The 131,956-nt window shown below is 47.9% G+C and overlaps 10 protein-coding genes and 1 non-coding gene across 12 annotated transcripts; 6 read left to right on the plus strand and 5 right to left on the minus strand.

Annotated features, from left to right (window-relative positions):
* Positions 1–31,347: 31,347 nt before the first annotated feature.
* On the minus strand, positions 31,348–32,493 carry LOC117866162 (NDR1/HIN1-like protein 1). The gene has a single exon (XM_034750307.2). The coding sequence runs from the start codon at positions 32,270–32,272 to the stop codon at positions 31,643–31,645; it is 630 nt and encodes a 209-aa protein (XP_034606198.1). The 5' UTR covers positions 32,273–32,493; the 3' UTR covers positions 31,348–31,642.
* Positions 32,494–36,020: 3,527 nt separating this feature from the next.
* Positions 36,021–40,307, minus strand: LOC117833562 (NDR1/HIN1-like protein 10). Its single transcript, XM_034713115.2, has 2 exons — positions 39,245–40,307; positions 36,021–36,569 (listed from the first exon to the last, which is right to left on the minus strand). Exon 1 carries the CDS (start codon positions 40,146–40,148, stop codon positions 39,249–39,251), a length of 900 nt encoding a protein of 299 aa, XP_034569006.1. The 5' UTR covers positions 40,149–40,307; the 3' UTR covers positions 36,021–36,569; positions 39,245–39,248.
* Positions 40,308–42,472: 2,165 nt separating this feature from the next.
* Positions 42,473–47,719, minus strand: LOC117833849 (exocyst complex component EXO70A1). Of its 2 annotated transcripts, none has more exons than XM_034713446.2 (13): positions 47,274–47,719; positions 47,082–47,177; positions 46,354–46,559; positions 45,926–46,159; positions 45,653–45,791; positions 45,359–45,571; positions 44,998–45,203; positions 44,257–44,457; positions 44,078–44,177; positions 43,416–43,501; positions 43,177–43,323; positions 42,905–43,059; positions 42,473–42,792 (listed from the first exon to the last, which is right to left on the minus strand). In XM_034713446.2, the coding sequence occupies exons 1-12, from the start codon at positions 47,439–47,441 to the stop codon at positions 42,942–42,944; spliced, it is 1,914 nt and encodes a 637-aa protein (XP_034569337.1). In that variant the 5' UTR covers positions 47,442–47,719; the 3' UTR covers positions 42,473–42,792; positions 42,905–42,941. The 2 variants fall into 2 exon arrangements, with proteins under 2 accessions (XP_034569337.1, XP_034569336.1); XM_034713445.2 differs by having other exon boundaries at positions 42,473–42,818; positions 47,274–47,717.
* A 2,688-nt stretch (positions 47,720–50,407) lies between these two features.
* LOC117833043 (two-component response regulator-like APRR9) lies at positions 50,408–55,540 on the plus strand. Its single transcript, XM_034712403.2, has 8 exons — positions 50,408–50,867; positions 51,046–51,207; positions 52,316–52,446; positions 52,840–52,953; positions 53,268–53,424; positions 53,538–53,922; positions 54,160–54,955; positions 55,044–55,540. The coding sequence occupies exons 1-8, from the start codon at positions 50,630–50,632 to the stop codon at positions 55,161–55,163; spliced, it is 2,103 nt and encodes a 700-aa protein (XP_034568294.1). The 5' UTR covers positions 50,408–50,629; the 3' UTR covers positions 55,164–55,540.
* Positions 55,541–55,683: 143 nt separating this feature from the next.
* LOC117833044 (uncharacterized) lies at positions 55,684–57,148 on the plus strand. Its single transcript, XM_034712404.2, has one exon. The coding sequence runs from the start codon at positions 56,223–56,225 to the stop codon at positions 56,868–56,870; it is 648 nt and encodes a 215-aa protein (XP_034568295.1). The 5' UTR covers positions 55,684–56,222; the 3' UTR covers positions 56,871–57,148.
* A 125-nt stretch (positions 57,149–57,273) lies between these two features.
* LOC117866641 (uncharacterized) lies at positions 57,274–59,118 on the plus strand. Its single transcript, XM_034750921.2, has 2 exons — positions 57,274–57,878; positions 58,004–59,118. Exons 1-2 carry the CDS (start codon positions 57,772–57,774, stop codon positions 59,004–59,006), a joined length of 1,110 nt encoding a protein of 369 aa, XP_034606812.1. The 5' UTR covers positions 57,274–57,771; the 3' UTR covers positions 59,007–59,118.
* A 14,584-nt stretch (positions 59,119–73,702) lies between these two features.
* LOC117833808 (uncharacterized) lies at positions 73,703–74,704 on the minus strand. The gene is made up of 2 exons (XR_011898958.1): positions 74,432–74,704; positions 73,703–74,319 (listed from the first exon to the last, which is right to left on the minus strand). It is a non-coding gene; the product is annotated as an uncharacterized protein (transcript).
* Positions 74,705–83,633: 8,929 nt separating this feature from the next.
* Positions 83,634–85,291, plus strand: LOC117866769 (pentatricopeptide repeat-containing protein At4g31070, mitochondrial). Its single transcript, XM_034751047.2, has one exon. It carries the CDS (start codon positions 83,677–83,679, stop codon positions 84,268–84,270), a length of 594 nt encoding a protein of 197 aa, XP_034606938.1. The 5' UTR covers positions 83,634–83,676; the 3' UTR covers positions 84,271–85,291.
* A 3,481-nt stretch (positions 85,292–88,772) lies between these two features.
* Positions 88,773–89,132, plus strand: LOC140223625 (uncharacterized). The gene has a single exon (XM_072295665.1). The coding sequence runs from the start codon at positions 88,773–88,775 to the stop codon at positions 89,130–89,132; it is 360 nt and encodes a 119-aa protein (XP_072151766.1).
* A 9,705-nt stretch (positions 89,133–98,837) lies between these two features.
* LOC117866833 (chlorophyllase-1) lies at positions 98,838–100,244 on the minus strand. The gene is made up of 2 exons (XM_034751121.2): positions 99,901–100,244; positions 98,838–99,682 (listed from the first exon to the last, which is right to left on the minus strand). The coding sequence occupies exons 1-2, from the start codon at positions 100,168–100,170 to the stop codon at positions 99,011–99,013; spliced, it is 942 nt and encodes a 313-aa protein (XP_034607012.1). The 5' UTR covers positions 100,171–100,244; the 3' UTR covers positions 98,838–99,010.
* Positions 100,245–124,806: 24,562 nt separating this feature from the next.
* Positions 124,807–128,996, plus strand: LOC117833394 (digalactosyldiacylglycerol synthase 1, chloroplastic). The gene is made up of 7 exons (XM_034712862.2): positions 124,807–125,351; positions 126,174–126,206; positions 126,650–126,737; positions 126,823–127,295; positions 127,373–127,639; positions 127,757–128,106; positions 128,215–128,996. The coding sequence occupies exons 1-7, from the start codon at positions 124,902–124,904 to the stop codon at positions 128,762–128,764; spliced, it is 2,211 nt and encodes a 736-aa protein (XP_034568753.1). The 5' UTR covers positions 124,807–124,901; the 3' UTR covers positions 128,765–128,996.
* Positions 128,997–131,956: the final 2,960 nt, after the last annotated feature.

Genomic DNA, 131,956 nt, shown 5'->3' on the forward strand with positions numbered 1-131,956 from the left:
AGTGAGCAGAAGGTACCTCCTCAGACCTAGACATTGCCAAAGGTACACGCGACTCTGGCCTCGTCCCGCCTCCACCCTTCCCTCGACCCCTGCCTCCACCCTCAGGTCTACCCCGAGGTCTCTTCCCGGACCCTTCAGCTGTATCGGCCCCTTTACGGGTCGCTTTTGAGTAAAGCGTCGCTAACCTCCTCATACCGCCCACCATTGTTCAATCACCTGCTATTAAAAAGAGTAAACCAATTAGCACAGGTAATACATCAAAATAGATGCAAAATAAACAAAACATACTTAGAAAATAAAGTGGTATGACAAATAATAAATCAATTAGTACAGATCATACGTGTATTAGAAATAATCATCATCATCAAGATTAACTGGATCATAAGTCTCATCATTACTATCACGCATGTCGATATAATCATCCCCGTGCTCCGAAGGAGGAATGTCATCATCACCGTCATTGCTTAAATGTAATCGCTGAAGTAATTCTGAGTTCTTCACATTCTGAACCTCGTCATTGGCATCCTCGTCAGCACCACTTTCATTGTCTACTTCCATACCCTGAGCTTCGGTTAAGTCTATCTCAAAATTCCCTACAAGCCCATCTTCTTGAAAGAACTCTCCGTCATATGTGTTGGGGTCTATGTTGTAATCTTCATTGTTTGGGACAGGTAGTTTATCGTGTGGCAATACCATGTACACAACATCCCAACCCTTAAGAAGGTCGATGGTTTGGCATGGGTATGAGAGATAATAAACTTGTGTGGCCTGTTGAACCACAATATAGACATCGTCTCCCGGTAAGATAGATGATTGTCGAATTTTGACTAGCCCAAGATTAGGGGTCCGTCTCACTACTTCGGGATCAAACCAATGGCATTTGAATATAACAAGATTAAGAGGTTTGCAACCATGAAACATGAGTTCGTATATTTCTTCAATTCTTTCGTAGTACTCAACCCCATCTAAACCTGGCATAAAAACTCCAGTATTTGTGGTTCTTTGATTGGGCTGACTCTGCTCGTGGCTTGTTGTGTGAAAGTGATATCCATTCACGTCATAAGCCGTAAATGACCTGACCCTATAGGCACAACCATTGGCAACCTGTCTCAACTCGGCACTCATAGACGCATCGGTTTGTCCCTACAAGTTCAAGCAGGGTAGTTTGTTATATTAGTTGCACGTACGAGCAACTTGTAATGTCAAACTAAGTACGAGCCAAATCGGACAGTACCTTCTGTTTGAACCAAGAAATGAAATCGGGCATTCCATTTCCCGCACCATCTCTAAGAAGCGTCGAAGCTTCCTGCAGGGTAGGTTCCCTTGATTCACGCCAGAATTGTTCATCAAATTCTTAGTACCAACGAGAAACAAGGGAGTTAAACACAAAATTGTAACTACTTGAGAAATAGTTTGTTGAGAACTTACAGCATGTACGGCTCCACTTCGGATAGGTTGGTCAACACAAATAGCATAATAGTGCACCACTCTTCATGTTTCAAGGTCTTGTTAGTCGCACCACTTGCACTTCCTAGTTTCCCTCTAAAAAAGCTAAGGTTCGATTCATCTTCTGCATTGCCAGCATTGTAACAAGGGGGTGGATTATGCATGCCAGGAAGGCTGTCAGCATAGTATTTTGTTGTGAAGTTTGACACCTCTTCCAGAATGTATGCCTCTGCTATGGATGCTTCAATTTTGCATTTATTTTTACATTTACTTCAAAGAACCTTTTGAAATCTCTCAATTGAATAGCACCAACGGCCCTGCATAGGCCCCCCATTCATGCCTCATACGGGAGGTGCAAAATCAAATGCTGCATCGGATTGAAGAAGTCGGGTGGAAAGATACCATTCTAGTACTTCCCTCCTTTGGACCCTCGTTAGAACAAAATGGGCCTTAGGCTTTCTCCATGACTTCCCGCCTCCAGAAGGCTCTATGTCTAGCTTTGGTCTATTGCATAACCTCGCTTGATCCACTCTAGCTTTAACATTATCCTTTGTCTTATCAGGAATGTCCATGATTGTGCCAAAAATTGCCTCGGCGATATTCTTTTCAGTGTGCATTACATCAATGTTATGTGGAAGAAGAAGGTCATCAAAATAGGGGAGGTTCCACAAGACTTGTGAGTCCAGGTACGTTGCTCACCATATCCCAGAAAACCATCTCCTTGAGCATTGACCTCGAGAGCGTCTAACTGAGCACGAACCGTGCAACCAATCATCATCTAGGGTGCAGGGCCTGCAACTACTACATCTTTCGTAAAGTTCTTCATGTCTCGTCTGAATGGATGGTCAAGAGGGAGGAATTTACCAAGTGCCTCCCTTTGCCGAGTGTTTTTGTCCTCTTTTGCCAAGTGTTTGTGCGTGTTTTTGCTGAGTGTTTTTTAATCTGTTTACTGTGTGTCGCATTTTTTGCTGAGTGTTTTTGTGCTAGCACTCGTCAAATAGCTTCTTTGCCGAGTGCTCGATAAAATACACTCAGCAAAGAACTTGGCACACGGCAAACCCACAGTTTTCAGTAGTGACGTTGCACGCAATGGATCAACTCTGGCTCGTCAGTGATGTGTCGTTTTGATTTTTTAGTTTACAGACGTTTGTATGCAACTAAATAGATATCTATACATTTAGAAAAGTCAAAATAACCTAAAATTTGGTACGAAGGGAGTAGAAAACTTTAGATCCATGGCCATATAAACCGTTGTTAGAGATCAAAACGAGTCTCAAGGGGACGATAGGCCGATTTACAGGCCTTGCGTCCAAGAGTTGTTTTGACATGAGTTTTATCTTAGTTCTAAGCCGTAAGGCACCCTTGTGGCGGATCCACCTCGGATTAGCCTAATTAAGGCATAGTTAAGTCGCCTAACATGCGACACTCGGCCTTAATCGTGCTAACTCGAGATGCCGTCGGATTTCATCCGATTTAACCACTTTGACAGGACTGAGTTAGCAAAATCACACGAAGGTGAGCGGTTCCAGAGAATACAACAAGTCCACTAAGTTAAACAATTTGGCCATTTAGTTCAACAACAAAACGAAATCAGAGTTTTACAAGGTGCCAAAGAAAACAACAGAAGGTAAAACAACAAGCGGAAGCCACTTCGTCGGGGTCGGACGTCCTTGGTGAGGCCTGCCAAGACGTCAGTGATCCCTCTCCTCGCCGTCCGAGGAGGGATCCCACTCGACCGTCCAACCCGGAGGGAGTTGGGGCGGCCAAGTGCTAACAAAAGAAGACTCGGGAGCAGCGGCTTCACCTGAAAAAGAAAAGCCACAGCAAGGCTGAGCTACTAAGCTCAACAAGACTTAACCGACAGGGAGTACGCTACTCCACCACTTCTAGACATGCAAGGCTTTTTGGCTGAGGGGTTGTTTTGCCAAAAGCACTATGTAGATCCTTATTTTCAAAGCTTTAGTTCAGGTTCTAAGTTCATTATCCGGTCTAAGTTAGCAACTTACTCTAAGCAAACATGGAACCAAACAGAGGTTGTATAACATCAACAAGACCATATCATCATCAGATTTCATCATTACTCAGTGTAGCATAGCGATCAAGTAGTCTCAAACTGTGAGAGGCAGACGAATCGATTTGAGTTCTTTAACCATGCATGGTGAACCTAACCTCACGACATCGGCGCACCACCGAGGGTTGCTTCCTGTGTCGGCCTTCCCCATCAATTCCCTAACCCGTGTCGGGCCCATTTCCTTTGGTGCAATGTTCCACAGACCCGGCCTCCGCCGTTCTGTGACCACACTTGCCACCACGTGCGGCCGCAGGGGAAACTCCGTTCCAAGGACAATGGGGCGACCGCTCACGTCTAGGTTCAATCCGGTACTAGGCTTCCTCATCCCATACTGAGTATGAGGTTAGTACTTTCAAACACTTGATCACGAACACCACCACTGTCGGGCCTTAACATTATTCCATAGACAGACGGGGCGATCAGCCGACCACCAAAGAGTTAACCAGAACCCTGCCCCGTCCATCGTCCTTATAGTTGTAACGGAAGAGAAACAACCAACTCCTACAACTCGCGAGTGACAGGAAATCACTCGACTTTTACCGCTCTCTATTTAAGCATAGCAACTACTCGGTCCAACAACTAGTGTTCAGATCAAGGGGACTACGTCATGCATCTAAGGTTGCAAACAACTCCTATACGTAAATGCACATTCATTAGAAGGAAGGCATGTGCAAGTTTGGGAAGATGGGTCCATGCTCCGGGGCTTGCCTTCAAGCGAGGAGGAAGGGAACGGGTCTTCTGCTGAGGCGGCTTCGGCTTCTGGAAGCGGTAGCTCGGCTACAGCTTCGTCTTCTGGCGCCGGGTACAACTCGTAGACGCCGTCGGCGAGATGCAGCTCTACACGAATGCAATGCAAGAGTTAGCACTTTAGACGGTTATTTCAACAGCAACACTTGCAAGTTTTAGCCCAGAATTTTGTAGCAAAGCTACGAAAAAAGATGGGGAAATGTACTTGGGTAGGTGGAGATCAAGATATCAGGGTCGGATGGGAAGGAACTGAACTTATGATATGACCCTTAAACGAGAGGAATAGATGTGCTGGGGGTCCTCAGACTTGATGCAGAGAAGTCCCCGCTTTTACACATATACCCTCGGGTCAAGGAACAGGATACAGCTGAGCCCTCAGGCGAGGCGGAAAAAGGGTCGGCGAAACAGACAGGGTCGGGCGCGACGGAGAAAGGGGTCGGTCGATCGGATAGGGTCGGACGAGGCGGACAAGGGGTCGGTCGAACGGGTAGGGTCGGCAGCTTACCTTCGTCTTACAGGTGAAGCTTGGGGTCGGGAAGGAGCAGACTTGGGTGGAAGCGCTAAGACTTGGACAGCGGCGGGGTCCGGCGGTGCTCCGGCGGCGGCGGCGGCGGCGGCGCTTCTTGTGGAAACAAGCAAGCTCTTGCGCAACGCGGTGGAGCAAGCTGCTGGGTGGATTGGAAGGGCGGCGTGGAGCGGAGAGGAGAGTTCCTCAAGGACTTAGGCAGTAGCGCTTTGAGCACGAACAGGGAGCAAGGCGGGAGGGCGGCAATGGCGAAGGGGGCTCCGGCGGGGACTCCGGTGTTCCCTTTTATAGCTGCGCGGAAGAGAGAGACCTGGAGCAGTGAAGACCGGGGAAGAAACAATGGAGTGCGCTGCCGGAGCGGCGATTGAGCAACGAAGGCGGTGGATCAGGACTTCAGAGACGATGCCTTCGACCATTGGGCACCAGCGACAGGGCGGCGCAGGCGCGGTCTTGCCGGTGGTTGAGATTTGGCGGAGGCGAGCGTCGTCGTGCGACGGATCTGATGGATGTAACCGGGGGAACGGTGCTAGGAACGAGGGCGCACAGGTGAGAAGACAGGCGGGATGCGGTCGCGCGGGCGAGTGCGAAGCAACATTCTGTCGGGGCGCAGATCTGGCAAGGCGAAAAGGAGATGTCGCTGCCGGGGCCGGGGTTGGCCAAGGAGGAATTGTCGCGTAGCGCGGACCGGGGCGGCGCGACTGTGGAGGGGCGGCGGGAAAGACGGGAGGCATTGGGCCTTGCAGCCGGGGTCCGGCGAGGTGATGATGGGCGCGGGCTGCAAGGTGCTGCAGAAAGGGTAGCAGAGGAGCTTCCGCTGCGATTGGGGAAGAGGGTGCGGGAATCCATCCGGTTCCGGCCGGCGACGGGGCGGAGCGGCGGGGGTTGGAGAAGTTGAGCCACGCGGCGGAGAAGCTCTGAAGTGGGCATGCTACTCGAGTGCATCTGCACCCGGAGATCTGGGGAAAAGATCTGCGGGTCCACCGGTCAGTCTCGGTTGGTCCTCTGCTCAGATCGAAAAGAGACACTGTGGGAAGACTTAGAAGAATCCGGCGGAAAGGGTTGGGGTCGGCAGGGTCGGAACTGGGGAAACGGAAAAGAGGGGTCGGTTCTCAGGGTCGGAACCGGACTAGAGGTTGAGCACTCACTTGGGAAAGCTAAGATAGGGGGATTAGGGACTCGGATTAAGGTTAACTCGAGAGATTTGGGGTCGGTCGTCACAACCCTACGACCAGTCGGTGAGTGAAAGGATCTAGGATGTTGACTAGAGGGAGGGTGAGTAGCCAAACCTGAAAATTTTCACAACTTCGAACAATTTTATCAACGATTTTTGGAGTTTCTAGAGATTGTTCCAGAAATTCCGCAACTTACGGAATTTCCGGAGAAATCTACGGATTCTTCAGAGAAATAGAATTTGAACTACGACCTTATAAAAGACTTGTTCAAAAGTAAATCGCTGAATATAAGTTAAGCAATAGGATATTCTAGACCTTTGGCACAAGATAGAACAGCTGGAAACTTGCTAGAAAAGTAGATTGAGCATAAACCCTAGAAATAAGTTCTATGCTTCAATATGAACAAATTTAAGAACAACAAGCACAATACACACAAAGATTTATTTACCGAAGTTCAGCTTCACACCTTGAAGCCTAGGTCTTCGTTGAGGTCCCACGAAGGGTGGGTTTTTCACACCTAAGCCACTTTCCTCACTCTAGCAACCACAAAAATCAAGCTAGAGTCACTTACTCAATTGTCGGGGTAATACAAACTTCCCGTAGGCAGCCACAATCCTTGGATGCTCCACGGGCAACGCCTAGCCAGCTAGGAGCCTGAAGCTCCAAGAGTAACAAATGCGAAATCACGGGCTTGACGAAGAACAAAGTGCTCAAGAGATGGGAAATCAACTCACTAGCACTCTCTCTTGCTCTCCCTTTGAATCCCTCCTTGAATCCCCCACCAAATCTTCACCTAAAGGCCAAGAGGGGAGTGAAGAGAGGTTTTGAATGTTTCTGAACAGCTCAGGTGAATGTTAGGTTGAGAGAAACTGTGGGAGGGGGTATTTATACCCGTTTCACCCCGGAACTAGCCGTTGAGGTTTAAGTTCTGAAATTTTTCATAACTTTTTACGGAAACTCTGAAACTCTCGGATTCTTCCAGAACAATTTTCGGAAATCTCTGAACTTCCGGAATTTTTCGAAATACTTTCCGAAAACTCTGCAAACTCCAGAATATTCTGGAAGAATCTCCGAAAAATTCCAGAGCTCTCAAGTTAGCACCATTTTAAGTATCCTCATGTGATGTGCAGGTGCAAAGGTGGGACCATATAGATTGATTAGGTCATTTTAAGCATTTTTTTCAACGTAAAGACCAGGGATTACGCATCCCTCTTAATAGTACGGCATTCCATAGTCAAATTCAAACCAAAAATAAATTTAACCTTCAAGGTATACTCTTTATCTATTCATTTCCTTTTTGAGAAGTCAATGATAAGTGCTCCAAGTCCATCATTCCTTTTAAACCTACTTATGCACTTGAAATTTCATTAGACACTTAAGCTCGCGTCATTAATTCACCAAAACCCACTTAGGGGGCCAAGATACTCTTCAGTGAGCTCCCGAACCTTTAAGTGAGAGGTCTTAGAAAGTCACCCTTTGTGAATGTGAGTATTCAATTGTCAAGTCATCCCTCATTGAGGGTTACAAGGTGGTATTTATAAGCTAAGGGGGGAGCCTAGTACGAAAGATGATCCTACCTCTTGAATACAAGATGTTGATCAGGAGTTGACCAGGAGTAAAATTGTCCTATACAATATTTACAATACAATAATCATCAGTACATTTAACGTTAGGAGATCTTCTTATGTGAGGTCACACATGCCAAGGGCACGAGTTGGAAAGACTCCCCGTATGATGACTTCGTAGTTCTTCTTGAGGTTCCTCCTCTTGGCCAGCTCTTCCGGAACGCTCTGAACAGGCCTCCCGATACAACTCTCGGATCAGGCTACAAGGAGCATTTCTGGTCAGAGATCTTGGGAACGTCGCCTTCGGAGGTAGGAGAGACATCTCCAACATTAGCTCCCCGGTCCCTTAGACGCATGAACAGAGCATCTTAGGGACAGGAACTTTCTAAAATATTAAAAAACAAATTTCGACATGTCCGACATTCCTCGCACTCGGACGTCATAACTTGGGTTCAGCAGGAGGCTGGTCTTACCGAAACCCGAAAGTCGAGACTTCGGGGGAAGTTCGTCCATGCAAAATAACTTAAATTCTTTAACACGTTTATCTACTACCTTATATTAAAGTTGCTGGTCTCGGCGTGCTCCGAGGGGCTTAGCTACAGACACTTACATGTGGGACCCGTAACTCCAATATTTAAAAAAAAAAGAAACTCAGAAGAACTGGAGACTTCCCTTCCATCTTCCGATTAGACAAAGGCACCACATGTGTCTCGCCTATCTGATTCCCGCCGCGTCCGTCCTCGCCGGATTCCGGAGGACCAAGCCACCCGCTCGGTCGCGCATCGCCGAAAGCTTGGCCACGGAACGTCGCCCCGCCCATGACACACCGACCGCTCCGCCCAGGCCGCTTCACACCGCCAGCTTAGACTCCGACCACCCTGTGCCGCTCCGTTTCGTCAGCCCCGCCTCGCCGCGCCGCCGCCGGCTACGATTCCACCCATGGACGCCACGCAGCGCTGCCTCGCCCGGCCCCATAGTGCTGCTCTGCACCCAGTCGTGCCATTCCGCCGGCCCCGCAACGCCGAGCCGCCACCGGTCGTCGTGCAGCATTGCGCCGTCCGGCCCGCCACGCACCGACCGTGTTGGGATCGCCAAAAAAGCCAGTTACCCTCGAGCGTGTCTTCTTCAACAAGAGCTAGCTAGCCTTGCAAGATCAAGGTCAATTGTACAAACTACGCTAACCTCGCATCTTCTCTATCATTTTGATCTCAAAGTTAAAGATCACTTGCTCATGATTAAGATATGAAATGACTTACCCTCAAGCGCTCGAAGTTAATCTTGAGCACCGAGTCCTTCACTATGCTTTCTACTCTGGGTCTTTGTTGAGTTGTATGCATCAAGATGGAAGGCGCAAGGCTAAAGAGTTTCCTGGTTCGAGGCTAAGGAGTTTCCTAGCTCGAGGCTAAGGAGCTTACCGGCGCGAAGCTAAAGATATGAACGTGTGAGAAGCGTAACCACTAGAAGGTGTGAGAAACGTGACTACAGTGAGGTGTGAGATGTATGACTGTAGTCCAATTTGTACACGTTACCCACCTTATGTACGGTATATTTTAGAAATGTAGTGGGTGAGAAAGGATATTTATAATATGTAAAATGATATCCGAGTCATTATAAAAGGGGAGTTCTACCCTGTTGTAAAGGAACGGATAATTTTGAACGAGATCGCAAATGCTTTTCCTATTTCATATGTTGCAGTCTGTTTGAGATTTGAGATTTGCTTCCCAATAGACTGTCCCGTCCGTCCCTGGTCGTCCCGCACACCTAGCCCGTGCAGCCCCGTTCCGGAGATCTGGGGTCCACAAGGCGCCGCCCGCTCGGCGGCGACGCGCCACGCCACCGGCCGCATCCTTCTCGCTGGCTACAGGCTCGAGCGGCTAAGGGGAGGAGACAACCAATGGCAACGAGAAGGCCCAGCCTCAGGGCGGAGGCAACCAGCGGGGAGACCACTTGGCTGGCCGCACCGGTTGCGCTGGACCACGGCAACCACTGGGCGGCCGGCTCGCTCCACCCGCCTGCTCGACCGCTAACCCGCGCCGCCGGCTGCTCGAGCGGCCGCATGCGCCGCCCGGTGGGGGATGGGAGAGCACATCAGCAACCGCCGCCGGCCGTCAACACCGCTTGGATATTGGCAGCTCTGCGGCGCGAGAATCACCGAATCGGGCCACCGGCGCTGCTTCAATGCTTCCACCGACGACCTTCAAGAGCAGTCTGCCACCATGCCCTCTCACAGCCCATGCTGCCCTCTGGAGCAATCAGCAGCTAGCCGTGGCTTCGGGCTCCCCAAGCCCAACGATGACCTTGTAGCTACAGGCAAGACTGCAATCTGCAGGAATCAGATCACTCTCCTAGTCTCCATGCTTTGTTGGAGAGAGAGAACAATACGAGAGGCAGGAGATGGTCATGGCCTCATGGAACATGGGGTGACCGCATAGAAGTAGCAACAATGAAAAGATAAGGGCACGGTGCACTTAAAAAAGAAGAAGAAAATATATAGCATTACTAGCGGCGGCCGTTTAGGCTCCTTCCTCACTAGCTTTTTACAAAACAGGTAGGTTTTCTTTATTGATTACAACATAAGTATATATTAAGCAAAACAAAGACAAAATTTCTACAAAAGAAAAGATAGAGAGAGAATAAAATAAAATTATAGCAGAATATATAGCCGTTGTTCTATGATGGGAAAATAGAGTTTCTTTACTAAAAAATAATCAGGATAAATAAAGGGAAAAGCTATACGTTGCTCCGGTGATTCACGAGCTCCCATCACCTGAATTTGACCCCGTCCGATCTGTTTTTTTTTCCTCTGTCTGATCTGCTGTCTGATCTGCTGACCGTCCTCAACGAGCCGTGGCAGGACATTGGGCCTGTTCGCTTTAGCTTATTCAGCCGGCTTATCAGCCATCAAACAGTGTTTTCCTCTCACAACAAATCAGCCGTTTCAATTTTTCAGCCGACTTATAAGCTGAAGCGAACAGACCCATTGAGTAGCGCCAGCTTGAATCCAGCCGAACACGGCCAGCACGCTGCTCCCCTCCGTGGGTCGCGCCTCAGTGTCGAGTGTGCCGTGCGACGAGGTAGTCCTTCAGGTACGCCTCGCACGTACGCTCGGAGCATGCGCTGCCCGTGGCATCGGAAGTGGCCCGTGACGAGCTCCTCGAGGCCCGCCGGTGGCCGGCGCAACATTTGGCCGCCGACGTCCGCTCTATATTCATAATTCCATATACATTAATATTCTTAATGATTTTACACTATATTAGTAAGTAACATACAGTGACATTGTTATTGTAATTTCAATTTGTATATTATGTAATTTTAAATCTGTGTAAATTTGCATGTTGTGTTTGCATCTTTAGGGTTTCCACTACCCCAAAATTCTTTATTCTTTGGCTAACTATAGAAAAAATATGTTCAGCTATTTATTTTGCTTTTCCTTGTTTATATAATCTTTTTTTGTTAATTGTCTGATTAGAATCTTAGGGTTAGAACTTTCAGGTGACATATCTCTTTGCATCACCTGAATTTTTTTCCAGTTTAAAATTGGGTGTTATTCCCCTGCAAATCACCCGGGTGATTGTGGGCAAAATAACACCCGGGTGACCAGTAGACAGTCCCTAAATAAATGCTTGAAAGTCTATTATTTAATCTAGAGGACCCGCATGAATTCGATTTTGGGTTTCATTTTGATTTGTTTTTTTTAATTTTATTCGATACTCAATGCTATATTACATATTTTGAGGGCAGCAGTCTAATTCTTTTGATTATTGTTTCACGTTGCGCCAATCCGTCTAGTGCATGTACTGATGCTCCTAGGTTTGGAGCCTCTCATGCATCTTGGCTCCACATAGGACCCACATATTATTCAGGTGGGATCCATGGGTGATCCGCACACCATTTAGGTGGGATCCACCATTCAAGTGGGACCCACGTACTCTTAAATAGGACCTGCATATTGTTTGGTGGGACACACAATACCATTGAGTGGGTCACCCACGGTACTATTGAGTGGCTCCCATGGTCTTTTTTAAAAAATTATCGATGGTGGATTTTTTTATTATTTATAATTATATTGTAGGGAAAGTATAAATATATTTAATTATTTTCTATGTATTAAAAAATAATTAAATTTTGCATACTACATTCATATGCGGTAGCCGTACTATGTTTTGGACTTTGCTTTCACTTCATAAACTCGCAAATATGATAGAATTATTCATCCATCGCTAATTTTATCTTTTACCTCTATCAAAACCAAAACCAAGAATCAGCGTAACATACCACGTCAATCCGTCAACCATGCTACTAACGCCCAAAAGTCAGTAAATTCCTAAGCAAAAAGGTTATGCATGACCATTATGATAAAAAAATTGTTTGAATTAAATATTGAATGCGATCAATTTGATGTTGTATTATGTTTTATTTATTTATTTGGTTCAATGCATCGTTGTGATGCTACTTTGAGCATAGTAAGATAATAAATTCGTATTTTATTAGTTTTTGAGGTTAACATATTTTGTGTAGGCGCGCATCACGCGCCAACGTGACTAGTTGTCTTTAAACAGCAAGCAGATAAAAGCCCAGGGTGGCTCGAGCTCCTCCGGCAGGCACTTTTTTTTTTTTGAGAAACCGGGTGGCATTTCCTTTGTTGATATAAACGTTTACATTCACTGAAAAAAAAAAAGAAAATTACACCCAAGTCCGGCTTTCCCGGTCATCTTCGATGCTGGTAACCGGAGCCACCGCTCGACGCACCATCCCTGGAAGAGAGGAACGCCGAACTTGCATTGCAACTTGAAGCCGAATCCCAGCTCGACGAAGATGCTCTGGAGGGACGCAACCGCGCATAGGGTAGATAAAACGTACCAAATCGCTTGAGGAACTGCGCTGGGGGTCGCCACCAGAGGTGACCAAGCTGAAACCGACGCAGGAGCCTCGAATGACTCGTACGGAGCAAGAATCCCCGTCGAAGGAAACCCAATCGATGAGGATAGAACTAATCCTAACCTACACAAACCTAATCTAACAGGAGAGGATATGTAGATCCGGCGTCTCCCCTTCACCTCCGGCACCGAAGCGGCCACCGGAGGCGAGGAGGCACCGGAAGCGAAATCGCCTCTGTCGGGCCCACGAGAGCACAAGCCCACGAGACACCTGCACTCGTCGTGGGAATCGTTGGGCAGGCCCATTCCGCTCGGCTGACTCCCTGCACCCGCCGCCGCCAGGAGACTTGTCTCCTTCCTTCGACTACCGCTGGTCCGGTAAGGTGAGCTCCGTCCGACTCCTTGCTTTTCTCTCCTCCTGTGCTGCAGGTCACGAGGATGGTGCAGCCACCCTGTGCGCTCGGTCCGGCGGCGGTAGGCTATGGAATGATAGAATCCGATTGTGCTCGCCTACCGCCTCGTACGCCCTTTGTTTAACCTTTCCTTCTGCAGAAGCTCGCAACTTTCGAGCGATTCGTAGCTGCGTAACCAACACGACCTGCGCCATGGATTCTTCCTCCACTTTACTTCTAAATGCTGTACAGCAGCAACAAACCAGAGCTAGGAAAACTCGTGGCAAAGCAGAGGGGTCCGATGCGCGGAGCGGCGGGGCAGAGCCGGCGGCGACCCGCCCCCGGCGAGAGCTCCTCCCTAGTCCCTACGGCCGCACTGCCAGATACGAAAAGTCCGAGAGTCCGATCATCAAGCGCCACATTTTTATGATTCGAAAGTTTTTCATGGGCTACCCTGAAACTCAACCGGAGCAAGAAAAAAGAAAGACAAATAACTAACGAAAGCAACGCGCATGGATGATGTATGGACGGACTCAGGGCCACGCACACTCAGCGCTTGCTTGGCTCCTAATGCTATTTCAATCGCTTTCAACCTGTTCCTGGTTAAGCAATGTATAGAAGAACAGGTTCACTGAGTTTACAGTGGTAATTACATTGCTCAGGAAATGCTGCTGGGCAGCCTTTGCTGTGACTGCCAAGACTGCACATGCCTGACATGTCATTTCCGGCTACTGCTGACAGATGGAGCAGTGTAGATGGAGCTTATGGATCATGGATTAAATGCAGCGACACTAGCAAGCGTTACTTAGCTCCTAATGCTGTTTCAATCACTTTTGGCGTGTTATTAAGCTGAGTCGAGCTGCAGACTTGCCAAAGCGTTGGTTACTCGATTAGTTAATCTTTAGTCCGGATTAAAATTCATGTCACATCAAATATTTGAGGCTAATTAGGAAGATTAAATATGAGCTAATTATAAAATTAATTACACAGATGGAGGCTAATTCACGAGATGAATTTATTAAGTCTAATTAATCCATCATTAGCACATGTTTACAGTAGCATCACATTGCCAAATCATGAACTAATTAGGCTTAATAGATTCATCTCGCAAATTAGTACCGTGCAATTGATTTTATAATTAATCTATATTTAATACTTCTAATTAGTATCTAAACATTTGATGTGATTAAAGAAACAAACACCCTTAGTCGTTCACAGTAGCAATTACACTATACACTGTAACTTGCTGCTGTAACTACCAACGCTGTGCATGTATGCATGGTTTCCTTTACTGCCTGACAATATCAGTGGTCCATGGATGCATGGCTCAAAGTACCTTTCACCTTTTTTTCTTAACACTGATGAACCCTTACCATTTCAGATGAAATCTGAGCCACATGATGCTGCTGTCATGTGTGGACATGCCCAAAGGTTTACGCCGTAACAGACCCCACTGAAAAATTGAACACTAGAGCCACTCTGGTTTGAACTCAGTATCTGCTCTGCTTAACAAATGCAACCTACCTCATCCTGTAACTGTCCTTTCTAGTTTCTCACTAACTGCATTATTAAGCATACAGAACACCATGAATCAGGCTAGTACAGATAAAAACGACACAGCTGGAGGCCCCCAAAGACATAAATGATTACTCGATGTACACATGTTTTTAGTTTTGCACATGGAGATGACAACGAAAATGCTCTTGGATTACTCTTTAGCTAGTTTCTAGGGATCGCCATGATTAGAGTGGGACTAATCACTAGCCTGTGCAATAGGATTCCCCTATCTCAAATCTGTACTTCCCCACTCACCAAAGCATGGCCCAGACTTGGAATTAGGTTGTTGGCACCAAACTTGGTCTCCAGTGTAATTCGAAAGACTCATGTATGTGATTTGCGAGATCTGTAACCTACCTATTTGGATCCGATTATGGATTATGAAAATCTAGATTCTGGATGGATTCTCAAAATCTAGATTTTGGGCAAAATCTGGGTAGACTTGTTTGGATTCCTATATTCCAAAATCTGATTTTTATGGTTGTTTGTTGCATACATGCCTTCTTTTGCCCTTCGTACCATTTCATGTCCAACATGCTGCTGCTCAATATCAGTCAAGGAGACAAACAAATGATCCGAAGTGCATGAATGCAACGGCCTAACGGTTCACACATACATAATATTTGTCAATACAAACACCCTCTCACATTACACTCTTCATAAGGAAACAAAACATTTGCTATAGAATCTCGTTTAGTTTGTCTCCTCAGTTTTAACTCGTTTAGTTTGTCTTGTCGGTTCACATTGTTTGTATCCTTTTTGCTGCCTGACGTCTCATTTCCTGAAATCCCAGCATGCCTCAAAGTCTCTTTCCTCTTCTTTTTCTTGGTAAAGAAAAATAAGGCAGCTAATGGATTGATGTTTATCGTTTTAGGAGAAATCTGGGCCACAGACTGCTGCTAGTTGCTACTATGATACTACAGCGTAAATGACACCTTCCCTATCTTATCTTACTGTCACATAAATGTCACCATCCCTATCTTACAGTTACATCAGTAAAACCTAGTCGTGTGCTGAAAAATTCATGCAACACCTGAACAAACTAGTTGTTCACCGTAAACTAAAACAGATAAACCCTGCTCCTCAACTTAAAAACTCTGTAGACTTTCGAACTACTCAATACTGATTTTTCTTTTCGAGGAATCACTGCCTGCATTGCTAATCAGGTAATGCAGCTAGCTTTATCACTTATCACTGCTACTGCTGGAAGATGGATCAGAGTAGATTAACAAGACAACTGGAAACCCCAATGATATGAAGAATAATTCCATATTTCCATGTACAGATGTTTTCCACATGAGCACATGGCCACATGGAGAAGACAGCACACACAATCTTATGGATTACCCCAGGTTTTGCGAAGTTTCTTGGGAACTACCTGTACAAGTACAAACCGTGATCCCAAGTCTCACTCCGTACTCGCTTCCACATGCACCAAACCCCGGACTTGGATGGTCGCCGGAGTTCTGGTTGTTGGCACTAACATAATTCCAAAATCTCCGTTGGAAGCTTGAGCTGAACTCATGTAGGAGCATGTGATTTGCAATGGACTTGCAACCTACCTAAATGTTCTCTAATCATATATAAAATCCAAAGTTTTGAGCTAGAACCAGAACAGCATACCTAAACGCAAAAGGCAATGCCCAAATTGACAAAACAAGAGGAAGATATTTACCGATGAACTTTCAGGTTTATGAACAATTAAACGAGGAACAGAACAAAGATTCAACCCAAAAAAAACATAGTGCTCCCTCCATTCTTAAATATATGACACCGTTGACTTTTTACTCTAACTTTGACCACCAATATCTATGGAACGAGTTAGTTAATTAAAGTAAAATGTGTATTATTATGTCTATTGTCAAATGTACTTTAGATTTAACTTGTAGGTTTATTTATTTGCAAAAATATTTGTAGAAAAGACGAATAGTCAAACGAATAAAAAAAAGTCAACGGTGTCATATATTTAAGAACGGAGGAAGTATATATATGAACCGAGACTAGTTAACCCACTCTCTAAATTGCCGCACCCTTTTTACCTCTGTACTTCTCCATACCACCCTTTATTGCAATCCTTCTCCCTTGTTTCCGGTATGCACACACACACGTAACAAGCCGACCTACCTCGATCGAATTATGGCAGGCTAACCTGACGTGTCATTACTGACTCGAAGCTTCCTGATTCACAGACGACAGCGCTCAGCTTGGCGCCGTCAAAGTCCCGCAATATGGACCAAAAATTGTGGAGCAATGGATGAGTTCAAAGTTCTGAGGTTTGGCGCTGATTCCATGACTACCATCAGCACCTCAAATGTGGCTGGGTCCTGCGGCGACTGTCTCTGTGGCTCCTCCGATAATGTCGCAGCCAAAACCGTTGTGGAATGTGGCTCCAGGATAATTATTTTTTTTAAGAATACGCAGGAGAGCTGCGTATTTTTGTATTAAGAAGGAAAATAAAGTTTAACGTTACAAGACGGGCCAATAGGGTACACGCACACGGTTTGTCACTTTTCAACAATTATACAAGAACAGAAAGAACCGAATGAACATGATAAGAAGCAAATTAGGAGCTATCTCTGTCCTGGCACTCCTACTACCGCCGGCCAACCTAAGATAGAAAGATGTTTGGCACCGGCACTGCACCATAGCTGAGCTTCTTCTGAAATTTCGCGAACCAGTCATCCAGGAGCTTTCGCAGGCGATCTGTCGAACACCCTGTCATTGCGTTCCTTCCAAATTTTCCACGAGATTAGCATGAAGGTAGAGTCCAATCCTCTCTTTTTCAGGCTGTTCATTTCCCTTCGCTTCTGAAGCCACCAGTCAATCAGGAGAGCCTCCTGGGTTGGAACTTAGGTTCTGAATGTTCAGAAGGCTGCTAATGTCGTGCCAAACCTGTTGTTCGCACAGCGCACAGGATGTCTGATCTTGCAACCCCCGCCGGTGTCTCCTTTCCGTTGTCCATAATCGATCCTTGATCGCCAGCCACATGAAGAACTTGACCTTCAGAGGTGCCCACGCTCTCCAGATGGGCTTTGCTGCTGCAAATTTTGTTGCGCCTTGGAAGAATACTCTATAAGCCGATCTAGCGGAGCAGTTGCATGAGAAGTCCCATCTCCAAGAGACAATATCCTCTACTCCTGCAGTCAGTTGAATCCCTTCCACCGCATGCCAGAGATCAACATACTGTGAAACGGCAGTTTGTTACCCATCTGACAATATCGCGGATCCACTGTTTTTCCTGGAGCGCTTCTGCCACCGTTCTCCTCTTTCTGATTCTCGGCATGATTAGCTTGCAAAGTTCTGGGGCAATGATACATGGAGATGACTGCTCAAACCATCTGTCTATCCAAAATAGTGCCAGGTTCCCATCTCCTAACTGTACGTCAATGGACACCTGAAACATCTGTTGGAGAACTGAATCATGTCCAAAATCCATTTGCAGGTGTTTCCAAGGCCTATTAGAATCAATCCGTTGCAGCCATAGCCATCTCATTCTTAGAGCGAAAGAGGCAATGCGGAGATCAGTAATACCCAGCCCTCCAAATTCGGTTGGTCTGCAAGCTGTATTCCAAGCAACCAGATACTGTCCACCATGTGCTTTCTCTTTTCCAGCCCAGAGGAAGCCTCGGCGCCGTTTGTCTATCTCTTGGAATACCCAATCCGGAATTTTCAGAGAAATCAACATATGAATGCAGATCGAGCTCATGATCACTTTAACTGTTGTCAGTCTGCCGGCTTTGTTCATCAGAGGTACTTTCCAGGTTGGAATGCTGGCAGATACTTTGTCAACCAATGGCTGCGGATGAGCTTTCTTAAGACGTCCAACCGTCAATGGCAGCCCCAAGTACTGGATTAGAAATTCAGTTACCCATGCTGGCAGGATGTGCCTGATCCGGTTGACCTGTTCTTCTATGCAAGCTATCGGCGCGATCAGACTTTTTCAGCAGATTTGTATGGAGCCCCGAGGCATACCCAAAGAATAGCAACACCTCTCTGATTGTTATCATATCCTGAACTTGTCGAGCTGCAAACAGCATAATATCGTCGGCGTAGATGGAGCACTGGTGATGAATGGCTGGGTCCGCAGGCGCTGATAGCACTCCATCTTGAACCGCTTTTCTAATCAGGCGATGCAAGACTTCCATAAGGAGTATGAACAACATCGGGGATAATGGGTCACCCTGCCTTAAACCCCTTGCATTGTGAATGAGACATCCTGGAGCTCCGTTCAAAAGCACTCTTGTTGATGCCATGGAGATCAAAGCTGCTATCCAATCACGCCATTTGACTCCAAAGCCCATGGCCTGCAGCACCTGAAGCAAGAAGGGCTAGCAGACTGTATCGAAGGATTTGGATATGTCAAGCTTGAGCAGAAGCGAAGCCTTCTTCTTGCGGTGCAGAGTTTTGGCCGCCTATTCCACAAATTTGAAATTGTCATGTATTGAGCGTTTTTTTATGAAGGCACTTTGATTAACATCGATGAGATGATCAAGTTCAGGAGCCAGACGGTTGGCTAGGAGCTTTGCGACAATCTTGGCGAAGCTATGAATCAGACTGATTGGTCTGTAATCGCCCGGCGTTCTGGGCTCCTATCCTTTGGGCAACAACGTGATGAGAGCTCCATTCAACCGGTGCAGCTGTCCACAATTGCCTCTGTAGACGGCGTTGAAGGCTGCCAGGATATCCATCTTGATCACCGGCCATGCTGACTTGTAGAATTCAGCGGTGAACCCGTCAGGCCCCGGCGATTTCTCACTGGGGAGTGATTTGATAGTGTTCCATACTTCTTCCTCGGAGAAAGGCGCCTCCAAATGCTCAAGGTTAGCCGGCTGAATGTCCAAGGCAAGGAGATCAATAACCTCGCTTCTGTGAGTGGCTGTGCCCAGAATGTCTTTGAAATAACTGTAGAGCACTTCCTCTTTCTCCTCCTGTGTGAATGCCATGCCTCCTTCATGCTCCAGTTTTGCAATGAACTGCTTTGTGCGGTGACTGGACTGAATGTGAAATAGCCTAGTGTTGGCATCGCCGTCTCGCAGATAAATTATTCTTAAGTGCAACCGTGCCATAGTTCTTTCTAGCGATGATAAGCCCAGAACTTTGCACTTGAGTTCTCTTCTCAGTTGGATTTCGTCCTGAGTGAGCTGTCTTTCTTCTTGCACCCTGTCAAGCCATAAGATTAAAGTTTTGGCAACAAGCAATTGGGTCTTTATCTGCCATACGTTGCGCTGACTCCAGCTTTGGAGCTCCCTAGCTGTGTTCTTAAGCTTGACATCAATCCTGGTGAATGGATCAGAGATCTTTCGAGGACATGTCCATCCCTTTTGGACAGCGTCGATGTAACCAAGTAGCTTTAGCCACATAACCTCAAAGTGAAAGCATCTCTTGACATGGAATGCTGCATTGGTTGGTAGGTGTAATGGGCAGTGATCAGATATATCTGACGAGAGAGCCTGTAAGAAGCAATATGGAAAACTCATCTCCCATTCGATAGTAACTAGAATCCTGTCTAATTTTTCCATTGTTGGGTTAGCTCTCTCGTTGCTCCAAGTGTAGCGACGGCCATGGAGATAGACATCCTTTAGATGCAGCTCGTCCACGAACCTCCGAAATCTCCCCAAGTTTCTATGATTGATGTTGTCGTTGTTCTTGTCTGCGGCGTCGAGGATGAGATTGAAATCCCCGGCAATCATCCATGGGCACGCGACGCGACTTTGAACTGAACGAAGCTCATCAAGGAACTCGATTTTATCAGTGTATGGCAGCGGTCCATAGACGGCAGTGAGACACCAAGGCTCGGAGGAGGCGCCCATTGTGAAAGTGACAGTGACGGAGAACTGTCCAATGTGCAACGTCGAACAAACAATTTCAGGTCCCCTGCAAGCGATCAGGATCCCTCCACTAGCACCGGCAGACGGCAAGTAGGCAAACCTCGAGAACCTGTTCCCGAGCATTTCACAGACAAGAAACGGAGAGATTACATCAAGTTTTGTTTCCTAGATACACATAATGGATGCGTTCGTGTCGCTCACGACCGCACGCAACGAATCTCTATGACACCTCGCGTTCAACCCACGGATGTTCCACACAAGAATGTTGTGGTTGCCAAGGTCCATGGTGCTTGACGACAGTTAGCAATGGTGTTGCACCTCAGCAAGTGGTGTCTGAGCCGCCCACCTGGCTAGCGATCTGCAGTAGCTCATCGTCAGAGAGATTGTTAGCTGCTGGGAAGATATCTCAAAGGGCTGCAAAATGGCGTGGCTGCATAGTCGTCGCTAAGAACTTGTGAAACTCCTTGGTAGTCACTCGCTCATCTTCCTCATCACGAGTGATGATCCCCAATTTTCTCATTGCCAGCACCTCTCCCTTCTTTGATGGTCTGATAGTCGTGTTAAGGGGTTGGCTCACCAATCTGCCGCTGCGCCTTGGTGTCGGTGCCGTCCCGGTAGTAGCACCTTTCGTTGGTGGCCTGGCTGCAAGCGGTGCCTGAAGTGTGAGTCGCACACTGCTAAGAAATGCAGTTGTTTTCGCATTTGCCGCAGTTGAACCAGAGGTAGTTGATGGGGAGGTTGATGGTGGCACCATCGCCGCTGGCGCTCTTGCTTTCTTGCGTGCGGCCTGCTGTGCCTTGGCGGCCCTTCCTCCAGAGCTGGGTTGCCCCATCTTGGGTCTTGATGCGCTAGGCCCAAATGCCGTGGTGGAGCACCGCCTGGCCACTGGCGTCCAAAGCTCGCCGTGGTCCTCCTGGCCAAACTAGAGCCTAGTCGGAGCTAGCAGGCTGTCCCCGGCGTCCCTAGTGAGTCCCGTCTGGTTCCTTGAGCGGCGACAGTAAGTGCGGACTGCTGACGATGGCTGTGCTGGCATCGGCGTGCCGCTGGGCAGGTGGAGACCCAAATTTGAATTGGGTGGGAGAGTGGACTCGATCAGCATTGGATCGGCGGCTTGTTCCGCGTGGCAGCATCGCATTGGCAGCAACTCTTGTTGGGGTGATATCTGTGCGGGTGCTGGTGGTTGCGCTAACCGACGGCGCCGTCATCCCTGGCGGCGGCTGAGGTGCAGCGCATAGCAAACGAACTCCTGAGAGTGCACCTCCAGCTGGCGTGTCGCCGCTCCCATCCTCGACCCCATCCTGGGTGAAGAATCCATGAAGGCGTGGACCAACCCCCCTGGACTCCCCGTAGCCTCAGTCCGGATTGCCGTGATGTCCCGAGTCACCATCACTGGAAGGCGGTGACGGGGCCGGCGATGGCGAAGGTGAATGTGAATGGAAATCTGCCACGTGCCGCAGATGGATGAGGGCCTTGTAGGATAGGACCTTCTTATGGCGCAGGTATCGAGGGAAGTTGCCAAAGATTAGCTGCATGTCCGGGTCGTCGTCGACGATCTGCTGCCCGTGTTCCGCGATGAGGATGTTCTTCCTTCTTGGGATCCTGCTCGGGTCATCCGTCCATGCCGTGATCTTCATCTTGGACATGTCTGACCGTTCCTCGGTTGCCGGCTCAATGCGCTCGATCTAGCACGATGACGAGAGGAGCTTCCTCGCGGTGCGCCAGCTCCAAGCGTGTGCCGGGACACCTTCAATCTCCAGAGATGCCCTGAACTGAAGTGTCCCCGTTTCAGTCGGACTAGACGAGTCCAAGGTCTGAAGAAGAGCCTCACGTCGCCAATGGGGACGCTCCCAGCACGCATGGTGGCGTCCCTAGCGCGTTGCGAGGTGAAGATGATAAGGAAGCTCTCCGGCCAGAAACGCCTGATGGTGAAATTGTTCGTGCCCGCCTCCGGGAGCTCGGAAATGGCACAACGCAGGCCATCCAATGGCACGTCCTACGGTCCACCTGGCGCCGCCACGAGTAGTGCTAGCCGTAGTCTTCCCTCCTCCGCGTCCATCTCAGCATCTCGCGAGAGGAAGCACATCTCCTCGGCAGGGTGAGTCGATGGATGCCCGGGCGGAGTGTCCTCGTCGAGGAAGAAGTGTGAGTGTGTCCCGGACTCCCTACCGGCGTTGTCCCGCGAACCTGACGGCCCCTCCCTGAAAGGCGGCCGCGGCAGGTTGCGGTCCGGGCGCATCTGCGACAGTCTGCATCCGCGCGAACGGCTAGAGCGACGGCCTGTCGCCTGACGGGTGCGTTCGGCCCCATGCGCTGGCGAACAGCTATGACTAGAGTGGTTGTCACTGGAGCCGTCGGAGAAGGCGTCCGTCCATGTGCCGCGTGTGCCCACGGAGTTGGTGGAGAGGCATGGTGAGGGCGAACTAGCCGGCATCCCCCGCCGTCGTCGGACGAGACCGAGCTCACCGGGCTCTGCGGCCGCTTGCAATCCCTGGCAAGGTGCCAGAAGCGGCGCCAGTGAAAGCACCTCGTCGGCAGGTGACATTGGGCCACCAAATGCTTGAAGGAGAGGCAGTTGAGGTAGCACCCAGAGAACTCCGGCCGAATGTGCCTGACCACCGACGATGGTTGCACCACCGCTGCTTGCCTCAACTGAGCCAGCCGCTGTCGACGCCGGCGCCTTGACCTAGTCCGCCGACTCTCAGCGGTGGTCCAGCCCTCCTCCGCCGGTGCCTGGCTTGCCGCAGATTGGACAACCACCGAGCACACATGGCCTCGCGCGGCGGCTTCCTCTGTCTGCCAGATGGGCAGTCCATGGACCAGAGTCCTCTGGCTGCGGCGTCACTCTGGACGGCGGCCATGGCGGTCTCTGGTCTGCGGTCCGAGGTGGTCATGCACCGGCGCATACATGAAATACGCAACGGCGGGAGGTCAAAGGGGGGTGCTGAGGACGAGGCATTAGCGTTGGCCGCGGAAGGCTCCGGCGAGGAAGGAGCACGCAGGAGAACGTCACAGTAGGAGGGGCGTGGAGGGGAGGCGCAGACCGACGCGGCGTCGGAGTCGGAGTCGTCCAACCATCTCACCTATTTTCCTCTCCCGCTCGACGCGCCGCCGGGGTGGAAAGGCTCGGTGTCGGGGGAGAGGGCGAAGGGGGGGAGCGGAGGCTGCTGGGTCCGTGAGTGGTGGTCGCCGGCGCCGGAGTGGAGGCCGGCGAGGGTTGGTCGTGGGGATCGGGGTGTTAGATTGATCTCCTTCCCAATGGGCCCAAAGGCCCATCGGGACCCTGATCCGCGCCCTGATCGGGGGCGCTCACCCTAGCAATGGGTGGTGGGCCCCTGTCGCGCTGCGCTATATAAACAGGGTGGGGGACCCGGCTCGGCTCACGAGGTTCGCCGCAGCCAGCCACCCCACCGACACACCTACCGATCTAGGTTTGCGCAGTAGCGGCGGGAAGCACCACCGCCACCTCACCGGCGACCGGACTCGGCACTGCGCGTCGCTGCCTTGCGCAGACTCCACCAAGCGAACCCGCGATGGCCAGCAGCTCTGCTGCTCCCACCTCTAGGGGTGAAGGTACCCCTATCCCTCTCTCTCACTCTCGGCACACACACCAGGAACACCATGACACTCATGTTATTCACGATCCCGACTAGATGTGCATCTAGAGATCCTAGGCACAGCCCTAACAATGGTATCAGACACCTCACTAGAAGCTCTTCTAGATCGGGAAAAAGAAGTAGATCGAAAAGAAACAGAAAAGTGAAACCCTAACCCTAACCCTAGATCTAAAGAATGAACGCGGTGGCTTACCTGTCGCCGACTTCACCGCCGCACGTCCACCGACGGCGAGCGGCAAAGGCCGGACGAGCCTCGGGCTCGCCGGGGAAAAAGTTCACCCGAACCGCCGGCGCATCCGCTCGGGGCTCGGGGGGCGCAATAACACCACCAAAGGACCACTCGACGGCGGCGCGCCCAACCTCGCGGTGGACGCGCGCGCCGGCGAGGGGTCCCGCGGTGGCGCCGGCCCTCCTCCATGGTCGCCATGGCCCTCTGGATCTCGTTTTTTTTTCGGAGGTTCGGAGGGAGAAAGGAGGAGGCAAGAAAGAGAAAGGGGAGGGGGCTGCCGCGGCCGTGCGCCGGCGGGGCCATCCCTCCACCGCCGCCGCCAGCCATCGCCGGGCGCGGGAGAGACAGCCCCGCCGCCGCCGCCACGGCGGGCGCTCGCGGGGGAAAGAAAGGAAAGTACCTAGGGTTTCCGAGGGAGCCGGCCGTGGGGCGGTTTTTGTTCCGCCGATATCAACCCGTGGCCGTTCGATTAAGATCGACGGCTCACAGCGGCCGGCGGGGATCCGCGAACGATCGGGCCGGAAACGGCCCACGCGGGAGGCGACAGCAGGCCGCTTCGGTGGCCCAGGCCCAGGTTGCGGCCTGCGAACCGCAGCCGCGCGGGAGGCCAGCGTCGAGCCGTTTTTGGCGGGCCGCCTTAGCGGGCCGACAGCGACGCGGATGCGGGCCGAGCGCGGGAACGGGCTGTGGGCCATTTTCGCTGCTGGGCCGAAAATAGAGTTTTGCACAGTAACTCCTAATAATTAGTTTTCTCTATTTTCAGAAGCATTTACTTGATGTTTTTTGCATAGTTTTAGTCTCTAATCTAATTTGAACCAACGAGATAATTTGTATTAGAGATTAATAAAGTTTATACAGTGGTTTTGCTTCTGAAAATAGATTTATTTCACAGTTTCAGCTGCAAAAGTCATATTAATTGCTCTATTTAAATTTAATTTGAACCAACGAGACAATTAAATTTGTGAGAGCATAATAAAGTTAATTAGATTATGGTACTGTTATTTTCTGACCAACGTTGTTAATAACTGTATCATGATTTAAAAAGTTCTTTTGATGCTTTTATTTCTATTTCTACCCAACGGTGATATAGTTTTAAATTGCATCAACAGTTGTATGTTTTATTTTTTGACCAATGTTGGAAATAAATCATGCAATTGTTGTTATGATCTCACTTTGGATTGTAAATTTCAGGATCATTCAACTTAATGGCTTGTCTCAAAGAGATACCCATTCTGAAAGGCAACAACTATACAGAATGGAGGAAGAAGATTGAGTTCTCCTTCGTTTGTGGAGAAGTTGACTGGGTGCTGACCACACCGCGGCCACAAGCTCCACAGAAGCCAGTGAGGGCTGAAGGTGATGATGATGCTGCATGGCAGCAAAAGGAAAGGGACTATGCTCCACTGGAGTTGGCATACACCCTTGAAAACAAACAGTGGACCACTGCCAACAAGAAATGTATGGCTTTGGTAAAGAATACGATTGAGCCTGCTATTTTGGGCTCGATCACAGAGTGTGACTCCGTCTCAGAGTACCTCGACAAGATAAGGAATCAGTTCACTGGTTCCTCAAAGATATACGCTACCCAGCTGTTCAAACAGCTGGCCACAGAGAGGTACAATGGAGGAGGGACTGGCATAAGAGATCACATCATGAGGATGTACAACTTGGCAGCACAGTTGAAGCCAATGGATCTTGAGCTCAAGCCTGGGCACATTATTCATTTGGTTTTCGCTTCTCTGCCAAAAGAGTTTGACACTTTTGTTGTCAATTATAACATGCAGCCAGAACAGTGGGACATGGAAAAAATGATAGCCATGTGCGTGCAGGAAGAGGACAGACTTAGATCCTCATATGGTGGTTCATTGCACTATGTGAAGGATAACAGAAAAAAGATTGATAACTCCTCTTTCAAGGCACGAGGAAAAGCTCCTATGCAGCAGAATCACCAAAAGCCTCTCACAGTAGACAAAGATCAATGTCTACACTGCAAGAAAAAGGGGCACTTCAAGAAAGACTGTCCCGACTGGTTAAAGTCAATAATGGCAAAAGGAGGTGAGAATACTATTTCTTTTGTAAATGAATCCTTGTATACACAGTATTCGAAATCTACTTGGTGGATTGACTCAGGTGCAACTGTTCATGTTGCAAATTCTTTACAGGGATTCCGTTCGACGAGGACTACGCAAAGAAGCGAAAGATGCGTTGAAGTCGCAAATGGAGTCCAAGCAGAAGTTGAAGTTGTTGGCGATGTCTCTCTAGAGCTAGTTGATGGTTTCATGCTTGTACTTAGAGATGTGCTTTATGTTCCTTCGTTACACAGAAATTTGATTAGCATTTCATGTATGGATCATGATGGTTATGAATGTCATTTTGGAAATGGAAAGTGTGCCATTTGGTTTGATAATGCATGTGTTGGTGTTGCCATCCTTCACAATGAGTTGTATTTATTATCACTGCGAGAAAAAGTAAATTTTGTGTGTGATGTGAATATGAATGTATCCTCGTCAGAGAAAGAAACAAAGAAAAGAAAGAGAACTCATGAAATATTGTCGAAATTATGGCATTGTCGTTTAGGCCATATTTCGAGTGGAAGAATAGAAAGACTAGTTAAGAATGAAATTCTTCCTCAATTAGAGTTCTCAGACTTAGAACAATGCGTTGATTGCATTAAAGGAAAATTTGTAAAGCAAATTAAAAAAGGCGCTAAACGTAGCACAGGAGTTTTAGAGATAATCCACACTGATATTTGTGGACCTTTTCCTGTGAAAAGCGTGGATAGCTATGACTTGTTCATAACATTCACAGATGATTACTCCCGTTATGGTTACATTTATCCAATTAAAGAAAGATCAGAAGCGCTGGATAAATTTAAGATATTTAAAGCTAAAGTTGAAAATCAGCATAACAAAAGAATCAAAATAGTAAGATCCGACCGTGGGGGGGGGAGTACTATGGTCGACATACCCCATTTGGCCAAGTTCCTGGACCTTTTGCAAGGTTTTTGCAGGAAAATGGCATAGTAGCCCAGTATTCGATGCCGGGCGAGCCTCAGCAAAATGGAGTAGCTGAAAGGCGTAACCGTACGCTGATGGATATGGTGCGCAGCATGATGAGTTATTCCACCTTACCATTGGGACTGTGGATGGAGGCGTTGAAGACCACCATTCACATTCTAAATAGAGTGCCAAGTAAGTCGGTGCCCAAAACACCGTATGAACTATGGACAGGAAGAGTACCCTCACTAAACCACCTCCGTGTGTGGGGGAGCCCAGTTGAGGCCAAAGTATTTAACCCAAACATCGGGAAGCTAGATCCCAAAATAGTAAGTTGCCACTTCATTGGCTATCCGGAAAAATCAAAAGGTTTTCGTTTCTACTGTCCAGACAGATATACAAAGTTTGTAGAAACGAGACAAGCGATTTTCTTAGAGGATGAGATGGTGAGGGGGAGCATGGTAGCTCGAGAGATTGATCTTGAGGAGAAGCGGGTGTGTGCACCTAATCCGATGATTCAGGAACCATACTTCTCACTACCTATTATTCCCGCACCAATAGTTCCTGAGGTCGTGGTGCAAGCACCCGCTACAGTCCCTGATATTGTGGTGTAGGCACCTGCTGTGATTCCACCCGTGGAAACGATGAGTGAAGTTTTGGAACCTGTCCTTCAGGAGCCAACTGAACCCATCATTACACACGAGGAAGAGTTGCAGCAGCCACCTCTTAATAATGTGCCACAAGCAGAGGCACAGAATATGCCCGAAAGTGAGGGGCCTAGAAGGTCTCAAAGGGTCAGAAAATCAGCTATCCCTGATTGTTATAAAGTTTATAATACAGAAGAAGTTCATATAGAAGGTGATCCCACTTCATATGAAGAAGCCATGAAAAGTGTTCACTCATCGAAGTGGCTAGAGGCCATGGAAGATGAGATGAAATCGATGAGTTCCAACAATGTTTGGGAACTTGAGGAGATTCCTAAAGGAGCCAAAACAGTAGGCTGTAAATGGGTCTACAAGACTAAACGTGACTCCAAAGGGAATATAGAAAGGTATAAGGCGAGACTTGTGGCAAAAGGCTTTACACAAAGAGAAGGAATAGATTACAATGAGACTTTTTCTCCTGTCTCATGTAAAGACTCCTTCAGAATCATAATGGCACTGGTTGCACATTTTGATTTAGAGTTACATCAGATGGATGTAAAGACGGCATTTCTAAATGGGCATTTAGAAGAAAATGTCTACATGAAACAACCAAAGGGTTTTATCATGGAAGACAAAGAGAATATGGGATGTCGTCTAAAGAAATCCATTTATGGATTAAAGCAAGCCTCTAGACAGTGGTATCTAAAGTTTAATGATATAATAAAGAAATTTGGGCTTCAAGAGAATATAGAGGACAATTGTGTCTATGCAAAGTTCAAAAATGGGAAATACATTTTCCTAATCCTGTATGTGGATGATATTTTACTTGCAAGCAGTGATATCAGTCTACTGCAAGAGACAAAGAAGTTCTTGTCCTCAAACTTCGATATGAAGGATCTTAGTGAAGCATCATATGTTTTGGGCATAGAAATTCACCGAAATAGATTGAATGGGGTCCTTGGATTATCGCAAAGGGCATATTTAGAAAAGGTTCTAAAGAAGTACAATATGCATGCGAGTAAGGCCACACCTGCTCCCATAGTCAAGGGCGACAGTTTTGGGAATTTTCAATGTCCCAGGAACCAGTACGAGATCGATCAAATGAAAGCGGTTCCATATGCTTCAGCTGTCGGAAGCTTACAGTATGCCCAAGTGTGCACTCGCCCTGACTTAGCTTTTGTCACCGGGGTTCTTGGTAGATATCAAAGTAATCCAAGTATAGAACACTGGAAGATGGTAAAGAAAGCATTGCGCTACGCGCAAGGCACAAAAGAACTCATGCTTACATATAAGAGATCTGATTCCCTAGAGATAAAAGGGTATTCGGATGCAGACTTTGCGGGAGACAAAGATGATAGAAAATCCACGTCTGGATACGTATTCACTCTCGCAGGAGGAGCTATCTCATGGAGAAGCTCAAAACAGAAAGTAATTGCGTCATCAACGATGCATGCAGAATTCATAGCATGTCATGAGGCCACGGGGCAGGCAATGTGGCTAAAGAAATTTATACCCGGATTGAGAGTGGTTGACTGTATTCACAGACCACTAAAGATGTACTGCGACAATGAACCAGCAGTATTCTATGCTCACAACAACAAATCAAGCAATGCTTCCAAAGCCATTGAGATAAAGTTTTATGTTGTGAAAGACAGAATCCAGGATCGCACTATAAGTCTCGAGCATATAAGAACAAAAGATATGCTTGCGGATCCGCTCACGAAAGGCTTACCTCCCAATGTGTTCAGAGAACACTTAGCCGGCATGGGTTTAAGGGAAAGCCTATGATTCCTGGATTGGAAAAGGCCCAAAAGAAACAGAATTGTTTCAAAATAGAGAGGTGTGTTGTAGCTGTTGATTCTATCGGCGATTAAGCTGTGACGATGAGGCATGCTCTACATATTAATCTACGATGAAACGAATAAAAGTGAAAAATGTAAAGTTAAAAGTAAATGATGAGATCAAGGGGGGGAATGTTAGATTGATCTCCTTCCCAATGGGCCCAAAGGCCCATCGGAACCTTGATCCGCGCCCTGATCGGGGGCGCTCACCCTAGCAATGGGTGGTGGGCCCCTGTCGCGCTGCGCTATATAAACAGGGTGGGGGACCCGGCTCGGCTCACGAGGTTCGCCGTAGCCAGCCGCCCCACCGACACACCTACCGATCTAGGTTTGCGCAGTAGCGGCGGGAAGCACCACCGCCACCTCACCGGTGACCGGACTCGGCACTGCGCGTCGCTGCCTTGCGCAGACTCCACCAAGCGAACCCGCGATGGCCAGCAGCTGTGCTGCTCCCACCTATAGGGGTGAAGGTACCCCTATCCCTCTCTCTCACTCTCGGCACACACACCAGGAACACCATGACACTCATGTTATTCACGATCCCGACTAGATGTGCATCTAGAGATCCTAGGCACGGCCCTAACACGGGGAAGGTGGAGCAGGAGCGAGAGAGAGCCATCCTTGCTGGATAATTATAGGGTAAGACAAGACGTCCTTCTGTAAGATCGCAAATCATAGGATTGTAATTAGTAGAGCCGTGAAATTATATTGTAGATTATTGTACTAGCAAATTAAAATGGTACAATTATTGGTCTAGCAATTCAAATCCAAAAATTGTATGATAGAATAGATATTCTGACAACCAGGGTCTATAGTAGTGGTGGTCTGCCTCATCCAGACGCCAACTTGCTTATCTGTCCTGTTGGTCAGGCTCAGCGGGCATACGTTGTGCTCGTCCGGAACCGATGGTGGGAAGCGGAGCTCCAGCGGGTAGACGTCCAGCAGTCTCTTTCCTCTTCTTCCTTTTTCTCGGTAAAGAAAAATAAGGCAGCCGATGGATTGATGTTTATCGTTTTAGTAGAAATCTGGGCCACAGACTGCTGTTAGTTGCTACAATGGTACTAGAGCGTAAATGTCACCTTCCCTATCTTATCTTACTATTTCACATAAATGTCACCATCCCTATCTTACAGTTACATCAGTAAAACCTAGTCGTGTGCTGAAAAATTCATGCAACACCTGAACAAAACTGGTCAGCACCCAGTTTGTTCACTGTAAACTAAAACAGATAAACCCTGCTCCTCAACTTAAAACCTCTGTAAACTTTCGAACTACTCAATACTCCAAAAAATTTTTGGAGGAATCACTGCCTGCATTGCTAATCAGGTAGTGCAGCTAACTTTATCACTTATCACTGCAACTGTTGGAAGATGGAGCAGAGTAGATTAACAAGACAACTGGAAACCCCAATGATATGGAGAATAATTCCATGTACAGATGTTCTCCACATGAGCACATGGTCACATGGAGAAGACAGCACACGCAAATCTTTGGAGTTCTCTGCATTTTGTTAAGTTTCCTGGGATCTCCAAGCAAAGAGAAGGACCAGTGAACTACCTGTACACAACGTGCTCCCAAGTCTGAATCCGTACTTGCTTCCTCTCACCAAACCCCGGCCGGATTTGGATTGGATGGACGCCGGAGTTTGGGTTGTTGCCACCAACGTAATTCCAAAATCCCCATTGGTGGCTTGGAGGGAGCTGAACTCATGTAGTATGTGATTTGCAATAGACTTGCAACCTACCTAAAGCTTTCTAATCCCCACAAAGAAGATATGCTAAATTATTAATTCAACAATAACACAGCATATCTAAAAGCAAAGGAATAATGCAGCGTCCAAAGTGCAAAATAGCAGCAGCATTTTTTTAACCTTGACTCGCAGATTTATGAACAATTAAACGAGGAACTGAACAAAGATTCAACCCAAAAACACATAGTATATATGAACCAAGACTAGTTAACCCACTCTCTAAATTACCTCAACTTTTTTTTACCTCTATACCTCTCCACACCAACCTTTATTACAATTCACCACCCCTCTTTCTTCCTTGTTTCCGGTAGACTAACAAGCCAAGCCAACCTACCTCGCCGGAGCAGAGCAAGCAGAGTCCAGAACAGAGCAACTGAGCAAGTCAGGTTAGACCTCGACGCGGCAGTAGGTGGGCGTCTGGAACCTGAGCCCGTGCGCCCCGACGACGCTGTATGTGCCGCTGCTGATGAAGTAAGCCGGGCAGGTGACGAAGATGTGGTAGTGCCCGGACGTCCAGCTCCCGACCTTCCACCTGACGCGTCCGTCGATCCTGACCTCCATGATGAGGTACCCGTTGGCGACGTCCTTCCTCATGGCGTCGGCGAGGAACGGCGCGAACGGAACGTTGGGCCCGGCCAGCACGGGCGACCACACGTCGACGTCGCCGTGGCCCTGGTACACTGTCGGGAGCCTGGACGCCAGCGTGACCTGCTGGTACTTGTAGGAGGCGTAGACGTCGAGGCGGTCGTAGTGGACCCCGACGCGGGCGTTGGGGTTGCGGGAGGCGATGGTCACCTGCGCCGCCGTCGAGAGCAGCGGCGCCGAGCCGTTGGAGAGGTCCAGCTGCCGGAGCGTGGCGTCCTGGAGGATGAAGCGCGGGTGGGTCGGGTGGAGGACGAGGAAGACGATGAGCGCGATGACGCCGGCGAGGAGGGCGAAGCCCAGCAGGATGATGAGAAGGCGGCGGCACGTCTGCTTGAACTCGTCGTCGCCGTGGTTGCCGCAGTCCTTGCTCATGGCTGACACCTGCGGCTGCTGGTGGTGGTGGCGGCGCTCGCTGGCTGGCTGGCTGTTTGGGCTTCTTGCCTGGTGATGTGTGTGTTGGTGGAGGAGGCTTGAGGGAGGCTGTGAGGTGTGAGCTGGGTGTGTGTGGCTGTTTGGGAATGGTTTGTATTATATTTTGGTCACTCTTTGTTTATTATGTTCATGTTGAAATCATGGAGGGAGGGAGGGAGAGAAAGGTGTCCATGTCGAGGGGCTTTCCTTTTGCCCGGGATGTGTCTGGCTTGCCCGATATATCATCATTGATGGAGAGATCTTTGGTTTCTTCCATTTTGATTTATTAAGCCATTCTCAATGTAAAATTTTATGCTTATATTTTCAAGAGTGCCACATAAGCAAAAATATATTTAGTTCATAAATGAAATACCTCACACAATGCATTGCTTCATATTTTGTTGTTTCCAAATTACATGCAACTAATTTCTTCTCTTACCTTATAAATAGGGTGCCATGTCATTACAATTACCTACATGGCACCTCATTTATTGTTCATGAAACTGCCATTGAGAATGACCTTAGGGTGTGGTTCTAGGTGTAGGGATCTTTGGCATCATATTTATCAGGAATTCGTAAAGGAATTTCTATTGTTTATTTTAGTTCATGTCCAAATCATAATTTTGTGGCGTTCCAAACATCGAGACACAAATGTTGCAATCCATGATGATAAGGGGTGAAAACTATATATGGTTGGACAATCTTTTTTTCCCCAAAAGAGCACTAAAAATAACCTTGGATTTTGCCCGTGTAATTTCAGTAAGTACCGATTATAAGTTATGAGTATATTTTTTTTTGGAAAGGAACGGCAAAAGATTTGCCGTAATTTTTATTAGAAGTAGGAGAAGAAAACAAAAAAAAAGGAATTGCCAAAACATGCAAGTTAGTAGTAATATAGTGGTACACACGTCTTTGCACAAGGCTACATTCATGTTTCCCTAACGGAAAAAAGAAAAAGAAGGAAAGCAAAGAGGAAGATGAGACCATGCTTGGTGAGATGACATCGTGTGCAGGCACAGCACAGCACAGCAACAGGAAATGGGAATGCTATCATTGGCATCCTGTATCATGCTACCCCCACATGGGAGGAAGAACACACATACGACTGGACCGTAGCGCGGATGCATTGAACTGAATCGAGCTAGCGGCTCACGGCTAATATCGTAGGACGACGGACCTTGACCGGGGTAACAAGAAGAAACAAAAAAAAAAGACTCGATCGGTCGCTGTGAAGGGCATGCGTGTCGTGCCGTCCCTGCCCCCGGTATTTCGTACACCGGAGGGGCCCTTCTGTACACCACGCGGCGATTTCACACGAAGCCACCCGGTGCACCGACGTAGTACTGGGACCCTGGGCGCAGCGAGCGGCACGCGGATGCATCGCCACACGGCGCACTGCAGGCACGGCGCCGAACTTGGCGCACCCATGCAACGCAAGGCCTTTCTCGGCTGGCTGGCATCTCCCCGTCCCGTCTCCGATCGAGGAAAGCCGCTTTGATCTACTAATTTCTTTGGGCTGCCCCTAGAATCTGATTCTGCTCGCCTACCGCCACGACTGCAGCCAGGAGCTCGCAGCTTTGGCACGGATTCTTCCACCACTTGTAACTTGTTCTACGTAAACAACAACAAAGCGATCGAGGAAAAAACCCGTCGGAAAGCAGAGCACGAACGGGTCCACTTTCTCTGATTCCCAGAGCGGCGCCGGAGCAAAGCCGCCGGCGACAGGACGGGGCCCCCGCCACGCCGCGACCAGAGGTCCAAGTTCCTACAGGCAGAGGGGCGGAGATCGACGACCGAGCGGCAGGGACGCACATTTACGACTCGGAATGAATGCGAGCATATGGATGGGCGCAGAGAGAGAAACTAAAATAATCACCAGCGTGGCTGCTGCTTCTCCTTCGATGCCCTGCCCTGCCCTCTCAAGCCCACACGCAGGGCCGTCCAGTCTATTCATCTGGTGGTACCACTGCCTCCAAGCTTCCGCTGATGGCAAGGGACTCCCGTACCCAACACCGTCTCTCCACACCCTGTTTCACCAACTACGTTACTGTTAGGGGTGTTTGGATCCTTAACTAAAGTTTAGTCCATATTTTCGAGGTTAATTAGGAGTGTTTGGATCCTTAACTAAAGTTTAGTCATGTCACATCGAATCTTCGGAGCTAATTAGGAAGATTAAATATGAGTTAATTATAAAACTAATTACACAGATGGAGGTTAACTCGCGAGACGAATCTATTAAGCCTAATTAATTCATGATTAGCACATGTTTACTGTAGCATCACATTGTCAAATCATGGACTAATTAGACTTAATAGATTCGTCTAACGAATTAGCATCCATCTGTGCAATTGGTTTTGTAATTAGTATATGTTTAATACTCCTAATTAGTATCTGGGAACCAAACGAACCTTTATTTTCTCCATTCTAAACTGTAGGTATAGTCATAGAGTCATGAATCCGAAAATACTAAAACTAGTATAAATTGGTCTCCACTTGTTCTGACCTCTGCTTACTACTACCAGGAAAGGAAGAACATAAGGCTCCACCCCCTCCTTTCCTGCTGCCAAGGAAAAACAACCCTTGGTGTTTGCTACAGGGAGCTAACTATTATAGTATGCTACAGACAATGCATCATTCCTTATGGTCCAGTCAAGGAGGATAAGATCGTATCCCAGCGCAGGGGCAGGGCAACCCCAGGCCACTCCCGCACCAAGGGCACCGAACCCCTGCAAATCCTACACCATTCCAAGCGCGAGAGCCTCCCGCGATCGTCCTTCCTCCGCAACAAGACACGCAGATATCTTCCAATAAACTTCTTCCAAGCTACTCCCTCCATTTCAAATTGTATATTATTTTAGCTTTTCTAAGTTTATAATATTATTATGCAACTAAACATACACTATATCTAAATATTAAATCAAAACGACCTATAATTTGGAACGGGAGGAGTAGTTGCTATGGCCCCTCACTAACCCTCAGAGAGGCCAAAGCCATCTCTCCCAAAGCCGTCTTCTTCCACAATAGACCACCTACCAACTGGAGGCTCTCAGCTCAAGTACTCAACTCAAGAAAGAAATCAAGCTCCTCCAGCCCCGGGTGATCCAAGGCGTTTGGTCACCAAACCTCGGCCGCATCTCCCCTATCCTGTCACCCGTAACCATGACCGTCCAAACCACAGAGAAGCAACTAGCCAACCATGCCTGCGGCAGCAATGATGATGCTCTTAGCCAGCAGCTAATGAACTAACGTGGCTGCAGCACACCATTCACATCACAGAAATGACTTGAAATAAGCTACTGGCTACTGCACTGAGCGACGCAGACGACATGGTGTGGGCAGTGGCCCTCCCTATACTGAATGCAGCATTGCAGCAGCGTTTCATGGTACAGGCAGAGGCAGGCCCAGCGTTTAAGGAGAAACATGGCATGAGCAGGGGTGCAGTGATGTGAAGGGCCACTGTCTGAATCAGGATCATCAACATGCCTGCCAGGCCACCACCACCCCCCTAATTGGATGATAACGCATCATACCAGCCAGGTTGTATCAACTTGGTAGCATCAGCTGACATAATAGAAATCATTGAGTGTTGTGATGTGATGCCAAAATTACATCTCATACGACTAACAGTAGACAGGACGACGCAGGAAGGCAGGTGCCAACCAGCTTCAATCAATTTTTTTCCCCCGAAAGATAGCTTCAATCAATTAGATGAACAAAGGAACCATCTCTCCAAATCAATTAGATCAATGGTGTTAACATGTGAAGTTGTAGCTCTATGCAAATGCAAGAAACCAACTCTTCAAACCACAGTTGCTGTATTCAGGGACAATGTAGTCTTCCTGGTGCAAGGAAGGTGACGCACATGAACAGGACAGCAAATGGGCACTATGAGTGACAATCCGGCATCCATCTCCATGTAACCAGAGAGCTTGTTTTCAAGCACTAACTCAATGTACAAAGTTCCCTGAACCCCCCACACCGTGTAGAATAACCACCATGCACAAACATTCTTGCCATAAATTTGCACAACCACTCATACTGAAACCATCATAGATACAAAGGTCAAATTCCCACTAAGCATAATCATTCTGGACTTCTCTCGCTTGGTATTCTACTACAGCCAGCTATATTTGCCCAGCTATTACCCCATCAAATCAATGTTGATCAACTTCTTGTAGTGCCAGTTAGCTTCTCATACCTATGGAATGATCTCCCTCTGATCAGCATCCCAGGTAGTCAACAAACATGGATGGTGATCCTAATAACATAAGAGCAAACAGTTAACTAAGTCCAGATATCATACAGAAGGTGCTAAGAATATAGTTTGTCCAATCCAGGGTCTCCAGTTTACAACAGTATACTACTCGAATGAAAAAGAAACTAAAGTTTGGATCTGTAATGCAAGCATAGACTATGAACGAGGAAAAACTCTATAGGCACCAAGAGTACCATAATCGCTAATGCGCTATTGGCAGCACACAAAAAAAACAGAGTAAAAGATAAAACAGAATAAACAAGCAATTAAGAAAAGGCAAAGTTTTCTGTATAGCGCCCAGGCAGTGATTCATGAGATCCCGTAACAACAGCAAACATATGTAACAAAGAAAATCACTACTTTATCTGTTTCCTAAAAGATGAAATACAAAAAGTAGATCATTTTGCAGTCCTGCACGACCCAGCATTAAATAATAGCTAGAACTCTAAAACATGTGGAAACATCATTCGTGCGGACCACCCAAAATGGCCTCCAAGCCATAATGGTGTGCAGACTAATGCTTGGCAAAACCACAAAAGTATAATACACATGAATTTCAGAACTTGAATTGCATATTTAGCAAGCAGAAATAACGGTAACCACATCCAATGTTTAGCAAGCTGAAATAACAGTAACCAGATCGTGCTTAATTCCCCCCTATCACTATTAATTTCCATTAAAACGTTCATGCAACTACGATGTAAGGGTCATCTTTATTACCCTGATATTAGCATCAATATAAAACCCAGTATTTCACAATGTACACCAGAACTTAATACATTCATTAATATGAGCATGCCAACAAAGTAGAACTATCAACAAAAAAAAAATGAGCATGCCTTCCATGTATTCACGGAGGTCAGGTCTCTAAATAGTGATTGAACAGAGGACACATCCTTTGACCCTTGAAGACTCATTGGACGCATTATATACAGTTCGTTACTATGAAGCATTCTAAACATAAATCGGTGAAGATTAACACTAATATGACAGGTTTTGGGCACGAAGCAATAAGGCTCAAAGCGAATATCAACATCCTACTTTACATTGCAAGATATAGTGTTGATAGTCCACAACTTCCTGTCAAGGAACTTTCATGCTTTAAAATAAAGATCCACATCACCCAGCTCAGCAGTTCTACACTATGGCCAATCATATGTGGGAAATGACAATCAAAAGCATCCTAAGAATTTGTGCTGTTCGCAAACATTAGCTTCAAATTGCTACAGAATTCATCAACTAAAAATTAGTACATCTTGTATTGCGATCAACCATGTGAAAGACAAACCATAGGTACGGACCATGACTAAAATCTTACCGTACCAGGCAAAGCTCTATGTTCATCTGTCCTCAATAGCACTAGGCGCCTCAGTGATTCAGCCATAACTACTGCCAGTTCATATGAATTGCTACAAGAATTGCCCACTTCGGGATAGGCGCCTCCATCCACCCATTGCTTGATAGGTAATGGCCGCTTATCACACCTAATTGACCTAGGCACCAACCTGTCTACGATTTAGTGATTGGTGCTTTTTAAAACACTGTAGGCCATATAGACAAAATAGGGTAGGTTAGGGCCAACTATACCAAGGCAGAACACAAACATAAGCCAATCCAAACATCTGGCACTGGAATGGTCTTTGGCATTCACTACATCATGCATGTGTTACAGAATCTTAAAATTGAAAAAAGAAATTAATACAACTGTAGGTTTTCCAAATTCATAGTGACCTTCACAGCTATTGATGTGGCCAGGTTTTCTCCGTTGCTTAACTGGGAGAGTAGAGAACCCAGGCTAGTCAAACATATAGGGTTATATACGTTTTTTTTGTCCATTTGTGGTAACGTACTCACATTGCCTTTGACATTTGCCACAGACGTCACTACCATTGAAATTCCCACAAAACCAATTCCTCTCTGCTCAAATCTAAATGAACAAGTAACTCGCACAAACAAGGACAGGATTGAAGAAAAAATGCTAGCCCCTTGAAACCCAATCAACACGACATATTTCACAGGATTGAAAACCTCTACAGTGGCCAACATCCCAACACAATACTAATGGGTTTTCTGCACGTTCATAAGTAAAAAAAAGATGGTTTGCGAATGGGTTCGCAGACAAAATTGATACAAAAGTGAATTAGGCACCGCAATAACCAATTCATATGAACCCTGCCTAAGCACCCTGTTGCCAGCCTAAAATTGCATTGATCTTTTGCTTAATTGACTATGCATTGGCAACAAGATTCTACGGAGTCAAAAGAACCATTTGATACAAGTATAAGTTTGCCATGTTTCCTGTTGCTTAGCATAGGATATTATTCAGGGTTATAGTCAAACATCTGTTGGGCTTCTTAATACATTTTTTTTCTCTATTTATAGCACCATAGTCTCACTGCCGTTGACATTTGACCCCAACACGACTCTGCCATTGATAATTCTACACTACCATTCCCTATCTGCTTTCACGCAAATGAAGTAGTGCACATGAACAAAGGGACAAATCAAGGCTTTGTATTTTGCACGCCACATTGGAATCACACTATCCCCAACATAATGCTAGTCCTTGGATAGTTGGATCCACACAAAACCTTCACCGCCTCCGTTCCGAACGTCCAATTAAGGCATTGAAATTAGAGGTAAATGACAGAAGAGTAAAAATCACGACTACTACTGACCTTTTCACAACACGACATCACACTGCCTTGGCGGCCCATTGAAGGCTGCCTCGGTGGAATTCTTCCCGCGGAAAACCACCTGCACGCCGTCGCACATGACCCTCATGACCCTCCGTCGCGTGCGCCAGCCCCCTCTGTCGAAGACCGCGACGGCCATGAGCCTGACCTGGACCTCGACCGTGCCCCCTCCTCCACCCCCGCTCTTGAGCGGCGCTGCGTCGTCGGGCCCCACGTAGGCGTCGTCGACGACGAGGCGGAAGGCGAGCGTGGTGGTGTTGCCGGGCCCCTGGCTGAATGGCGCGAGCGAGGCGACCGCGATCGGGGAGGAGGGCGCGAAGGAGACTGACGCGAGGGGCGAGAAGTAGGTGACGGAGAGCTTGGCGTTGGGGTTGGCGGCGAGTAGCGCGGCGTCGAAGGAGGCGGAGAGGGAGGAGTTGGAGGGGGAGTAGGCGACGCGGGAGAGGGCGAGGGAGGTGAGGGAGAAGGCGGGGGCCCGCGGGCGGAGGAGCAGCCAGACGATGAAGGTGGCGGCGCCGAGGAGGAGGAAGGCGCCGACGACGGCCGCGAGGAGGCGGCGCAAGCAGGTCGGCGGCGGCGGGTGGGGCGAGTAGTGGTGGTGGTGGGGCGGAGGGGGGTAGGGGTAGTGGTTGTGGTGGGGCGGCGGCGGGTGGTGGTTGTGGTTGTGGTGAGGGGGGGCGGGGTAGGGGTACGCGACGCCGAAGGCCGCGGTGCCGTTGGCGGCAGCGGAGGGAGGCGGCGCGGCGGCGAAGTAGGGGGCGGCGCTGGGGTTCCCGTTGCCGTTGGGGGAAGGGTTGGCGGGGTAGCCCATGGCGGGGGCCGGGGGCGGGGGCTTGGAGCCGGGGTGGTCCGGCGGGTGCGCGGAGGAGGAGGAGGAGGGCTGCATGCCGGATTGCTGCTGGATCCGGCGGGGGAGTGGCGCTGCGCTGGTCGGTGAGAGCTGGTGGTGCCTGGTGGTGGGGTTTGCTTTTGGTTTGGCGAGAGGGGGAGGGGGAGGTGATGGTGATTTGGGATCTAACCCGAGTCCGTGAGACGTTGATTTGTTCCTTGGCCGCAGCAGATGCGCGCGCACGCGGCGGATGAATCCTGTTCCGTTCTATCTTCACCGTATTTTCCTCGTGGTTTATCCCCCTCCGATTCATTTAAATTATGAACAAAAATTCTATCTTCCTCGTGGATTGCACTGATGATGTAGAAAGTTGCATTGGCGGTTGTGGGGAGAGTAGATGGAGGACGGGGACGGCGAGGATGGTCTAACAGCAACTTCAAGAGGTTGCTAATCTTACCCCCAATATCCTTTTTAGGAAAAAAAGAGAGAAAACATGAACTCCAACAATTTATCTAAACCTTTCCTAATTTTTTAGCGACGCTAAAAAACAGCCTGCCACAGCGTATATTTTAGCATTGGCGTTCCTCCCCCAATCTTGATTCTCGTACGCCCGCGCGTCCCTTCCGATGGGCCCAATACGATGACATGGCCTGTGTTTGAAATATTGGGGGCTATTTATTAGCGATCTGCTATGAACTGATATGTTTTTGGGGGAAATTTGTTTTGGAAAAACCCCTAATACATAGTTTTGGGGAAGAATTTTTTAGATACTCTTGGAGTTGCTCTAAGGTTTATTAATCCCTCCAAATTAACTGTCAATTTCACATTTACAGTGTTTTCATATTGATCAGTGGTGGGTGACATTGGACGCCAACAATAAGACACAAAAATTCATATTAATTTGTGGATAGAGGGAGTAGGAGTAAGAATATGGCCACACGAGCTATCTGAGTTATTCATTTTTGAATCAACGGTGAGATGAATCATGGACAGGTGAGAAGTACATGGGGTAGGTGGTAAATCCACAGTTGGATGGAGAAAAATTAACACGGTTGAGATAGGTCATGTGGTCATATGTATATATGGTTCTACAATTTTTTGTAGGAGTAAGGATGAAACGGTGGATTACACGTAAAATAAGAACAAGACTTCCCTTCTTTTATGTGCATAGACAACAACATGGCGGACTCCGATAATATTGTTAAGTTTACGAGGATGTGGCTATTGTTTTCCGAAGAAGAAAGGCGACAGGGCGGAGAAAAGTGTCCGAGTTAGGTGATCGTCCAGAGACAGATGAACACCCATGTTACTCTTACAAAGGCAGAAACTGATGGGAGAAGTTTCAGATGTATCAGTAAGAACTTCACTGTCAGTGCATTTGGAACATGGTTTATGAAATCGGCGACCAACAAAATCTTGAGATCGACGATACATCGTGAAAAGCGATGTTCAACCCGTCTGTCAAGCTGCACTTCTGGACAAGAATTGGGAGACGAATCCTACGAGGGCTTTAGGGTGTATAATGAAAAGGGGAACACCGAAATGGACCATTATTTAAAACGCAGCGTCATAGTGGCTTTAACTGCGAAACCGTGTTAAGCTCAGCAAAGTCCCTGGTACCTGATGCACGACGTCACTTGCTATCTACAGAGAAAAGTAGCATCAAACAACAAAACGTGTGTTTCCTACTTTATTCTCCTTCGAGTAGGAACGCAATTCGCAAAAGAGGAAGAGGAAAGCACTGTCCCCCCCTTTTTCCTGGAAAATTTAGGTTTATGCCATTGCTTCAATTCCAACTATCATCTATATAAGGCGTGTTTGATTCTACCTTGCTAAACTTTAAAGTTTAGCAACTTTTAGCTGCTAAACTGCCAAACACCCTTGCTAAAACTTGCTAAAGTTTAGCACTTTAGCAAGTTTTTGGTTGCTAAAACTTAGAGCTCCTTTGGCAGGGCTCCTCGCGAGAGGCTCCTCGTGCGGAGCTAGAGCCGGAGCCGCGGAGCTACTTTTTTAGGCTCCGCCATGCAGGCCTAAAACGGCTCCGGCTCCTCCCAAATGTGCCAAAAAATGGCTCCGCGGTTGATGCCGTTTGGTGCGGCTCCGGCTCCTCCGTGCTTCGGTAAGCGCACGGAGCCGGAGCCCTGCCAAATGAGCCCTTACTAAAAGGTAGGCTGGACAACCTGTACCTCTCATTTATTGCTTGTCTCCCACCTCCTGCGCAGCTTTAATAAGGTTAGATAGGTCTTTTTACAGCTCATTAAATGCCTTTTAGCAAGAGTATCCAAACAGCTTGTGCTAAAGTTTAGCAACTAAAATGTCGCAAATTTTAGCTGCTAAACTTTAGCAAGAGTTGCCAAACAGGACCTAAGGCAACAGTATCATTGCAAAAGGGAGTTCTATACTACGTAAATTTAGGTTTGTGCCAGCTTCAATTCCAACTATCATCATCTTAGGCAACAGTTTCATTGCAACAGAGTTATATACTCATGGAACATACTCTGCAGAAACAACAAAAGATTAGTATTCGTCTATTCGAGCTGCTGATTGTGAACCCACAGCGTACGTTTCTTTTTCCTTTTTAGGTCAACGACACGATACGGTTGAGACCTCCATCAGGAAATGTCACCAACACTTTTTTTTTTCTTGTTCGCTTGCCGTGTCAGCCACCCAAATGGTGATAAAGAGAATTAGCCTTGCTTTTCTGAAAAAAGAAAATTAGGTAGTGCTCTGCAGAGCAAACGTTTATGTCACTATCTTATACTTGGTGGTTGCTTCGAAAGAGATCTCGGCAGGAGCTGTGCTGTAGAACTTACTGGTGTCTGGCTGTACTCGTGTTGTCTCTATCCGTGCTCAGCGCTTTTGCTCCGCCCATTGCTGTCCTTCGAAGAACTGGCCTAAAAGTTGGTCCACCGCTTCTGGGCTGTACCGAACGTACTTCTGCGGGTTCTTGTTGTTCTCCACCAGATTACTGCAAGCCACAGGGTTGATACAGTCATATCTTACTAGCACTTACAAGATGTCGCAAATTACTTGTATAGGAAACATTGTGTTAGTAGGGGATCAACGAAATGATTTGATGATGTACCCAAAGCGTTTGATAAAAGATCTATAGGCGGGCAACAGGACTTCGGCTACAGCAAGCCTCAAGGATTCTCGCAGTTCTTGATCAGGTACAATCCACTGCGATTGCTTTGCGTGAAGCTCCTCAAACTGCATATTGAAAGATTTAAACCTGCCAAGGGGAAAAGGCACAGTGTTCGAGGATAATGATCTTTATTATTGTGCAGAACAACTAAAAGCAAGATGACGCCTCTAAGTGATCACCGTTCTTTGATCATAGCTCTTGAAACTCCACTGCTGCTAAGGTCACCAGTGCTGCCTGCACCTTGGACGGAGAGTGTCTGAAGAATCTAGATAACAGAAGGAGAGTAGCTACTATCAAATGTAGTTCTACATTTATATAAGCAAAGAAAACATAACAAACATGTTAACGATGAATCCACAATTCCACAGAACTACAAAAGTGCGTAAAAACATTAAGTCTCTGCCATTCAGCATTGCCACAAATTTTACTATACTAGATTGACTTAAAATAGTATGTGTGTGCATTAAGTTTCTTAACAGTGGGCGTACAAGAGTGATTTCCAGACATCACAATTTTCTGAATTGAAGAGTTAGACCATACTTGAGAGATCCATGTTATAACCTCAGCCTCAGCATTATAAAAATTCTAACTGGCGTAAACATATCATGTATGAGGAGCGCTGCTATACCCTCCTATATGATTTATGATAGATTCAACAGGTATGCCTCCACATTGTATTCACAGAAATGGAGTTCTAGCGCTTGATATTAATAAAACAGCAAGCTGATCATGGCAGATTCATTCCCCGAGGAGGGCCAAAAGGATTCGTACATCTAACATCATGCGGCCAAACAAACAGTATGTTATGCACAATCATATAAGATTTTGCTGATCCCCTAACCTTTGCCCAAGCAACACGTTTATACTGATTGGCATTTTGCTGAACAATCCTGCGATGTCTCTGAATCCAGTCATCACCAAGTATATCTTTTGCTTCTGATCTGAGGCAACACAATGGATCATTGAATAAACAAGTTATCACAATAATATGTGATACAGATCTTGTAAATACAAACATACCTGCGAACAGATCTAACCATATAGTGGATGTTGTTCATAAGAAATAAGTAAGTCAGTGCAGCATCCTTATACTGTTTAGATTTTCCATCCAGGTTATTCTGTAGGGCCTGCATTATCCTTGTGGTAACAGCGGCAAGCTGAGATTCTGCCTCAGTGCTATTATCAAATTCCTGAAATAGTAGCTTCAATGTCGACTGATAACTGTTCAAATCAAAGTAACATTTGTTATGCATGCTATTTCAGAAACAATAGCAGGTAAACAATAAACAAAAAAAAGACATTGCTTGATGAGCAAGTGAACAAAGCAATATATAACAACTAATTCATAACCAAAGACATTCTAGAATCTAGAAAATGCCAAAGTTCATTGAGAAGAGGCAGGATCATAAGATGCTATAAATAACTTCGCATAGGAATGACAGCCTACAGGCAAAATAACTTTCCTGATTCAAATGTCTGCAAATTTTTTATTTAGTGCTGTGGCACAATTTTTTTTCCCAAAGGAACCTGCCTGCTATAATTGTTTGGAAATCATTTCTACCTTATCTAAAACAATGGTCTTTATTTATTTGTTCTCCTCAATGGAGATGGAGGTCAGAATAATTCTCAGAAGGTTAAGCATAAAGCCCCACAAATCACAGTTGACATCATGTTTTTAACATTATGTTAGTGAAATTTATGTGATCAACAGTTCCACACATCCATGAATTTAATAGACCATATGAAAAGGGGAATACTTACTCGAATAGGAATTTAACATAATTAATCACATAGCTAGTCAAAGGGTGTACTGTTCCATCCTGAACAATAGTTTTTGAAGCATCTTTTTCAACTGCCTCCTCAAAATCTGCAAATGTTTCCTGAGCAGTCTGTGCCAAGCGCTTTGTTAAGCTTGATGCAGCTTCTCGCATCTCAGTGCAAGGTTTACCTTCAAATATTTCCTCAATCTGGTAAAAACAAGGGTACAAACAAAGTATTGACACTTTCTAATTATCATTGAAATCAAATAGTTTAAAATCACAACCACCAAAAAACTGCACAGCTAATTATTCAAACAGAAAAGTATGTCAAACATGGCCTCTATAAATGACTTCCAGCATACCTCTGGTTGAAGTTCACGCATTACTTCATACATGTCGAGCAATACAAACAGCTTTTCAGGGGACCTTTTGCTTTTAGCAACAGCATCTCCAAAGCTGAAAAGAGTTATAACACTATTTGCTGTCAGTTCAGCAAAACAATGGCCCTTGTTAAAGTTGACACCATCAAAAATCTGATCACAGATTTTTCTTTCCCCTGCTAGTAGTAATTTGACCTGTTTGAAAAGCATAACATCGTTAGCTTGATGCTGAAATGGACATACATAACATGAGTACATTTTAAGGAGGATCCTCACAGCTATTCGCATGAAGTGTATCCAGTTTCCAATTTTAGCCTCCAGAGCCTCCCATTGCATTTTTTGTACATCATCTTTACTAAGCTTTTCCACGCCAAGTTTCCGAAGGCTCACTTCTAGTGCTGAAGCACGGGAATCTCTGAAGGAAGAGGGGGGAATAGATTGAATTGTAAAAATCAAGTGTTATATCGATATATGTGGACAGAAAGTGAGATGGGGAAGGAGCAAGCTCAGGATAGATGTAAAACCATAATTATAGAACATCAAAACTACCTGTAGATTTTGTAGCAAGACTGCTGATTTCCAGCCTGAACCAACTGCTGAGCTATGTCATTCATGAGAGGCAATATTCTGGGAGGAACCAGAGTTGGGGTCCGGTATATGGCAGTCTCCAAGCCTTTGGATGGATGATCAGAGCGGCTCCCTCCATCAGTCTCGTGGTCACCTTTTGTTGGCCGCAGAGACTTGGGGAGACAATCAAACAGGCGATCCGGCTCAATAGGTTTGCTGGAAAAAATGATGTTCAACACAATTTTTTAGAGATAAGAATAACTTCAGGCATCAGTATAACTAGATGCAAACAGACAAAAGCTAACTGTTCTTTCACCAATATGCAGGGAAACAGTTGATAAATTGGCTGACGGTTCAGGAGTGGGCCTCTGCATCAGTAGATGCATGCAGCCATAAGTTGACAATCTTACCTATATGTACTCATCAGTTGTTTAAATTCCTCCTCAATCTTCAGAGTAGACTTAGCTAACAGATTGTTGACATGATTCAGGACTACTTCACTGCTCTTGAAGTTCTTATTTGAGGAAAAGAAGCGGACGATGCCTTTCAGCACATCCACTGCCTCCAGGTAGCTCTCCAAATCCTCATGGGGACCCCTCAATATCGTTGCCTCAGCCTAAAGCACGAAAGCAAAAAAATCACACTAAGTGAAGATGCCAAGATTGTGGAATTTGAATTTGAAGCTGGACCAACAAAAAGCCAACAGCAGTAACTTGCAGGATTAACATTTCAAGATGTTTTTCCTTTCAAAATAGCATCACATTCAGAAGAATACTATAATCATGGTAACCTACTCTAATCTCATAAATAGTAAACATGCCACTGACCAAATCCCCTAACCAGCAGAGTTTTAACGGAAGTAAATATCCTTCGAACTGAAAAGGCTAATTTTGTATCAATGATTCCTGCATTGAACCCAATTAACAGCGCATACAGCTTACTCATGTTAACCCAGACCAATTAACTCCACACCCAAATCCACCGCAAAATTTGATAATTTAACAAGAAATGGGGACCTGCCCTTTTGCACATTCAATCGCCCTCAGATCCAAACAATGCCACGAGAAAACATATCGAATTCACCACGATTTCAGGTACAGGGCTAGCATTCTGACAGAGGGAGGATCAGCCAACGCACCCGGCGCGCAAGGTCAAACTGCGAGAGGATGCCGTCGGCGGCCTTGATCGTCCTGTCGATGTTCTCGTGCGCCGTCCGGATCGCGTGCGTCCTCACCTGCAGCCCCACCAAACAGAAGGCTCAAATTTCATGGAACGAAGCTGCGGGGCGGATGGAATGGGCGAATGGGACGGGGGCGCAGGTCGGACGTACCTGGGTGGGGCGCATGGCGGCCTCGAGCGCGGAGAGGCGGTGGTCGAAGGAGCCGAGGATGGCGACCATGCCGTCCGTGTTCCCCTGGCTCCGCCGCAGCGAGTCCCGCAGCATGGCCGCCCGCCGCGACAGCGCGTCCATCGTCTGCGGCAGCGCCGCCACCGCCATCCTCCCAGACCTCGCGCCCGCAGACGTTGGAATAGCGCGAGCGAGCCCTCCTCTCGGGAAAGCCGGGGAGATCTCGGGGCGCGGGAGAGGATGAGAATGCGCGGAGGGAGTTGGGTGGGGGGTGGGGGGGGGTGGGGGGCGGACGCGTTCTCCTGTGGGGAGCGCGGGCTAGCGCTGCGTCGCGGTAGCGAGACGATGATTGGGCGGTGGCGGTGGCGGTGGCCGGCGGCGACGCGTGGTGTGCGTGTCGCCGTGGAGGGAGGGAGGAAGGGAGGGGAGAGGGAGCCGAATCGGAATTGTTCGAGCGCCTCCGGGAGATTCGTGCGCGCGTGCTGACCGTTGAACACGCTGACGGCTCGGATCGGAGGTGGCCCCGTCGGCGACCCGGCGCGGCCCCGACGTGCGTGGATCCAAATCCCAGGAAGAAGAGCGGCCGGTCGCCTCGTGATTCGTTCCGTGCGGGAGCGGTGAAGGGCTGAAGACCGGGGGCGGAGGGGGATGTACGGTCGGGATGGGCTCGGTGCATGGGGTGGGTGTAGGGGTGGAGCTAGTGTGGGTGTCGGGTTGCTCGAACGGGAGGGGGTGGGACCGGGGTGATCGAGCGGCGTTGGCGGTGTGGACCGGGTCCACCGGCCCGCCTTATCCGGTTCTGGATATTGGGAGGCTCTTTTTGAACAGAGCACCTTCGTGATTCGAACATTGTTTGTATACTGGTGTTGTCTAATGAGCAATCTCATGTATGATACGTAATTTTGAGACAGACTTATAAACAACCAGTACCATGGTTATCTTTTTAAGTTGTCTCATGGTAATTCTATTCCTTAATTTGTGCATAGAAAAAAAAAGAAATATCATAAATTGCATGCAACCACAACTCGTATAATGGTGGAGTAGTCATCTCATAGTTCTAAAATTTAGCCTATGAGGTGGTTGTTTCGCGAAACAACATCTTTCTCTCCTCCCTCTCTCTCCTCCGTATCAGCAAAAATCTTACGTGATATTGCATGAGACGACCTATAAGATTGCTGAGGTGTAGCAATGTATCTCAGTGATCCTGGAATGGAGGGCTAGGGTGGCAACAAGGAACATGGACTTCACCGTGTACCGGTGTATCACTACCGAGCAACGTGTTAGATTTGCTTTTATTATAGATTCGTGAAAGGTAAAAACCTTTTCCCTTATAAAAAGGGTTCGATTGATCTGAAAATCTCCTATATCAATCCTCTGATCCATGTATCCACCACCAAAAGTCATGGCAAGAGTCTATGGTATGACCCCTAACAATTAGGTCTAAAAGTGCAATGATCTCAGTTGCGTTGGAGCTAAAATGGTGATCATGTCATGACTAGGCATGAATAGTATCTTCATTTATAGAGCTTAAAAATGTAGCTTTGGTTAGCTGGCAAGTTTCGCTTGGTAGTATCCTAACTTTTGATCTCTTTTCCAACAGCGGGAGGCACTTTTTTTTGGGGTTCCGGACGCAGCAAGGCAGCTCGAAGCGTCACGATCGCAGCTGCACGAGCGAAAACGTGCCAACAAGGATCCAATAAGAACCGTGAAGAAAAAGAGCGAGAAAATTAAAGTACTTAGCGTCCCTGATATTTACGTATTCATCACGTTTGATTTTATCCAATTTTAACATAATTCACAGAAAAATACGATAATATCTACACTATTAAATACTAATACCTATGGTGCATTAAAAGAGACAAATTTGATACCAGAGGACTATAGGCTGTGATGCTTTTTCTGAAAGTTTGAGTAGGATTAGATAAGTTTGATTTACAAAAAAACTAAAAATAAACTATAATTTCAACTGAAGGTTATAAATTGAAATAAATATAATTTAGAATGGAGGGAGAAGTCGGCTCGATGCACCCCTAGTGAAGTGATAGAGACTGCACCTGAAACGCGACAGGGAACTGCGTGGGTTGGACGAACAGCAACCGCACAAATTTTAAAATACGTACGGTTATCCCCTCGCAGTGTGATTAGCTGACGACGATAATCTAGCTTAAGCGGGCCTAGCTATGTTATTTTTTTCTTCCCTAAAGAGCTTAACCCTACATATTCTATGCACGAGATGAGAGGTGGTGCCTCAGGAATCTCGCGTGCATGCTCACCGGAAGATTTTTTTTGTCTGACAAAGCACCTGCCCTACCTTCCTCAACTCGGTACTTCGCATTTTTTTTCTTGAAAAGTGGCACTTCGTGTATTGCAGATACATCAGTTGATCACAGTCTACTTTTGTAGACTGCTAATTCTACAAAGGCAGACGTAGAAATAGTTGTAAAACTAGTAGCTAATGATAGCCGCCAAAATTTTAAAACTTTTGTTTGCCAAACTTGAAAACTTGACAGTTTTTTGTGTATAAACAGAAGTACTAGTACTCACTAACAACGACCACGCAGCTTAGCAAAGAACAATTCCTCCATTTCAACATGCAACTATGCAATGTAGCTAGAAAAAGCACGACGACGATTCTACCGTTGACAAAAGTGGAAAAAAAATGAAAACTCACTCGTGCCTTGTTCCAGCGCACGACGTGGTGCGTGCCGGAGATAGATCGATCGGGCATTGGTGATGATTATCTTAACCTTCTCCACTTGGCCTCCGCCACTTTTTTTCCGCTGCCGGTGGGCCCACTTACATCCAGCCCGCTGCCCCCCAGCGAATTAAGCGTGGACAAGCTTGCATCGCAGCCACGAAACGAGGCCCCCACTATTTTCTTTCTTCTTCTGTTCCCCCCCGGACGGAACGAGAGGCCAGGAGCGGCCGCCAAATATCTACCCCCCAGCGGCCACCAGCGCCAGCAGAGCGAATCACCCCTCGCCTTAACAAGAAAAAAATCGCGCACCAAAATATCTCTCCGATTAAATTCACCGGAGCGCGGCGGAGAGGAGAAAAAAATATCCCCCGCCCGCCCGCCCGCTCTTCCTCGTGCTCTGCTGCTGGTGGTCGTATTTGTTGCTGGGCCATTTCCTCCCCACGCCTTCCTCTCTTCTCTTCTCTTCTCTTCCCTTCCCTCTTGGCGATGATCTCCCCGCCTCGCCGCTGACGTGGCGCCCACCGCGCGGGGGAAAAAAAAATTGGAGATATTTTCCCCACCGCTCCTTCTCCCCTCCCTCCTCGGCTCCCTTCCTCCTGCTGCTGCTGCTGCTGCCTCTTCTCCTCCTCTCACCAATCGGATGTCTCCCGACGCCGACGCCGACGCCGCCGGTGGGGCTGGTGCCGGCCGAGGGGGCGGAGGAGGAGGGAGAGCGGATGGCGGCGCGTCGTCGTCCCCCGCGGCGGCGGCGAACGGGCGGGCGGTGGTGCGGTGGGACCAGATCCTCCCGCGCCGCTCCCTTCAGGTCCTCCTCGTCGAGCACGACGACTGCACGCGCCAGGTCGTCACCGCGCTCCTCCGCAAGTGCGGATACCGCGGTGAGCCCTTTGTTTTCCTTCCTCCTCCTTCCCCCCCCCCCCCCCCCCCCCCCCCCCCCCTCCCCGCGCCGCCTGCTTAGCAACCAGCCTGCCGCTGCCGGCTTAATCTGAACTCTGAAGAGAAATCAAAGCTCGATTCTGATGTCTCTCACCCTCGCTCTCTCCGGGAGACCCGCAGTGGCCGCCGTCGCGGACGGGATGAAGGCGTGGGAGGTGATGCGGGGGCGCGCCTACGCCTTCGACCTCGTGCTCACCGAGGTCGCCATGCCCACGCTCTCCGGCATCCAGCTGCTCGCCAGGATCGTCGCCGCGGACGAGTGCAAGAACATCCCCGTCATCAGTAAGCTCCCAATCCACCCCCCCCCCCCCCCCCCCCCCAATCGACATGATGTTTCCTCCGACTCTCCCCGCGTGGCCTCATTCGTGCTGTTGTGGATCGAATCCTGCTTGGGAAATGGATTAGGCTTCGCTAGTGGCTAAAGCGGTTACTTCAAGCAAGGGGCTCGGTGTCAGACATAATTTTATGCTTACCGCTCAGTGCTGCTTGGATTTTATATTACGCCCTGCACATGCTTGTTACCAAAACGGGGTGATTGGATCAGGCTTGTTTTGGTATGAGCAACTTTAACGTTGCTGTACCGGCATGGTTAGATTCCCTTCATGATGTTCCCCTTGTGCTGTAAGCCAAGTACTGCATTTCTTATAGCCTCTGTGGATATCGTTCAAGGATCAACATGACAATAAAGTTTTAGGAATATAAGAGTGGTGGTATTTTGTTCACAGGGTTTCTGCGGCAATTGTAGTTCTGTTCTGCAGAATTTGATTTCGTGTATGCGATCGAAGGCAAAGTTTTCAATACAGGTGATTTTGAGTGGTACATAGACTGTTTTAGGGTCTAATCACATGGTTTCACTGGGAAATTATCCCATTTCATCAGGTGCTTGTCAATAAAACTCCACATAAAGAAGGCCTTGGCTTCTCCAAAACTGAGGTAGTGGTAGTCCTGAAAAATCAAAATAGTAAATTTTAAATTGCAGTGTTCTAGGTAGCCGTTGGAACCAAGAGACCAATACCGATACTGTTACGTACTCATTTGAAAGCTACTGGATCTATACTAAATATAGGGGATGTTTTCATTAAGTCTGCAAAACAACAAAAAGGCTTTACTAAAATAGAACACTACTTGCCCCAAAGAACAAAAAAGCTACACAACACGTGATTGGTGTATTTATGGAAATGCAACCGTGATTTTAACATTGTTTTCCTAATCACCTAATTTGACCCCATGATCAGCTGATTGGCCTAGTAGAGTGATGGGCATATATCCGGCACTTAAAGTTATAATGGCACATATGCCTGATAAGCTGCCTTGACTTGGAGCACTGATGAATCGGATATTTGGATTTGTTATGGGGTTTCATGGTTTTTTGACTGGTTGGCTGTGGCAGTGATGTCGTCACAAGATTCTATTGGCACGGTGCTCAAGTGCATGCACAAGGGGGCGGTGGACTTCCTTGTAAAACCAGTGAGAAAGAATGAGCTGCGTAACCTATGGCAACATGTATGGAGGCGGCATGCAGTAAGTTCTCTTTTTGAAGACCTTTAAGAATGTGCTTTCCTTTGCCACTGGCAAATTTTGTGTTGCAGCAAAATGCAGCCTTCACCAAATGCTTCTTTTGATTTGTATTTCTCAACCTATCTGGATGTAGTTTGGGCCCCTTTTTCTTGAAACACAATGAAAGTTATAGAAGTAGTATCAATTATCTATTATGCTATGCATAAGTTAACTGATACTACTTCTATAATGTTCACTGTATGCCTCTTTCTTGAATTCTTATAGCAGTATTGTATAATATGCATCAATTATGAGATCCTAGGTGATATTTCGCATGCGATCATTTTAGCCTGTATCAGTTATCTATTATGCATTACATTTTACTTTAGAATACTTAGACCTACGACTTCAATGCAGATGAATAGCCAAACAAATGGATCGGAGAATAATGCAGCCAGCAATCATATAAGTGCCAATGTTGCTAATGGTTCAAAGGCAGGAGAAAACAGCGACGAGGAAAGTGATGCCCAAGTGAGTATCTGACATTGCTTTGGCGTTATCTGACCAACTGGTATTAATGTATGTTTTCAATTGCTTATATGCATCCCTGCTTAGCTGGACAATGCTACTAGAACAAAAACAAAGAGTTTAACAGTAAAGTATTTAAAGACATGTCTTTTTCTATGATAGTTCTTTTCTTGACTTTATCCAGTGTGTGTACCCAGCACTGTTTACTGAAACCAATTAGGGTTCATCATGTGGTCCTCTATGCAGTTCTGATATATCATTTACATTCATATGTATTTCCTTGCCATGTTACATTATGGTTATTTTCCCTTGATCAGAGCTTTGGTAGCAAGAGGGAGACTGAAATTCAGAGTGTTGAGAAGTTACCAGATATCCGTGCGGATGAAGGGGCTGGCCCTTCCAGAAAAATTAAACTACAAAATGAGTCTTATGATGGAGTAAACACAAAGTTGCATGCGTCAAAAGATAGCGATGGTAAGGAGTTTGAACATGATTACGTAATGTTTCGTTAACACATGCTCTATTATCGGCAAGTTAATGTCTACCACTCTGTTGTGCACATGTAATAGTAATTTCATCTCATGCAGATGCCCCAAGTGGAAGTGAGAAGAATGTGCGTTCCAAAGGCCTTAATGGTATTACTTCAGCCAAGGTTGCTGAGCAAATAATGGATAATGCCTTGAGGATTGCTGATGCAAGTTCACGTCGACCAAGCAATCTTGGCAAAGACTTTGCTATGGCCCAACCAACAGCTGACGTACAATGCAAATCTTCAGTTATGGAAAGTAATGCTGTCACAGAGAATAACCTTGGTGAAAAATCGAAGGGTGCTGCAATAAGTCATGCTAAATCTTGCCCCTCCCAATTTCTGGAGACCAACTTAGGAAAGCAACACCATCTTAATGGTTACAAAATCCAAGAGTTCAGGGAAAAAGATATCTTTAATCACTCGAATTCTTCTGCCTTTTCAAGGTACTTCATGCTGATTAACTTCTGATATCTAAGTTATTTGAATGCAACTAAAAAGTTTTCTGTTAATCAATGGTTTTTTGTTAATCAATGGTTTTCTTTCCATGTTTGTTTGTTTCTTTGTGATGTTACATGTTTTGGTACTTCTAGATCTATAGGCTGATGTTAGTAGTTGCTCAAATATGTTGCATAACTCTGATTTGCTTTATTTTGCTTGCTTGTCGCTTCGACATGATACAGATATGGCAATAAAAGGATAGAGCCCTCAGCTGAGCACCAGTTTTCCCCTTCTCTCTGCATAACTCATCAAGAACCTGTTCATGACAAGGACCCAGTTTCCCAACCCAGTGGGGTGTTGCCTCCCCATGAACATAATACAGGTGAGAGTACAAGGCAAGCTCGGATTCCCTTGGACAGCAGCACAGAGGGAGCTGCTGTACTGTGTTCCAGTAGTGCTAGAGAAGATGCAGGCACAAGCAGTTCCTCCCATAGACAGGACAGTATGAGCCATCCTTCATATGGGTTTATACCTCTTCCAATTCCTGTTGGTGCTGCGATGCCCTACCATTACGGTGCAATTCTGCAGCCAGTATACTACTCACAGGCTCCTCATATGCATTGTGATTCAGCTGGGATCAACAAGGCAGCTATTCAGCACGCCTCTGGTCAGTCGAATTACCATGAAAATCCTAGTAAACCGTCTCAGGTTGATGAACACAAACAGTCAGAGGAGAATCAGCAGTTGCATCATTCAAGACAAATTCTCAGAGAATCAGAACCAATTGACTTGACGAGAGGTCATTTGGAGCACATCAACCAGAGCGCTAGCTGCAGCCAGGATATCCGTAAAGGAAGTGGATGCACCGGTAGTGGTGAAACTGACATCCATACAAATACTGGGGTTGCCCTAGAAAGTGGCAACGAAAGTGGTATCCAGAACTGCTGTAACAATGGGTTGGATAGTGACCGGTCTCGCCGTGAAGCTGCCTTGATGAAGTTTCGCTTGAAAAGAAAAGATAGATGCTTTGAGAAAAAGGTATTTATTTTATAACATTTTCAGTTAGTAAATGACGATGGAATGCTTTCTTTATCTGACTATGCCTTCCGTTTTTTCATTTCTATAGGTTAGATATCATAGCAGGAAAAAGCTTGCAGAGCAAAGACCGAGAGTTAAGGGGCAGTTTGTGAGCCAAAAGCTGAAATCAGCTACAACAGGGGATGCAGAAACTGACTTTGATTCGTAACTGTAATTTTGATTCTTCCCTTCCCATCCCAGGTGAGGGCAATTGAAACGGTACAGAGTTGAAGGCTGGCAAAAGTTTTCCTTCCCATGGTTAGCCTGTGTGTACACTCTCTAGTCGGTTGTTTATTGGCATTCAAGCCATATTTTGTAAAGGACAAATTGACAAATGTTCAGTGAAATAGGCGTGAATACCCCAGATTTTGTTTATGTACTCTAGATGTTTGTGGAGTGAGGAAGTAGTCTCTGTACAGCTTATTCACTCATTTTGTTACCGGTACAATACAAAAGTAGTAACTTGTAATTACTACTTCTACAACAACAGACACTGCTGTACAACTTAGAACAGCCTTACAGTTAGCATGACTTGCTTTCCGTTAATAGGTCATTTGGTTGATTCTGTGACTAATTATCTTGATAAGAGACTACTCTATGCAGGACAGTTGAGATTTGTTTGATCCAGCATTTCAGGACAGTTGAGATTACTTTGATTCAAGCATTTTGCTTGCATGTAAACTGAACCAGCAGCCCTTGTCTTTTGTCATCTGACGCGAGTCGAGCTGCTAGCTTCAAGCCTTGAACCATCCATTAGCATATATCCTTTGCCTGGCTTGCACTCTAGAAAGCATCAACGCATCATCATGCACCTGCAAACCTTTGGACATCTTTTCCTAGTACTTTCTATGCCGTCATTTAGCCTAACACCTCGTGTACATGAAAGATAATTAGCCTGCCGATTTGTTGAGGTTAATCCGTGTGCTGTAGTAAGAGGAATCCTCAATTCCTTGCTGCCAATTCAGGAGCATCTCCCTTTACAGCCATCATTTCTCATCTCAGCCCAAATTCATATATTCTGTTGGAGCTTGCAGCTCAAGTTTGGCACATTTCCTTTGCCGCGCTGGGCCTCCGGCCGGCTCCAGGCTCCACCCTATAAACCGCCCGGTCCACAAGAGCTCGCGGGAATCTCACCCACCTGTGAAAGCGAGCACACGCAAACGCAACTACGCAAGCAAGCGCATCAGTGTCCTGCGATTTCTGTCGATCGAGCTACGCGAAGCCGGCAATGGAGGGAAGGCCGGCCATGCTGGTGTGGGCGGTGGCGGCGTTCCTGCTGGTGGCGTGCGCGGCCGTCGTCGCCGGCGATGACCAGCAGGGCGATCCGGCGGCGGGGGCCCCGCCGGACACGAACCAGCTGTGCGTCAGCAAGTGTGGGACGTGCCCGACGGTGTGCACGTCGGCGCCGCCGACGATCATGCCGATGACCGCGCCCCCGCCGCCGTCGCTGGCGCTGCTGCCGCTGTCCGCGCCGCCCCCGCCGCCGTACCTGGAGCTGGTGCTGCCGCCGCCGCCGCCGGGGGACGTGTCCGACGTGCTGCCTCCGCTCACGCCATTGACGAGCCCGCCGGAGTCCCCGTGCTCGACACCGCCTTCGGAGCCTCCTCCGTCCTCGTCGTCGGAGCCTCCACCGTCACCACCGCCGCACAAGAGCAGCGGCGACGGTGGCAGCGGCGGGTCCTCCTCCTCCTCCTCCTCGTCGTCGTCTCCCCCGTCAGCCTCGCACTTCTCGTCGCCGCCGTCCCCGCCGTCGTCCTCCAACCCGTACTACTACCTGTACCTCTCCGGCGGCGCCAAGGCCCGCGGCGGCGTTCCGAGCGCTTGCACGGCGCTGGTCCTCGCCGCGCTCCTACCCCTCGCCGCCTTGATCAAGTGACTGGAGACACGCTGTTACTAGCAATCGTTCAGCTGCTCAGGCCGGCGTTAAGACTAGGCCATGGCATTACGCGCGCTTCTTTTTCTTCCTCCGTTTTGGGCTTTTGGCATCCGATTCGATGATGATCTGCGGGCCTTCGCGGTGTCAGATGCTTGCATGCAGATAGTAGTATAGCTGTGCTTACAGTTTGTTGATTGTATTAACGTTGCTGTACGTATACCTTAATTAATTTGTAAAGTGAACTCTAATGATGTCCAGTGAGTTTTCCCTTTGGCTTCGACGTGTTGCATGTTGATGGCTAATGGCTTTATGCCGGTGCATGTGGGAAACTACTGTCACTTCAATTTCTTCCTCTCAAAAAACTACTATAACTTTCTTTCTTTCTTTCTTTTTTTTTAACGCTCACCCGACACCAACCTGTGTCTTTCCCGAATTAAACTGGGTAGTGCGCAGCCCCATCCTTGATGTAAATTGCTGATTTTATTCTCGTGAATTGGCAACCTTGTTCAAAACCAAATGCGTACCATGTTACTACTATATTCACCAACCGAAGTGTAATTGATAAGCTTACTTAGCAATTTTCTGGCCAGCAGTATTTAGCACTCCTATTTTTGGGCAGCTCGTTTTAGTAATTTCCTTGCCAATTAGCACATTGACAGGTGGGTCCATCTCCTGACAATTGAAAGCACCAGAAAAAAGATCCCCGATACGAAGCGCAGTCTTGAGCTCCCGCCAAATCGATCTCCTCCGTCCATATATACCAACGCCGAAGCAGGAGAGGAGCATCGATCCATCTCGATCGATCACCGACGATCGAGTTCGTTCGTCGTCGCGTGCGCAAGCACCTGATCTCCTTTGTGCAAGTGCAACTAGGGACCGAATCCGGCCGTCAACGACCACCATGCTGCGGTCCACCGGCGACCGCGTCGTCATCGTTGGCGGCGGCATCGCCGGCGCCCTCCTCGCCAAGACGCTACAGAACCACGCCGACGTCGTCCTCATCGACCCGTGAGCACGCACGCGCCATTATTGGAGCATTCTTCTCTAATTAAGAAAGCATGGATAATGGATTCCTCGATCGTGTTCTTGAATAATCGATCCATGGCGGACGCATGCATTTGCATTGCATGCAGGAAGGAGTACTTCGAGATCCCGTGGGCGAACCTGCGCGCCAAGGTGGACCCGGCGGCCGTGGAGCGCACCGTGATCCCGCACGCTGACTACCTGACGCACGCCAAGGTCGTGACCGCCTTCGCCGTCGGCATCGACGACTCCGTCGTACTCACCTCCATCGGCCGTGCCGTGGCCTACGACTTCCTCGTCGTGGCCACGGGCCGCACCTGCAACCGGCCGCAGAAGCAGTCGGAGCGGCTGGAGATGTTCCATCGCGACCGGGAGCGGATCGACGCCGCCGAGTCGGTGCTGATCGTCGGCGGCGGGCCCATCGGCGTGGAGCTGGCGGCGGAGATCGTGATGAAGAGCCCCGAGAAGCGCGTGACCCTCGTCCACGGCGGGCCCCGGCTGCTCAAGGTGATGGGCGCCCGCGCGTCGGCCAAGGCGCTCGAGTGGCTACGGTCCAAGCACGTGACCGTGCTCCTGGACCAGACGGTCGACCTCGCCGGCACCACGCCGGACACGCGGGAGTTCACGACGTCCGCCAGCGAGACGGTGACCGCCGACTGCCACTTCGTGTGCACCGGCCGGCCCGTGGCGTCCGGGTGGCTGAGGGAGTCGTTCCTCAGGGACCACCTCGACGAGGAGGGCCACCTCAAGGTGGACGACCACCTCCGCGTCGGCGGGCTCAAGAACGTGTTCGCCGTCGGCGACATCACCGACGTGCCTGAGGCGAAGCAGGGCCACCTGGCGCAGCGGCAGGCGATGGTGGTGTCGCGGAACCTGCGGCTGCTGGTGAAGGGGGCGTGCAGGGACGAGAAGCTGCACCGGTACAAGCCGTGCCCCAGGGCCAACATCACCGTCACGCTGGGCCGCCGCGACGCGCTGGCGGAGCTGCCCTTCATGACGCTCATCGGACACATCCCCGGCGCCGTCAAGCCGAGGGACCTCTTCATCACCAGGACGCGGAGGATGATGGGGCTCAAGAGCAAACCCTACGGCACCATGCCGCGCGTCATGTGATGATCGTGCGAAGACGGCGGATGTATATGATCCGCCGGCCCGGAGGACCGGCCGAGCCTCCCGTCCGGCGAGTGAGGCACCGAGAGCAGATGGAGACTAGCTCATCTCTGAATTTTGCCACGACAAAGCTGACGATGTACGCTTGGCGTTGTCACGTGCATCCTTGTATGGATCACATATATGGAAACAGGTACAAATTGCTCGCTCAACTAGCATTCTCCATTGGAACTTGCTTTGGTGGTTCATGGGTAGATCTAATCCACGAGCGCCGTGAAGTTGCGGAAGCCATTGACCAGAATAGCAACAACATGAAGATCCTCTCCACCTCTAAGGGCAAGTTCCCAATAGTTTACTTGTCTATTACATTTGCCACATCATTTAACAGACACTCTGAAAGAAAACCTAGTTGACAAGTTTCTCTAATGAGAATATGAGATGCCTCCACGTGTAGAAGCTAGTATTCTATTGGGATTAGCCTTAGGGCCCGTTTAGAAGCTTATTCTAGCTTTGGCTTCACTTGTTTTGCGTAAAACAAGACACTGTGGTATGAATTCACTTTGCAAAATGAGATAAAAATTAACTAGAAGTTGAGCGAATCTAGTTTTTTTTTTGCCTTCCCCGGCTTTGGTTCCACCGGAGAGACCCTTAAAAGGAGCCCCACCCAAACGGCCCCTTAATATATTGATGTGGCACATAGAGTAGAAGGCGCTCTTGCGGTGGAGTGATGGACCGAAGAGTCTATTAGTTGTGAAATTCACAAACCAAGACTCATAACCAATTGACAACTATGGTGCAGCCTCATTTGGATATGCAGTGACATATACATATCTGTCAGCGCCAAGGGAACGGGAGTCCCCCGAGAAGGCGCTTACAAGTAGGGCCTGCCTGGAGAAAAGGGTTTTCCTCCTCATGAAGCCCAAATAAGGAGGTGGGCCAAGAAATCCGAGGTCCTAGAAAGACAAGAGAAATATCGCACCTATATGGTGGGACCCATGGAGGGCCCACACAGCGTGAGCAGGATACACCTAGAGACCCCCCGGAAGGCCCCCAAGAAGGCTCACTTCGAGGTGAAGCAAACTGTGGCGTATCCAAGCATGAGACGTCACGACAGTTGAGGCAGGCTATCATCAGGCGTCCGTCCCCTTAAAAACATCATCATTACGGTTAATGGGATGTGCCTGAGCGCCTCGGGGACTGACCGGCTCACTCGTCCTGTCCAACAGGCAGCGGGCGCCGCCCTTATGTTAAGAGCGTTTGCCTGGCTCTCGGGTGCCCTCTGCCAGTGGGGTAGGCCCACACCGTGGCCCCGGGAAGCGGCAAAGGCCTCCCAGGAAGAATCTCGAGAGCCAGATTCAATGTCCCCTACCCTAGGATGGTGGGTCCGGATTGAGAAGAGCAATGATTACCAGGGTAAAATAGTAAATGACCAGATTGATGTACAAAGGACTTGGTCAGGATGCCCTAGCGCTGCGCGTGCCAAGGCGAGGAGCATCAGGGAAGTGGACGGCATGTCGGGAGAAACTGTATCAAGGAGGGTAGCCATTGGGCTGCCGCATTCACACATAAAGTAGAGGAAGGATTGGAGCGCAAGGCTTGCCTTGGTGAGCTCTCCCATTGGCCTGGCCTATAAAAGGTCGGGGTTTGTACAAAAAGAACAAGGCAATTTGTGCATCTGGTGAGAGCTCAAATTTGTGCAGACGTCCAGGAACACAGACGCGAGATATCCATGAACCCTTTCTCTCCTCTCTTTTTCCATATGGTGATTTGTGCTGTGACACTGAGCTATTAAATCTCGCTGGCTCTTCTCCTTGACGTGCACTGAGAAGGGGGGTGAGCAGTATCTCCAAGCCGTTACCGTCAGGAAGCCTGCACGAGGGTGTAAATAAGGATTCTGGGCAGCGCAACTGCGCAACCGATCGATTGCGCAACCGCTCGAATCGATCGACTACGTTCTGCGTTGCCTCTTCTACGATCTGCACTGCATCGAGCAACCCTGCATCCGAGTCTACATGAGGACGGAGCGCTTGATCTGTAAGTCCATGGATTGGATCTATTACAGTTTAAATTGCACCATGTGCAGGAAGGTTATGTACTTAGAAGTTTTGGTTACATCTGTTTTGCTTATGCTGTTTTTACACACCGTTTACATAAGTATGTTGCAGGTTACGCATGTCTGTTTAAATATAGAATTTTGTTACATAACAGTAACAATGAGTTACGTAATATGGCTCATATTTATATCTGGTAGATTTAAACGTATATTTCCAACAGTTGGGACCTGACAGGTCACAAGATCTATCCTTCTACCAAAGAAGGAGCCCTGAACAACAATGGATGAATGGAGTGGGTTTTGGTCTGTCGCAACCGAGAAATCCGACGATTTTGAGGTTGCAACTACATGCTCATCAGAAGTTCAGAACAAGGTTGCATGCGACCATCTAGCAGTGCGCCAAAAGCTTCAGGTTTAGCCACTGGTGGCGGCTCAGCTGCAAGGTAGGCCCAAACGAAGGGTGCAAATAGTTCAGACATTAGGTAAGCTCAATTAATTAATATCTTTTGACTATCCTACAAATTAACTGCCATAAGATAATATTTTCTGAGTTGTGCTGTTCTTAATTACATCAGAGATGTAAATCCTGCGAAAAAGACATCACTTTTACAAAAAAAAAGTTGAATGGAGCGTCACACCAATGCTAATAATGAAGAGTGGAGTTGAAGCAAGGAGAACTCCCAATGGTAAAGTTGATTTTCTTTTGACGAACTTCACCTTGGCCAGGGATAGATAAGCACGTTGGTCGTATTGTGTGATGCATTGATATTGTTAGATGAATACGTCAGCCCTCTTGAATGCTTGCTGGATCTTTATCTCTATGTAGTACTTAACATTGTAAATCATTCTTCCTTCATTTTGTTGTACTCCCTCCTTTCAAATTGCAAGTTATTTCAGTTTTTTAGTTCATAGATATTTGTATGCATCTAGACATACACTAATTTGGGACCTAGAAAGCCGAAACGATCTACAATTTGGGACGGAGGGAGTAGCACAGATCGAGAGGCCAAAGCCTTGAGGATTGAAAGAGGTGACAACCAAAAGGAATTGTTATTTTCCAGTTAGCTGCCACCGTCCGGGCCCCCTCTTCCCCACCCTCGTGCCCTCACCGCCGCCCGAGCGCGCCAGCGGAAGCCCGTGCGGGCCCGATGAAGGCGGCGGCAGGGCTCTTCTCTTCGCCCAAGATGCCGCCCCCCATTCCTATGGCGGCGGTGGCCTACGATGGCGTTGTAGATCCAGATCTGCCTCGATTGTCTCCAGCATTGGCAGTCCTCGCGTTGCGTCCCTCGCATGCCCCGTGGTGCCCTCAGGGGGCGGCTCTGGTGGAACCCAAGCCGTCGCTGGCCGGGGCCCCTCTCCCCCACCCTTGTGCCCTCACCGCCGCCTGAGAGCACCAGCGAAACGGGCACGATGAAGGCGACGGTAGGGCTCTTCTCTCCGCCCGAGAGGCCATCCCATCCCATGGCGGCGGCAGCGGTGGCCGGCCATGGCACCGTAGATCTGGCTCTGCCTTGGCCGCCTCCAGTGTCCCCGCGAGCAGATCTATCCGACCGTGGTCATTGGTGTTCTGGAGGACGGCGGTGGTTTACTAGCATCGGGGGTGGTGGTGTCAGTCGGATTTGGGCGCCATGGCTGCTGGTCAGCTTCATCCTATGGCAGTGACACTTCCTCACCCTTCTCCGAGCAGTTCTCTTGCTTATGGTGGACCTCGTGCTTGGGCTCGTCGTCTCCGCCCTAGCGGCTGGATCCTCACAAGAGGCCAGCGCTCCTCTAGCCCTGGCCTCCTGTCGGCGAGTGAGGGGCAACAGTTGGCAGCCTTTGCATCTTCGATGCCTCTTGGTGGTGTAAGCTCCACTATGCGGGGCTGCCCAACAGATTTGGCCACAAGAACGTCATAGCTTTCTTGTTGGGGTGATGATGTGGTCGTGGAGGAGCTACGGGCGAAAGCTTTACCCGATTGGTATCGGTATAAGCAACGACGGCATCGCTTGGGCATTGTTTCCCTTTGTTTAGGCGTTTGTTGTGATGCTCTCTGTAAGGTCAATGATCTTCTAGGTGAAAACTTTACTCCGGCTTGCCGAATGGGTGGTGACGGTGTCTTCGACGCCATGTCCTTCTTGGAGGCGTCGCCTTGGAAGTACTTTGGCCTGACCTTTCATTACCTATGACGGAGTCTGTTGTGCGAGCGATAAAAGATAAGTATTCCAATTCCGGCATCATGTTTCTAAGCAGATGAAAGATGTGATGGCTTGGCGATGCATAAAGACACACAAGGACTATGCATGGATGAAGAAAAAGAATGAAACTTAGTCTTCTAATTATTTTCTTTGTCTTCGAGGTTTTTTTTATGTTTTGAGCTCCTCATTGTTGAGGACTAGAGTTTAAGAACTCTTTATAACCTTTGGTTGTATATGTCCACCATTTGAATATAGTAGGCTAGATTTTATCCTTAATCTAAAAATCAAAGTTGACTAAATTTTGTTGTGATGTACTCATGAGTTCTGAAAACCCTGTGATCATTAACAAGTGAATCTGCTTTATTTTTTTTAGTTTTGATTTGTGCAAACACAAACAACATTTTTAACTAGCCAAAAGAATCTAGATGCTAAACAAACAAGAGTCTATAAAAGAGGTATCACCGATTCAGCATCGAAGATGCATAATTTTCCTTGTTCTATCCACTGCGACATCACAGATCTTTCCTCGCGGACTCAATATCAACTCGGTCACCATCACAGAGAGACAGAATATTTTCATAGAGGGGGATATGATTGATTGGACAATTTCAAAAAGTTTAGGAAAATAATATAAGCTCAAATTTCGCCTAGAGGATCAAACTGAATTGCATGGAGTAACAAAATGGATCTTTTCATTCGACAAAAAAAAATATACTGATCTCTATTCCCAAATTATAACTCAGAGCACGAACTCGATGGTGTCGCCTTTGGTCAACATGGAAAACTTACTCTTGTGAATGACCACCCGGAGCTCCGTTGGCCCTACTACATCGGCACTGCCATTGTCGGCCTGCTCGTCACTGCCATTGCCGGCCTTCTCGTCGCTCCCATCGCTGCCACGGTGAATCACCTCCACGCCGGTGAACAAAGCGAACCTCTTGTCGGTTTCTTCATGGAGACACTTGCTGCAGGCTGACCTTCTGGTCTCGAAGAACTGGGTGACGCAGAACTTGCCGGAGCCGAGGCTGACGATCCGGGGCTCGGGCACCACGACCTTGTGCCACCCCCACGGCGGCTCTAGATTCCGGCAGTCGTCGCGACCATACCGCAGCAGCGAACGTCTGTCCACGTCAGCGAAGAGGTTGCCGGTGGCGTACAGGCTGTTGTTGTCCTCCTCACGGCATTGTTTCACGAAGCCAAGCCAGAGGCCGAGCTCCCGGTCGTGCTCGATCTTGCCGGCGAACGGCAGGGCCCAGCCGCCGGCCTTGCTCCACGCGCGGCTCGCCGTGTCGAAGCAGTGTGTCCCGCGGCCTTCCGTGGACACGCAGATCACGTCGGAGGCGTCGCCGGCCTGCGCGTAGGAGACGATCTCCATGGTGCCCTTGTAGCCGGCGTCTTCAGCGAAGGGCGGCCGCGGGAGCTCGTCGAGGTGCCAGCGCTTATCGTAGTCCGAGCCGCGGCCGCGCGGCGTGCGGTGGACCATGGCCTGGAACTTGAGCCAGTTCGTGGCGTCGTCTCCCTCGGGGTCTCGATCAATGACGTACACGCCTTCGTCGGGTTCTCCGTTGTCACCGCCGGCGCCGGCAGCAACGGGGAAGTAGGCGCGCCGCCAGGGCCACCGCTTGCGCTCGGGGAAGCCGGCCATGGTAACGACGCGGCGCTTGTCGGCGTCGTACAGTGTTAGGAATAAACCCGCCACGGCGTGTTCATGGTGGCGTGCGAGTGTGCCGTGCCATGGTGTGTTCGTGGTGGCGCGTCTGAGTCAGGTCGCGTGCGTGCGTTGCAGTTTGTTTGAGTCTGGTTAGATCCATAGGTTCAGGTTCAGCTGCATGTCGTGTACATGCGTGTGTGTGGGTAGTTACGTAGCAATCACTAGTTTGTTAGTGGACGGAGTGGGTCGTGTACGCGGGTGCCGATCTGCATGAAGATGGCCACGTTGTCCGGGAGAGCGAATGGCTCACGACGACGTTGTGCATGTCATGCGGATCATGGCAGGAAGGCCGGACGTGGAGGAGTGCTCCTGGCAAGTCCGTGGCCTATTTGTAGCCCCTGCGCCCCTCTGTTCATTTTGCCGAGTCCAGTGAAATACAAGTGCCGAGATACCGGAGCTATCGGCTCCACGGCGTTCGTCGCCGGCAGCAAGAAAAGCTAGTGTGCATCCCTTGCATTTTTGTTGCGAGCGTGAGATAGAGAGCTAGCCATCGTTTCGTTCCTGGTGGTGGCCAACATACAGGAAGGCGCCGCGCGAGTTGCAGTCCACGAACACCGTCCTGCCCTCCGACAGGGCTGCGCAGTCCAGCCTGCTCCAGAGGGAGCCGTACTCCGGGTGCGGCGTCGGCTCGAAGCTCAGCCTCGGCGACGGCACCAGCATCTCCATCAGCTTCTCCAGCGACTCCTGCCCGGTCGTCCTGCCATCTAGGACGGCCGGATCATCCTTCTCCGCGGCGAAGAGGATCTCCGAATCCTTGGCGGCCGCTGCGTCCTCCGCCGCCTTCGCCGTTGGATAGAACAGGCTGTTCTGGCGCGAGAGGAGGTCGAGTCGGTGCAGCGAGTGCACGCCGGTGAACTTGTTCTTCAAAACCAGATTCAGAACCCGCCGCCGGTGGCTCATCGTCGAACGGTGGGAATCGATGGACACGGAGAGGGCAGGCTAGGGCATGCAGCGGAGACGCCGATGGGGCGCGGCGCAGGCGCCGCTGTTCCTAAAAAACTGGGTTTTTTTTCCAGGCTGCAGCCCATGGGCCCTACTCAAAAGATGTCTAATATATATTCCTCGAGGAAATTCAAAAATCAAAAGTTTATTTACAGCTCAAGACACAAGATAAAAGGGATGATTTTAGTGGCCAGATGCATTTTGTAATACAGTTAACAGTTTTTTCATGCTCTCAACACAAACATCCTGCTCCGCCTATGAGTGCTTGTAGCCCTTCTACGAGAATTTTCAGTGTTGGTCACCGTGTGGTAACACTACAGTTTTTTCATGATCGAGGATTTGTCTTATACCACCTCTAACAAAAGAGATACAAATATTTTCCAGGTTCAAAATATATAAAAGATCAATAATACTTATGATATCAAATGAGCATTATTATATATATCATTATGAAATATATTTTTCTATTTTATTTTTTAATGGGTTAGATATTACACTACGGGATCCAGGCCCCTCGGCAAAGCCCAAAAACACTCGGCAAACGACACTCGGCGTAGGTTTTAATGGCAAAAAGCAGTTTGCCGAGTGTCAACCCACCCTCCCTCGCCGGATCCGGCACCCCCTCGCCGGATCCGCCCCCCTCCCTGGATTCGGCGCCGTCTCGCCGGATCTGGCACCCTCTCCCCGAATCCGGCGCCCTCTCCCCGGATCCGGCAGCGGCGGGCTTGGTGGTGGCGGTGGCGGCAGCATGGGCAGTGGTGGGATGGGCGGTGGTGCCGGAGGAGGATTCGGTGGTGGAGCAGGAGGTGGCGTTGGCGGAGGAGGTGGCCTTAGTGGTGGTGGCGGCGGCGGCATGGGAGGTGGAGCAGGCGGAGGAGGCAGGCTTGGTGCTGGTGGTGGTGTTGCTGCTGGAGCAGGAGGTGGCCTTGGTGGTCGCGGTGGCAGCAGAGGAGGAGGTGGTGGTGGCGGCGGAGTAGGAGCTGGTGCTTGTTTTTTTATTTTTTTTTCAAAAAATGTTTGCTGAGTGTTTTTTGGGAGGTGGAGGGAGGGAAGGGGAGGGAGAGGGGCGGTGCCGGGAAGAAGAAGGGGAGGGGGAGGGGCGGCGCCGGGAAAGAAGAAGAGGAGGGGGAGGGGGAGGGGCGCCGGTAGGGAAGAAGAAGGGGAGGGGAGGGGCGCCAGCGGGGGCCAGCCGCCGGTGGCGGCGGCAGGGAGGGGAGGGGCGCTGGGGCGGGTGGGGAGGGGCGCTGGGGAGTTCAGGTGGGGAGGGGCGCTCAGGGAGTTTATTAGTACGTGCGTGCGTGGGCTTTGCCGAGTGCCCTGGATCTGGCACCAGGCAAACCAGTGTTTACCGAGTGCTAGATCGGGGGCACTCGGCAAATCACTTGTTTGCCGAGTGTTTTTATAAAAACACTTAGTAAATCACTTGGTTGCCGAGTGTTTTTATTTTGCCGAGTGGTTTTCGGAAAACACTTGGCAAAGAGCTATTTGCCGAGTGCCCGAGAAATACACTCAGCAAATATAAAAACACCCGGCAAACTTAAAGATTCCGGTAGTGTTAATACTCTTCTAGTATTCTCCGTAAATTTGGTCAAAGCGTGAACTTAGGAGAAACTTAGAAGTCCTTATATATTTTTATGGAAGGAGTACGCTAACTTTGCTTGATATTTTCATATGGACCTTAATTAACTATCCTATACTGTTGTGGTACCTTAAACCTTATTAAACGATGGCAAGGAGCAAAAATTGCGCTACTAGCAATTTTGTTGTTTGTTGTCGAGAAGATAATCTCTTCTAGAGCAATGGAAGGATCGAGCAAACAAAAGACTTCCACGATTGAATGGATCTGTGAGGAACGGCAGCAGTAAGTGGTGTTTCCTTTTTGCCACATGCATGCAATCTAAGCTATGTTACCGTATGCAGAGTTGCTGATTTTGATTGCACTGACCGGTTCAAAGAGGCCATGCAGTGACATGTAGATGATGAAGTGTTTCTTTTTGTTTCTGTTTATATTACTGTTTGGATAAAAATGAGTATATTAACTTCAAAATTCCCATGTTATACTTCTTTGTCCACGCGGGAATCAGCTTCATGCTTCAATCTCATTGATGATTTTTATGACTATATATGTCGTCTACCTAAGCTAAGATATTTCTGCGAAGCTGATTGTTATTGCTATCATTCTTGAGAAGGTCTACCCTGCATTTTTTAACCCCTCAGGCATCCTCATGAAGCAAAAAGTTCGAAAGGGTGTTATGAAACCCATTTTTCCTTCATCTTCTTTTTTATTCTAATTTGGTGGTAACTCGAGAATAAGTCCAACAATGACAATATTCTTGAGAAGGTCTACCCTGCATTTTTTAACCCCTCAGGCATCCTCACGAAGCAAAAAGTTCGAAAGGGTGTTATGAAACCCGTTTTTCTTTCATCTTCTTTTTTATTCTAATTTGGTGGTAACTCGAGAATAAGTCCAACAATGACAACATTTCGCTGTTAGCGGCGTCGTCCACCACTTTGTCCACTCTTTCCAAAGGATAGTCATCTTTTGGGCAGGCCTTGTTTAGGTCAGTAAAGTCTATGCACATTCTCCACTTGCCATTCTTCTTTTTGAATGGTACGGTGTTAGCTAGCCATTCTGGGTAGATGATCAAGCGTATGATGTTGTCCTTAAGGAGTCTTTCAACCTCGGATTTCACGGCTTGGGCTTTTTCTTCAGACATTTTCTGAGTTTTTGCTTGTTTGGCTTTATGCCCGGCTTTATTTCGAGCCCGTGTTCGATTATATCTCTGTCGACCCCTTGGAGGTCACTAGCGGACCAGGCGAAGATATCTTTATTTTTTTAGGAACTCAATTAATTCTTTCTCCTACTCGGACTCAAGGTTAGCTCCTATTGTGACATATCTATCCATGATATAGCCATCCAAGAGAACTCTCTTTGTTTCACCATCCGCGCTTATCTTCACCTTTTCTTTGTCCCTTTTGGGCTCATCATATGACTTTTTTCTCTTCTTGTTTCTCAACCTTGTTGGGAGTCGTTAGGTGGTGGACATTCTTTTGCCCTAGGGTTACGCCTTTTTCTATATTCCTGGTGGTTTGTTGGTCGCCATAGATCATGATGGCTCCTTTCAAGGCTGGGATTTTCATACATAAGAACAGTTGCCTGATTGCTACATTGAATCTGTTGATGAACCCTCTCCCGAGGATAGCAAAGTAGGGGTAGTACATTTCGACAACATCAAATGTTATGCGTTCCGTTCTTGTGTTGTCCAGATTTCCAAAGGAGACGAGGAACGTGATTTTTCCCAAAGCTTTAACTGGCCTTCCCCAAAGCCAAGCAGTGAGACTTCTGCCGGCTCGAGCAAGAGAGGGTCAATTTTCATATCTCTAAAGGTTCTTGCAAAGATAATGTCCACGGAATTTCCGTTGTCCACTAGAACCTTTCCTATTTTCCAGCTAGCGATAATAGCCTCGATCACCATCGCATCATTATGCGAGGCTGTTTTAAATTTGAAGTCCTCTTATGTGAAAGAGATGGGCATGTGTGCCCACTCTAGCTTGGCTGAAGAACCATCAGGTATAATCATGTTCACCTGCTTGAAAGAATCTTTCTTTTGCCTTTTATTTTTGAACTCGAGGGAAGACCCTCCAGCGATTGGCATTATCATGCCATAGGTTGGTAAAGCATTTGAGCTATCCTCGTGATACTCTTACTGTGAGGATCCCCCTGAGATTGGCATTATCATGCCGTAAGTGGGTAAGACTTTGGGATTATTGTTTTGTGGGTTGTTTGGCTCAGCTTTTGGAATTTCGTTGGGTAGATTTGGTGGGGGTAATGGTATCTCGTGGAGATGCTGGGAAGGTGCGAAGCTTTTAGTCTATGAGGCTTGCTGAGTTTGGAGGCGGAACTGTGGTGAATGCTGCCACATCATGGTAGGTTGAAAGCTTGCGAGGTTTGGGTTCGGGTAGTATGGTGGTTGCGGCCAAAAGGTGGTGTGGTGGATGGTTTTGGGTGCTGTAGCCGCCTTTTTTCTCTTTAGCCATTCTCTCGAGGGTCTTTTTAGTTTCTGGACAAAAGTCCGTTGCATGATCAAGCTGTTTACCATGGAAGGTATAGTAAATAGTCTCTGTTGGTTACTTTGGTTACTTGGCCTCGGAGGACCTCTTCCTCAGCCTCTTCCCCTTTTGACGTAGCCGCCCCTCTGGCCGCTGCCAAAGTTTGGTTGGTGTTGGTGGTTTTGATTTTGGTTTTGGTTTGGGTTCTGTTGCGAGGGTTGATTACCCTCAATTGACAGTACTTGTTGAGATGGGTATGAGTTGTGTTGTTGCTGGTGGTTGTAACACGAGGTTTGCTAGTTTTGGTCTTTTTCAGCTTGCCTCTGGTGGTTTCTCTCCACCACTCTCCTCCTGTGGTCTTCATCCGATCTACAATATTTGTCTAGCTCCGCGAACAAAGCTTCCATTATTTTTGGCTTTTTTCTTGATAGCTTCGAGGCTGGGCCTAGGTTGAGCCCCTTGATGCAGGCTGCTATGGCCACGCTATCCTCCACATCTAGGGTTTGTGACTTGAGCTTGACAAATCTTTTCACATAGCTTGTTAGCGGCTCTTTATTTTTCTTCACACAGTTGAATAGATCTCCTTCATCAGTCACAGCTCTGTGAAAGCCTTGGAAGTTTTGGACTAGCTTGGTTTTGAGATCTATCCAGCTGTATATGGATTGTGGTTGAAGCAGAGAGTACATATTCAATGCTGCACCCTCGCATGCTATGATGAATGATTTAGCTAGCACCACATCATCTCCTCCGGCCGAGGCTATGGCTGTCTCGTAGCTCATGAGGAACTGGCGAGAAGCTATTTGCTCGTTGAACTATGGCAACGTGACTGCCTTGTAAGTTGCAGGCCATGGGGCTGTTTGCAAGCCCAAGGACAGTGGGGAGCTTTTGTCAACTATTGTGCAGGCGCTTGTTATCACTAGGGTGTTGTGCCCAACGAACATGGGATTTGGGTATATTATGGGTGTGTCATTGGTGATCAACCCCAGGAGTGGCGGTTGTGGTGGTGGTTGTGGTGTGTTGTGCAAGTATTGCAACTCATTTAGCTCTTGTTGCAGTTCTGCTAGTTACCTCTTAGCCTCGTTTAGCTTTGCTAGCTTGTTTGCTACTTGAGTGAATTTTTCTTTTTCCTTCTTCAATGCTTCGAGCTGTTTGAGCGCAGAGGCCAGTTCCTCTTCTGTTTCTTCGAGGGTATCATTATGTGAATTTGTTTGTGGTTGTACTTGGCTCGAGGTTTCCGCCTCACTTCTCCTTTTCTCACTTCTTGTTCTCAGGTTGGCTTCGATTCTTTTTAGTTTTTCTATTTTATCAGTGTTGCTTTGCTCGACTTGGACGAGTTGCCTTTCCTACCCTACCTCGACCTCGGTGGTCTTGCTTTTTTTCTAGGGTAGCATCGTGGGTTTCTTGTTGGCTCAGAACACAGTGGGCGCCAATGTTGGGAAACAGATCGGGAAGAAACTCGAACGCAACAATGTTAAGGAAGCAATCATGATTCAATTCTGAGAAATGAACATCCATTTACATCGAGGTAGGGCTCCCCTTTTATAGTGTCTCGAAAGACACTTTACATTTCATGAATACCCTTTCTCAACTATTACATTCTCGGAATATGCTATACATAAAGGTCTTTTGGAGATAACTTGTGCGACTTGGTTTCCTCTACCGAGTCACGCTTCTCACGCCTTTGGGCAATCCCGTAAATCACGCTCTCAGGCAATCCCGCAAACCACGCCTTCACATTTCCAACGCCAGCATGCAGTCATGCTTTACACGCCTTTACGCCTCCAGCCTCGTGGTGGTAGTCTTCTTAACCTCGTGCTTGAAATCATCTTGGCCTTGCACTCGAAGTCATCTTAGCCTCGTGCCGGAAAGATGTCCAACCTTGTGCTTTGAGCCTTGGCGTGCTCATACCAACGACCCTGAGTAAAACATAGAGAAAAACTCATCGCCTGAGGTTAGGTTCGGCCGCTCGAGGGTGAGCTTCGTTATAGTCTAGTCATCAGTAATTATTTCTTAGCTTTGAGACCAAATTTACAGAGGTGCTGTGAGGCTAGCACGATTTTCACACCAGATTGGCCCCACGAGATTAGGAACCTTCGCTCGAGGTTGGTGATCTTGACCTCGAAGGTGACTGTCTTTTTGGGCAATCCCCAACAGAAGGGATGCCCAACTTGCTTGAGCTTGATCCATGCAGAATGAACTTGTCTCATGGCTGGCGATGCAAACAGGTTGTCTCGTGCTCACGCTTGTTGGCGCCATGCATTGGATTGGATGATCTACATCGTTTGCAACTCTACATGCATGGTCTCGCCATCGCCATCGGAAAGAGCAAATTGATGGACAAGGCTGTAAGGGTGAGCCTAGTGAGATCAGTCCTCACATCAATACCCATATACTTTCTCACTGTGTTCTCCTTGAAAAATGGGCTCTAAAAAAGATAGATAGATTAAGAAGAAGCTTCTTATGGAAGGGATCTAAAAATGCTCATGGGGAACACTACCTGGTCAAGTGGAAGAAAGTCTTGCTGCCCAAGAACTTGGGTGGACTGGGAATCCTGGACCTTGAGCTCTTTAGCAGGGTTTTGAGATTGAGATGGTTATGGTATGAATGGAGTGATCCTGACAGGCCTTGGGTTGGAACTCCAACGCCATGTGACAGTATAGACCGGCAATTGTTCAGAGCTAGCACAATTGTAAATGTGGGTAATGGAACACAAGCCAAGTTGTGGCAATGCAGTTGGCTGTATGGCAAAGCTCCAATGGACATAGCTCCAAACCTTTACAAACTTGCTTGGAGAAAGCAAAGGATAGTGCAGGAAGAATTAACAAACCATAATTGGACAAGGAGGCTATGGCACATGGACTCTATTGAAGAAATGGCCGAGTTTGTGGCTTTGTGGGATATGGTGCAAAATTTCTAGTTAAATGGACAGGAGGATAGTATACAGTGGCGTTGGACATCAAATGGTTCATACAATTCAAAATCAGCGTATACCGCACAGCTACAAGGAACTTTCTCAACTTTATAAGGTAGTAATATCTGGAGAGCTCATGCCGAAGGAAAACAAAAATTCTTGCTTGGCTCCTTGTCCAAAGGAAGATCCTCACAGCTTATGTTCAAAAATTGATGGCAAGAAACTGGCCATGTTCAAAATTGTGTGCATTATGTGATCAAGTACCCGAAACTGCATCTCATATCTGCTTGTAGTGCTGTTATGCAAAGGAAATCTGGTTTCTTGTTTCCAATTGGGTGGGTTCTTGTGCAGATGTACTCACAGGCACTAACGGTAATATTCAGGAATGGTGGAGCATAACTTTGGCGCCACTGAATGCAAAGCAACGAAGATCAGTCGCAACAATTCTGATGTACGCAACGTGGAACATTTGGAAGGAAAGAAATCGAAGGATTTTCGACAACAAAACGCTTTGGCCTGATCAAGTTTTCAGGCTAATTCAAAATGACATTCTAATACGAAGAAGGGCGTGTGGCACTCCTTTGCTTCAAGAGGAACTTCTTGTATCTTAATGTCTTCATGTGTTCTTTCATTTCAGTGGTGCATGAGAGCAAACTTTTATTCTGTAATAGCATTGTAACTCTAATGTCGAACTTCTAACTCTCTTAAAAGAAAGAGCAACAGTGAAGCTGATGTCTTGCTTGTGTCTTCTTAGCTAGTATGAATGTGATATAAAGAAAGCTAGGGAAGAGAACTGGTCGGTCGTTACTTGCTCCTAACCACCGGGCACGATCGAGATAGATGCAGGCAAAGCCATTCACGGATCAAAGTGATTGATGCTGGATTGCGTTTTCGGTTACAAACGGTATCATGATAATATTCCTCCTTTCAGTAACAAACGGTAGTAGGTAGGAGTACTTCAGAAACGGCAGTGATAATTAATTGCTACGTAGTTTCATAAGAGTGTTTTTTTTAAAAAAATTTCTTTCTTTTCGGTGCAACACTATTTGTGCCATATATTGACCCTCTGATCCCGACCAAACTGAAGAGGCTCAATGGCAAAATGACCTCTACTACTTAACTTTGCCGTTTAGAAATGCTTCACGCATTGCTTGTAACCTGAGCCGCAACTTGTCCAGCGGTGGCAGGTGATCCTTCACCACCGGCGAGCTCAAGAAATTCCCCATCCACGCAGACAGGGAAGGGAGCTTCTCCTCTGTTATCATCTTGACGCCGGTGATCTCCTCATATATCGGAATCACATACGACAGCGGGCCAAGTGATAAGTCCACGAAGCCGATCTTCTCGCCAGCGAAGAATCGCTTCCCATCAAGCTCCTTCTCCAGAACCAGCAGGTGGTCTATGGCAGCTCCGTGTGCATCCTCCTGTTCTTGGCCTTGCGTGGTGAACCACTTCCAAATCGGTGGCGAGAGCTAAAAGAATATACAATTACATGCTTGTTTTATGTTCTTCTCAAACTATATGATGTATGGATGAATGACTGCAATTGAAGGTTGGAATCAAAAGTTGATCTAGGTTTCATACCATTGAATCATTGATTACGCCAAACGAGCAAAGCATAACGAAATGTCGTCTGGGCTGCATCTCTGGCGAGAACCTGCTCCGCAGCGTGGGTTTGGCGGCCAGGACAAACTCCACGTGCTCCGGGGAGACCCTCCTCATCACCTTCTTCTTCGTCGTCTTCTTCACCGTCGCAGTCGCAGCTGCCTTCTCCTCCTCCTCCTCCGCGATCACCGGCGTCTGAATGAGTTCACATAACGTCCCTGTCTGACATAACGTCACCAAAGCTGACTAAACCGCGATTACCGGTGACTAGCAGTATGTCGTTGCACATTGCAGCCGCCAAAGCTGACTAAACATTGAAACTATTCAGTCTGCATAACGTCCCTGCCTCATCAAACAGGATTTCTTCTCTCTTTATTAATTGGTGGTGGTGACTAGTAGTATGTCGTTGCACATTGCAGCACCAGGTGCTATGTACTGACACATCCCATGAGTGTTCAACGGCTTCTAATTAGAGAAAGAACGTTGCTTGATCCCACACGCGCTTCTGAGAAATTGGTGTTGATATTTGGCATTCTCAACGTTGGGCTGCAAAATTCGCCATTTTTTTGGGAAACTGCCACCGCCAAGATCGAATCAGATATAGAAATAGAATAATACAAGATGTCCTCTGTTCTTTCAGGAACAATGGTCAAATCGATCAGGGCTTGGATTGATTCACTGCTATTGCTAGCAACTACTGTACTATTCCTTTGGAGCCGAAGGAGTGCGGGAGCCCCCACGGACCAGCAGCAGCTCGGGAGTTGTCGTAGTTGCAGGACAAGGAGTGGATCGCCGTGGAATGGTACAAGGTGACGCTGCGGAGGCGAGGAGCGTTGGACCCACGCATGTAACATGGCTGCCCCACGCTGCCTGATCACGCCCCGAGGCTGCATCCATCCATCGTCCATAATTCATACTAGTAGCAGTTAGTAGTAAAAAGTTAAAACTAAACAAGTTTGTTTATCATAGGCACAGGAAGTATGCATGATTATATTAAAAGGATGTACCGACCGAAGTATGATTATTTGTGTGGTATCTCTGCTGGGCCTTGGGAGTAGCACACTGCTATTTTCTCGGCCTTCAACCCATGGCAATGGGATGTAGGAGGTATGCTTTGACTGAATCATCATATCCGAGCTTTCATCATCACCAACAAGGCTCGCCGGAACAACGGGCTGCCACCCTTCAACCTGCGCTACCCTTCCATCCCTCCCTCGCCCTCGTCCCAATCCCAAAACATTGTTCGCACCCCAAAGCTCCTGAAATTAATATTATTAATCACCTCCTCTTTCTTTTACATACTCAAACACATGATGAACTGGTACGATGTTCTATATATGAAGCAGGGAAGCAGAGAGCACAACTACTGATGGATCGACAGCGATCGATCAGCAACAAGCATCAGTTACACATCACTGGAGGGTATGTGCATATATGTATGGATCACGAACCTTTGCGAGGTAGGCGAGGGCTCCTCTGATGCTGAAGCTGACGCTGGCGCTGTCCGGGTTCCTCTCGAGCGCCCGCCCCAGCTGGATGCTGATGAGGAGAGCGCCGGCACGATGATGAGCAGCACGGCAGCCCCCGGGGAGCTTGAGCTTGTTTGCCATTTCTATTCCACTTTCTTCTGTTGGATCCTGTCGACAGATCGATCTCCAACTCCCTCCAATAACCAACTGATACTACAGAACCGCAGAATCAAAGTTGCTGGCAATTCTTGTCTAGTGTCACACCTTGATTTCAGGATGTGTGGTTAGAAAGAACAAGTAAACAATATTTTTCTCATAGTTTTAAAAAAATTCCAACATTTATTTTCTTGACAGGAAATTTAGTATAGAAAAATAATTGGTTGTTTTTTTTTAAATTAAACAAGGTTGTTCTGTGTGTATTGCATTCATGCCGATGCATCTTGGTATTTTTTGAGTGAAAAAAGTTTTAAAATGCGTTGAGTCGATGAGCAGGTTCTTTTGATGATTTTCCAACTTTTTCTGTAATTTATTCTCATTTTTTAGAGCTAAATCTATTTATCAGAGGGCTCTAGTTTCTTTTTCACAAGCTCCAAGTATTTTATTTGGACTTCTCGTGTCCCAAAACTATCTCTAAGATTTTTCATGAAATTTTTAGGATTTTCAGAGTATTTTTTCTGGTTTAAATGGCTTATCATTGGTTCTCTTGATTTTTCTTTGCATGGGAAATTATTTCTGGAAGTAAAAAACCTATCTTATCTTTTTGGGCTGAGCTCGTGGGCTCAACCCGCTCTAGGCCGTCAGCTGCTAGCCCAATCTCCAGCTCAACCGAGGCCCACCTAGGCCTGGCCAACAACAGCTTTGGCATGCACAATCGCGCCGCTAGCTTGGGGAGGAGAAGGGGAGGAGGGAAGGGAGGGGCAGGGGGAGGAGCAGCGCGGTCCTCGCTGCTCGCCGACGCTAGCGAGGCGAAGGCTGGTTGCTGTGGGGGACAGGTGAAGGAAGATAATGGGCGCAGAGGTGGAGGAAGATGAGGGGGTGTGCGGCTGTTTTTTTTTAATTCGCGTGATGGTTGATGGGATAAGTATGGGTGGGGATTGGGGAGGGCTCTCGACCGATCGCTAATGGGAGAGCCCTCTCCGCCCAGTCGCCTCCAAAAATTAAATTATCCGAAATTTTCAAAGTTTGCTATATATATATATTTTGTCACACATAATGAGTGCTACCGAGTAATATCTAGAAATCTCAGATTTGTTGGCTTTCGACCAGACGAGCCCTGCATCTCCTCCGTCCCACGTGAGCAGAGCGCTACCGCCGCCGTCGGGATCTCCTCGCTTCGGCCTCCTCCGCCCCTACTAGCCTCATATCTAAGCTCCTCGCCGCACACCCTCTCCATCCATCCCAACTACGGATTCCCAAGCATAGCGTGTAGGGGATCAGGGAGGAAATCTACAGGTTTCATGTGAGAGCGCAGGGAGCAGGCTCGCTATGGCCGCTGGCAATAGCCGCGGCCACGCGTCGCCCCTCCGCCCCAGACACCTTCTCCCTAATTTCCTCCCCACCAGCAGTTGTCGTCCATTCGCCGGAGGCACTGTGCTGCACTGCCACACCCGCTCAGGAGCTCCGTCGCCCGTCCTCACTCCGCACAAGCCATGAGGTCCCCTCCCCTACAGTCGACGCTGGGCTTCTCCTCCCATCAAGTTGCGACCGGCAGCCTCTCATCCACGCTCAGCGCAGCTTCCTCCACCTCACCATGTGAGCAGGTGAGGCCCGTCCGTGCTTGGGCCACCGCCTATTGCGGCAGCCAGCGACCACTAGGTTGCGTGGTCTGCCGATTGTTGTTGTGCCCGGCTACTACGACTTCGATAGGCATGGCTAGCCGGTAGCTAACCCGGGAGCTAGCCCCCCACGCTCCTCTGCGGCCATCTGGAGACCGACACCGACGATGACGACGTTGACGAAGTCTTGTTGGTGGATCCACCTCCACCAGTCGCCAGGCTAGACAATTGCAGGGGTGTGGGGTCCAGCTCCAGCGACCTCTCCTACTATACCATCCTCCACACTGCCGCTGTCGTCGTTGCCACCAACACCACCCCTCCCCGTTCCGCCAACCACTTCCTAAGTTAGCGTCGCCCACGCTTCTTCGCTAGCTCTTCCCAAACCTCTTTGTCTTGTCGGGGGGTTCTGCACCGTCCACAAATCAGGGCCCGAGCTACTTCAACATCAGCACGGCTCCACTGCTACCCAATGCCAAGAATGACCCCCCCTGCGCAGCATGAGAACCAGGTGCCACCATGGACAGGGGTGAATTGAGGACGTACGAGGTATTCAAGATGCTACGGCTCACCAAGCACATGACATCAACGAGACCGCCACTTGAGGTCGCGTGGAGAAGGACCATGCAATTCAAGACGCACTTTCTTGATGTCTGGCCTGCAATATAACTAGTTCATCTCGACGGGACTTCGTGCCTTCCGTGACAAAATAAATGGGCATTGTTTCATCTGTCTTGCCCACGACCACCGTGCCGCAACATGCTGCGAGCCTGTTCGTTGCTTCACCTGCCTTCACTCTGGCTACCGCGCTCATGACTGCAGCCGCGACGACAATATGCACCATTCCTCACGCTCACGAGATGCAACCCGAGGATGTCCCCGCACGCCGAGCTTTTAGCAGCCTCTGCACCCACCATCAGAGCTACTTAAGTCCAATGAGTTATTAAATCTACAAGTTTTTTTTATCACGCAAACTTCCATTCTCCGCAATGAAGTACAAACGGATTGTTGCTAGTGCCACCTTACCTCTTCATGCTCGGCTCAATGAACTACAAGGAAAAATCCATGATTGGCTAAGGAACACTGAGGAATATGTCCTCCAACCTGAGTTTACTGGCACTCATGGGAAACACATATAGCAGCAATGCGATGTGGTCGACAATGCCAAGGCTGCACCTACTCTCGTTGCACAGCAACCTCCGGTGCATCAAGTATTCAATAGGTTGCTGCAAGACATGCCATTGGTTGAGACATATTGCACTTCTAGCTCCGTCTCTCACCAGGACATGGAGGATGCGCTCCAGAGACTTGAGATGGTCGCCAATGGCTACGCAAAGGGTAACGTGGGTGGCATGTTGCCCCCCTTATAGCACAGGGCCGGTGGCCACCATGGATCTGCATGCTACGGACAATGAGAAGGGCAACATTGGCAAGCAGACACTCCCTTCCATCAAAGAGCTAGCAGGCAACAATACATCACCAATCCACATCAATACTCTAGTTTCGACTGTCCGCACCAATGCAACCTCGACCGCAATTGCTGCCATTGACAACAACTTGGTAGGATGCAGCCCGGCCACTCCATCTCTACTGGTGTTGCAGCCACCCTCTCCACCAAGGGCTTCAACACCAACACCGGCTAGCTCCGTTGATGTGTTGCTCCAAAATGATGGCAACACAAACACACAAATGGGCGGTGAGACAGCTCCAACTGGTGATCATTCACCACCCCACCATGCCCAGTGCTTCAACCCCCAGAGCTAGAGCTACAGAGACCTCCAACACCTACAACAGCTCCTCGCCAACGCCGGCGACGCACTTTTGATATGTCCTCAGTTCGACGTAGCGCACATCTCTCCGCCACTCGTCCGATGACTCAAATGCAACAAGCTCAGCGTAATCTTTGTTGCAAGCTTGGGCTTTTGAAGGATGAGCCTCAACCAATTGAGGCTGCACTACAAGAGTTCCTCGCCACGTTCAATGGGCCCCTACCAGTGGAGGTGACAGCTGCTCTGAATGAGATGTTCAACCTTGATGATGGCGAGGCCGATGCGATGATTAATGCCCTAATCGGTATGGTTGGGGAGGGCATTGATGATCTACAAGAGGCAGTGGAAAATGCAGCTATTTGAGGGCCATAATACAAGCTAATGCTGCGTGTTTGTAGTAGACAAATAGCAATTGACAGTGATGTTGAGTTGTGAAGTTTGTGATGGTTGATTGATGTGTAGCATTGAAGTAGTGGCTTGGAGTTGTAGCGTTTTGAGTGGTGCGGCGCGTGTGTTTGTTGTAGTTGCTTAGAGTTGGATTCTTATTTTTTTTCATTTGTTATATTGCCCAATTTGGACTCCAATTTTTTTTAATATAATCAGTAACTCTGTCCCCTCCACTGCCTTATCTTATCTCTCTCGTATAGGAGCTGCTCAGCACTGGATGAGCGAGGACGTGCAGTGCCTCACACGGGACCTCAAAGGGCCGGGGGCGAAGCGCTGGGGTTGTTGCGGCGGCAGTGGAAGATGTCGGAGAGGTATGTGGGGATGTTCGAGGGAGGACACGCCATTAGTCGAGAGAGGAGATCGATGGATGCCTGGGTGGCTGGATTCAATGGGGGGAGGGAGGGAGAAAAGGAGAGATGAGAGGCGAGGATAGAGCAGCGCCGCTCCGCCTGCTACTCTTTGATTTCTAACCAGCAGTCACTGCCAGCAGAGCCCGTCCGTTTGTGAGCTAGAGCCTGCTATGCGACGCGGACGAATGCCATACTCCACCTGCTTTCGTGCACTCATTCGATGCTGCCTACTATGCTAGGGCGATTGCAGCATGTCGTTCCGTGTCTAGAGCACCATGCAGCCTCGGAGGCTTCTCGTCCTCCGCTTGCTGCACTCTAGTGTTCCCAGCGTTTGCATGCGCTCGCCTGTGGCCTGTGGGGCGACGTGGAAACACGCAGAGGCAGGAGCAGAGCCGCGAAATCACTACGGGAAAGCTAAAAATTGCCGAGTGTATTTTTTTTGCCGAGTGTTTTTTTGCGAGCACTCGGCAAACAAGCTCTTTGCCGAGTGCCAAGCCAAAAACACTCGGCAAATCGGAGCTTTGCCGAGTGTCAAATAAAAAACACTCGGCAAAGCCCCCTCTTTGCCGAGTGTCAAAAAAAAAAACACTCAGCAAAGAGGGAGGTTTGCCTAGTGTTCTTTTTGACACTCGGCAAAAAAATAATTTTTTTCCTCTTTTCACCATGAAATTTTTTCTACTCCCCACATACAACATGTGGTACTCCATGTTAAAATTTGGTATATTTTTGGATTTATTTGCTATATTTATTTAATTAATTGCATTTCAAGGAAATTTTTGGTATAAGTCAAATTTGAACTGCAAGTGATTCAAATTATGGAACAAAATGAGTACAAAAATGATGTTCATGTTATTCGGCCCAATTTGAGACCTGACCTATGAAATGACAAGAAATTTCGAACATCTTGTTCAGGAAACACGACCACGAACGTGTGACAGTGGTATTTTTAAATTATAAAAAAAACAAGGAAAGTCTGAAAATCATGAGATTTGTCATGATGCGATGATATCATAGGTGGAGGCTGTGGAAAAAAATTGAGAATGTTTTGCACATTTCGTCACGTACGATGTTTACAAACTGAAGCATTTCAGAAGAAGAATAGTAATGTTGAGAAGGATTGCATAAGATTTGGACTCAAAATGACGGTCGAGTTTTGATTTGACTACAAAACTTTTTGTACAGTCAATAGAGAATATATATTATTTCATGTAAATTTTTGACAATTTTTTAAAACTGTTAGATATTTTTTTAAAAAAATTTTAAAATATCTTTGCCGAGTGTCCTAGGTTAGACACTCGGCAAACAACTGTTCACCGAGTGTCACCCTAGGACACTCGGCGACCGTTCTTTTTTCCCACCCAGCCGCAAGCCTTATCCCGGCCTTATCTCCTCCTCACATCTTTCTCTCTCCCCCCGCCCCCGGCCCCGGCGCCCCCCGCCGGCCGCCGCCCAGCGCCCCCCGCCCCGCCGCTCGCCGGCCGCCGCCCGGCGCCCCCAACCCCGCCGCCCGGCGCCCAGCGCCCAGTCCCCGTCCTCGCCGCCGCCCGACGCCCGGCCCCCGGCCCCGCCGCCGCCCCCTTCTTCCCCGGCTACCTCCCCTCCGGCCGGATCCGCGCCCCCTTCTTCCCCTCCGGCGCGGATCCGGCAGCCCCCACCTCTCTCCCCTCCGGATCTGGCGCGTGGCAGCGGGCGGCAGCGGGCGTGGCGGCCGGTGGCGGCGTGGTGGCCGCGGCCGTGGCCGGCGGCCGACCGCCGGTGGTCTGTTTTTTTTTCCAAAAATGTTTGCCGAGTGCTTTTTGATACTCGGCAAATCATTTGCCGAGTGCTCGATGTTCGACACTCGGCAACTCCACGTTTGCCGTAGGAAAGTTCGCCGAGTGCCGTTCGCCAAGTGTTACACTCGGCGAACTCTTTGCCGAGAGTTTTTCGGCCTTTGCCGAGTGCCTCAGGCACTCGGCAACCTTGTTGTTTCCGGTAGTGAATGCTGACGAGCGAGGAAAGGAAAGCTCTCTTTAAGAAACCCGATATAGATCGTAAAAACTTGTATGGTTTCAAGTCATCCATTTGATAAAGTCTACATTTCGAAATTGTAAAGTTCAGGATCAGAGCATGAACTCGACGGTAGCATTGCATTGTGTTTGGTCAGCACATAGCGCATGCTCTTGTGCCTGATCACCCGATCCCTCCTTCAAATTTGCGGTTCCTTGGCTCCGCGACGCCGTCTTCGCCGTCGCAGCCGCGGCGAACCACCTCAACGCCGGTGAACACAGCAAACATCTAGCCCCTCTTCATCGTGGTAAGAGGTGCAGGATCTTTCCTGCTTGACGGTCTTGAAGAACTGGGCGACGCAGAACTTGCCGGAGCCGAGGCCGATGAGCTGGGGCGCCTTGACCACGTGCCAGTCGCCGCCCGGCGGATCTAGGTCCAGCCAGGCGCGCAGCACCGGCCGGCCACTGTACACGGCCGAGGAGAGGTCGCCCGAGGCGCAGAGACGGTGGCCGCACTCGCTTGCCCAGAAGCCGACCAGGACGCCGAGCTCCGGGACGTGCTCGACCTTGCCGTGTCGAAGCAATAGGTTCCGATGCCTTCTGTGGACACGCAGACCGCGCCCCCGGCCAGCGCGCAGGAGTCGATCGCGGTGCTCCGGTAGCCGGCGTCGCGGACGTAGGGCGGCGGCGGAAGCTCGTCTCGGCGCCAGCGATTGGCGTCGTCGTTGGATACGAAGGGCTCCTGGGAAGAATTGCGGCGGACCAAGGCCTGGAACTGGGACGTGTATTTCTCCTCCGAATCAACGAACGACCTCGGCGACCTCTCCATGACGTAAATGCCGTCGTCTTCATCGGCGCCGGCGATGGGGAGGACGATGGGGACGCGCCCGTTCACGCGGAAGTTGGGCACGGTGCTGTCCACGCAGAGCGCGGCGGCGTCGTAGACGAAGGTGGCGCGCGAGTGGTGGTCGAAATACATCATCTTGCTCTCAGACAGCGGGAACCAGTCCAGCCTCCGGCCGAAAAGAAGCGTGGAGCGCGGCGGCACCTGTATCCGTTCCATCTTCTTCGGATCCGGCGCGCCCGCCGCCGCCGCCTCTGTCGGATAGAACAGGTTGTTGTGGTGCGAGTGGAGGTCGACGCGGCGCGCCGAGTAGGCGCCGGCGCACTCGGTCCGCGTCACCGGATTCAGAATCCGCCGCCGGTGGCTCATCGTCGTTAGAAGACGAAGAGGAACGCACGCAGGCTGGGCACGGACAGAGCGAGGGAGGCTGTTGCTACTATTGATGGGCCTGTATCAAGTTCACGGGCCTTTGACGGTCCATGGGCCAATCTCGACATATTTATGAATTATGACCTGCACAAAAGAAAGGGGAGAAGCTCAAGCGTCCGTCCGACCTCCCCTGCACGCCGCACAAAGCGTCCACCAATGCGGTTGCGGCGGCGCTACGCGGAGTTCCTCCGCCGCGCGGCCTCCCTGCCGTCGCTGCCCCTCGTGGCCTCCCTCCACGCCGCCGTGCTCCGCCGCGGGGTCCCGACCCTCCTCGCCGCGTCCCTCATCGGCGGCTACTCAGCCTGTGGGGACCTGGCCTCCGCGCGCGCCGTGTTCGACGAAACGCCCCCGGAGGAGCGCACGCTCTCGGCCCGCACCGCGCTGGCCGGCGCGTTCTCAGCGCACGGGCGGTGCCGCGAGGCGCTGGGACTCTTCTCCGGCCTGGAGGCGGAGATGGACGACAGGGCGGTGACGGTGCTCCTGGCGGCGTGCGCGCGGGCCGGGATGGTGGGCGAGGGAAGGAAGGTGTTCGCGAGGCTGCCCCGCCCCGCGCTGCAGCACTACACGTGCATGGTGGAGATGCTGGGGCGGGCCGGGGAGGTGGAGGAGGCCGAGCTGCTGGTGGCGGGGATGGAGGCGCGACCGGACAGGGTCATCTTCGCGGCGCTCCTCGCGGCGTGCCGCGTGCACGGCCGCGTCGACGTCGCCGAACGGGTGCCTGGCCTCATGCGCCGGTACAGCATCGCATGAGAACTCGAAGTCGGCAGTCTCAGTCCGATTGATGCATCAGCAGTCCAGCTTGCGCCCGGAGATGCATCTGCTTGTCTTTCATGCACTGGTGCGTTGATTCTTGGTCTGAGAAGCTGATATGGGATACATGGCAATGTGGTAGTGTTGCTGTTACATCATATTCTGTCATTCAAGCAGCAAGAGCCCCTGGCTGATGAAATCTGAAAAATTCTTGATGACATTGACGATGACTGTTATGGATGGATTGTCATGTACTTCAGTCTTCAGGCATTGATTGAACCACATGTCTGGATGCGAGGAAGGCCTCTAGCAGATGCCTGGAATGTTTGTGTGTAGTGTTGGGGATCGCCCAAAAGAACGGTCTACCTCGAGGTTGTTCGAATCTAAGCCCACTTCTGAACTCTGCAAAACTTCTAACCTAGCACAGGAATCCGTAACCACCGAAGCCCGGATCTGAGCCCGAAGCCAGGAAAAGGACTTACCCTGTTTGCTAATGAAGTGATCTAACCTCGGGCGCTCCTAGTTGGGAGCACCAAAGTGTTTGACTGTTTTGTGCAGGGCAAGGAGACAAGCGCTACCGAAGGTGAATGATCGTCGAGCAAAATGTTGAAGGGTGCCGAGGCTCCTCTAAGCCGAACAAGCCCCCTGGCGCAGGACCAAGGGTACCTGGGCGCCCCGAAGATGATCCAGTCCGCTGATGCGAAGACAAGGCGATCTGGGCGACCGAAGCTATGGGTGACCTCAGGCGCGAGGTCAAGAAGCCTGATGACGTGAACAACGTGGGAGCGTGATTTGCGGAACCATGTGAGAGCGCTAATCACGGGGTTGTCGGGTGGCAAGAAAAACGTGACTCCCAAATGACCTTTGTGTAAAGCATATTCTGAGAATGTAGTTGTTGAGCAAGGGTAAAGATATAATGTAAAAATCTCCTCTGGGCACTATAAAACGGGAGCCCTACCCCATTGTAAATTTTTACGTTCACTGTTTAATCGAGAGATAGCTATAGGAGTGAATTTGACCGAAGCTAAGGAGATCGCCCATTCCTAACCGGTTGTGTCTTGACCTCGCAAGAGTTTGAGGCACAACATTGGCGCCCACCGTGTTCTGAGCCATCAAGAAACCCACGATGCTGCCACAGAAGAAGAAGAGAGCCACAGACGACGAAGCTGCGGAAGAGGGACAGGGCGCCACGGTTGAGCAAATCAGGCCACCCGTGACGGACAAGGAAACCAAGCTCAAAATAGTGGAACACAACCTAAGAGTAAGAGCACTGAAGCAGAGAGTTGAACAAGGAGTCTCGAACGAAGTCCCACTGCCCACCAATACCCAGGACGAGCCTTCGAGTGAGTCCGAAGATGAGCTGGATTCAGCACTAAAGCAAGTAGAGCTATTGAGAAGAGAGAAGGAGCGCTTCACTCAAGAGTTACAAGCCCAAAGGTAGGCAACTGAGAAACTAGTAAGGTTGAATGAAGCCAAGAGGCAATTGGCAGAGCTGCAAAGAGAGCTGAAAGAACTCGAGTAACTTCGCCGTACAATCATAACCAGGGCCGCAATCAGCATCAAGCCCAAGTAATGGCAATCGAAGGCAATCAACCCTCACATCACATACCATAGTGGCAGCAATCCTTCGGTTTCAAATCAACACAATCAAAACCATTCCAGCTTTGGCAACGGCAACAGATGCGGACACGGAGGAAGGGGAAGAGGCCGAGGCAATGACCCTCCGAAGCCAAACAACCAGGTCAAGCCGCAAAAACCATTCCATTGTGTATTCCATGAAAAACAACTCAATCATGCAATGGATTGGTGCCCCATCACATTGGAAGTTAACGCAAATTGAGCCGCGGAAAAGAAAGCAGTCAAAGAAGTGGCCCAAGCACACAAAACTATCCACCACGCTACCTTTTACCCACACCCACCATATTACCCAAACCCAGCATGCTTCGCAGCTTTTCAACCACCACTAACGTGGCAACCTTCACCCTCTTTCCAACCTCAACTTCCCATGATCTCGCAAAACACGAGCTTCGTGCCTATGCAGCCTCGCCATGAGATACCACCACCACCACCACATCTCCTAACAAAATCCCGAAGGCTGAACCAAACCCCACTAAACAATGACCCCAAAGCCCTGCCAACTTTTGGCATGATAATGCCAATGTCTGGAGGATCTTCCCAGTCCGAGCCTTGCGAGGGTAGCTCCAAGGCACTCCCAACCTTCGCCATGATAATGCCAATAGCTGGCGGTTCTGCCCTCCAATTTGAAAACAAAAGGCAGAAGAGAGATTATTTCAGACAAGTCAATACCATCATACCAGACGGCCCTTCGGCGAAGCCAGAATGGGCACACATGCCAATCACTTTCATAGAGGAAGATTTCAAGCTAAAGACAGCTTTGCACAATGATGCGATGGTGATTAATGCTATCATTGCCGGCTGGAAGATAGGAAAAGTCTTGGTCGACAATGGCAGCTCCGCGGACATCATTTTCGCTAACACATTCAGGGAGATGAAAATTGACCCACACCTTCTCCAGCAAGCAGAAGTTCTGCTACTCAGCTTCGGGAAGAAGCCGATCAAGGCTCTGTGAAAGATATCACTCCCGATCTCATTCAGTAATCAAGACAACGCAAGAACCGAGCACATCACGTTCAACGTGGTCGAAATGTACTACCCCTATTTTTCCATCCTCGGGCAGGGCTTTATCAACAAGTTTGACGCAGCCATCAGGCAGCTCTCCCTCTGTATGAAGATTCTGGCCCTAAAGGCAGTCATCACTGTGTATGGTGATCAGCAGACGGCAAGAAATGTAGAGAGAGGTGCAACACCAAGCTAAAAGAATGTTCATCATTTGGCCACCCCAAGCGAAGTTGAACAACAAGAGAAAACGAATCCTTTATGTCGAGCCTAAGAAAGATAAAGAGAAAATAAAGATAACTGTTGATGGTGAAACCAAAAGGGTCCTCTTGGACAGTTACGTCGCGGATAGATACGTTACCATCGGGGCTAACCTCGACCCCGAAGAGGAGCACGAACTGATCGAGTTCTTGAACAAGAACAAGGATGTCTTTGCCTGGTCCGCAAGTGATCTCCAGGGGGTAGATAGAGAGATAATTGAACACAACCTTGACATCAGGCCCAACGCGAAGCCCAAGAAATAGAAGCTAAGGAAAATGTCTGATGAAAAAGCCCAAGCAATGAAGGCAGAAGTGGACAGGCTGCTCGAAGCCAATGTGATCAGACCTATTCTTTATCCATAATGGCTGGCCAATACTGTCCCAGTCAAGAAGAAGAACGGTAGATGGAGAATGTGCATCGACTTCACAGACTTAAACAAAGCATGTCCTAAGGATGACTACCCACTAGTGAGGGTAGACAAAGTGGTGGACGATGCTGCTAACAACAAAATGCTCTCATTGTTGGATCTATTCTTAGGCTATCACCAAATAAGAATAAAAAAGGAAGACGAGGGAAAGACGGGCTTCGTAACCCCATTCGGAACATTCTGCTACGTAAGAATGCTAGAGGGGCTGAAGAATGTGGGCCAAACTTTCTCAAGAATGATCGCCATCATCCTCGCCAAGCAACTTTGTAGGAACATTCTTGCCTATGTTGACGATATAGTCGTCAAGAGTGATAAAAGGGTTGATCACATCCGTGACCTCGCGGAAAACTTCACCAACCTAAGGGCAGCAAACTTAAATCTAAATCCAGAAAAATGCGTATTCGGGGTCCAACGAGGCATAGTTTTGGGATGTTTTGTCACAACCAAGGGCATTCAAGCTAACCCTGACAAAATTCAAGCGCTTCTCGACATGAAGGAGCCAGCTTCTGTCAAGGATGTCCAACAGCTAACCGGAAGAGTCGCCGCCCTCAACAGGTTCATTCCCCGTGCTGCAAAGCGAAGCCTACCTTTCTTTAAGGTTTTGCAAAGCTCCAAGAGCTTCGAATGGGGGGAGGACTAGAGCAAAGCCTTTCAAGAAGTCAAGGACTATTTGCAATCCATGACCAAATTATGCCCTCCTGAGCCGAAATCACTGCTATTACTCTAGCATTGGGTACAACAGTCAGCGCTACTCTGATCCAAGAGAAAGAAGTTGATGGCAAGATAAAGAAAATCCCAGTCTACTTCGCTTCCGAGGCACTTGGCGGCTCGAAGCTGCATTATTCAGAATTGGAAAAGATCGCTTACGCAGTGGTCATGGCAGCGCGCAAGTTGCGCCACTACTTTGAGGGTCACAAAATCATGGCCGTCACAAATCAGCCCCTTCAAGATCTCTTCTCAAATAGAGAAGCTTCGGGCAGAATCACCAATAAAATCACCAAGTGAGTCAAGGTCCACAAACAACACCACAGAATATGAAGCATTGCTTCTGGTGCTAAGAAAGATGAAAGCTCTCGGCCGGCAAACCTTCGTAATAAAAACAGACTCAAAGATAATCAAGGAGCACATTGAGAAAGAAAGCGAAGCTAGAGAGCTCGAGTTGGTGAAATATCCTGCCATGGTCAGATCAATGGAAAAGCACTTCAGGGGTTTCACGGTCAAGCATATCCCGAGGTCAGAAAATGATGAAGCAGATAGGCTTGCAAAAGCAGAAGCCCAAAATGAACCAATACCTCCAGATGTATTCTATGAGGTCATTGAAACTCCATCAACGAAAGAAGCAGCCTCGAAGTCCATGAACGCAATCCAAAGCTTTGATTGGAGGGTCGAAATCATGACCTACATAAGAGGGTACTTCGAGCCTCATGATGAAGTTGAGCTCATCAGGCTGAAGCAAAAAGCCAGAGGCTATGCAATCATAGATGGCGAGCTTTACAAAGCTAGGATTTCAACTCCTTGGCTTTGCTACATGATGTGAAATGTGGGAAAGAGTTACTAGCCGACATTCACTAAGGCTTTTGCGGAACGCACATTGGCTCAAGGGCCCTCGTAAGCAAGGCGTTGAGGTAGGGATTCTATTGGCCTACTGCCATTCGTGATGCCATGGATCTTGTACAAGGTTGTGAAGCCTTCCAAAAGATAGCAAATCAGGGGCATGTCCCGTCACTCCCAATACAACTCATACCACCATCATGGCCCTTGCAAAGATGGGGAATGGATCTGGTAGGCCCTCTTCCAACAGCTCAAGGCAACTGCAAGTTTGCAGCAGTGGCCGTGGATTACTTCACCAAGTGGATCGAAGCCAAACCCTTGGCAACAATAACCTCGAGCTCGGTGCAGAAATTCTTTTGGCAGAACATCATCTATAGGTTCGGGGTGCCCAGGGAGTTAATTGTTGATAACGACAAGCAATTCGATGGCCTCGGAACGAAAGTGAAATTCTCTTCAGTATATCATCCACAGTCAAACAGCGCAGTGGAAAGGGCACATGGCTTGATTTTCTCAGCAATCAAGAAATGCTTATTTGACCAGAAAAAGGGAAAGTGGGTCGATGAGCTCCCGAAGGTAGTCTGGTTGCACAACACCATAGAGTCGTGAGCGACAAGCTTCACCCCGTTCAGACTGCTCTTTGGCTCCAAAGCTATCATGCCAGAAGAAATCAAAAATGGTAGTCTGAGGGTACTACGCTCTGGAAGCAACCACGACGCCATCAATGTTGAAAAAGACTTGATTGAGCTTGACATAGTGCAAGCTTCGGACAACATCGATAAATACCAAGAAGAAACCAGGAAATAGAGAGATAAGAACATAGTGCAAAGGGAAATCAAAGCGGGTGATCTCGTTATCAAAAGGAAGAAGAACTAGGACAATCCCGGAAAGCTACAGGAGGCCTGGGAGGGGCTATTCATTGTCACGTAGAGTAATAGGCTAGGATCGTTCTGCCTCGCGACCAGCTTGGCACAGAGCTGCCGCATTCCTAGAACATAGATAGCCTACGCAAGTACTACCCGTAAAAGTGTTCACCGTTACCCTCGGCTTGTGAAGTTATAAACAACATCGAAGTTAACGCTTTTACTTTTTCTTTTTTAAGTCTTGCATTATCAAGTCTGGATTGTACTCTTTTCCTTTCTGGGGGGCTCCACTCTGGAGGCAAGGTTTTTAACGAGGCAGATCCATGTAAAACTTTCACTATCTAATATAAGTGAAGTTTCCCCCATGATACAAGTCTCAATGCAACAACAAGTTGCGAAGCTGTGAATTCTTGGGCGAGGTATCAGCGCAACAACAAGTTGCGAAGCTGTGAATTCTTGTCCTGAGGTACTAGTGCAACAACAAGTTGCGTAACCTCACGTCTCTGCGCAGAGACTCAAAGTTCAAAAGAAAAATTGCGTGTTTACGCAAGGCAAAAAGTAAACGGCTCCAGGCGAGCCTACGATGGTAACCTCGTGATACAGTATATCGTAACATAATAATAAAGGCAAAAAGTAAACGGCTCCAGTACATATTCTTTACCGTCTTCCCTGCTGTCTATCTTTCCTTGGCTTGCTCATCTTTTCGCGCAAAAAGGCAGGGGGGTGATGTTTTCAAGAAGTCATCTGCCTTTCCACGCTAAAACATCCAACCTCGATCGACAACAAGGCAACATATTTTAATTAGCCTCGACTTCATTTGCCAGAAATAGCTTTGGGCTAGCTCCCCTTCTTTTCTCGAAAAAAGTTGGGGGAGAGGGGTGACATTTTTTCAAAAAAGTTTTTATTATTATTAACCTCACCTTTTTTCTCCCAAACCCCTTTTTTAACCTCAGAATATCAAAGCATTGGCTTTGGGCTGGCACCCTCTCTTTTCTCGCGAAAGCTTGGGGAGGGGGGGGGGGGTTGACGTTTTTCTGAAAAACCTTCTTCCTCTTTCACGAGAAAAGGTCGCGGCTTCAGCCCAAAAATTGCTCCCCAAACAACTGAAGGTTGAAGCAAAGCCTCTCTCTCCTTTTTTTTCTCGCTCCCTAAGAGTGTAGGTTGAAGCAACTGAAGGTTGCGATATCAACCGAACCTTCATCTTTTATTTAAGTCACCAAAACTCAGTTTTAAGTTTTACGTTCACTTATCTTTATAGCCTTATAGCCTCTGACAAAACAGTTATAATTTATGCAGAAAACAACAACCTCCAAGGGCTGTTCACTTATCTTTATAGCCTTATAGCCTCTGACAAAACAGTTATAATTTATGCAGAAAACAACAACCTCCAAGGGCTTTTCCTCGGGATAACCCGAACAAAGACCGCGCAAAGGAAAGGCTTTTCCTCGGGATAACCCGAACAAAGACCGCGCAAAGGAAATACAAACACTTCTATCGCAAAAACCCAAAGCTTCGACCCCGGTCACCAAGATAAAAATCAGGTGAAAGCTTTAAGCAAAGAAACACAAGGGGGGGTGTGACAGTTTTTCAAAAACCACTTGTTGTTTCTTTGCGCAATAGCTTACGATGGTTTACTAAGACAGTACTCACAATTCAAGAGCAACAAACAACAAAAATGAAATCAAGCAAATCCCAAAGAAAGGGGACTCAGTCAACTTCGGAATCAAAGTCCGTTTCCCGGCCCGTTGTCTGTTTGTGCAACGTCTTTTATCACCTTTCCATACTCGCCTATTTCTTTCTTAAAAGAAAACGTAAGCCAGCATCAACCAAGACATAGCAAAGGAAAACCCAAGTAAATTGTAAAACCACGAAACACAGTTGGCTACGGCACAACACCAGGCCATGCAACAAATCAGCTTTGGCTTAACAAACATTAGCTAGGTGCCACATTTACACAACCTTCGCCACAAGGCAACCAAATGTTTACATTAGAAAAGTCTACAAATTTTACCAACACAACCTACCTAAAAATATAACTAAGATGTACCCACGTCTTCATCACCCTCGCCTTCAGCTTCAAGCTTCACTGCATTTTCTTTTTCGCACTCTAGCTGCTCCCTAGCAAGTTGCTGGATGTACTTTTGTCCAGAAGCAGCCTAGAATTGCCTAAAAATCCTCAGCTATGTGGCCCTCACATTTCTAGATTTCTCCTCGACTCCCAGCTCCGAGGCCGAGGGGTAAACATACCCATATTTAGCAAGCACCTAGAAATGATCGCAATCCTGCTTCTCAAGAAGCTGAAGAGTGCTATCCAAGCAAAAGGACGCAGCATAATCATTAAGCCTGACGATAACTTCGGGCAGGCTTTCAAACTCCCTTTTCATCCATTCAAAAACCTCCACAACAACTGGACAAGGGAAGGGTTCTGCACCAAAAAGAAGAAGCGAAGCTTTGTACTCCTCATAAAGCTCGGCGAACTTTCCTTTCAAAGCAGCTTTGGCCCCATCAATGTACTTCGTCTTCTCCTCAAGCTCAGAACCCATAAGAAGCATGCCTTTTCTCTGCTCCGCGATGGTCCTAGCATCCTTCTCAACGGTAGCGCGAAGACTCTCTATGACCTTAATATTGTCCACCTGATTCCCTGTAAGTTTTTTAGCGTCCTGGCGAAGCTCGTCCCTCTTTTTAGTAAGATCCTCGTTGCTTCGCACAAGCTCCTCGCAGGTTTTCATCAGCAGATTCTTGTTCTTTGTCAACCCATCATTTACATCCTTAAGCTTGTCCTTTATGCCACGCAATATCTTGTTCTCCTCTTCAAGCTCGGTGACCCTAGCTTCAAGCACCGACGTCTTCTCCATCCTAGTGAGAACGCTTTTGTCCTCAGCCTCTATCCTCTCCTTTGCAACTCTTCCGGCTATCGCACACTGCAAAAAACAAAGCGACATTTTCACATTTAAAAAAAAAGATGCTCCATCAAACCTTCTGCCTGAGGGTAGCAACCATCTGCACAAGCTCCACATCCCGCAAACGCTTAACAACTCCCTCAAATTCTGAACAAAAGCAAGTATATGTCAAGGCTTCGCTAAAAAGCAATCCAACAAAAAGAAAAAAGCGGAACCAAAAGGACTTACCCTCAGGGTTAAACAACCTCTCTTCACTCGTAGCACCAGGCGCTCTACCTCTCTCAGCCTCCGCAACGAGTCTAGCCTCGCCCTTATCCTTCATCCCTGCCTGCCTAGCCTCATCGCTACTCCTTGCAACTTTACCTACATCACGTTTCACCCCCTCAGCCTGAGCCCCCCCACTGCAAGGATAGGTTCAAAGGATTGTAATCTTCACCTGGCCCCGATGCATGAGCCGCAACGATCTCCTTCCTCAGGGCCGTGCCAAAAGCTTTGTTGTAACCCTCCAGGGATGCAGGTAGCTTCGCATCTGCAGCATAACGTTTCACCTTAACCCTTAGATGAGATTCGCTATACACTTCCCCAGGGGCACTGATAGTTTTTTCCAAGTCTAGCAGAAATTTCATCGAAGCCCCAGTATATTTAAAAACCTCAACCTAGGCAGGCGCACGTCAACATGATTACCTGACTTAGCCACCTTCGAAGAGGGATCCTTGATCGACTTGCAAATATCATCGACAACTCTTTTCCTCGCCTCAGCGAGCTCCTCCACACTCCTCTCCTTCTCCGTCTTGTACCCAATTCACAAGAGGGGTGCTTCAGCTTTACTTTTGGCCGCCTGTTCACTCGATTCATTAGCTTGCTTGGCCTTTCCCTTCGGATCCCCAGTCTCAACCTCAGCTTGACTTTCGATAGCCTTGGGAGCAGTCATCGCATCGCTAACATCTGGAACCATCCTAGGTTTTTTAGCTTCGCGCTTGGCCTTGGCAGCGGCAAGTGCGGCCAGGTCCACAGCAACCGCATCATCATCATCAACAACTTGAGAGAAATGAGGTCTCTTCGCGGGCCTTTTAACTTTCAAACCAGCCTGAGGGGCATCTTTTCTAGCCTCAGGAGCGGTGATCACGGGAGGAGCCCTGGATGAAATCGGCTTGATCAGCCTTGGAGCAACGACAGAAGAACTTTGGGTGGCTTTCTCCTTTTTCTTCTGAGCCTCAAGGCTACTAGTTTTCACCTTGGCCTTGGCGGCTTCCAGCACCACTCCGGGCCGGGTGATCATTTGAGAAGAAGAACTCCCACCCCTCTTCCTCTTTCCCCTCCCGCTGCCACCCAATCTACGAGCTTTCTTCCCCCGAAGCTGAGTTCGAGGGGGCAACTCAATTCCAAGTCTTTCCAAAACACGATTCACTCGAAGACCGTGCTTAACAACCAATTTTAAAGACTTTATCTCTACTTCAGAGACATGCCCTATAACATCAACATTGCGTCTCTCAATGTTCTCAACATACAAATTGACAGCTAATTTTGAAGGCTGAAACATTTAGTGATATCCTTAAGTTGTCGTTCTAAATAGAAGCTATCGATATGTTAAATAAAATTACCTAAATCCAAATTTGTGGTACAAGACACAGAGGGTCAACTTTATATTTGTTGCAGATACATGTCCGCACTACTTCCATTCAGGAAAAGTTGCAGGCATTTGCTTCTTCGATTAATACAAGTTAAGGTCTAAACTGTGTTTACTCTTATAAATCAAAAGCAGCTGCATTTCAAAGTTTGCAACTCTGAGTTGAACCTGCTAACAGAAATACAGTTGTATCAATCTTTGAAACGTCTGAATCTGTAAATGTTCAGACTTCAGAACATGCCTTTGCTGAAACATACTAGCAGTTAACTAATACACAGACAATACTTAGTGAGTTTTCATGCAGGACAACACAGACAATACTTAGGGAATGATATGCATTAATGCATCTATGGAATTTGTATCAAATAGCATCCTTTTGTAATTCCAACTCAATGGAATTTGTATCACACAGAAAAACGATTGATTGAGGTGGTGGCAGCCGAACCTAATGATTGCTCTCTGTTGATTGCGCACTCCCTGTCCACAGCCTTCGTAAGCCCGGGGGGCCTCGCCGCCGGCACTGCCTGCGCAACCCCAAGGGGGGGAGGGGGGGGGGCTCGCCGCCTGCGCCCGCCTCCTGGGGTTGCTCGCCGCCGCCTTCACACCCCACCCGAGGGAGCCGCCGGTCGGATCCATATCCTTCCCCGCCGGGTCTCCTTCCATCTCGCTGCCGATGGCCAATCGCCGCCCTGAATCTTGCCGCCCACCGACAGATTTCGTCTAGGGTTCGAGCACGGGAGAGGCACGCATGGGACGGAGGGTAATTTTGACCCCAACAAATTATCTGACAGCGTGTCCCAGGGTCCCTAACGGCAGAAGCTAACGGAACCGACGGTAGTGTGATAAAAGTTGAAGTGAGTGTCAAATAAGAAACGAAGAAAATTTCAGGATAAAAAAGGAACGACTCATTTTCCTAGTGTCATATAAAGAATTGTCTCGAGATTTTATGGTGAAGCCACCGTGGTTGTCCGTGGCGGACGTGGAGGGGGAAGGGGAGATGAATCTCCGTTGGATGCGCGAACTCGTGGAGCGACGAGGAGCGTCTGATGGGGATTTCGGGGGAAACGTGAGGTGGAGGCTGCGCCTCGCCCTGAGCTCCCGCGGCCTTGGAATCGCGGTCTCGTCTTATCTCGCTCTCTCTCTCTCTATCTCTTTCGGCCACTTGATTAATTAACCAACGAGTACTACTACTTTTTTATATGTAATTATATACTATATAATGTGCAATATGACTCGGTTTTTTTTGGTTTTTTAAGGTTAGAAAAAAAATATGTTTGCTACTAGGCATTATTTTGATTTGGTTGGCATTATTGTTCGAGCCAATTATCCTAGTGCCATCATAAAAGAGACACAGTTCCATCACAACTGTGTGTACAAAATGATTTTTAAAAAATACCATTTCTAACATTTTCCGTAGCGACACAAATGATATAGACCTTTCCGAGGGAGAAAATTCAAAATGCCAATACTACCCCTTGTATTTTTCCCCCTCATGTGTTGTATTTACATTACTAGTCAGCCAAAGAAATATTTTATATATGAAAAATGCGCAAAAATAAAAAAAATATACACATTTTGGAATTTGAAAAAATATAATTAAATTATTTTTAAGTGAAAGTTAGTGCCTCTTGAACGAAATAATTATTTTACCAACAAAACTTGTAAAAGGCTGCGCGATAGGTTTTTTTAATCATTTTGGAACATTATTTGAAATTTATCTCGAAATACAAATAGTGGGTAGAGCCGCATGCATGCAAAGAAGAACGGAGAATGGTGGAAGGGCTGGTATTAATAATTATAACCTTTTCTTTCTAGGATATTCGATCTTCTCTCTCCAAAAGAGGCCTCTCCATATATTTTTTTATAGAGAGCACGTTGAGATAGTATTTTGCCGCTGCTAAAACTAGACACAAACTTGTCCACTAGCGTTTAAACATCGTCTAGACAGACGGGCTACATGACCGTTTAGATGAACACTACGTTGGTCTTTGTCTTCAGTTGATGGACCGAGGAAAAACCATTATTTGCTGCAAAAAGGTAAGTGATTTTTTTAGACTACTACTACCTGCACATAAGTAATATTCAGAAGCAATCGCTGTTACATTGATCGATCAATCCTTGGTACTCCGTACGTAGTATTCAGACTTTCTCTTTACAGAAATTGCACGTGTGCAAAAGCTGTAAATTTGGTGTGGTCAGAGATGGAGAACTCGGTAAGGAAGCTACCGGAGAAGAATCAGTAAAGGAAGCAATATCAAAGGCCCGGTCCAACATGGTCAATCAGCGTGGTGGAAGCAATACGATTTTTATCCAAACAAACTGATCCAATTTTCTTACTGCAATTGTTTATTTGAACAGTGTCAGTGTATAAGAACGAATGAAATAAAGAGTTGCATATACAGGAATATAACAAACTAAAGAAACAAACAAATTTAGCAGGAGGAACTTATTATGAAGCCATGATGGCTGCTCATCAGTAACGACCAGGCAGATTTAGAGAGAAAAATGTATTAGGAGGAGCTCTTCCCTTCATCTTCTACCTCTAACCTTTTCTTTCAAGCTTCAATGGATATAAATTTGTAGGGGAGCTTAGAAGGAGCTCCATGGCTCTAGCAACGGTAGGAGGGGCTCTAGCCCCATCCGCCCTGGTGCTAGATCCGCCAGTGGTAACGATGACGATCTTTTCTGCTCATGCGCCCCTCGGAGAGCCAGTCCGTGACCCTGGCCGCCGCGGCGATGTCGTTGTGGAACTGGAACATCGAGGTGACCGCCGCCACAGGCTCAAGAACCTGCTGGGTCGCCATGGTGCTGCCACCTTATCTCTTGCTCACGCTCTCTCAAATGCAGGTACTGACGGGTAAAAGCTGGAGTTGGCTGTGAATTGTAAACCGTAATTGATGAACTGATGACTGGTGATGATGAGAAGAGAGCATGAAGCTTGGTGGCAAATTTATAGAGTCCGCTGACGGCTGGCCCTACGTGTACGTACGAGCTGAGGATCGTGGGCTCTCTGCTCCGTGAATTGTTGTCTAGTAGCTTTGCTAAGGAATTTCTGTCTTTCTGCAGCAGAAGAACTGCAAGGGACATGCTGTGAAATAAAACAGTCACGTTTTCATCACGCGTGCATCGCATGCATGTAATCTCTTGTGGTCTTGTCCAGGATGTAAAATCTGAAAGTCAGTTTCAAAGACTTGTCGGCTCATCTAGGCCACGGAAAACGCAAAGATCCAAGTGTCATTCTGGTGCTCTGTCCATGCTCGAAGCTCCTGTACAATGCTGATAAATATATCTTTGCACTCCTGTACTTGTGAGAAACGATGGCAATTGTTGTGAGTAGCCGTCGGAGGGTGGTGTTGTCAGGAGCAGCAGAAGGAAACCTCCAAATTAGGTGTGAGAGCATCTTCAGCAGGTCCCTAATAAATATTTCTTAATAACTAGTTAATAGAGATATCCTAATATAATAAATAGTTATTGAAAGAGTTGTTTTTTAGTCTCCTAATAATCTCATCACAAACCAACTACCATATTGGGAACTCCTCCTTTATTTAGGGATAGTTGGAGTGAATTACTAGATTGTCCGAACTATTTTTTTATCAACTCTCCTAATATGATAGTTGGATTGGGGAAAGGAGCTAGAGATACTCTCGGTTCAGTATTGGGATGGCGACGCTTAACTTTTGTCTCGGCCCAACATACAAGAGAAGAGCGCCGATCCAATAGCTTGCTCCGCGATGGCGGCGGCGGTGCCGCCTCCTGCCTGGCTTCTCGCTGGCCGCACGGTATGACTGAAACTGCCTTCTCAAGTCTCTTTCTTGTGCGCATTATTATCAGTTTTACACCAAGCAATTTATCGACAACATGTACTCCCAGGTTCGAATGCCCCTCATTTTTTACCCCGTTTAGATTAGGCATCCTTAACCTTGTAATCTGGCTTATTTATTTAGTACTTCTTTTGCAACCTGAGATTGCGAAGTTCGGTCTCTTTGTACTCGTAGACAACCTAGAAAGACAACCTAGAAGATATGGCCAAGAGATGCAAATACTGCAGTTTCCAACAATGCTGCCAATGGACGCAACAGGGAAAAAAAATTCATATTGCTTCTTTTGAAAGAAATACTTGGGTTGATTTCATTTTTATTGAATATCAAAGGAAGCATCTTCCAATAGATTTGTTTGTTTAGAACTTCATAGATTGTGTTTTATTAAAAAAGGAGAACAAACCAACGTACAGAGCACAAAACAAACACAACTCCTGGAACAAAAAGGAGAATAATAGATTTGGGGTTAAGGGCTTGCCATTATCATTTAGCAGAATGCACGGATGTAACTCTGTCCGTTTTTATTCAGTTCATTATGATTTGGACTTAGGAAAGGACATACAGAAACAGGTGACATTTAGTGTTTGGAAACATGGAAAAAAACAAGCAACTGACTCTTGTTTAACTCAATAAGTCCTTATGATTTATGATCTTCCTGCTCATGCCAAACGGTGCTCAACAGGGTCGACTGTGGTTGGTGTGAGCTTAGGGTCCTTCATTATGACTCTAAGATCACCATCTTCTTCATTAAGCACAGCCTTCAAGAACGCTACCATGATGCCAGCAACGGTCCTCCTCATCAGGTCCTTGCAGTTTTTGCCGTCTTTGCACAAGCAGGTCCTGAACTTTGGAGCATCGTCATCTAGCATGTCGAGATGTCCATAGTCCTTGGTCACAAAGTAGTAGCAAGGTGACCTGCACTCGTGGTAGAACTCCCTGTGGTTAACATCCTTGGGGGCGCAGGGAGGAAATAGTATGTTCTTCTTCTCCTCTCCCAGCCCAGTGCCGATGACCAAGACGGGCATCGCTATGTCGAAAGAGGAGGGCTCGTAGGTGAGGATCTTGGGTGAGATTTGCGAACACTTGCCTGGGCCAGCAACAGGGTCGAGACCAATGAGAGCAGAGAACTTGAGATTGGTCTTGCCATGCCCCAGGACAAGAGAGAACGCTGTGTGGCCACCTCGGCTGTGGCCGGCCAAAGCGAGCTTGGAAAGGTTTGGCTCGACGTCTTTGGGCAGGATGGATGGTAGCCCCTTAGCGAGCCAATCTGTCACTTCAGCTGCTGCGGCTATGTCCTCCGTGTCACCTTTGGCCAATAAGCTGATATGGAACTGCCAATAGAATTACAGAATTGCATGATTTATGTCAGCCAACAGACATGGGGTGAACCAATTGTATCCGAAAAAAGTCAGTACATGAATTCTCATCGTAATTATGCAGTTGTGATCTAGTGTGGTATCTTGCTGTAATCATCACAGTTTCTTCGTTTCTGAATCAACATAGACTATACAGCGCATGTAAAATACATTAGAAGGCAGTGATAGTTAACCTGGGGTGCAACCATGATGAAGCCAAAAGAGGCAATATGTTTGAGAACTTGTTTATAGAAATGGTTCTGGAGCCAGAAGCCATGCAGGAGCATGGCGACCGGGTATGTTCCTGCATCCTTGGGAGAGGCAATCAAGATCGGAATTGGTGGTGTCGGATTTGTGTCATGATCCACTGGAATCACCTCGATCGCAAGCTTCCCTGGCTGGAAGGTGGCTGCAGTCTCAAGAACCTCAGTGCTGGGGTTCATGATCTCTACTGATGTTGCCATACCTCTCTCTCTGGCACTGCAGCCTGCAGGTGCTCACTAGTAAGAGCTTTGAGTTGGTTGTGATGAGAAGGAAGATCAAGGTGGCAAATTTATAGACCCGGCCCGTATGAGGAGGATGGGAAAACATTACTGCAAGTAGATTGGTAAAATTTTGAGGAATTGCCACATCACTGTCTGCCTCACTTCACAATCAACGTTTCATCAGCTGCAAAACTCGAGTACAAATCTTGACCTCGCCTTGTAACTTTATGCCCAATCCTTTTTCTCTAAGACTTGACTCAATTGGTGATTAGCAAAGAATAAGAACGTAGTCACGCTGCTCATGCATCCTAGAGCCATTCTCAGTTAATTAGTCCGGCCGATGCGTTCACACCTTTGACCTTGCAGCAGCGGCTAACATGTTTCACGAATACTATTGCGCTACGAAGCTATGATAAAGCGACATTCCGACTACGATGGCTCATTAACGGGGAAGCAGGGAACAAGTCATTCAAGGTGTATCTGCTAGTAGTACTATGCACTGTTCTCTCTTGACGGTGGGAATGGATTGGAATAAAATATCACTGCACACTTAGCGAGTGTTTGGATACTAGGTGCTAAACTTTAGCAGTGTCACATCGGATGTTCGGATGCTAATTAGGAGGACTAAATATGAACTAATTATAAAACTAATTGCAAAACCATGTGCTAATTCGTGAGACGAATCTATTAAGCCTAATTAATCCATCATTAGCAAATGGTTACTGTAGCACCACATTGTCAAATCATGGACTAATTAGGCTTAATAGATTTGTCTCACGAATTAGACTCCATCTATGCAATTAGTTTTATAATTAGCCTATATTTAATACTCCTAATTAGCATCCAAATATCCAATGTGACATGTGATAAACTTTAGCAGGACCTTAGGCTCGAAGGAAAGGTGCGAACGCATCGGACATAATAAGCAGGTCAGGTCGTTGTCTGTCATCATAAAATAAAAAATAAAAACCAACAAAAGATTTTGTAAGTGGCCAACTGTTGCTAATACAATTATGGAACTAGCTTCAAAATTATATAGTAGGTATGTCAAGCACACAGTCAAGATTGGCTTAAAGATTTGCAAGTCCTCCTCATTATTGGTGAGTGTTGATTGTGGCAGGCTGCTTAGATGACAGACGATCCACTGGAGGATTTGCAGTGTTCTTGGGAGCCAATCTAGTTTATTGGAGTACTCGAAAATAAGCAACCATGTCAAGGAGTACTGAAGCTGAGTATAAAGTAGTAGCTAATGCAACTGCAGAGATAATGTGAATACAGACTTTATTGTTGTACAAGTTGGGTATAGATGTGCCAAGAGCAGCCAAGCTATGATGTACAAGTTGGGTATAGATGTGCCAAGAGCAGCCAAGCTATGATGTGACAATATTGGAGCCAAGTATCTTTCTGCAAATCCAGTCTGTCATGCTCAAACTAAACATATAAAAGTTGATTATCACTTTGTAAGAGAGAGGGTGGCTAAGAAGCTACTTGACATTGAGTATATATCTACAAAGGAATAGGAGGCTGATGGTTTCACAAAGCCACTAATAGTACGACGGCATAGAAATGTCAGATTGAGGGGGAGTGTTAGAGATAAGAGTTTGAATGTAATCGAAATAGAAAATCCGGTGCGATGTCTTTGGCCGAATATTTGTTGTAGTTTTGGTTAAGCAGTTGTAACAGACATATGTTTGTAGATTGGTTTGACTAGGCACTGCATATTGTAATTTTCTATGTGCCGATTGTGCACAACATATTAACACGATACCGTTGCACCCTTGGCTTGGGGTGACGTCCCATGCAGCGCAAGCGCCTTTATTATCTTTCACGTCCTAGAGCCATTCTCAGTTAATAGTCCAATACGTTCACACATTTGACCTTGCAGCAGCGGCTAACACATTTCACGAATGCTACTGCGCTACGAAGCTATGATAACGTGACACGCAGCGCAAGCGCCTTTATTATCTTTCACATCCTAGAGCCATTCTCAGTTAATTAGTCCGATACGTTCACACATTTGACCTTGCAGCAGCGGCTAACACGTTTCACGAATGCTATTGCGCTACGAAGCTATGATAACGTGACATTCCGACTACGATGGCTAATTAATAGGGAAGCAGGGAACAAGTCATACACTGTGCTCTCTTGAGCGAAGGACTCTGGCAAGACATTCTGTACCGGTTTGGAACCCTTTAGGTATCGCAACCGGTACTACTAGTTCGGTACTACTAGTTCGGTACTAAAAGGTCCGCGATAACCGGTACTAAAGGATTATTTTTCCTTTAAACAATAAGAAAATGGAAATCCCCCGCCCGCCCTGCTGCCGGCCTCACGCAGCCCCTGCCGCTCCGGCCCCCAACCTCACGCAGCCCCCACCCCGCCGCCGGCCCCTGTTGCCGGCTCCCACCGCCTACTGCCGCTCCCGCTGCTCCCGCCCACCCACCGCCGCCCCCTCCCCCCGCCCATCACCGCTGCCGCCCGCCTGCCTGCCCGCTGTGGCGGAACTGCTCAAATTAACATGGCTAAAGCACACTTAAGTCGCTTGACACGCGATCATGTACTTTAAACAAATAAACTTGGTCGTCCCTCAAATTTCATCCGATAAACCACTTAACTCAGGATCGAGAAAGCAAGACTCACACGAAGGCGAGTGGTTACAGAGATTACAATAGTCCATCCAAATTAAACAAGTGCATCGAATTATTACAACATCAAGTTCAAAATTCAAACAAAGTTTGCAGAGTTTTCAAACAACAGAAATAAATAAGCGGAAGCTAAACGTCATTGCATGATATCACGAAGAAGCCGATCATGACATCAATGGTCCCTGTCCTCACCGTCCGAGGAGGGATCCCACTCGACCGTCCAACCTGGAGGAAGTTGGGTAGGCCAAGTACCACTTGCAGCAAGCTCAGGGGTATCAACATCACCTGAAAAGATGTGCCACAAGCAAGGCTAAGCAACTATGCTCAACAAGACTTAACCGACAGGTGGTGACTACATCCACCAACACCTAGACATGCAGGCTTTTTGACTCTGGGGTTTATTTTTGCCAAACGCGACTAGTGTAGGTCCTTACTTTCAATATTTTAGCCACAAGTTCTATTGTTGTTTTACCATTCTAAGTTAGCAACTATACTAAACAAAGCATAGTTTCCAAGCAATCAATACAAGTAACAATATTAGATCGTCATCATCTTTCATTCTTACTCAGTGTAGCATAGCGGTCAAGTAGTCCCAAACTGTGACAGGCAGACGAATCGATTCGAATTTCTTAACCATGCATGGCGACCTAATCCCACGACATCCACGCACCACGAAGGGCCGCTTCACTTGTCAGTCGTCCCCATCGATTCCCAGACCCGTGTCGGGACCACTTCGCTTGGTACAAGGCTCCATAGACTTGGTCTCCACCGTACTATGACCGCACTTGTCACCATATGCGGCCGCAAGGGAACTCCATTCCAGAGACAGTGGGGCGATCCGCTCACGTCCTGGTTCAATTAGGTACTAGGCTTCCCCATCCCATACTAGGTATGAGATTAGTACTTTCAAATGCTTGATCACGAACACCATCACATCTCGACCTTAGTCCAATTTCATGTAGACAGATGGGGCAATCCACCGACCACCAAAAACAGTTCACAAAGCCCTGCCCCGCCCGCCGTCCTTATAGTTGCAGCAAAAGAAAAGGGCATTCAACTCCTATAACTCGCGAGTGACAGAAAATCACTCGACTTTTACCAAGTCCTACAAAGCATTGCAACTACTCGACTTAATATACTAGTGTTCAAATCAAGGTTACTAAGTTCATGCATCTATGGTTTCAATCAACTCTTGGAACGTAAATGCGCAATCCAAGCAAACAATTGTATTCCAAGTATTTAAAGATAGGAAATCATGCTCCGGGGCTTGCCTTCGCACTAGGAGTTAGCGAACTGGTCCTCGGCTTGCTCTGGTACGGGCTCGACTCCGGCGCGGTGCAGATCCGCTACGGCTTCTTCTTCTAGCGCCAGGTGCAGCTCGTACGTTCCGTCAGCAAGGTTCAATTCTACACGAAATGCAAATGCATCAAGTCAAACTTCAATGCTTTCTCAAACAGGATGCAAAACATGAATTATTGCTGAAGTGTAAATTACATTACGACCACATTCATCTAAACAAGATTCTAAACTTTCCTTATCTTCATGAGGTAAGGTGCGTTGTGTTATAAAACCCAAGGTTGATTTGATGGTGATTATGTACATATATATAACTTAAGTTTATTAAACTTTAGATCGGAAAGTTATCCTATTCCTGAATGTTTTTCTATACCTCTTCCGAAAAAGACCATTACTTTTACTTAATGTTTCTTTCTTCCATTTAATTAGGTCCATCTTCCAAATTTTATTTCAGTCTTCAAACAGTGGGGTATGACAATGCTAATTTAGAAGTAAATCAGACATAACATCATAGGTTACTGTAAAAATTTGGGGTGCATTGGATTAGTACAAAAATAATTAAAATTATTTCATCATCCCAAGGTGACAAATACTTAATCATTTTTAACTTGAGTTATTCAGAGAGTCTGTTGCTCAAATTTTAATAGAGTGTTACAAACAAGCAACAGAGCCTTTGGTGATTTTTCCAGGATTTTCAATGAAGGACATCTATATTCCATATATTCCTCTTACTTATCATTCTCTAAAAAGGAACGTGGGTTCCATGAACCTTCAGATAGGGTTTCATATTTTTCTTGTGAACTAGGCTTCACCACTGATTTACTCAATGTGGTTTCACATTTTGCTCACCTCTGGATGAATTATCATGCAAAAATACAAAAGCACCCTTAGATTTCAATTATAAAACTAAAACATTGATCTAAACATCGGTGATATGCTCCAAATTATTTTTATAAGCTTACATTCTCTGAAACAAACACTTGAGAGTTGGATTCATCATTTTAGCATTTTTCTGTGATTTACTATGATTTAAATAGATTAAATAAGGATTAAAACATATAACATTAATTCTAGCAAAGACATATGCTAAAAGTATTTTTATCAGAAACTATACTTCATACTGAGTCTAGCAAAATTGATTTGACATTTTTCCGATGTTTGTACAATTTATGGTGTATTTTCAAAGTTCAAAATATTTTCTGCCGAAAACAAAACAAAAACCGAGGTAAACTTGTGATCTAGCCCTTACGTCTATGGGTTAAATGCGCAAGGGTTCCTAGTTTTTGCGCTAAGGCCCCTGGAAAAAGGAAAGAGACACAAGCGTGTCCCTGGCGGCGCACACGGCGGCGGTCCGGCCAAATTCCAGCGATGCGTTGGCCAATCCCGGGCAAGAAGTTGCGGGGAAGGCGTGGGAGCTCACCGGGAGTCGATTTTGATTAGCGGCGGTTGGGGACGCGGAGGAGGCTCGATGGGGGCGGAACGGCGTAGGCATAGGGAGCTCAAGCGGCGGCGAAGTCCAGCGGCGTGCTGGCGTCATCGGCGCTTTGGGAGTCCAACAAGTGGCTCGGGAAGCTTCACGTGGGCACGGCGGAGCTAGAGGTGGCAGCGGTGAGGAGCGGGGAGCTGCGGAGGTGGGGGGCTTCACGAAGAGGTGGCTCGGTGGTGCGTGGTCGAGATAGAGCAAGGGCACGGCGAGCTTGCAGGCGGGGGAGAAGAGCGCGGGCGGGACTGGCAAGCCATATATAGGCGACGAAGCTCCAGGGCCAGCAGATGGGATCGGAGGGGAGACGGGCGTGCTACTGCGACCATTATTAGCAGCAGCGCCATTGGCGCAGAGGAGGGAGGGGTGGCGTGGCAGGTGAGCACGCTGCAGGCGAGGCGTGCAGGCGTGGAGCAAAGCGAGTGTGCGCGAAAATAACGGTTTTGCCGAGACGCGTCACTAGCGAGGCAGGGAGGAGCTGTCGCGGCCGAGGCGGTGGTTGGCGGAGGTGGCAGCATCGCCGGGGCACGAGCGTGCAGAGCCGCGGCAGGGTGCGCCCTCGGGCAAGGCGATGCGAGGCAGTGGGCAGGGCGACCATGCGCTCGACTGGGTGGCCAGCATGTCGACCCAACTTGTCGCGGCCGAGGACCGGGCGACGGAGCAACGTCGGTGAGGTTGCGCCTCGGGGCGGGCGACGAGCGGAGCGCGACGCACGCACGCTCTGGCCTATTCTGGGCGCGAGGGATTTGCAGGATTCGGCGATAGGGCGGTCTTTAAGCGCAATTTAACTCAGATTTTTGAACTGCACAACATTAACTTCCTTTACAAAAGTTGTAGTCCTAAGGTTCAAGTTCAATTCTCCTAATTGAACTGAGTTCAAATTCACAACAAATTTGATGATAAAAAGCTTCAAAGTTTAAGGGAAAACTTCAATGGTTTTGGCTGTTTTCAAGATTTTGGCTGACTTGAGCTCCAGTTTCGAAAGGCTTATGATGTGAATTTGGCCAGGGTCTAATTGATGAAGTTCTTGTATGAACTTAGTGTTCAAACTATTATAAAGGGTTTTGCTGGCATTCTTTTCAAGTTTTGTGAGATAAGCTCATGCCAAGATGCGTGTTTGAACTGATTCCAGACTTAGCCTAGTTTTGTAGGTCTTGGGCCGAGTTGACCAATTTGGTTGGCTTTGACCTGATTTTTGAAAATATTCTGTGCAGATTTCAACCTAACTCCTTTAGTCAAAGTTGTTAAGGGCTCGTAGCACTAAAATTTCTGTATAGAGCTCAGCTTGAGTTTACATTGGAAAATTTAAGATAAAGAGCTCCAAAGTTGGGACCTTATCTGTTTTTCTTAAATTGGCACAGATTTGAATTTCGAGTTTTTGAAGGTCTTATGCTCATTCAAACAAAACACGAAAAATAAAAGTTGTTAGGGAAGATGAGTTCTACAACTCTTAGTTGGACAGATTTTTAAGTTCTTAAGCAAAAATTTGAGTTATGGTATAAACAGTTGTTTAGCTTGTGAGGGGCAAAGGCGTCTTTTTTTACTTGTATTCACAACTGCCCATTGTTCTCTTATGCTCTAATGACCTTACTTAAGGTTAAACATGGTTTAATTAGGCTAGGTTGTTACACCCGCGGCAGCTCCCGCCACCCACCGCCTCCGCTCCCGCCGCCCCCGCCCACCTGCCACCGCCTCACCTCACCCCGCCGTTGCTCCTCACTTTGCCAGTGAGGGGCGAGCGGAGGGGGTAGGGGAAGGGAGGCAGAGGAGGAGAGGAAGGGTGAGGGTGGGAGAGAGGAGAGAGAGATAGAGGAGGGGGGAGATGGATGGTGAAGATATAGCGGCCGGCAGTGGGTGCAGATGTTGGATAAGATTGATAAGGAGACGAGCGGTTGGCGGATGGAAAGTCTTTAGTATCGGGTGGAGGTACTAATGTGCCTTAGGACCTTTATTACCAGGTGGAGCTTCCACCCAGTACTAAAGGGGGTCACCAGGGCTCCTCGGGGCTGGTACTAATGCTCACATTAATACCGGGCCAAAATACAACTGGTACTGAGTTTTCGGAGTTTTTCAATAATGCACTGAGGGTGAGAATGGATTGGAATAAAATATCACTGCACACTTAGGCTGGAAGGGAAGGTGTGAACGCATCGGACTAATCAAGCAGGTCAGGTCGCTGTCTCTCATAAAATAAAAAATAAAAAACAACAAGACTAATAATTTCCCAGGGTGTTTTGTAAGTGGCCAACTGTTGTTAATACAATTATCGAATTAGCTTCAAAATTATATATGGGCAACGAGTTTATTCGTGATTCTGTTGTTGTTGAGAAACTTAGGAATTACACTGACAAACAAATACTACTGGAAACAATAGCTTTGCCGAGTGCCAGGCTCAAAAAACACTCGGCAAAGGCTTTGCTGAGTGTAACACTCGGCTTCGATTTTAACGGCAAACAGCTCTTTGCCGAGTGTTTTTTGTCGGACACTCGGCAAAGACTTTGCCGAGTGCTAAATTGATTCTTGGCAAAAAAAAAAGTGATGGGGATGACGAGAAGACGGTGATGGTGGCTTTGCCGAGTGCCCGACGGAAAAACACTCGGCAAAGCTTTTGAACGTTGTCGAGTGTTATGGAAAAAACACTCGGTAAAGTTTAAAACTATGCCGAGTGTGAACGCCAAAACACTCAGCATAGTTTAAAACTTTGCCGAGTGTTAATACCAAAACACTCGGCAAAAAAGTGACCATGTGACAGATTTTATGGTCACTTTGCCGAGTGTCAAGGCCAAAACACTCAGCAAAGTTGTGCCCAGAATGGCACATTTGACCTCTTTACCAACTGTTTTGCTCTTGACACTCGACAAAGTGACCTAAACCACCCTGTTTTTATTGTTCTGCCATGTATAACGGACCCCTCTCAAACAAACATCACATGCACACAATAAGCATCATAGGCAGTTCGTAACCACAAATAGACATTCACAACACACAAATAATCGTCATCATCACAAGTAGACATTCACAACCACAAGTAGACAAGTGAGACAAGTAATCCACAAGTATTTTGCCACAAATGCAAACAAGTGAGACAAGTGGTCGTGCAACCACAAGTAGACATCAGTCACTGAGGAGGCCACGATGGCCACTGCGACCACACTGGGTCCGATGGCTCATTCGATCCCGCCGATTGATTCTGCACAAAGGAGAAGAGATTGCATGTGTGAGATTGCATAAGTCACTTTTCTATTGTGTGTTCTGCAACATATATACCACGACATTTCTAGTTTCTAGTTTATTTCTAGTTTCTAGTGTCTAGTGTCTAGTTCAATTCTAGTTTCTAGTTTCCAGTGTCTGGGCATCTTTGTAAGATTGGTTCTGCATAAACTACAAACGATGATTATAAGTTTGCTGAGTGACTGAAAGGAGTAGATGTAGGAGGTGGAGGGAATAGGTTCGGTGGCGTAGGTTGACCCATCCTCTCAAAAAGAACCCTGCATATATTGGAACATCTGCTCCGCCCCCCACTCAGCTGCCTCCACCCTCGCCTCCATCCTCGCCTCCCTCTCCTCCCATCGCTTCCTTTCTTCTTCCACCTGGGACTACAATATTTCATCCCAATGTTACAATGAAAAGCAAAAGTATGTAAAAGTCAATGAACGATGAATAAAACAGGAACAACCTATAGTGTCTCCATCTGGAACCGTGTAGTGTCCGGCCGTGGGCATATGGCTGGGTTGGAACTCGTGCTCCTTGCTCGAATGTGGGAGAGTGGGAGTAGTGGCCATGTCGATTGTGCTGTCGCCAATCCAGTACCGGTCATACTTCTTGCCTCCTCCCACCCTCATGACGACTTCTCCATCAAGTTCCTGCTTGCTCGAATTGTACTCTGGCCCATGGACCTCCCTTGCCATCATTGTGTATTCATTAAGGCGGCTGTGGACGGTCGCATTGATGTACGCCGAAGGCGGATCCTCCGGGTTGTAGTCGATGTTGGCCATCGCCTTGCCCTTGTGGGACAAAGGCCATGCCTTGAACTGGGAGCAAGGCTGGCCACCATGTGACGACGACTGCAAAAGAAAGCAAAATGATTAGAAATTATGCAGAATTGAGCATTAGAATAAAGAAATAAATTTGCATACCCATCTAGCTGCGTATTCATCGAGGCTGAGGTTCCCTTGATGGTGTGGTGCACCTAGCATTAGCAAACGCCGGTCCCGGCAAGCGTTGTGCGTCTCCTCCCACTCAGGGTCGCACCACTTGTCCACCATGTGTTCCCAGCACTGGCGATGCTGGGTGCACCACCACAAAGGCACCTACGTCATCAAGTGTATGACATATAAGAAGATGAAATTAAGTGTAATTAATCTCAAAAAATAAGTATTAATGTTCTATATTTACCTGCAAGTATTGTTCCCGGGTCAGCTTCATGGTTCTTGCCTCAGTTTTATTGATCTTCATCCTTATGTAGCTAGCGTAGTAGTCGATGATGGCCTGGACACGCACCTAGTCGTAGTGCATGTCCTTCACGAGTTTCTTCACGGCTTCGTGAGCCACAGTAGCCGCCCTAGCCTCGTATCCCTCCTGGCATCTAAAGAAGTCCTGCATATAGATGCGATGTATCTAGTCATTATTTGAAGAAGACGAGTGAATGCAATGTATTGAGCAATATGGTGCGAGGAAGACTTACCCACAGCTCGGCCTTCACCCGCTCCGTCTTGTTGGGGAATACACTGCCATCCCAATAAAGGGCGGCGATGTAGTGCTCCCACGTGTAGGCCGGCTCCATCGTTCCACCGAACTCCACACAAAAGACCAAGGATGCCGTTGGGATGGCGTGCGTGATCACCCCCACCGACCTTTGTAAAACCCCTGCCCAAGTGATTAAGATAAATTATTAGTTTCTATTGTAATTTTCAACATATCAAATGAAAAATTAGTGATAACATTTAAAGTTACTTACCTTTTCCTAGAGGGTCGAATAACCGGGCGTTTCTCAAGAGGTATCGGTCGCCTCAGGAGGGTCGAGGGACCTCGCAACCAGACACCCAACGAGCTAGAGGAGCCGGAACCCCCTGCCTCCTCCTCCACCTGGTCCTGCTCCACCTGTGCCTCCTCCACATCACCAGAGGCGTGCGCGGAAGGTACTTCCTCCTCCCCAGATGATGACGGCGATGAAGCTATAGGCGACGGTGGCCTTGCTCGAGCTTTCCCTCGACCTCTGCCTCCACCCTTCCCTTTACCCTTGCCTCGACACTTCCCGGACTCCTCAGCTGCATTGGACCCTAAAGCTCCCTCGACCATTCTTTTGTAAAGCGATGATATCTTCCTCGTACCGCCCACCATCTTTGTTCAATCACTTGCAATTAAAAAAACTAAACCAATTAGCACAGATAAACAAAACGTACTTAGAAAGAGATAGAAAATAAACAAAACATAGTTAGAAAATAACATTGTATGACAAATAATAAATCAATTAGTACAGAACATACATGTATTAGAAATAATCATCATGATCGGGATTAGCTGGATCATAAGTCTCATCATCACTATCACACGTGTCGATATAATCATGCCCGTGCTCCGAAGGAGGAATGTCATCATCACTATCATTGCCTAAATGTAATCGCTGAAGTAATTCTAAGTCCTTTACATTCCAAACCTTGTCTCCAGCGTCCTCGTCAGCAACCCTTTCATTGTCTACTTCCATTCCGATCGCTTCGGTTAAGTCTATCTCAAAAATCCCTTCGAGCCCATATTCTTGAAAAAACTCTCTGTCATACGTATTGGGGTCTATGTTGTAATCTTCATTGTTTGGGATAGGTAGTTTACCGTGTGGTGATACTTTGTACACAACATCCCAACCCTTAAAACGGCCATCGGTTTGGCATGGGTACGAGAGATAATAAACTTGCGTAGCCTGTTGAGCCACAATATAGACATCATCTCCTAGTAAGATGGATGATTGTCGAATTTCGACTAGCCCAAGATTAGGGTCCATCTCACTACTTTAGGATCAAACCAATGGCATTTGAAAATGACCAGATTAAAAGGTTTGCAACCATGAAACATGAGTTCATATATTTCTTCAATTTTTTCGTAATACTCGACCCCATCAAAGCCTGGCGTGAAAACAGGGCCAGCCCTGAGATTTGGGAGGCCCGGGGCGAAAGTAAAACTCGGGACCCTTTCATATAAACATTATAACAAATATATATGAAATGTTACCAATAGATACTAAAATGTATCTAAAAGCAATATTCATATCAAATTATTTATACATATTACCTTAAAAAAAATTTCTAACATTCCTCGATGCAAAGTCACTTATGATAGGGTTGATGTCAATTTCATCCAACAATTTCTTCTCGATGCATAATGTTGCCAAACCATTTAACCTCTCCTGAGTCATTGTTGACCTCAAATAGTTCCTCAATAACTTCAACTTTGAAAAGCTTCTTTCAGCCGATGCGACAGTCACAAGCAAAGTAAATAAGAGTCGGTACGCAATGGAGGCATTAGGGTAACAATCCACATCTCTTACATGCTCAAAAATCTCCACAGCAGACATTACGCCATCTAGCAAAGTGAATTTCATAATCCTTAATTCAGAAATAAGATCATATACCTCAATGTCAGATGAACCATCAAAAGAAAAAGTTCCTGCAAATTTAGTGCAACATTCTTCAAGTTCATTATCATTTAATGACTTCAAAGTGTTTGAGCTCATCAAAAATCCGAATATATCTTTAAACACCATGAGTTCGTCAAATCTGTTCTTCAAAGAAGCGATCGCCATATCAACCAAAACAAAAAAAATACTCAACTTCAAAAGCCTTCTCAGCTTCAAGAATTTCTTCTTGACAATTATTTTCATCAAATTGTTTCTTCCTCGTAGCTGGATGTTTTTCTAGAAATGATGTCTCTACACCCATGTCTGTTGCAATACCTTTACCGATGATCAGACTAGAAGAAAACCCCTCATTTTTGTAATTCTCAAAGTATTGTGTTATACCTTGTATTTGCTTCAAAGTAGAGTCAATGCACATGGCTGGCGATTGCAACTTCTTACTCACTTTATTTACAGCAAATAAAATATCATGCCAAATAACCATACCAAGTAGAAACTCAAAGCTACCAAGTGCATCAAATAAATTTTTTGCATCACTTGTATCCTTAGGTTCAATGTCAGAAGCATGATATAACTCAGACAAAGCAGATCTTAACACGGTAGCTTGATATCTTATTGCTATAACAATTTTTATTCGACTCTCCCAACGATTATTGGACAATGATTTCACAATTAGGCTAGGAACATGTTTAAACAAAACATTTCACCTTTTCGTAGAACTAACAAATAATACATATATGCGTTGAACAATTCCAAAAAAATAAAACAGCTTTCCCACTAAATTTTGCTATATCACAGAGTAAGATTTAGACTATGGCATGCACATGGCATATACAATGCTCTTGGATTGATATCAAGTAACCGTGTTTTTACCCCTTTGTATTTTCCTTTCATATTAGAACCATTGCCATAGCCTTGACCCCTTATGTCATTAATATTTAGGCCAAAGGACTGCATAGATTCAAGCAATACATTAAAAAGCCCCAAACCAGATGTGTCATCCACCTTCAAGAACCCCAAAAAGTACTCCTCAATTTTTATCTTGCCATCAAAAAAATTAACACATCAAACTAATAAAGTCATTTGTTCTTGATGACTGACATCAGGGGTACAATCTAGGATAACGGAGAAGTACTTAGCCTCTTTAACAACCTTTATGATAGAACTTGTGATATCAGAAGCCAAAAGAGAGATCAACTCATTCTGAATTTTATGACTGAGATAATGATAATGAATTTCTTTATTTTGAATACGTCTAACGTGGTCTTGCATTACCAAGTCAAATTCTGCAATCATCTCAACACAAGCTAAAAAATTACCATTACTATCATTATAAAGCTGCTCACTGCTTCCTCTACAAGCCAAATTGCGTTTACCAAGAAATTTCACAATGACTATTATTCTTAACAAAACTTGCCTCAACCGTTCTTTCTCCTTTGTAATTTGATGCTGCAATTCTTTGTCAATTGTTTTCTTTTTCTACAGTCTAGCTCTCAATTCATTCCAACTGTTCATGTTAATAATATGCTCGACACTATTTTCATGTTCTCTAAGCTTCTCACTGATATGCTTCCAATTTCTTAACCCATCACATGCTAAGGAACTAGGACTCTTGCTAGTGCTAGACTTGAAGATCTTACAGCAGAAACAAAATACTTTGTCAACATGCTTCGAATAAACTAACCATTTTCTATCATGTACCTCACCATTGCTTAATTTTCTAGAATAATGAGCATATAAAAAATGTCTTGAGGCACCATCTAGAGGAAATTTGATATTTTCTTCTCTTATAGGCCCTTTCTTGACTAATATGTCTCTTGCTTTATTATCAAGATTATCCCAATTTCTTGAATCATAAATATCTGAAGTGTAAACTGGTTCCTCATCAACAATAGCAGACTGTGCATGTGCACCTGATACATTTACTGTGTTCTCAGAGTCACTTACATTGTTATCATCGACGTTGATGTAAACATTTTCTTCCTGATTCCCATTAGTTGGTTCAACCGCAACAACTATTGCCAACTCATCTGGGTTCGTCGAAGCACCCGTATTACTCTCAAAGCCCTGATAACTCTTGCAAAATTTATCCATAGCTCTTCTCTGTGATTCTATCAACTCATCCACACGTCTTTTCCTTTTCCTCTTCTCGCAACCTGATTCATATTTTCTAGATGACATGATATCCCATGGTACTAAAATATTATAAATACACGATAGTTATAAATCAGTTGAGATTAAATAACTTGTGATAGTGAATTAATAATTAATGGTATGGAGAATTAGGGAATTGGCAATCGAGCAACGTACCTGATGCTGGCGCAGTTGAACAGGAATGGCACGTGTCACGACAACGGCGGGAGTGAAGGCGCAGCTCGCGTCACGGCGGCGGCCCCTGCATGGCGTGCGGTACTCAAGTCTGCGCAGCACGCGTGCGGCAGTGGCGCTGCAGTGGCGGTGAGTGCGCTGCGTTTTTCTAGCGATCAGATCTAATCGTGTTTTTCCCTGGGGCCTGGCAATTCGCGACACGTTGGCCTTTAGGCCAAGGCCATACGGCATGCGACACGCGTGGAAGACTGAAACTCCGGTTCCTCCCCAAGGGGCCAAGCCGCTAGGGCCACCGATTGGCTATTCCTGGGAACTGAGTCCTGATGTCCTGCTACTACCTGACACCTGGGATGAGGCCCTTGGGATTTGGGGGCCCAGGGCAGCCGCCCCCCTGCCCCCCTCCCCCCAGGGCTAGGCCTGCGTGAAAACTCCGGTATTTGTGGTTCTTCGATTGGGTCGACTCTGCTCGTGGCTTGTTGTGTGAAAGCGAAATCCATTCACATCATAACCGGTAAATGACCTGACCCTATAGGCACAGCCATCGGCGACATGTCTCAACTCGGCACTCATAGACACATCGGTTTGGCCCTGCAAGTTTAAGTAGGGTGGTTCATTATATTATTCGCACGTACAAGCACCTTAATGTCAAACTAAGTACGAGCCAAATTGGACAGTTCCTTCTGTTTGAACCAAGAAATGAAACCAGGCATTCCATTTCCCGCACCCTCTCTAAGAAGGGTCGAAGTTTCCTACGGGGTAGGTTCCCTTGATTCACGCCAGAATTCATGATGAAATACCCTGTACCAACGAGAAACATGGGAGTTGGACACAGAATGGTGACTACTTGAGAACAAGTTTGTTGAGAACTTACAGCATGTACGGCTCTACTTCAGTTAGGTTGGTCAACACATATATCACCACTTTCATGTTTTAAGGTCTTGTGGGTCGCACCACTTGCACTTCCGAGCTGCCCTTGGAAAATTCTAAGGTTCAATTCATCTTCGCCAGCATTGTAACAAGGGGGTGGATTATGCACGCTAGGAAGGTTGTTAGCATAGTATTTTGTTGTGAAGTTTGACACCTCATCCAGAATGCATGCCTCTGCAATGGATGCTTCAATTTTGCATTTATTTTTACAGTTAGTTCGAAGAACCTTTTGACATCTTTCAATTGAATAGCACCAACAGCCCTGCATAGGCCCCCTCCCCTTCGTGCTTCATATGGGAGGTGCAAAATCATATGCTGCATCGGATTGAAGAAGCCGGGTGGAAAGATCTTCTCCAACTTACAAAGCAACACAGACGTCATTCTTTCCATGTCTTACACTTTTGCTAACGAGCAAAACAAACCTATGTTTTTACATGCCGCTGCTATACATTCTACTCTCTGTTCTTCTACTAGTCAGTGGTCCGATGTTAACGAATCATGACCACACAAGCACTCGTGCAAACCTCAGCTCAAAAGAATACCCAGCCGTATCTATAGCACTAAAATCTCTAACCTTAACCTCTCACCAGAAGCAAGCAAGGAACATCCAATCCATTCATCCGTGCAGAGAAAAAGGGAAGCGCAAGGAATTGGGACCAGAGGAGTATGGGAATCAAATGAACTAACCTTAATTGCAGAAAATGGAGGACGGGCGACCCGTCGGGGGGAAGGGGGGACGGTGAGGCGGGTGACCCAGCGGCCGGGGGGGGGAGCCCGGCAAGGAGGTCCGGTCGGGCGAGGGGGGCAGCCCGGCGGCAGGGGCCAGTGGCGGCGGCCGGCGAAGGGCCCGGCGGTGGTGGGGGCCGGTGGTGGCATGCGGGATGTGTGGGTGCGGCGGCGTGTGTGCGTGCGTGCAGGCGCGTGTGTGACTGTGTGCGTGAGTGTGTGCGGCAGGGGGTGATATGCGCAAGGTTTGCCGAGTGCCCGCGATCTAGCACTCGCAAAGTCAAGGTTTGCCAAGTACTAGATCGCGGGCACTTAGCAAACCTCTTTTGTTTTTTTTCCAATTTTCAAACCGTAGAATACTGTGTGTGGTGGGGCCGGGTGAGGGACTTTGCCCGATGTCGTATAGGGAACACTTGGCAAACCAAATTTATATTTCATGCATACTTTTTCTCCTTCTTTTCCATAACGTGTTTTACTAAATTTGTTCCAATGTACTTTGAAAATACCTTCTCAAATTCACTCAACAATGCATATTTGATTTTTCTAAAAATATTATTCCATTATTTCAAGTAGTTATAGCTCAAATTCAATTTATATCAATTAAAATTCTATAATTGCAGTTAATAAATTAAAATTATCAAACGGATCCGAAAAACTACCAAAATTTGACATGAACCAATCTATGTTGTGTATTGCCTATACTAAAAGTTTTGAAGTCAAACCCCAATTCGATCGTCACTTTGACTCCAAATCTTACCGGATCCTTCTCAACGCTATGATTCTTCTTCAGAGATGCTTCGGTTTGTAAGTATCGTACATGACAAATTGTGCAAAACCTTCTCAATTTTTTACCACAACCTCCATATATGATATCATGAGATCTTGACATATCTCATGATTTTAAGACTTCGTTTGCTTTTTTTAGAATTTAAAAATCATTCGGCCACACGTACGTGGTCGTGTTTCATGAACAAGATGTTCAAAATTTCTTTTCATTTCCCGAGCAAGGCCTCACACTAGATTCAGTAACATGAATATCATTTTTCCACTTATTTTATTCCATTATTTGAATATACCAAAAAATTCCTCATTAATTAAATATAGCAAACAGATCGAGCCTCCGACAACCAGCGCACGCGACCACAATCCAATGCCGCCACCACCGCTGCCACACCATCCACCTCCACATATCCCGTCACCAAGACACCACATGGTGACACACGCCCGTGACGGCATCCAGAAACCCAACCCGAGATACGCCATGGTCGCCTCCTCCACTGCACCTTCTCCAATTCCCACCTCCGTCCGCTCCACTCTCAAGGATACCAACTGGCTAGGCGCCATGCGTGCGGAGTTCGACGCCCTACTGAAAAACCGGACCTGGACTCTTGTGGATCGGCCTCCAGGTGCCAAGGTGATCTCTGGAAAGTGGGTTTTTAAACACAAGGTGCACTCCGACGGATCGCTAGACCGATACAAGGCAAGATGGGTGGTCAGAGGGTTCCTGCAACGGCAACGCATCGACTTCGGCGAAACCTTCACACCAGTGGTCAAGCCGGCGACTATACGGACCGTACTCACCATCATCGCCACCAAGCGCTGGCCGGCACATCAACTTGACGTATCCAACGCATTCCTGCACGGGACGCTGAACGAACAGGTGTTCTGCCAGCAACCGGCCGGATTCGTCGACCCGGCTTGTCCAGAAGCCGTGTGCTTGCTGTCCCGGTCGCTCTACGGCCTCCGCCAGGCTCCTTGCGCATGCATGGTTCACGCAGTTCGTCACCTTTGTCACCTCCATCGGCTTCAGGCAGACGCGCTCCGACTCGTCGCTATTCACACTGCGCACGGCCCAAGGAATGGCCTACCTTCTGCTCTACGTCGATGACATGCTGCTTTCCTCCTCAAGCACGGCACTCCTGCGCCACCTGATAGACCAGCTTCGCTCTACGTTCGCCGTGAAGGACATGGGACCCCTGCAGTACTTCCTCGGCATCGACGTACGCTGCAACGATGATGGGTTCATCCTCTCCCAAGCGAACTACGTCAACGATCTTCTTGAACGCACAGGCATTAGCAATTGCAAGCCCGCACCAACCCCTGCAGACTCCAAACCGAATGCCTCAAGCGACGATGGCAAACCAATCGACGACGCGGCCTTCTACAGAAGCATGGCAGGTGCCATGCAGTACCTAACGGTGACCCAGCCGGACATTGCGTTCGCCGTGCAGCAAGTATGCCTGCACATGCACGCGCCCAAGGACGTCCACCTCGCCATGCTCAAGAGGATACTACGGTACATCAAAGGAACGCCCAACCTTGGTGTGTTCCTCCGCGCCGGGACATCGCCCACGCTCACGACGTACAGCGACTCCGACTGGGCGGGTTGCCCAGACACAAGGCGGTCTACATCGGGCTTCTGTGTGTTCCTAGGTGATTCACTCCTGTCGTGTCATCAAAGAGACAAACGACGGTGTCCCGATCCAGCGCGGAAGCCGAATACCGCAGCGTTGCCAATGCAGTGGCAGAATGCGCCTGGCTTCGTCATCTTCTTGGGGAGCTGCACTGCAAGGTCGACAAAGCAACGGTGGTCTACTGCGACAACGTTTCTGCGGTGTACATGACGCGGAATCCAGTCCACCACAAGCGCACGAAGCACGTCGAGCTGGACATCCACTTCGTCAGGGAAAAGGTGGACATCGGTGAGGTTCGCGTCACGCACATCCCAAGTTCGCAGTAGCTCGCCGACATCTTCACAAAGGGACTCTCGACAGCGCTGTGCACGGAGTTCAGACGCAGCCTCTGCACAAGTGCATCCGATGCTGCATCTCCGGGGGGTGTTAGCGCGTCACGCAACAGCCGCGCGCTCTGGCCGCGTCAAGCGTCGCCCGACTCGCTCGCCACGGCGCGCCCGCACTCCGCGCACGCCCCACGTCTCGCTCGCCACGACGCAGTCACCGCGCACGCGCGCTCCCGCTCCGCTCGCTTACTCTGTTAGCGATAGGGCTCCCTGTACATCTATAAATGTAACCTACAGAGAGATCAATACAAGTGTGCAGTTGATCCATCTTCTTCTTCCTCGAGTTCTCACTCTCTACACTGTCGAATTGAAGATTAGGTTCCTTATGGAAAAATTTGCACGTGATTTGTGAGAAAGTTCATACTCACTTGGCGGCCTTCATCTTCTCCAGCGATGATGGCTCCAATTGCAGTTATTGGTGGCTACAAAGTCCGAACAGTATAGAGGGGCCAGGAGCTGACAGTAATTAACTCGGGAGGGGCCCTAGAGCGTCTAACCTGTTCCCTCTCAGGCCTGTATAATTGACAAAGCCGATTGACTACCATAACCCACGAAATTCATATCCTCTTCTATTCTTCTATTTTTTTTTCCAGTGTACATAATAAAGGGCCTTAAGCATATCGGGGATGGGTTGGCCATCACCCTCTATCGGGGCGCGCCTGTGGTAGTACGTTACCTCTGTGCCACACCTATCATGTTGCCTCTTGTACAAAGGTACCACTTTCAAACTTGAGCTCATCAATGCCGGGTTTCATGGATTTGAGGCCGGCGGGAGGGACTCCGGGTCCTCCCTCCGGCCTTGGGAGGTGCTCACCCCCAACGCTTCTTGTTCCTACCCAAAAATGGCTGCCATATGGGCACTTGACTATTAGGTCAAGACCTAAATCGAACCTCGTTCCCACTAGAAACAGGAACGGCCATGACCTCCTCCCAAGGGAGGATCCGTGGGAAGAAGGGGTGCAAATCTGAGAAGTTCAGGAAAAGGTATTCCTAGATGAGACAATTTCTTATTTGACACTGGAAATAAGTCGTTTCTTTCTTGGTCCTGAAATTTTCTTCGTTCCTTATTTGACACTCACTCAACTTTCATCCCTAATATGACACTACCGTTGGTTCCGTTAGCTTCTGCCGTTAGGGACATGGGACACGCTGTCAGATAATTTGTTGGGGTCAAAATTACCCTCCGTCCCGTGCGTGCCTCTCCCGTTCCTCTTCTCTCCCATGCGTCTCTCTCGTGCTCAAACCCTAGACGAAATCCGGCGGTGGGCGGCAAGATTCAGGTCGGCGGTCGGTCGTCGTCGGCGAGATGGAAGGAGACCCGGTGGGGGAGGATGTGGATCCGGCCGACGGCTCCATCGGGGCGGGGCGTGAAGGCGGCGGCGGCGGCGAGCCCCCCCCCCCCCCTCCCCGAGCGGGTTGCGCAGGCAGTGCCGGCGGTGAGCCCCCCCTCAGGGGGGGGCGGGGGGGGCGCTTACGAAGGCTGTGGACAGGGAGCGCGCAATCAACAGAGAGCAATCATTAGGTTCGGCTACCACCGCGTCAATCAATCATTTTTCCTATGTGATACAAATTCCATTGAGTTGGAATTACAAAAAGATGCTATATGATACAAATTCCATAGATGCATGAATGCATATCATTCACTAAGTATTGTCTGTGTTGTCCTGCATGAAAATTCACCAAGTATTGTCTATGTATTAGTTAACTGCTAGTATGTTTCAGCAAAGGCATGTTCTGAAGTCTGAACATTTACAGATTCAGACGTTGCAAAGATTGATACAAATGTATTTCTGTTAGCAGGTTCAACTCAGAGTTGCAAACTTTGAAATGCAGCTGCTTTTGAGTTATAAGAGTAAACTTAGTTTAGACCTTAACTTGTATTAATCGAAGAAGCAAATGCCTGCAACTTTTCCTGAATGGAAGTAGTGCGGACATGTATCTGCAACAAATATAAAGTTGACCCTCTGTGTCTTGTACCACAAATTTGGATTTAGGTAATTATTTAACATATCGATGGCTTCTATTTAGAACGACAACTTAAGGATATCACTAAATGTTTCAACTTTCAGTTAATCTGTAGCATTGAGGGTGTCCGTGAAAGCGACCACTAGTAGAGAATTGGCTTTAGTCCCGGTTGGTAAGGTGCAAATCTCTCGAAAATCCATCCGGGATAGATCCTTTTGTCCCAGGTCACAAGCCATGCGATTTTTCACGCGAAATATGCACGTGCGCGCTGCGTAGAATTCGAACCCACAACCTCCAGCCTCGCGCGTAGCTTCCTTGCCATCCCACCTACACAGCACATCTGACTATATAGGGGATGCAATCCTTTTGTATTAACTCGTGGGGGACCCTTTTATCCTGGTTGGAAACACCAACCGGGATATCCCGGTTGGTATTACAAACCAGGATAAAAGGGTTCGAGGGATTTACTCCTCTTTCAGCCACCCAGTTGGGGACCCTTTTATCCCGGTTTGAAACACCAACCGGGATAAAATGGGGTCTTTTATCCCAGTTGGTATTACAAACCGGGATAAAAGGCTCTCGACCCTTTTATCCCGGTTGGTAAAGGGGGGTCTTTTATCCCGTTGGTGTTTCAAACTGGGATAAAAGGCCTCTCAGGGTCTTTTTTTCCACTAGCCTTTGCAACCGGGATAAAAGGTCCCGGTTGGTGAGCCCCCACCAGTGACCGAGCTTTAGTCCCGGTTGGTGAACTTTTGTCCCGGGCCAACTTTAAACCGGGATAAAATGGGGCGCATGGAAGGTGAATTATCTACTAATGGACCCCTCCGCCTCCTTTTATAGGCACAGTAAAAAGGGCGCAAAACGGCACCTGTGACCGCGCGCGGGACGTGAAAGGTCACCCAGTAAAAAAGTGACACGTCAACAACTAAAAAGGCAACCGTTGCTCGATTCGCACTGACGCTCGAGGTGACGTTTTTTGGCAAAAGAAACTCTAGTTCGCGGGTTCGGTCGTCGGTGTCTAACCTCACCCACGAGGGGCTACTATTGGGGATCGCCCAAAAGAACGGTCTACCTCGAGGTCGCTCGAATTTAAGCCCACTTGTGAACTCTACAAAACTTCTAACCTCGCACAAGAATCCTTAACCACCGAAGCCCGGATCTGAACTCGAAGCCAGGAAAAGGACTGACCCTGTTTGCTAACGAAGTGATCTAACCTCGGGTGCTCCTAGTCAGGAGCACCGAAGTGTTTGACTGTTTTGCGTAGGGCAAGGAGACATGCGCTACCGAAGGTGAATGATCGTCAAGCAAAACGTTGAAGGGTGCCGAGGCTCCTCGAAGCCGAACAAGCCCCCTGGTGCAGGACCAAGGGTATATGGGCGCCCCGAAGATGATCCAGTCCGCCGATGCAAAGACAAGGCGATCTGGGCGACCAAAGCTATGGGTGACCTCAGGCGCGAGGTCAAGAAGCCTGATGACGTGAACAACGTGGGAGCGTGATTTGCGGAACTATGTGAGAGCGCTAATCACGGGGTTGTCGGGTGACGAGAAAAATGTGACTCCCAAATGACCTTTGTGTAAAGCATATTTTGAGAATGTAGTTGTTGAGCAAGGGTAAAAATATAATGTAAAAATATCCTCTGAGCACTATAAAAGGGGAGCCCTACCCCATTGTAGATTTTTACGTTCGTTGTTGAATCGAGAGATAGCTATAGGAGCGAATTTGACCGAAGCTAAGGAGATCGCCCATTCCTAACCGGTTGTGTCTTGACCTCGCAAGAGTTTGAGGCACAACATGTAGATTTTGTGCCAAATTCTCATCTCAGACTGTAAGCTGTCACATGAACTTGACAACCAGCAGTCTAGCTCAGAGAGCAGTGAATTGCCAATTATATCATGTAACTTCTGGAACATGGGTGATAGGTTGAAGAGTTGAACTTCCAGTCAAATTTTGTGCAAAAAAGGATCAGATGGAAAACTCTATGGAAATGGAACCAACAAGTTGCGTTGCTATCACGTCTGGTGAGGCCGGTTAGAAGTTAAGGTCTAGAAGTTGCTGAGTTTCTGACATTTTTTGTGGTGAGAAATCTTTTTGCTAACATTATTGAAAATGGAATGGTCTATTGTGCTTATACGGCCAGAACGTGGAGTTGGGTCATGCCTAAAGTAAGAATGTCATCTGATTGGAGCTCTTATGATGTGGCTGTGAGCCTATGACAGAATCCAAAGTTGGACCTAGGAAATTTCAAAGATTCTGATACTGTTGCTGACTGAAGACAACTCAAGTCCAGGCTTCAAACCTCAACCACGTTTGCAGGGGAGACAGATACTGCACATATGCTAGGAGTTACCAGTCGAAGCACTGCAGCTCAGAGACCACTAAATCACCAATTATACCATGCAAATTCTGGAACGTTGGTAATTGGTTGAAGAATTGAACTTTCAGTCAAATTTTGTGCAAAAAATTAAAGATTAGATCGAAAACTCTATCGAACCAACTAGTTTTGTCTCGCTATCACTTCTGAGAACTTGGTTTGAAGCCTGTTAGAAATTAACATGTTGGAAATGGAATGGTCTCTGCTGAATGGAACACTGACAGTACTTGGTACCATATACTGGGTATATGCCAGGAGTAGGAATCTCACCCTTGGTATTATATGAAGACAGGCGTCATATTGGAGTTCTAAGGATCTTTCAGATAACTCACATGTGGCTGTAGTAGACTCGCGGAAAGTTGGGCCAGGGACCCCGGGGTACCTCAGAGATTCCGATACTATCCTCCTGATGGAGGATAAATCAACTGGCCTGGAACAAAGTAGCAGGGGAGACTGAAGAAACGGATAAACCCATAAGCATCAGCATCTTCATCCATCTTTGCATCCAAAGCGACTCATGAAGCAAGAATTTCAACCTCTTTCATGTGCAACGGGGGATAAATCGACAATTTCGCGGCTCGCGGAGCGACTTTTTCCTGTGCCATACATTTATATGCTGAGACACCATCACTCACTACTTGGCACCGGATTCGAAACCCGTGTCGCTTCGGCGTCTGCTCGACAGCTTCCTGCCAAGAACACCACACAGCCGTTGCTTTCGGTCTTTTGCTAGTGCAGGAGCGCCAAGCGTGCAAGGTTCCAACTGTGCTGCCGTGCACAACTCGAATTAGCGTTGCTTTCAGTCTTGGTTTTATTCTAAACTTGGTGTACAGTCCAGATATGTAATATGTTCACTTCAGTCCTTTCTCTTGTTGGTGCTGAAATGAGTTGAGTGTTTTTCTTCCTGAACTTGAATTTCCATGCCGAAAAGCCATGCAAAGTTCTGACAGTTTTTTGTTGTAGAAGTCAGGAAAGAAATTCAGGTTTGAACCAGTGTTTGCGTTCGAAGTAGCTTTGTTTTTCGCTTCATATGTCTAGTGAAGAACTGTAAGTTCGAATGGAATTCATGTGATGTTCCTAGGTTCCAAACGGGTTCACATTTGCATCGTACGAATCTTGCTGCAACCATTTTGTTCTCACATGGAATTCATGGCCCTGGAGGAGCCGACAGTCCTAGTAGGTCACTAGGTCAGGGGCCTGTCACTAGCTGAGCGGCCAAGATCGACGCCAGCTGGAAGCATCCATCGCCGTCGACACCTCACCTCCTCCATCCCAGCCGTCGATTCCGCGCGTGCCCTCCCCGTTGGGCCCGGCCGGGTCCACCTCACCACCACCGTGCCCGCCACCTCAGCCGGCGCCGGGGCCCGCGAAATCTCCTCGACTGCTGCTTCGTCTTCAATCTTCATCCTCCTCCCCCATCCTTTTCCCCCCATCCACCACCGCCTCCACCACCACCACCACCGCAGCCTCTCGCAGCAGCGCGCGGAACCCTAGCCCCACCCACCCGTCTCCGTCCCCCGCCCGACCCGGACTTCCTCGGCGAGCCATGGCCAGCTTCGGCGTCGACACCCGCCCGGCCGCTGCGGCCTCGGGCCGGGGCGGCGGCGGTGGGGCGGGGACGGGGACGGGGGAGGGCGCTCTGTCCTTCCTCTCCCGCGGCCTGCGTGAGGACCTCCGCCTCATCCGCGCGCGGGCCGGGGAGCTCGAGACCTTCCTCAACGCGCCGGTCCCGGAGCCCGAGCTGTTCGCGCGGCTCCGGCGGGCCTACTCCTCCTCGGCCTCCTCGTCGCGGACGCGGCTGGACCTGTCCGCGATCGGGAAGGCGTTCGAGGCCGAGTCGTGGAGGGGCACGAGGGGGTCCGTCAGTTGGAGGTGGGAGGAGGAGGCCGAGGAGTGGGAGCTCGTGCGGATGGTCAAGGCGCGCCTCAGGGAGCTCGAGCGGGGGAGGCAGGGACAGACAGCTAGTGACATTCTGCACAAATTTAAGCTCAGCTTGGTAGGCTTCCCACAAACTTGGAAACAGTTCACTGCTAATTTGTAGTTTTGGATGCTAAACCTCGAGAAACAAGCAACGCTCCCCCAAACCCAACACGGCTTAAAATTTTCTGTTTCTAGTATGCGCTTGCAACTGCTTGCAAATTGAATGGAAATAAGCTCTCACCTGATTCAAATTGAGTTGCTTTGTTAACCCGTATTTAATCTGGAATTATGCATATATTTTTGTCATTTTGCTTAAAAGTAGTTTTATGGTTGAAAGTTGTGCTAGAGAATCGGAAAATTAAGGTGTCAAAACTCAAGGAATTAGTCTGATCAAGTGATGGTCTAAGAGGTCGTGGCACTAGAAATGTCACATGTTTGGAACACGAGGCTGGAAGGAGCACTCGATGAGTATTGAAATAGTAATGTTAAAGAAATGAAGTTGAAAAACAAAGAGATGTTTGACTTTTTTTCATCTCTCTTAATACAAAGATACACACCTCTCCTGCGTATTCGAGAGAAAAAAAACAAATAGATGTTTAGTGGTGAAGCCTAGAAGTCTGACCGATTTTGATTTTCTTCATGTTCAGATTTATATAAAAGGGAACTTTTATAGACTTTAGGGATTGAAATTCAACAAAGAAAAAGTCATTCGTTTGGAATTCAGTCATAATCTCCAATATATTTAATATCTGCAGATCTGCACAATCATGTAATTTACAATTGCTTGCAAACATGCCGATCTTAATTAAATTTATTGTGGGATACATGTGATGTGATGCAGACTGCTCTTTTTCCTGTAGCAGATTAAATTGACTCACCATTGCACTTCTTATTGCAGAAATCAATGAGCTTTGCGCCTGAAGCATCTGAGGTTAGTCATCTCCTATTCACTTCTTATTGCACAGTGTAGCCTAGTAGATTCACTACCAAAACCTTTTTCACATTTACTGGCATCTTTCTATTGGTTAGAGCCTTACTTCTCTCTAGATGAATGACTTGTGACAGTTGAAAGAAATGTTTAATCTGGACAATATAATTTTGTCAAATGTTCCTTTCAGTTTGTTGCTTGTGCATGTACTACTGGATTTTTGAATGGCCACATTGTTTCCGTATGTATGAGAAGTAATATATTCATTCCGTGTAACACTTTTCCTAAACCCTGGATTAATTAAATTCCTTTTGTATATCTCAATAAATCCTTATCAACTAAATTGAACATTTCATCTAGTTGGAACACAGCTTAACCACTATTGATGCATTATCCATAATCTTGTCTGCCTTTGCACTTTTGTAATCAGCATAGCCCTTATGCAGGATGTTCCACCACTGGATTTAGGAGAACTTTTTGCCTATTTTCTAAAGCAATCTGTACCACTGTTTGACCAACTTGGTATAAAAAGAGGTAAAGATGCTTGTTTTTGACTTTTTTTTGTTTAGCTACAATGTTAGCTTGGTTTGAACTGATTTTTCTTTCTCATGTGCTATAGATTTATGCGACAAGTTGGTGGAGTCTTTATGCAGCAAGCGCAAGGACGCATACAATTTTCTGTCAGCATGTGAGCCTTCTTCATTGAGAAATGACAATGTTGGGGATGAACTCGACCTAAGAATAGCTAGTGTCCTACAAAGTACAGGATACCATGATGATGGTGGATTTTGGCTTGATAGGAAATCTAGCCTATCTGACAAGAGACATGTTGCCATAGTCACTACTGCCAGTCTTCCCTGGATGACTGGGACGGCTGTGAATCCTTTGTTTCGAGCGGCATACTTGGCTAAATCTTCCAAGCAAAATGTAACCTTGGTAGTGCCCTGGCTTTGCAAGTCAGATCAAGAACTTGTCTATCCCAATAGCATGACTTTTAATTCTCCAGAAGAACAAGAAAACTATATGAGGAATTGGCTGGAGGAAAGAGTTGGTTTCAAGACAGACTTCAAAATATCGTTTTACCCTGGAAAGGTAAGGATTCCTTTTTCAGCACAATATTTGAATACTATGCGCATAACTCATCTACTGATGATTTTTCCCAACAACAGTTTCAGAAAGAAAGGAGAAGTATAATTCCTGCTGGGGACACTTCACAGTTTATACCATCAAAGGAAGCTGACATTGCAATCTTGGAAGAGCCCGAGCACCTCAACTGGTATCATCATGGGAAACGATGGACAGACAAATTCAATCATGTCGTCGGTGTCGTACATACAAATTATTTGGAGTACATCAAGAGGGAGAAGAATGGTGCTATTCAGGCCTTTTTTGTTAAGCACATCAACAACCTGGTTGCCAGAGCTTATTGCCACAAGGTACACAACGAATTATGTTACACCCCCTGATGTTTGAGCCACACATGTTGTGTATGTTTGGAGACTATTATAGGTTATTTATTGTTTATGGGCTGATGGTGTCGATGCTGTGGATAGATTTTGCGGCTGTCAGGTGCTACTCAAGATCTGCCCAAGTCAATGATCTGCAATGTGCATGGTGTTAACCCCAAGTTTCTGGAGGTCGGAGAGAGAATAGCAGCACAGCGGGAGTCTGGCCAGGAATCTTTCTCGAAAGGAGCTTATTTTCTAGGTAAGATGGTCTGGGCCAAGGGTTACAGAGAACTGATCGATTTGTTTGCCAAGCACAAGAGCGATTTGGAAGGCTTCAAGTTGGACATCTACGGGAATGGTGAAGACTCGCACGAAGTGCAATCGGCTGCCAGGAAGTTGAATCTGAACCTGAACTTTCATAAAGGCCGGGACCATGCAGATGATTCGCTTCACGGGTAAAAGTCCACAGCCACTCAATTGTTTCCCTTTATAAACATCCCTCCTATTATATCTGTGGATATGATGTTAATGATTGTTATATGCCTCTCCCGTTCCACTTTCAGGTACAAGGTCTTCATAAACCCAAGCATCAGCGACGTCCTGTGCACCGCGACGGCGGAGGCGCTGGCGATGGGCAAGTTCGTGGTGTGCGCGGACCACCCCTCCAACGATTTCTTCCGCTCCTTCCCGAACTGCTTGACCTACAAGACCTCGGAGGACTTCGTGGCCAGGGTGAAGGAGGCCATGACGCGCGACCCGCAGCCCCTGACCCCCGAGCAGCGGTACGACCTGTCGTGGGAGGCCGCCACCCAGCGGTTCATGGAGCACTCAGAGCTCGACAGGGTCCTGAACAGCAGCAACAGCGACTGCAGCAGCAGCACCGAGCGCGACGGGAACAGCGCGGGCAGGAGGATGAGGAAGTCCGCCTCGGTGCCCAACATGTCAGAGGTGGTGGAAGGCGGCCTGGCGTTCGCGCACTACTGCTTGACGGGCAGCGAGCTCTTCCGGCTGTCGACGGGCGCCGTCCCCGGAACCCGCGACTACAGCAAGCAGCACAGCTTGGACCTCCGCCTTCTGCCGCCCCAGGTGCAGAACCCCATATACGGCTGGTAATCGAGGTAAACTGCCCGCTGTCAATTACTCCGGAGTAGTAAGTAGCAGTACATAGAGGTATACATAGCACCGCAGTCTGTAACACTAGCGGTGGTTTTGCTCTTCTTCCGGCTGGCAGCCTCGGCTTGATGCTGAAATGCAGGCCTTGTTCATTATTACAAACCACTTTGTTTGCTTGAGTAACAGTAGTTCTGGATAAAGATTCCAGCAAGGCCCTCGATCTGTTTTTGAAGTTTTTCTTTATGCCCTTTTGGCTCTCATTCAAACTAGGCACAGCGTTCAGGCTTCCGAGTTGAGAGTTGAGGTGTGTAGTGTAGCTGGCTAGCTGCCATGCAATGCAATGCAATGCTGCATCGAGCAATCATGCACGCGCGTGCTGCTGCTCTCCCCGTGTGGAGTATAGCTCGCAAAGGTGGTTGATGGCAGTTGCTGTTGGGTGGTTATTGTAACCCACACGTCGACGGCCCGTGTCCTTGTGTTGGCTCCCTCCAAAGAGCCAGCCAGCCGAGCCGATAGGGCATGGCGCATGGCCTCTCGCGTGCGCGTAGGCCACTGTTGCTACCCTGCGCGGCACTGTCCCGCCCCGTGCTCGCAGGGATTCATTAGGGTGTCCTGCCACTGCTGGTGGTCTGGCTCCTGTTCTAGGCAGGCTCTTACCCATTGGATGTGGGTAGGATGTGGTGTGTGCACTGTGCGGCGGTAGTGTACTATACTATGGGCCGTCATGATTGGCGGTGGTGAGCCCATGGGGTTGAGAGATGGAGCTTGGAACGAGTGTCTGTGCGACTGTGTCACGTACAATACGGCCTAACTGATGGGGTTCAGTTTTCAGTGTGCGGTAGAGAGAGAGACGCAGATGGAGAGGGCTCTAGAGCCTAGCCCTACACTAGTGTACGCCACGTCACCTTTTTTGGGTGGGCATGTGTTGGTGGGTGGGCCTGTCTGCGTCTGCCGCTGCCGTGCCGGTCTGCCCTGTCCCTCTGGGTATCTCGTTCTCTCTCACACAGTCACACACGTACCGGCAAGGCAGGGCAGGCTGTGTCCGTGCCACCTTGTGGGCCTCTGGCTCCATCCCTGCCACCGGACGGGCCCAGCCAGGCAGCAGCAGTGTAGGCAGCACGGGTGGTAATGTACAGTAAATAGGGGGGGTGGTGCCTGTTTCACGGCGGTGATGATGCAATGAAAGTATGAAACTGCTTCGCCCTTGCCAGGTTGCCTGCCCTCGCGAGCACAGCTGATCAGCAGAGCAACGATGAGAGGGGAGGGCCATGAGCAGCAAGTGCGAGCAGTGCTGCAGTGAGAGATGTCAGATGTGTGTGATGCCATGCATGCAAAGGGATTTGGACTGGAACCTATCCAATCCGGGCCGTTCATCGTTATCGATCCGGGTTGCTGGGCCAGCGGGCCCGGATATGGGCCGAGGATCTTCGCACTGCGATCTCAACAACTTGTATAGTTGTATCACTTTGATCCATTAAGTTGCAAATTAACCTATAAACTTGTCGTGCATGCACGGTCACATGTATGATACAGAGTATATTTTGCTATAGTAACATGCCACGTGGACGTAACTTTAGTTCACATCTATGGAACCGGAAGCGGAGATATCCTTAGCTGTATGATGCTTGATTGGAGGGAGAGTGCGAGTGAAGGAAGAAGATGGCCATGTACTTGCCACTGTTGCTGGATCTCTTGTTGTGACCCTGTCATCTCCTTCCGTCTGTCCAGTTGCGGTTCCGCACCAGATTGGCAGGGATCCTGGGCTAGAAACAACCGCACGCCTGTCGATGATCTGCTTATTACCTCTGACCACTTTGTTGTTGCTGCTGTAGACAGGTCGATCCCTGTTGCCTGCAGTAGGAGGCTAGCTACAATGCACCGCAAGCGTAGAGTTGTTCGTGGTACTCCTACAGTCTACTAGGCACCGTGGTCGGGGTGACGACCGGCGGCGGGTTCATGATCCACCCCATGATAGGGTAGCCGCGCCTATGGCGAAGGGCTAGCTCTAGACTAGACACCTACGAGCTGCAATGAGTGGCTCCACCGGCCAATGGGCGCCTGCTCCCTGCTTGCTGAACCCCGAACGGGACGGCACGGCACGTCGTGGGCTAGCTCTTCTCCTTCCTGGAGGCTGGAGCAAGAAGATGCGTCGACGTTGCTTGCTGGCCCTTTTTACACCAAGGGGATAAGATAAAAGATGGCGCCTTTTTTACCGCGACCGGAAGCCGACGAACGACGACCGGCCGGCCCCGTTGCTTTGCCTTGACGCCTCCATAATCTCCATGCGACCATGCGAGCGAGTGTTTCACTGTCTGGAGATTCATGCTGTCGTCCCTGTAAAAGATCCCCTGCATGCTGTCGATCTCTCTCTCTCTCTCCCCTCGACGCAGCAGCAATGGTCGACGGACTGTGCCGGCAGCGGCAGGGAACGGGATGGAGAGAGCGTAGCATACACTAGCGTTTGTTTTGCGTCACGGCGTAGGTGTAGTAGGTGCTAGAGGCCATGGCCATGGCCATGCCCCTTCTCCATCCATGTGTCCATGTCCTGCTGCTGCCCGCGCCCTTTGCGTTGTGTCACGGCCTTTTCCTGTCGCCCATGATTAGGGGCTTTAACCGAGGCGAATCGGTTGCCAAAAACGATAAGCCAGCAAGGCCCCGGCCCCGGCCACACGATGCGTCACGGTCACCATCAGAGAGCTACCACCACCACCGAATCTCCAGTCCACATGGCTCCGATCCTCCGTGGCGCCGTCTCAAAAAGTTAAGGCACCACCAGGGAGAACATCGCAGTTCAGCGAGCTGCGCGCGATGCTTTGTCATGCTCGGAATTTGCAGCTGAACAACCAGGCTTCGAGGCTTGTTCGGGACTTTGGGTTGATGCTCCTCTCCAAATTAAAAACAGAGCCAAAGTGTGGTGTGGTGATGGCAAAAGTTGCCTTGAGCCATGAGATCAAGTCTCCAAGCTTGGGTGCTCGCGATCGGAAGCGCAAACCAGATGCGGGTTCTCGAGAAGAAAGCATAAACCTCACTTCATGTAACACATGGTAGTACTACTACTTAGTTTGAGGCATCGTAGATATAGCAAAATCCTACTGCAACCATGTACAAAACTAGATTTCACAGTGTAACCTACTAACCTAGCAACTGTAAAGCTCGTGTTCGTGTCCACAACTTTCCATACCAAAAGCTAGG

This window comes from Setaria viridis, chromosome 8 (genome assembly GCF_005286985.2).
Source record: "Setaria viridis chromosome 8, Setaria_viridis_v4.0, whole genome shotgun sequence".
Lineage (NCBI taxonomy): Eukaryota > Viridiplantae > Streptophyta > Magnoliopsida > Poales > Poaceae > Setaria > Setaria viridis.

What these genes read in the sequence shown, in the direction of transcription:
- LOC117833044 (XM_034712404.2), top strand. Translation starts at nt 56,223, where the DNA reads ATGGAGGGAAGGCCGGCCATGCTGGTGTGGGCGGTGGCGGCGTTCCTG.
- LOC117833043 (XM_034712403.2), top strand. Translation starts at nt 50,630, where the DNA reads ATGTCTCCCGACGCCGACGCCGACGCCGCCGGTGGGGCTGGTGCCGGC. An exon ending in CCGCAAGTGCGGATACCGCG is followed by an intron (nt 50,868 to 51,045) that starts GTGAGCCCTTTG and finishes GGAGACCCGCAG; the next exon opens with TGGCCGCCGTCGCGGACGGG. An exon ending in AATTCTTCTGCCTTTTCAAG is followed by an intron (nt 53,923 to 54,159) that starts GTACTTCATGCT and finishes GACATGATACAG; the next exon opens with ATATGGCAATAAAAGGATAG.
- LOC117866769 (XM_034751047.2), top strand. Translation starts at nt 83,677, where the DNA reads ATGCGGTTGCGGCGGCGCTACGCGGAGTTCCTCCGCCGCGCGGCCTCC.
- LOC140223625 (XM_072295665.1), top strand. Translation starts at nt 88,773, where the DNA reads ATGGTCAGATCAATGGAAAAGCACTTCAGGGGTTTCACGGTCAAGCAT.
- LOC117833562 (XM_034713115.2), bottom strand. Translation starts at nt 40,148, where the DNA reads ATGCAGCCCTCCTCCTCCTCCTCCGCGCACCCGCCGGACCACCCCGGC.
- LOC117866162 (XM_034750307.2), bottom strand. Translation starts at nt 32,272, where the DNA reads ATGAGCAAGGACTGCGGCAACCACGGCGACGACGAGTTCAAGCAGACG.
- LOC117833394 (XM_034712862.2), top strand. Translation starts at nt 124,902, where the DNA reads ATGGCCAGCTTCGGCGTCGACACCCGCCCGGCCGCTGCGGCCTCGGGC. An exon ending in TATCGTTTTACCCTGGAAAG is followed by an intron (nt 127,296 to 127,372) that starts GTAAGGATTCCT and finishes TCCCAACAACAG; the next exon opens with TTTCAGAAAGAAAGGAGAAG. An exon ending in GCAGATGATTCGCTTCACGG is followed by an intron (nt 128,107 to 128,214) that starts GTAAAAGTCCAC and finishes TTCCACTTTCAG; the next exon opens with GTACAAGGTCTTCATAAACC.
- LOC117866833 (XM_034751121.2), bottom strand. Translation starts at nt 100,170, where the DNA reads ATGGCAACATCAGTAGAGATCATGAACCCCAGCACTGAGGTTCTTGAG. An exon ending in TCATCATGGTTGCACCCCAG is followed by an intron (nt 99,683 to 99,900) that starts GTTAACTATCAC and finishes TTCTATTGGCAG; the next exon opens with TTCCATATCAGCTTATTGGC.
- LOC117833849 (XM_034713446.2), bottom strand. Translation starts at nt 47,441, where the DNA reads ATGGCGGTGGCGGCGCTGCCGCAGACGATGGACGCGCTGTCGCGGCGG. An exon ending in TACACTTCATGCGAATAGCT is followed by an intron (nt 45,572 to 45,652) that starts GTGAGGATCCTC and finishes CTTTTCAAACAG; the next exon opens with GTCAAATTACTACTAGCAGG. An exon ending in TATGTTAAATTCCTATTCGA is followed by an intron (nt 44,458 to 44,997) that starts GTAAGTATTCCC and finishes TGATTTGAACAG; the next exon opens with TTATCAGTCGACATTGAAGC.
- LOC117866641 (XM_034750921.2), top strand. Translation starts at nt 57,772, where the DNA reads ATGCTGCGGTCCACCGGCGACCGCGTCGTCATCGTTGGCGGCGGCATC. An exon ending in GACGTCGTCCTCATCGACCC is followed by an intron (nt 57,879 to 58,003) that starts GTGAGCACGCAC and finishes CATTGCATGCAG; the next exon opens with GAAGGAGTACTTCGAGATCC.